Genomic DNA, 144179 nt, shown 5'->3' with positions numbered 1-144179 from the left:
GGGCACGCGTCAACTCACGCCGTCTGGCGTTAAGTCTGGAACACGATTCGTAATGAATGTGATAAAGAAAAGAACGTAGCTACTAGAACACTTAACTTTTATATTGTCCTTTGGTATACAGCATTCTGGATGATACAAGTGAGACTCTATCTCGAGGTACATGCAACGGTGCAAATGGTTAATGGCGCCTTGCTAGGTCGTAGCCATTAACTTAGCTGAAGGCTATTCTAACTGTCTCTCGGCAAATGAGAGAAAGGCTTCGTCAGTGTAGTCGCTAGCAATGTCGTCCGTACAACTGGGGCGAGTGCTAGTACGTCTCTCGAGACCTGCCGTGTGGTGGCGCTCGGTCTACGATCACACAGTGGCGACACGCGGGTCCGACATGTACTAATGGACCGCGGCCGATTTAAGCTACCACCTAGCAAGTGTGGTGTCTGGCGGCGACACCACACTACACACATCAAAAACAGTTTTCTATCACCTCGGTTCCGAGATTTCCAGAACCTCTACATAAAATTGGAACAGAGATCAACAATAACATCATTTCCGCCTTTTTTATTTCTCATGAAAAATACACATTGCATATTGTTCCAGCATACACAGAGACCTTTAGAGGTGGTGGTCCGGATTGCTATACACACCGGTACCTCTAATACCCAGTAGCACGTCCTCTTGCATTGATGCATGCCTGTATTCATCGTGGCATACTATCCACACGTTCATCAAGGCACTGGTGGTTCAGATTGTCCCACTCCCCAACTGAGATCCCTCAGAGTAGTAGGTGGGCTACGTCGTCCATAAACAGCTCTTTTCAATGCATCCCAGGCATGTTCGATAGGTTTCCTGTCTGGAGAACATGCCGGCCACTCCAGTCGAGCGATGTCATTAACTAGAAGGAAGTCATTCACAAGATGTGCACGATGGAGGCTCGAGTTGTCGTCCATTAAGACGAATGCCTCGCTAATATTCTGCCGATATGGTTGCACTATCGATCGGAGGATGGCATTCACATATCGTACAGTCGTTACGGCGCCTTCCATGACCACCATCGGCGTACATCGGTTCCACGTAATGCCACCCCAAAACTTCATTGAACCTCCACCTTGCTGCACTTACTGGACAGTGTATCTAAGGCGTTCAGCCCGACCGGGTTGCCCCCAAACATGTCTCCGACGATTGTCTGGTTGAAGGTATATGTGACACTCACTGATGAAGAGAACGTGATATCAATCCTGAGCGGTCCATTCGGCATGTTGTTGGGCCCATCTGTACGGTGCCGCATGGTGTCGTGGTTGCAAAGATGGACCTCGCCATGGACATTAGGAGTGTAGTTGCACATCATGCAGCCTACTGCGCAGAGTTTGAGTAGTAACAAGACATCCTGTGGCTGCCCGAAAAGAATGATTCAAAATGATGGCGTTCCTGTCAGGGTTCCTCCGAGCCATAATCCGTTGGTAGCTGTCATCCACATGCCTGAGCGAGGCATGTCATCGACAGTTCCTGTCTGTCTGTATCTCCTCCATGTCCGAACAACATCGCTTTGGTTCACTCCGAAAGGCCTAGACGCTTTCCTTTTTGAGACCCCTTCCTGGTCCAAAGTAACAAGAAAATGGTTCAAATAGCTCTGAGCACAATGGGACTTAACTTCTAAGGTCATCAGTCCCCTAGAACTAAGAACGACTTAAACCTAACTAAACTTAGGAGATCACACACATCCATGGCCGAGGCAGGATTCGAACCTGCTACCGTAGCGGTCTCGCGATTGCAGACTGTAGAGCCTAGAACCTCTCGGCCACCTTGGCCGGCCCAAAGTAACAATGCGGACGCGATAGAACCGTGGTGTTGACCGTCTAGGCATGGTTGATCTACAGACAAAACGAGTCGTGTACCTCCTTCCTAGTGTAATCACTGTATCTAATCGGCTGTCGGAGCCTCTCCGTCTAATAGGCGCCGCTCATTCATGGTTGTTTACATCTTTGGTCGGGTTTTGTGACATCTCTGAACAGTCAAAGGGACTGTGCCTGTGATACAATATCCACAGTCAAAGTCTATCTTCAGGGGTTCTGTGAACCTGTGTGATGCAAAACTTTAATTTTTTTTAGTACGGGTTGGGCAAATAAAAGTGTCCCGGATGAGTGGATACGATTGGAAATGGATTAGTGGCATCAATATCGGAGGAGGGGAAGATCAACAGTTACTTCCAACAGGTTGGAGCATTTGCCCATACAGTTGGCCGAAACAGCTCTTCTTAAGTCATATTACAAACGTAAAGATAACATGTAACACTACGTTTGCTGTATGGATCCTGCACTACTGCACTGTGTTTTGCTGTTGACTTTCTTGCACAACAGTGCTGGTAAAAGTGAAGTAATTATTTTAATTAATTTTGTTTTATTAAAAAGTAATTATTGAAAGTAAGTATTAAAAAGTAATTTATTTAAAAGTAATTACTTTAATTAATTTTGTATCCGGTGTGATGCCTTCTACTGAAATTATGAACAAGTCATACCGAATGTGGTTTTGTGTAATGTAAAGGAATGTAAAAGGAATGTCTTGTACTATTATACCGTTATTACACTTGACGTTCTTGCAGATCAGTGCTGATCACGCTTTTATTATTTATGTTTACATTTTTGTTTTACACGTCATCAGATGTGCTGCCCTCTAACAATAGGAGCTTACGTAATAGCTCTGTTACCGGTGCTTTGACACACTAGTCAGCTACTGGTTGGGTCTTACAACACGTTTTGCTCGACATTCGTGCCGTCATTATTCATTATCCTTCAAAGTTGCGCATAATTAATTTCATTTGAGATTTATATAACCTCATTTATTTGGTACAACTGTATTGTATGATATCATCATTTTCTCTTCTCTTTATTATTTGGTACCAGGTCATCTCATGAAGGGCTATGCCCGAAACGCGTTGTGAGCACAATGAAGGATTCTATACCATCTAGGTCTGTGTTACTTATGTGACATACCAGCATTTTTTAAATTCACTTTGATAGCTATTATTATTATGGTGGCACACCTCCACAGGTCGGATTTAAAATTTGATTTAGGGAAATTACGGGAGAGACAAACGAAACTGGCCAGACGAGATCTGAAACCACGTCCTCCTAAATACCAGTGCAGTTTCTCTCAACTTCGTCACCTTGTTACGTGCGACTGATAGAGAATCGATGCATTTATGCACTCCGGGAAATGACCATAGCAAAAAGTGAGCTCACTTCGTGGATTACCGATAATGGTTCTGCCCACGGGCTGTTCGTGAATAGAAGAGGAAGGGGGGGGGAGGGGGGGGAGCTGGTGGGTATCGAACGGTGTAAGTGATTGTGGTACCCGATCTTTAAGTTGGATTGATTGTGAAGTATAGATCTAGAGGTAGGAGAATAAGCTATAAGCTAGGAGCAGAGCAGTGGAACCGACCACGTTAGATTCCAGTTCACTGTACGCACAGTGACGCCTTACAACAATCAGTGCTCCTAAGGAGGGTCAAATTGTAACTGTCAGTTTCGGTGCTATTTTTGTCAGTTTCGGTATTATTTTTTGTCGATATCGGTGTTGTATTTTTGTCGTCATTCTGCAAGTATATTCTTCATTTTTATCTTATGCAATTGTTCTTTCATGTTGGGTTGAAAATGTGAATAGTACTATCAGTTACACTGTATTTATTGTCACACATGATATTTAAATCCATTATTTAAAAAAGAAATATTGACATTAAATTTATTGAATCTATATAATTAAAGACAAAATAAACTGCAGTCAAACACTGTGCGAAGTCTTTTAAACGAATCTACTACCGTAGCCATTAAATTGTTGTCCTGGGAAATAATAGCTTTCACATTTCTGCTTGCATGGTAAGAAAATGTGCAGCTCAGTTGATGCACTACATTAGATGCTTGTGCAAAACCAAGCATTGTTGGTGTAACCTGTTGTAGAAAATTGAAGGGAAATGTGTTGTCGTCGAACAGAACTGTTCCCGCAAAGGAGGGTACGGGATGGAGATAATTTTCGTATGTTGTCTCATCAGCATTACCAAATTTTTACACTGAAAATAAACGGGCGTCTTAGGGGTTGAGATCAACCGTGATAAAAAAATCAGGATTAAATTTCAACATTACATAACCAACAGCTACCAATACTAGTTTACCTCTTCTCTCAGATTTACAGCACTTGCCAGGAGAAGGGGAAAAATTTTACAATGCATAAAGCCTGACGATTTCGCGTTTACATCATTGACGTAACAACGACAGACTTAGCGTGATATTTCGTGTCCCTTCCTGTAAACCAGACTGTCGATGGATCGCTTCGCGAAGAACATAGATGACTCACCAAAATGAACTGCGGGCAGTGTGGATAGAGAGAATCCGAAACGCTAAGCATCAAATATGGGGGTGCAGTGGGATGCATAAAAACCTTTCTCTACTGAGTGGTAATGAGGCCTGTTCAGATTTTCATATATTTTAAATGACTGCTACTGAGGAGAGGTCAACTCTCATGCGCACTTGATAGTCTTTCAGAGCAGGTGGAAGACCAGGTACAGTATGCGTGGTGTGTTGCAGACATTTTATGCTTTAACCGAAGAGATATTCCGCGTATCCCGGCGTCGCGGCTGGGCAACGTGATGTGATGGCAGCTCTGTTTAATTACAGAGACCGCACGGGCTGGTTCAGACAGCAGGCCGCTCTCCACGCGTGGAGCGCTTTGCGACGGCTCCGCGTCGCGACGGGTAACAACAACTTGATCAGGCCGCTGTCAGATTTGGGGGCTACAGCTCTGTATTCACAGGCAGAGCCGATGTCGACGTTCTGATGAAACCCGTCAGCATTACGCAGCTGGCTGCGTCCTCTGGTGCAGCTAAAAGGTCGCGTTCTGGTGACATACTGAACTCGTCGCTTTGCTGACATATTGCGCACTAATACCGTGTGGCTACAACGGGCTGTGATATAGGTTATAGGTCATGTTCATTCAGAACTGAATTCTGTTTAGGAAACCATGTCCAGTATGTAACGTTGTAACCTCCCCCTCACTTATCGACCTTAATGACAGTGAAAAAATTAAACCGCGTGTACCTCATGGAAATTTGGGAAAAGCAATCGTCACCGAAGTTAATCTGTCGGTAAACAGGGAGGAAAAGGTTACATCTCTATGAAAGGAAAAATGCAAATGAAACGTGGAAATTAATTTTGAAAAGGGGTAAAGTTAATAAAGAAAGTAAATGTGCGGCCGTTACGTTAACAATTAACTAGCGGTAATTAGGTATTTGAGATTTGGGGGAAATTACGGTCGCCAGTCCTAAGGACAATTACTATAGTAACTGAAAAAGAAAGGTTATTACACATATAATTAGCACTAGAAGCGTGGCAACTGAAGGTTGACACGTGTAGGGTGAAAAACTGAAATGTTGTCAGAAGTAATAAATTTCGCTACACTCTGACTTAATTTAGCAAAAGAATTAATAAAACCGGAAAATCGAAACTTAATTTAGTGACTGAAGTTAATAGTGAGATTTCTTTCTGAAGCACATCGAAATTCAGTAAAATACGGTTAGTCTTGGACTACCTCAACAATCATTTCAAAAGCTACTTGAATCTACGCAATTTAGAAATAAGAGATTTAACTTTGAACTTGAATTAAATGATTCTGAACAATTAACAATAGAAAAATTTAGTACGTACCAAGCTGAGCTGCAGTCACAGGTAAGCTAAAATACGGTAACAAAACTCGCACTCTTAATTTGTGCTTGTGTAATCTAAATATTGTAGCCAGCTCTGAATACCTTAACTGAACTTTGAAATTAAAGCAGTGAAATCGAATGATGCTGGCGTTTGAATTTCAACGACACTCGGGTTCATTCCGGAAAAGGAAGGGACCCTGCTTGGTAATGCAATTGGGACAATGAGCAACAAAGGTCCATGCTACGTTGCTGTAATTTTGTGATTTGAACAGTTTGAAAAGCTGAGGTCTGCCATACAGTTCTAAAACTTTACGTGCTTCCAGTCTTCCTTGTTGGTTGATTGAAGGTTTGAAGCCGTCGATCGAGGAGGTGGCGACAGTCACTCATTGTCGGCCGTCGCTGTTGCAGAAGCTGGATGTTGGCGCGCCTTCTTCTCGACACGGTCACCAGGCGAAACGGGCTCTTGATGTGCGCCAGCTAATGCTTCCCGTCCGCGACACGGTGTCAGAAACTATCATAGCAAGTCGAGCGCAATTACATGCTGCCAAACCCCGAAAGCGCGCAACTCGCGGGAGCGTCACACAACACACCTGCTCCACTGCACCACCCCAGCCAGACTCTCTCTGCTCAGCCCGCGCTCCACGCGGCAGAGTTAACACTCCCAAAGATCCTAAACACTTTGGTTCTCCACACGACCTATCGATGTATTCGCTCGATAGCATAGTTTTCCCTAGGCAAGACCCAGCGTAAAATTACAAATAATATTTACAATACAATCAATTATACATCGACATAAATGCATATATATATATATATATATATATATATATATATATATATATATATATATATATATACAAATAGTAAAACAATTACAATATATTATAAAGACACAGAAATGTCATATCTTGAGGTAACAAACAAGGAAAAAAATTACAGTACAATAGATGGAAATAGGAGGACATGCATTTCCGGCGTTACAACGTTACCTTCAACAATTTTGGTACATTAATATATAAACTTGTATTGCATTATGGTAAAGCAACAGTGGTAGCGAAAACTCGTTACACCGAGAAGAACTGATAGAAGCACTAAGCAATTTTCACGGAAGCATATCGGCGAGAAGCTGATATGATTAGACGAGAAGCGAGTTTCTGCTTAATGCTGAAGCTAATTTCTATCCAGACTTACTTCAAAATTAAGTGTATCGGATCGGGATTCTAAGAAAGAAACTGATTTTCGTGGATAATCGTTTTAACATCTGAGAATACTCCAAGCAAAAGAAAGCGACTCATCCCGAAGGAATTATGCGGATGGACGGAAATCAATAGTTGTGATGTACATGTACAGCCAAATAAACGATTACAATTTCAAAAAATTGGATCATTTATCAAAGAGAAAGAGCTTCACAACTTGAGAAAGTCAATAACGCGTTGGTCTGTCTCTGGCCCTTATGCAAGCAGTTATTCGTCTTTGCACTGATTGAAAGAATTATTGGACGTCCTGAGGCATATCGTGGCAAATTCTGTCCAACTGTCACGTTAGATCGTCAAAACACCAGGCTGGTCGTTGGGCCCTGCCCGTAATGCTCCACACGTTCTTAATTAGGGAGACATCCGGTGAACTTGCTGGCCAAAATATGGTTTGTCAAAAACGAAGATAAGCAGCAGAAACTCTCGCCGTGTGTAGGTCGGCATTATCTTACTACAATATAATCAAGATGGCTTGCCACTAGGGGTAACTAAACGGGGCGTAGAATATCGTCGACGTATCGCTGTGCTACAATTTACCGCGGATGACAACGGAAGAAGACCCGCTAAGAGTAAACTGGTGTCCCACCGCTGGTTGGGTGGTCTCCAGAAAGGTCTTCGCTGGTAATTGGGACTCATTTAAAAGTGGGACTCATTACTGAAGACAATTCTATTGTAGTCAGTGAGATTCCAAGCGGAAGGCGTTTCTGGAGACGGCCCGGACTGCGATGGCAGCGGTGAATCAGCGCCCCAGTAGGACAGAATTTTGCACGATATCCCTCAGAAGGACGTCTGACAAATCTATCAGCCGATGCCAAACAGAATTAATGCTTTCATAAGGGCCAGAGGTGGACAAACGCATTACTGACTTGCTCACATTGTGAAGCTCTTTCTCCTGAATCCAATTTTTCTGAAATTGTAATCATTTGCTTGTATGTAATACATATACATCACATCTAATTTCCATCCCACTCGGATATTTCCTAGGTGGAGGGTAGCTTTTTGTCTTTAGAGTATATGATGAGTGTAAGTGTGATTTTGTGCTGTCGGCGAATAACAGCACTCATTTATCCACCTCAGACAGCAGAAAACTACACAGACAACAAATGGGCCACCATGCAGTATGTGTGAAACGTCCCCTATTTAAAAATTTTTATACGACTGTGCTTAAACTTACATACAATATTTTTAGCGCAACGCAATCTGACTTTCAGAAATCCCTACAAAAGAATGGCCCTGACTAACATTAACCTATGCGTTTCACAAATCGCTTACCTCACAAAAATCTTGGTTACTCGAACTACTGCAATACAGCAAGCGCCACTACTGCCAGCTAAATAATAGATTCAAACTACGGAAGGCACTAACTACTGATAGGCATAGTTAGCAAAATGAAAGATTTTGATAGAGAACAACCAATGTATTTACCTCAATAGTCATAATATATATAGCAGTTCATGACAAATTTCAAAACTCCGTCATCTCTCTCCCCACATCCACCACTGCTGGCGGCTCACCTCCAACTGCGCAATGCTACGCGCTGTTCACAGCCAGCTGCCTAACACTACAATGGCGAATATTACAACAATGCAAAGCAGCCACAGACTGCACACAGCACAGCCAGTGATTTTCATACAGAGGTGGTATTACCAATAAAAAAACCTAAACAGCCTACTTACATAGCCCCCATGCTCCCCACAAAAAATTTTACAAATTGTTTTGGGCAGTGGCCAATAATGATTTGATAAAATTTTCCATAATTACAATAACAAAGAAATCAAATGCACACACTTATTGATACAATGTTGGTCAAATCTCAAATTTTCTCACAGTCCATAAAGACAGTCCTGATCGTTCATCACGGTAAAATAGTAGTGTTTTTCTCAAAGTCTGAGCAGTAGAAGAAAATGCACACGAAAGTAGTGGATTTCCATGCAGTCTTGAAGAAGTAGTGTTGTCCTTCCAACGAAAAGACAGTGCTGACTCTTGACATGCAGACAGGTAATGGGCCACAACAGAGCAAACCCACAACAGAGTCATTCGAAGTGTTGAAGACTATTGGTAGGTAGGTCATCACAGAGCAGACCCAGTATAGTCCTGGTGTAGAGATTACGGTATTGGTGGGCCACCAGAGGTGCAGACCCACTGTAGTCCTGGTGTAGAAATAATGGTATTTGTGGGCCATCAAAGATGCAGACTCTCTGTAGTCCTTGTAGAAATAATGGTATTGGTGGGTCATCAAAGATGCAGACCCACTGTAGTCCTTGTAGAGATAAAGGTATTGGTGGGTCATCAAAGATGCAGACCCACTGTAGTCCTTGTAGAGATGGCCAGCAGCCATCTGTTGCGATCTGTTGCGACTGTGCAGGTGCACAATCACCATCGAAGAGTCTTGCGGATAATATAGCAAGTCCATAACCGCCACTTGTGCACTCACAAAGTTTTTGGAATTGTCTTTAGAACCAGCAATGCTGTTATCCAGTCCCTTGCTGAATTATTAACACACGTGCAAACACTAACAGTCCCTACTTGTCACATATTGCCCATATACTATGACCAACAGAAATGTGTGCAGTGAAATGGAACTTACAAGTTACTTAATTTGATGAATTGGTGTCAAGTACAATTTTATAACATAAGAACACAATAACAAAGGTACAAAATATATCATTAAAAACATAACAATACAGATAACATTTGTAGTACAGGCTTCACAAAAGAATAGAAATAGACATGCATATCAGTGTTACAAGAATTATGACATAAGTACATACATAAAGATCAGAAAATCAACTTCACATATGAGCATTAAAACAAAACAGAATAAATAATGTCTAAGCATCTTTACAAGATAAATAACATAGTATTTGAAAAATTCTACAACATAAATCTTATTAGCTAAACACTTAAAGACAGGAAAAAGACAAATACACAATGGTACATACACACATAGCAAAATAATACAAAAGGAAAGGACAGGGTTTGTTTTACTGCAGTATTTTGCAAACAAAACTTTCTTTGGTTCTTGGAGATCTCCCTTGGTTCATCATTATTCCCAAAAAGTCCTATCTATACCTCCTTCCTGTATTCTATTCATATTTCTTTCAAAATAATTATTTCTGATTGTACAATACTCATTTTGGGCCAAATCTTTTTTCATATAACTTCGCAATGCATTCTTTACCTATTCTCCATAGTCAGTTTCTTATATAGTCTACCCCTCTTAAGCTAACTTAAATCTACTGAGCTCAGATGCTAAACTAAGGGACGAGGCAATGCAGCAGCACAAAAAAGTTAACACAAACATCAATGACAAAAAATTTAAGTAGGCAAAGCAATTGCAATATTACGACTAATATAAGGCACTGTGCAGCAAACAAGAAAAATAAATCAGTAGTAAAACTAGCTTAACAGAGTAATACAAAGTGAAATTTAGTAGCACTATGCATGGCAAACAGCAGCAGCAAATAAAAGAAAAATATATCTAAACATGACATAGCTCAAGCAGAAAAAATAGTACACTAAAGATAACAATGTAGATAAGGGAAATGTATAATCACATCTTAATGTCTAAGTAATTAAAGTGGTGCACCACAACTATTTCTACAAAAGAAATTACCAAGTACTTGAAAAGAAAATTATGAATGCAGTTCCCATGAAGGTAAATGTCTTTTTGTGCTCCCTCATTTTTTTTTGAAAAAAATTATTATTTACTCCATCTGTAGACAGAAAATATTTATATTAGTACATCTACAAAATTTTATGTTAACCAATGCTGCAGTGCAGCTAGAAACTAGATATTAAACAAAATGAGTAAATAAATACATAAAGCAAGCCATATGGCATTTCTCTCAACAAGCAAGACAATAGCCGTGAAATGTTTCTCATTGTTTCATTAGGCATTTTAGCAAATATCATAAATTAAGAGCTCCACAGTGTAATCATATGTTTTCAAGTTCGAGCGTGTCGTATTTGCGATGCTTTCTACAAAGGAATGTCAATAGCGAGGATAATGGCCTCTTTTTTTAGACCTAATGGCTTTCTTTTGTCAGACGTCTACCTCTCAGCTGGGCGCCCAAAACGCATTATGCCAAGGTTACTTACCTTTCTTGCTGAAATATTTACGACGGCAGTTTCCGCCACAGTGACAGTCTCATATAAAAATATTTCACAGGTCAAGAATTTGCGTTACAAATCTGTAGAAACAAAATGCTATTGATATAACAGTGTCCAAAAAATTTTCGTCTGCATTGTAATACATTCACGCATATACACACACATTTCATAACTCTTAAAGTACGTTTCTTGGTTTCCAACATCCTTTTCATAAATCAGAGTCCTTAACCACTACTCATTATTCCTTACCTTATTACACATATACATATTCGTCGACACTTCTTCAATATTTTATCATAATAAATATGTAGCATAATCAAATTCCTCATTTAGCATCAGCTTATTGATCATAAACATACCTCAACAGCATAATACACATCGTCATCGTAATAATATCATAACACCTCAGTCAAATCTCAAAAACGTTGTAGCTTTCTGCAGTAGTTTCAAAACCTAAAAATAATTCTCTGCTCATTTCAATAGTGTCGTCTACATCAAACGTACTTTAAAAATCATGATCTCATACCAAATACAACATTCAAAGCTCTCATAGTATCACAATGGTTCCGAAAAGAATATGAACTGTTCACAAAGTACAGTAAAATATAATTTCGTAAGTGTGAAGTAATCCAACTCTGTAATTGCGTAAACATCTTTCACTGACGTAGTAAAATAAATGTTTATCTCTCAGTTAAATGATCAGATAGCTGTGTATAATTTGTGTGTTAGAGGAATATGGTACCAATGTGTAAAGTTGTATAAGCAAATACCATATTAGCTAGGGCTCCTTGTGCTTGCCAAACACATGGTACACAAAGTAGGCGTGTACCTCCCTGAGGATTAATGTAATTATACCCTCAGGTGTTACAGATTACAGCAATGGAATGAAATATATCACGGAAAACCCTTGTATCATTGTACTTCAAATATCTTAAAAAATGCATGTTTTAAGTGCGAAATTAATCACTCAAATACGTGTCCTGTAGCGCTAAATGTGCGTCTTGCTGTAAGATAATCTCTGTGGGATTGTCGTAGTTATCGTCCTCTGAAAGCTAAGTTCTGCAGAAGCCAATGTACTTACCTCATGATAAACAAAAGTGAAATGCTTTGCGTATAGATATCTTAGTTATTACGCTTATTGCCGTGATGAAGAAAGTACTGTGCTGTAACGTATTGTTGTGCTACGGAAAAGGCTGTCTCATTGTAGCTATACCACAAAAGTTACTACTAAAACATGTTTTACTTTCCAGAATAATTCAGAAAAACTGTGCAGATATAAAACAGAAACACCGCAAAAGCAACATTGTAAATTGTCACTCATTAGTAGCGTCGTGATAAAATCGTGTAGCTGTCACATAAACTAACCACTGTGTCATCTGGTATCTCACAGAAAGTACTTTAAATCCAGAATGTATTTTCAAGTAAACCAAAATGTTGCATAAAAATCTCATTAGCAGTACTGGTAAATGTTCTAAGTATGTGAGCCTTATAGTCGTTACGTAATCGTGCAACTAAGAAGCAAGAATGTACACACACAATAACACTGTGTCGTCTGCTCACAATAACAATGCATTCGTAATTTCTGTTTAAATAAGTTCTCTTGGTTCTTGACTGGATATTTAACTTCAAACATTGTTGCAGATTCTTAAGTCTGACAAAGCATACTAGAAATGTGAAGTGAAAAGTTTTATGGCAAAGACAAAGTTAAAAAGCAGATTATCTCTCAATAAGCGGTTTTACATGTGAAATGTGGTGCAATCTTTTACTCTTCATAGTACTCAGAGTTTCAACTTGAGCGCAATTATCATGCGGTATACGTCGGTAAAGAATACTGGAATTTTTCTCAAGGTTAGCGTCTGTGTTATTTTTCTCTGAGCCAGCCGGCGCATGCGGCTGCCTGCGATGCGAGTCATTGTCTGTCCCTTTGTTGGCGCCCGCCGTTATTGCGATTAGGAGACCGAACTTCTACAAATTCGCCTTGCCGAGAGGGCCCAGCTCTGTTAGAATCCCGCCAGTTCTGATGAAAGTCACGTCTGTCGTTATGATTATATCGTCTGTCGTCATGTCGGTAGTTCCTGTAGTTTCTTTCTTGTCGGTCATGTGGTGGAGAATTTCTCCCTGAATCGTAACTGCGCGCTGGACCATTGCATCTAAAGTTATTCTGTCTCCCTTGATAATAATTATTTTGGTTCCCATATTGTCTGTTTCTATGGTAATCACTGTCATATTCATTACTACGGAAATGCGATCTTTCTCTGTAACTACTATTGTGCCAACGGTTGGCGTATGGGTGGTGTCTGTTTTGGTCACGATTTACGTTGTAAGAATAGCCTTGTCGTGTCCAGTTATTATTTCTTTCATCACGGAATTGCGACGGATGTGACCTGTAATTGTTGTGTTCCTGTTTTCGCGTTCCGCGATTGTCAGTGTCAATTTCTAATTCTTGTAAAAGTCCCTGAAAAGCTTCAATGTCGTCTTTGCAACGTCCTGCTAAAATAATATTTCTTAAATGTTCAGGCAATTTCATTAAGCAAATGCGGATGAGTTCTGAAGGGCTGTATGGGTTTGACAGGTACTGATTCTTGTGCAACATGTCTTCAAAATATTTCACAAGACGGGAAAATTCAGATTGTTCGAAATGTTTCATCATTATGATGCCATGTTTTACTCGGTCTTGTGTGGCTTGAGACCAATATGCTGAGAGGAAGGCATGGTAAAATTCTCCTTCACTGTGGCAATCGTGAATGACCGATCGCATTCTTACAGCTGGTTCATTCTCTAAGTAGCCACACATAAATTCTAATCTGTATTCTAACGACCAGTTGGGAGGAAAACAATGAGAGAATTGATGGAGCCACGCTTGTGGATGAATGTCGTTGGCAGAATTCTTAAATGTTTTGAATTTACGTGTAGTAATGAACAGCTTATAGTCAAAGTCATCATGTCGGCGAGTCGCATATCGGTCATTGTTGATCGCATTCTTACAGCTGGTTCATTCTCTAAGTAGCCACACATAAATTCTAATCTGTGTTCTAACGACCAGTTGGGAGGAAAACAATGAGAGAATTGATGGAGCCACGCTTGTGGATGAATGTTGTTGCCAGAATTCTTAATTGTTTAGAATTTACGTGTAGTAATGAACAGCTTATAGTCAAAGTCATCATGTCGGCGAGTCGCATGTCGGTCATTGTTACGTCGTTTCGGCGGTTCCATTTCAAAATTCGGTGCACCTTGGCAATTTCTTTCATAATTTCCGAAATGCGCTGTGTTAATATTTTGTGGCTGTTCCGTATTTCTATGTCCCTCTTCCTGTATTGGGGCGCGAGTGTTCTCCGAAATACATAATTCTTGTATTACCTGTGTCAGCTGATCTTGTACTTCCCGGATTTCTCTTTGGTGTTGCGTATTAATTAGATTCTGATTTTGTTTGAATTTCCTAATTTGTTCATACTCTTCTGTGTCAGTGAAGGCTACAGGTCTTGTGTCATTCAGATCATCGTCTACCTTTGTAGATAAGTTAGTGACCTGATCCGGAAGTTCAACTACTTTCTCTGATAATGTACTAATTTCCTCCATGTGTCTTTCTACTGTGTCCTATAAGTTTTCCTGAGTTTTTGCAAGTTGCGTAACCGAATCGGTAGATGCAACTGAGTCAATTTTAGCTTGCAAGGTCTCATGATTTTCATGAACAATAATTTGCAGTTCTTTTATGGCTGCTTCGTGATTCTGTAATGCATTTTCATGCCGCGAAAAAATAGGTAGAAAATGCTCACAAATTTGTGTTTTTACGTCATTACAGACTTTTTGACATTTCGATTCGATTTTATGTAACTCAGTAGTCAAATCTTCACGTGTTTGTTCAAGCGTGGTGTGAAGATTTTGTTCCATTGCGTCTAATTTTTTAAGATTTTGTTCCACTATGTCTAACTTTTTAAGATTTTGTTCCACTGTGTCTAACTTTTGAAGCTTATGCTGTGTTTGTCTCTGATTCTGTTCCATCGTGTCTAACTTTTGAAGATTTTGTTCCATTGTGTCTAACTTTTGCTGTGTTTGTCTCTGATTTTGTTCCATTGTGTCTAACTTTTGAAGATTTTGTTCCATTCTGTCTAATTTTTGTAGCCTTTGTCCCATTTGTTGCATTAACTGTAATAACAATGCACTTGTGTCTGAAACATGTTCCTCAGTGCTTTTCGGCAGTGAAGTTGCACCGGCAACATTCACATTTTGACAAGCAGAAAATGTTTCTTGACTCATTTGAGAAAACGGTGAGAACCCAAAACCTGAGTCTACAGTATTTGCAATATTGTGTTCTGTCATTCCCGATTCCTGAGGCGAGCTGTTGCCGACCGATCGATCGATAATGCTTCCCTGTTCACTACCTGTTTCACTGTCTACACCATTATTTGACGCCCGCTCCATTTCCCTATGCACAGTTACCAAATTACTACTTTGAATGTCTGTTAATTCATTACACAGCGGTGCTGGTAAGCTACACTCGTCGTCACTATTATTTCTCAGTTTACTTTGGAGCCTAGTATTACGTTTTTCACACGCCATAATTGTCACAATATTTCACACGATAACACAGAAAAACACAATTTGAAGAGCAAAATAAAATAACATAGCAATGGAAGTAATGTCTACTTAATTGCAAGCGCAGCTGCGAAATACTTGGTGCAAATCTACATGCATGCCACAACTGTTTTACTGTACAACAATGAAAAACTACAAGTACAAAGGAAATTCTCTCTATGATTACGCGCTAGCAATAAACAATAGCTACACTAATTACACAAACTACAAGAAAAAAATCTGAAGATTCCAGTGAGGTATCCTCGGCTAAGGATCGACATATGAAACGTCCCCTATTTAAAAATTTTTATACGACTGTGCTTAAATTTACATACAATATTTTTAGCGCAACGCAATCTGACTTTCAGAAATCCCTACAAAAGAATGGCCCTGACTAACATTAACCTATGCGTTTCACAAATCGCTTACCTCACAAAAATCTTGGTTACTCGAACTACTGCAATACAGCAAGCGCCACTACTGCCAGCTAAATAAAAGATTCAAACTACGGAAGGCACTAACTACTGATAGGCATAGTTAGCAAAATGAAAGCTTTTGATAGAGAACAACCAATGTATTTACCTCAATAGTCATAATATATACAGCAGTTCATGACAAATTTCAAAACTCCGCCATCTCTCTCCCCACATCCACCACTGCTGGCGGCTCACCTCCAACTGCGCAACGCTACGCGCTGTTCACAGCCAGCTGCCTAACACTACAATGGCGAATATTACAACAATGCAAAGCAGCCACAGACTGCACACAGCACAGCCAGTGATTTTCATACAGAGGTGGCGTTACCAATAAAAAAACCTAAACAGCCTACTAACATGTGGTTCGGAATTCACAAGATCTTGCAAGGAAACTACGAGTAAAATCCAGCAAATAAACTCCATTTTTTTACACAAGGAGTGCTGTTACCCGCCTTCTGTTAACAGTAAAGATACGTCTCCACCTTTAAAACAGAGTCGAATTTACAAAATTTCCTACCATCCGTGTGGCAAATTATGGTGTGGGAAATTATGTGTGGGTCAATCACGTAGTGCTATAACTACTTGGCTGACTGGACATGAAAGGAGCTGGAAACCAGTACATAAAGATTCCACCTTAACTGAACGTGCTCAGAATGAATTTCATTCATATGACGTGAAATGTGATGTTCTCCTTAAATGAACTAAAGGTCAAAACTAATAGTACTTGAAATTCTGTCCCTTAATAAAGACGAATCAAAGAATCTTGACCTGGTCCTTAATGACCCAGCCGTTACTTACCCTTACTAAACTAGCTGCAAGCAGGTACTACTTCTCTCACCATTAGATAATAACTTTGTTATAAATGTTCCATACAGTCATAGTAGCCTTTGCCATTACTCACTTGTACAACATTTTTGGTTTGTACATTCATATTGTTTTAATATTTTAAGATACCATAATATAAGATTTATTCGTTCAGAGTCTCTTTAGATATTACATCACGCTCGTGTTTTGTATCGATATAGTCATAAGTCACATATCTTTGTACAACAATCTTTGTACAGCTATAAATATTCACTGAAGTTGTTTGGACTACGTGTTTAGTATTAAGTTATCTGACGATGACGTAAGAGGCTGAGAGCTGGTTCATAACGAACTATTAAATAAATTACTGTGGAACATTAATACTGTGTATTCAAGTTATTAATATTGACCTTTTATTTTGAGGAGGGTAAAAGTCCGTTCTTTTAAAACAACGAGAGGAGATATAAAAGACATTTACACTAAATTAATCACAAACTGCGAGATATTTATTCAGAGAGCTGTCTCGCTAAAGGGTCACACAAGATTATATTCACAGCTGTTCGTTGCGCCTGGCTTATAGGTAATGCATGACTCGTTGCTGTGTTGTTGGCAGCATAAATGGTAGTGTCGAGCGTGAACCACCGGCGGTGTCCACTGTCTGAATGAAGGGTCTAGCGTGAGCAACGGGTGGTACACTCCGTCATAAAGTTGTCAAAAAAGCGCTAAGCAACAGCAGCAACACCTTCAATTGAAAATAAGCAATTATTCTTCCGTTCGTCTTGTGATACTCACTAAATCATATCAAATAATCGTTATGTATAACTTCAGCGCATTGTTTGTTATAAACTCCTGGAAATGGAAAAAAGAACACATTGACACCGGTGTGTCAGACCCACCATACTTGCTCCGGACACTGCGAGAGGGCTGTACAAGCAATGATCACACGCACGGCACAGCGGACACACCAGGAACCGCGGTGTTGGCCGTCGAATGGCGCTAGCTGCGCAGCATTTGTGCACCGCCGCCGTCAGTGTCAGCCAGTTTGACGTGGCATACGGAGCTCCATCGCAGTCTTTAACACTGGTAGCATGCCGCGACAGCGTGGACGTGAACCGTATGTGCAGTTGACGGACTTTGAGCGAGGGCGTATAGTGGGCATGCGGGAGGCCGGGTGGACGTACCGCCGAATTGCTCAACACGTGGGGCGTGAGGTCTCCACAGTACATCGATGTTGTCGCCAGTGGTCGGCGGAAGGTGCACGTGCCCGTCGACCTGGGACCGGACCGCAGCGACGCACGGATGCACGCCAAGACCGTAGGATCCTACGCAGTGCCGTAGGGGACCGCACCGCCACTTCCCAGCAAATTAGGGACACTGTTGCTCCTGGGGTATCGGCGAGGACCATTCGCAACCGTCTCCATGAAGCTGGGCTACGGTCCCGCACACCGTTAGGCCGTCTTCCGCTCACGCCCCAACATCGTGCAGCCCAACTCCAGTGGTGTCGCGACAGGCGTGAATGGAGGGACGAATGCAGACGTGTCGTCTTCAGCGATGAGAGTCGCTTCTGCCTTGGTGCCAATGATGGTCGTATGCGTGTTTGGCGCCGTGCAGGTGAGCGCCACAATCAGGACTGCATACGACCGAGGCACACAGGGCCAACACCCGGCATCATGGTGTGGGGAGCGATCTCCTACACTGGCCGTACACCACTGGTGATCGTCGAGGGGACACTGAATAGTGCACGGCACATCCAAACCGTCATCGAACCCATCGTTCTACCATTCCTGGACCGGCAAGGGAACTTGCTGTTCCAACAGGACAATGCACGTCCGCATGTATCCCGTGCCACCCAACGTGCTCTAGAAGGTGTAAGTCAACTACCCTGGCCAGCAAGATCTCCGGATCTGTCACCCATTGAGCATGTTTGGGACTAGACGAAGCGTCGTCTCACGCGGTCTGCACGTCCAGCACGAACGCTGGTCCAACTGAGGCGCCAGGTGGAAATGGCATGGCAAGCCGTTCCACAGGACTACATCCAGCATCTCTACGATCGTCTCCATGGGAGAATAGCAGCCTGCATTGCTGCGAAAGGTGGATATACACTGTACTAGTGCCGACATTGTGCATTCTCTGTTGCCTGTGTCTATGTGCCTGTGGTTCTGTCAGTGTGATCATGTGATGTATCTGACCCCAGGAATGTGTCAATAAAGTTTCCCCTTCCTGGGACAATGAATTCACGGTGTTCTTATTTCAATTTCCAGGAGTGTAATTTTCTATACACTGGACCAAGCATATTTAGTTCTTTTGGGCATGAATTTGTCAGTCGTCACCAGCCAGAATTCAGGAGTTGCCCTCACAGATTTTGTTCTGCTTTAACGAATTTCAGAGACTCTAACCTGCATACCTTGCCGGACTACGGAACATTTCCGTCACCTTAACTACTTATTTCAACAGGAAAAATAGTATCTTGTGTAAGCTGGAGTAGCCATGGGAGGCTACAAGCAAGTGCATCGTTGGCAGACATACTGACTTGCGCCACCACGAACAATAAACTTGCTTCCGTAGTCCTGGCCGCTAACACACGCCTCTGAGGCGGCGCTCGACTCGGAAGTGATCAGGTTCGAATCCTGGTCGTGGATGAAACTTTCACTGCCAGTATTTGGCAGTCAAGGGAGGGGAGGCCGTGTCGTAACGTACCTGGTCACCAGTCTTTGCTACAGGTCCCGGATTAAATTCCAAACCGCTCTGCGGTGTCTCATTAACTGAGGACATGTGATGCTGTTGGTGGTGATCCTTCCATTGGTTGTTAACCCCTGCGAGTCCCATGGTGCTAATGACGAGGAATAGCACCTAGTTTCTTCCTCCCCCCTCTCGCATCATCATCATATGTCACAAACATTACGCTCCACAGTGCGGGCACCCATCATATCTACACCCTACAAGAACACATACAACACAACTCTCACACATCTGCAGTGGAAGGGGCCAATGTACACGGAGGAAAAACACCGTTTCCAACAGGCGACTGAAACCAATCCGTGTAATATCCCAGCCAACAGTGTCATGCGATATTAAAATTTTACGTCAATTTATTTATTTATTTATTTATTTTTTGCGTCATTAGTCTTCTGACTGGTTTGCTGCCGCCCGCCACGAATTCCTCTCCTGTGCCAACCTCATTATCTCAGAGTAGCACTTACAACCTACGTCCTCAATTATTTGCTGGATGTATTCCAGTCTCTGTGTTCCTCTACAGGTTTTGCCCTCTACAGCTCCCTCTAGTGCCATGGAAGTCATTCCCTCATGTCTTAACAGATGTCATACCATCCTGTCTCTTCTCCTTATCAGCGTTTTCCACATATTCCTTTCCTCTCCGATTCTACACACAACCTCCTCATTCCTTATCTTATCAGTTCACCTGATTTTCAACATTCGTCTGTAACACCATGTCTCAAGTGCCTCCATTCTCATCTGTTCCGGTTTTCCCACAGTCTATGTTTCACTACCATGAACAATAAGAAAAACAATGAGTCTCTATTAAATGAGAGTCTGCCGGTAAACACTCGCAGCGCCAAAAAGTAATTAGCGTAGAATAATGAAATTTATATACGCACGATAAAAGCCATTACAAACGTGAAATGCTGGTACGGTAGCAAGCGGTACAACCACCAGAATGTTGAATGCGGACAAGCAAACAAGTACGCTTTGTGTCGTACAGGACAGCATGTCAGATTGTGGAATCGAGTTCCATGCATGTTCCAGTTTGGTCGGTCAATATAGGGACGCTTAAATTTGTTTGTGAATGACGCTGAAGTCGTCGTCCAATGACGTCCCTTATACGCTCGGTTGGAGACAGGTCTGGTTAGTGAGCAGACCACGGCAACGTATCAACACATCGTAGAGCTTGTTGGGCTACAAAGCGGTATGTGGGCGAGCGTCATCCTCTTGGAAAACGCCCCTGGAATGATGTTCATGAGTGGCAGCACAACAGGTCGAGTCACCAGATAGCCGTACAATTTTGGCCAGGGTGCATGGAATAACCACGAGGGTGCTCCTGCTAGCGTAGAAAACTGTAGCCCAGACTGTAACTCTAGGTGTATGGCCAGTGTGTCTAGCATGCAGACAGGTTGTTAGCAGGCCCTCGACTGGCCTCCTTTTAACCAACACAAGGACGTCACTGGCAATGAACCAGAACCAGCTTTCATCATAAAACACAAAAGACCTTCACACTGCATTCAAGTGAGCTCTCGCTTTACACCAGTGAAGTCGCCAATGGCGGTCGTTTTGGCCCAGGAGAATGCAGTCTACCTGGCATCTGGCTCAATCTGACCTTGAAGTTCCCGACTTTTAACAAAAAAATGGTTCAAATGGCTCTGAGCACTATGGGACTCAACTGCTGAGGTCATTAGTCCCCTAGAACTTAGAACTAGTTAAACCTAACTAACCTAAGGACATCACAAACATCCATGCCCGAGGCAGGATTCGAACCTGCGACCGTAGCGGTCATGCGGTTCCGGACTGCAGCGCCTTTAACCGCACGGCCACTTCGGCCGGCCGACTTTTAACAGTTCATTATGTCAACGTGGTTCCATCTGCTGCTCGTATTACTGCTGCAGGTGCCGTAAGATACGCCTGAACCATACGCTGAAGACTATGGTGTTTCCTCTTGGCAGTACCACATAGCTTTCCAAGAGCCCAGTATTCTTGCGACCGTACATTCACGGAACCACCACTGCCAACAATCATGTAAGTAGCTACATTCCTGGCAACACTCTCTGCTTTATCACAGAAGGAAAATGAAGCCTCTTGTAGCACTATCACATGACCTCGTTCATGTATGTTGATAATGGCGTCTTTGTCGCCTTAACGGCATTCCTGACTAACACCAAGGCGCCACGTCCATTCTCAAGGGTAACTAACGCCGACGACCGTTACAGCGCTTATTTAATTCAAACCTGATTTGGGTCCTCGTAGTGGCGCTACTAGAACCATTCCGATGTGACTCACATGAAATGTTAATAGACATCATTTTTCAGATGTAGAAATATGCCTACCAACTTTTGTTTATGTGACGTAACTCCTTTTTTCGTAATGCGACATTTTTTCTGTTATTGTATACACATTAGTGTGCAAAAATTAAGACCGAAAGTATCACGTGTCCCAGCCAGGTAACATAATACAATGAATCTTGGAGCCTATCTAGAAAGAATAACAACCGTGAAAGATATAGACAATGAGATGGAGAGAAGTAACACTTTTATTCAAAGACAGAAATTACACCAAAGTTAGAGCGACACATGATGGTCCGCTGGATAAAGTGTCAAGACACGACTCTTAATGCTGTGCAACGTGCTTACATGCTGGCTACGAGGTTGTTAAGGCGTTCTTATCGTCTGATGTTTCGATACTCCAATAGTGCGGTTGACAACTGCTGGTGCATGAAGACGTGCTGAAATACGTCTGCTCAGCGCATAGCAGACTTGCCCGATGAGATGGATATTGGCCAAATATCCTCTCGTTCCAAGAGATCCTCCACCTGTGCGGCTCATTGCTGTCACGCACTGTCATATTTGTCATCTATAAAAATGATGTCAAAGCCAAGCACACCCGAGAAAAGACCGACAGTGGGATGGAGTACATTGTCGCAGTAGAACGCGCCGTTGAGTGTACCTTGTTCGAACATTTGGATCTCAGTATGCCCATGCAACGTTGTGGCTGCCCAAATAATAACACTTTAACCAGCAAACGATCATGTTAGACAAGCTCCATCGGTGCGTTACGTGTTCCCACATCTCGGCATATAAAGATGAGTCCCATTATGGCGAAGAAGATTGTTTCGGTGATCCAGGTGTTATTGTGTGCGGAGGGGATAATCAACACCAAATTTTTGAACACGGTATAGTCACCGGTCTGTGATATTGTGACACTGTGCTCGTTCTCCATGTGCGTCTTTTCAGGAGTGCCTTCGACTTTGACGTAATTTTTGTCGATGATAGTGAGAAACCGCATCGAATAACGCAGGTGAGAGAGCTGCTCGAACAAGAGGATGTTCGGCGAAGGGACCAGCCTGCCGGTTCCTCCGATTTAAATCCCATTTAGCTCGTGTTTGACGCGTTGTGGAGACGTATTTCAGCACGTCCACGGGCACCAAGGCTCATCCAGTACTTGCCAAACGCGCTGGTGTAGGAAACAGACCACACTACAACAGGAACTCCTTACCAGCTCGTAATTAGCATGGGAGGACATTGCAGAGGATACATTGCCGTCCTTGGTGATGACACATCCTGTTAAGAACCACGTCCCGACCTTAGTATTGTGAAGGGGACCATCATGAATCACGGTGACTTCTGTGTAAATATTGTCGTTCAAAAATGTGTTATTTCTCTTCGTCTCATTCCGTATTTCTTTCAGTTACCTTATAACACTGACACAGCATATACGTAGCTTATACTATGAAGTACCAAGTTTGGTTTAGTACATACGATGTCCCAACAGAGCAATTAGTCCTGTCACGGAAAAGCCACGTATAACACTCCTGTCTGCTGTTATTACTGCACCATAACCTCAATGCTAGAAAGAGGTTGTGACATAACACTATCTTGTTAAAGCAACTATGGTACAAAGCAGCAGAGCAGTGTTACCCTCTGGGAGGAATTTTGTTAAGTTGACCGTGTTGTACCTAACGGAAGTGGCTTATCGGAAATGAAAGTCAGAATTACGTAAATATTTGAACAGTACCAAACAAAATTTTGCCTATCTGCACTGTTCGACGGATAAAGAAAACGGCCGCCAGCCCAACTAGGCAAGAGAATGCTTAACATTCTCATTTAAGAAAGTAGGTATAAGTAGCTATAACGGACAAACACAACCTAGACTTGGCTACACGCGAGTGCAATGAACTCTGACACACATATGTTTTAAGATTGAAGCTAACATTTGGAGCAGCACAAAAACTATTTGCGAAATTATAACACGTACAGAAAAACACTATCACTTTCAGGGCTTACACAAACTGAGTGGTCTTTATACTGTTAATATGCACACAAGAGAGACAAACACTTAGTAATCATGAGCATATAATTTCCTACTATGCAGTTTTCTACTTTTACTACCGTGAGACAAAAAATTAACATTAATGTAAGGTACTGACCCACTTTCTGAGATTAACAACAGGCAGTAATGTGATCATTTACTAAGCAAAACTCTATAAGCCTTGGTTTTGAGAGATTTTAATTTGAAGTCGGCAACAACACATTAATAAGCAGTATTACTAGGAAAATTATTTCAGCAAGCATCATTAACTTTAACTCACTCTCTTGCCACATTAACTTTAACTTTACTCTGTCCAATAGGCATTAATTAGCAAACTGAGTTTTAACGTACTTTCAGTAAGGACACTCGGTAATCACTTTAGTTCAAACGGAGAGGACCCTGAGAGGTGTTATGATGAGGAGAAAAGTCAAGGTAGGTACATAAATTCAGATATAAATTACCTTATATTTCAGCACAATAACACATCCATTAAGCTGATCCTTCACTGTACATCATTATAGTATTACGTTACAGTGATTGCGCAATGTGGTGGCAACTGCATGTTGGTAGGTGGAATAGCAGGCAGGATTGCTGGACTCTGTCATTTCTTGGTGGCGATGATAGATACAAATTCCAGAATAGCCCAGCTATTTATCCATCCATCCGAGGCATTGGAAAATAACAGAAAAGCCTCTCTCGAAACCAGCACCATGCAACTTTTACACGGCAGTGCACGGACTCGTAGCTCATCTCTGACTGCTGGCTCGTCCCCGACTGACTATCAGTTCCACCTTTTCCACCTAGGCCAACCACAATTTGCGCGCGCTACACAGTTCCGTTCCCGAGGGGAACCACTACACCTTTTACATACAGAATAACTAAGAGCCCTAAGTGAAGGTCAGCAGTTTACATAACAGCAAACAAACACATTAAATAAAACAGAACATTTTCACATATTGACACTTCTACAAAAAATTATTCACACAGAATTACAATTAGATACAGTAAGTTTTGTTCCCTCCAAATGGGACAAAGTATTTACAGTACAGATACACTACTTTGCATTGAAACAAACTACGACATCAAAGTTTTAACAAAGAAAAGAGTATACAATTTTGTGTTATCTATTCAATCAAAAACATTTACAGGTTCCTAACGATGTAATATTAAATAAAAAAAAACATAATAGATAAGTAGAGCATTAGAGCTATGGTGTTACACATGCCCCATGTTTCGTTGAAGTCAGGGATACTTCAAGGAAACATCCATAACACCTAAGTGGTGTTGGCTGCAAACAAAAAAAATTTCATCCAACTTCAGTTGGGAGAGAAAAAAAAAACACACATTACAAATATACAGTATATACACTAAGAAATGCATACATTTCTTCCAAAAACATCCTCAAAATAATACATTTACAGAAATTTTCATATTCACACTAGTTTAAGGAAACTAATTTTCATCATCACACAAAATATCTTTAAGCATGTTCATTTCATACACACACAGTTCAAATAACTGACAAGACAGTACACAAAACAAGCTTCATATTAGTAGAATAGGTATGTCCTTCAAACAAAATTTAATAATAATAAACACATAAACAACAGCACAGAACATTTTAACTCAACAAAGCAGAAATTTGTCTTTCAATATTTTTAAAGGAATGTAAATATCCAGACACACAAGCATGTTAATGATCATAGTACTTTTCACAGGGTTCAGTAGTTAATGTAATGTTCAAAATTTCAGTTCGCATCCACATATGTACTAATATTTACACAAAACAGCTATGAGAAATTTTTCCAACTGATTCCTTAAACACAAAAGTAACTTTTCAAGTTTTTTTCAAAACAATTAACTTTAAAGCTGCTCTTCATTAATAGCATTCCAAAATGTTTGTTGCACATAAAGACATTAACCTATTCAGAACCTATCTTTAATCATCACTGCTGTATTTTTAAAACAATGCAGTCCAAAACAAAACATCTACATTCATTTGAATAAGAATGCATATATATTTTATAATAACTTTTTCACTGACTTCAATAAGAATAGTCAGTTCATAACACACTGATCAAAAAAAAAAAAACCTAACTTACTTCACTGCTAGCCTCAGTGCTAGCAGTCCATGTTACACATTCTGCCCATTATTGTTTTGGCAGTCTTTTATAAACATTTAGGCACAAAAACACAATTTAGATTAAAACCACTAAAGAAAACACATTTTTAAATTGACACACTGCCCCATCCTCTGGGTTTGGCAGTTCATGACCACTTATCAGCTCCTTGCCCCACAATGGCAAGTCTTTTGGCTACTGCTCAACACAGCATATTTGGTAGCCCTCAACTTCAGGACTACAGCATTTTTATTGTTTTGCCTTGTTTTGCTGCCCAACAACATATTTTTGAGCAGTTTATTGTCATCATCTCCAAGTTTTCCATCATTACGTCACATCTTTGGTAACATTTGCATTAATGGTACAAAATATAAAACCAGCAACTTTGAAACAGTAATTAGACACTGGCAACAAAACCATTTCTTTTCAAATGACAACATCAGGAAACATATACATTAATCAAGAAAATTTTAAATGACATTTTTGGAATAATGACAATGTTCAGGGGTTATTTGAGAGTCCCAGATTTGTAGTTTTTCTCCCCATTTTCTTACTCAGTAATATTTCTTTTAAAGTCAGTATCAAGTTTAATTACACATTTAGGTCAGCAGATATGTGACGCTCAGAACAATAATTTTACATCCTACTGTAAGTGATTTCAGTCTACTCTTTGTGGCACTGGACACATATATCTCATATCTACTTTACACATATTAATCAGGTTTCTCTCCTCAGTTTTGACACACAAAGTTTTTCAACATCATATTTATCCCTATTTTCAAAAACATTTACATTTAGTCATAATACATTATTCATGTACCCAGTTTTCAGTATTCTTACCTTTTCTCATCTATACTTCTCTTTCCAATTACTTTTCCATTACATTTTCCCTTTACAGTATCCACAATACTTACATTCATATTGGTCATTTTCTAGTGTACCCAATTTAATTATTCATTTACTTGTCCACAAACAATACACAGTATTCTACATTATTTCCACACTATTCAGTCTATTCTGATAGAGAAGAAGGAAAGACGATATTAAAAGTTCTGAATGATGAAGAGGAAGGTTGGCAGCACGAAAAGAAACAGAAGTAGTGCTGGCAACGACTCGGGTCCCTGGTGCTCGTCAGGCACCTGACAATGCAAAGAGTGCATGTCCCCTGAGGGTTCTATATTTCATTCATTATTGGTTTCTGTGGACATACAACTTCAGGTCAACTATATTTCTAACTCCTAAAGGTTTCCTTGACCTAGGGTACACAAGAAAATAAGCATTGGCATGTGGAGTTCCTTGCACTTCAAAAGGCCCATTGTAAATGTATTTGAATTTAGAAATTTCATTATTAATTTCACTAGATTTTTCTTGGGTTTTCACTAAAACATAATCTCCAAGCTTAAATTTAGTTGTTTTGAGGTTATTATCATGCCTTTTAGATCTAGCGGCCGCTTTCTCTATCATTCTTTTCATAACTAACTCTTTTTTCTCATGCAGGTTAATTCCTACAATAGGCGGGAATTGCAAGATCTCTTCAATAATACTTTTACTTTTACGGTCCAACAGAATTTCTTCAGGGGTAAAACCGGTGGTTTCATGGTATAAGGTGTTCATGGTCTTTTCAAAGTCATTTACAAATCTGGCCCAAGCCTTATGGTTATGGTGACAGTAAGTTCTACCTAACCTTCCTAATTCACGCATATACCTTTCGACAGGGTTACTAGCCGGGTGGTAAGCTGAAATATATTTAGCTTGAACACCATGTTGCTTCATGCCTTCCTTCCAGATTTTTGAGATAAACTGTGGTCCATTATCAGACAAAACTGCTTTAGGTTTACCAATGATGTTAAAATACTCTGTCATCTTGCTAAAGACTGCTTTAGCAGTGGCTTTCCTGATTGGATATAATTTAATAAATTTAGAGAACACTTCCAACACTACAACAATGTAAGACCAATTACCTGAGGTTTTAGGTAAAGGACCATACAAATCCACTGACAGTTTGTATTCTGCATGAAACCTTGATTTACTCTATTTACTTTTGCCCTCTGAAATACATCACAAGATCTTATTCTCTCAGTAATTTTCTTAGTAGTACCTACATTAATCGCAACCACATCAGTTAACTTTTCAATACACTTCTTGGGACCACAGTGCCCTAAGGCAAGATGAAAATAATCAATCACTTCAGTCTCAAATTGTCTAGGCCAACACACCTTCCATTCCTCAGTGCTGGTATTCTTTCTCCTGTACAAAACTCCATTAAATATCTTGTAAAATCTACTGAGTTGTGGGAAATTAGGGTTACTAAAATTAACTTCCACTGACTTCCAAATTTCATCTTCATTCTGGCGGAACCTCGTACTTTTACAAATTTGCTCAATTCTTTCCCTACCTGGAACCTCCTTAATATATCTTATATGAAATTTGCCATCTTCATTACATTCCCTTGGTAAGTTGTTCATACCCTCAGGCAAACGTGATAAAGCATCAGCTACATAATTGTCACTACCTTTAATGTATAATATCTCATAATCAAACTGTTGTAGGTACAGGGCCCATTGACTCAACCTGCCGGTAAACAGTCGACAGTTTTTTAAAAAGGTTAATGCCTTGTGGTCTGTATGAATTATAGTTTTATGTCCCCATAAATAATTCCTAAATTTCTTTAATCCCCAAATGATTGCTAAAGCCTCCTTCTCTGAAATAGTATAGTTTTTCTCATATTTAGTTAAAGTCCTACTAGCAAAAGCAATAGTATTATGTTCTGTTTCCCCAGATTCTGTGTTTTCCTGAAATATTTCAACACCAATACCATAAGCACTACTGTCTGTAATCATGTAGAATGGCTCACTTAAAACTGGGTGATGTAAAATGTTTTCCCTTACTAACTCAGTTTTCAAATTTTCAAAATCTTTCTGACATTCAGATGTCCAAAGATATACACTATTTTTCTTCAACAAGCTATTCAAATGTGGGCTGTTAAAAGCTTGCCCCTTCACAAATTTGCGGTAAAACCCACACAGACCTAAAAACGCTTTCAACTGTTTCCTGTTCTTTGGAGGAGGGCACTTTTCAATAGCATTAAGCTTTTCTGGGTCCTTGACAATCCCAGATGTGGTTATTATGTGTCCTAGAAACTTAATTTCTTGTCTCACAAATTCACACTTTTTTAATTTTGAAGTCATGCCCCCTGCTTGAAGAGCAATAAGGGTTTTGTTTAACAGGTCACAATGCTCCTCCCAGTTATCAGTAGCAATCAACAGGTCATCTACATATACAGTCAATTTGGCACAAAGTTATTTTCCTAATGAAAACAGAAACAGAAGTATTTAAACCAAATGGTACAACTTTGTATTGGTAACATTTTCCTGCAAACAAAAAAGCTGTATATTTCCCAGAATCTTTGTGTAATGGGATCTGCCAATATCCAGCAGTGAGGTCTAAACTGGTTAGATATTTTACATTATGGAACTTTTGTAATAAATCATCTAAATTTTCAGGCCTGTCTACTTCTCTCCTGACAATTTTATTTAATGTCCGTGCATCAATGACTACTCTTACACCTCCATCCTTTTTATTGACTATAATAAGTGGACTATTGTATTCACTATTGCTTCTTTCTATTACCCCCCATTCCAACATTTTATCGATCTCAGCTTGTACTGCTTCTTTCTTAGCTATAGGTATTGGATATGGTCTGACAAAGAATGGTTCATGCTCCAGGATATCCATACGGTATTCAAAGTTATTTACGACACCTGGTTTATCAGAGAACACTTTCTTATTATTATTCAAGATATTAAATAAATCATCTTTCTGTTCACATGATATTTCTTGGATAACATCGACAATTTCCCTAAAACTGTCAGTTTTTTGGTCATCCTACAATAAACTTCTCACATGGTGTATTTCATATAGTTGGGATAAACCATCATTTTCAGATTCTATTTTTAACAAAATGGGTTCTACATTCACAGCTTGGACCTGGTTGTCACCTTCAAATTTAATTTCTATTGTTTCTGTTTCCCTATTAATCTTAACAGTTCCACTACCACAATCTAAAATTACTTTTTCCTTGTCTAGCCAATCAATACCTAGAATCATTTCAGCACTTAGTTCAGGGACCACTAAAAAATCATGTTCAAATTTTTGGCTTCCTATTTCAAAGTCCATCAATACTTGTTTTTGAATGGGCTTGCGGGACCTACCAGTAGCTCCTATAATTTGTACTCCACTAACAGACATTATTACTAACCCTGGTTTACATGAAATATGATCAAAGAATGATTCTGATATGGCACTGATTTGGGATCCTGTGTCTAAAAGTACTTGCAGTTCAGTGTTACAAACATTTACAGGTATTATAGTTTGTTTAACAATTCTCTGTTCCTTTTCCTCCTGTTCTTCCCATAACAAATCCTGCTCAACCATAATGTCTTTCCAGGAAATATTACCTACTGATTTCAGTTGTATATCAGGTGGCTTTTTGGGTTTGTGGACCTCTACATCTTTACAGATCTTTAACAGTTCACATTCTGCTATATTTATCTCTGGACATTCTTTAGGTTTCTGTAAATCTATTTCTGTCATTACAATAAGTAAAGCCTGCCCTAATATAGTGTCATCCGGCGGCTCTTTCGATTTTGTTTCAGTTACACATTCCGGATTCTGTTTCGAAAAGATGTCATTAATTTTTTCGTAACCTCTTTCAGTAAAAGTATATTCACTTTCGTTTACACCTGAGAATTCATCTTCACTCGAGTTATCACTACTCCCTTCCTCACCATCAGATTCAGTTAAGTATGAGACTTTTGAACAATAGGCAAAGTTAGTATATTCATTCTTATCTGTATTCATATACCCTTCATCACCTAAACTATCACTAGGTTCTATTTCGTTATCAGATTCGAGCAGTAAGGCAACTTTTAAATTGTGAGGCAGATTATCACTAGATGTTTCAGCCACATCGTTTTTCGACTCATTTTCTACATAATGCACATCGTTTGGCCAGTCAGGCACTTCTGTTATATCACTTTGGACGATTTCAGCCTTAACTTCATATTTAGTATAATCGTCATATATTTCGATAACCTTCATTTCATTTTCTTCCTTACTATCAGTTTCAGGCAATCGTGCGAAATTTCTACCACACCCTTCTATATCAGAATCACTAAATACCTTTCCATCAACAATAATTTCATCTGCACTGCTTATAATGTCATGATTACTAACGTCCTCCTCTACATCATTTTTACCTATTATTAATTGTGCACACGTCTTTTGGGTGGCATATTCTACCTCCCTTTTTATTCATCATAACTTCCCCCACATCTACGTCCTTTACCTCATACACATCATTAACAGTGCCAATATTTCCCTTTTCACTCGACTTTTTTGTCTCCCTTTCATTCTTTAATAAAGTCTTTTCACACGAATCCGATACTGAGTTATCTTTATCATATGACATATTAACTTTATTTTCATTTCTACATTCATCTACTACTGAAACCGGCCATCGGAAGTGTCCGATCCCGCCTCTTCTGTCTCTCTGTACGGCAGCCATCTTGTTCTGACGTCTGCCATTTGTGCGTGCTGCCAAGTGCAATGTACGCTGCTCCGGCAACCGCTGGTCCGAGCACGAACGGTCACGTGACTTCGCACTGGGAACGCCACTATGTATCACTCCGCACCCGTCTGCTATATGCGCGCCCTTAACCTTCCTGCCCCGTAGTTTACATCTTTCCTTCTCGAATCTAATATTTGACGTATTTTCTTTGGGCCCAAAACCAGTTTCCGCGTGAATCCGGCCCGTAACACACGTGGTTTTCAGTTTTCCCTTTCGTCGCTAGTTTGGAAATTCCGCGCCATGTATCCTCTGCCGCGCGTCGTATAATTTCCTCTATCTCTCACGCGACCTCTTTGAATCGTGTTTACACGACATCTATCATTTTCCTGTCGTTCAGCTTGGTCATTACTTTATCGCGAATAGTTGTTGTTATTATGGTGACGAGATTCGCGATTTCTTCGCCAGTGATCTTCATCCTCGACCCTTTCCAAGAATGCAGAAAAACTACTGTGGGTACTCCCAACATACCGTTTAGAATCCTCAGGCAGTTTCTGCCAAAGAACCCAAACGATCTCGGCTTCAGTCCTTCTTCTGTGTAAATATTGTCGTTCAAAAATGTGTTATTTCTCTTCGTCTCATTCCGTATTTCTTTCAGTTACCTTATAACACTGACGCAGCATATACGTAGCTTATACTATGAAGTACCAAGTTTGGTTTAGTACATACGATGTCCCAACAGAACAATTAGTCCTGTCACGGAAAAGCCACGTATAACACTCCTGTCTGCTGTTATTACTGCACCATAACCTCAATGCTAGAAAGAGGTTGTGACATAACACTATCTTGTTAAAGCAACTATGGTACAAAGCAGCAGAGCAGTGTTACCCTCTGGGAGGAATTTTGTTAAGTTGACCGTGTTGTACCTAACGGAAGTGGCTTATCGGAAATGAAAGTCAGAATTACGTAAATATTTGAACAGTACCAAACAAAATTTTGCCTATCTGCACTGTTCAACGGATAAAGAAAACGGCCGCCAGCCTAACTAGGCAAGAGAATGATTAACATTCTCATTTAAGAAAGTAGGTATAAGTAACTATAACGGACAAACACAACCTAGACTTGGCTACACGCGAGTGCAATGAACTCTGACACACATATGTTTTAAGATTGAAGCTAACAATTGGAGCAGCACAAAAACTATTTGCGAAATTATAACACGTACAGAAAAACACTATCACTTTCAGGGCTTACACAAACTGAGTGGTCTTTATACTGTTAATATGCACACAAGAGAGGCAAACACTTAGTAATCATGAGCATATAATTTCCTACTATGCAGTTTTCTACTTTTACTACCGTGAGACAAAAAATTAACATTAATGTAAGGTACTGACCCACTTTCTGAGATTAACAACAGGCGGTAATGTGATCATTTACTAAGCAAAACTCTATAAGCCTTGGTTTTGAGAGATTTTAATTTGAAGTCGGCAACAACACATTAATAAGCAGTATTACTAGGAAAATTATTTCAGCAAGCATCATTAACTTTAACTCACTCTCTTGCCACATTAACTTTAACTTTACTCTGTCCAATAGGCATTAATTAGCAAACTGAGTTTTAACGTACTTTCAGTAAGGACACTCGGTAATCACTTTAGTTCAAACGGAGAGGACCCTGAGAGGTGTTATGATGAGGAGAAAAGTCAAGGTAGGTACATAAATTCAGATATAAATTACCTTATATTTCAGCACAATAACACATCCATTAAGCTGATCCTTCACTGTACATCATTATAGTATTACGTTACAGTGATTGCGCAATGTGGTGGCAACTGCATGTTGGTAGGTGGAATAGCAGGCAGGATTGCTGGACTCTGTCATTTCTTGGTGGCGATGATAGATACAAATTCCAGAATAGCCCAGCTATTTATCCATCCATCCGAGGCATTGGAAAATAACAGAAAAGCCTCTCTCGAAACCAGCACTATGCAACTTTTACACGGCAGTGCACGGACTCGTAGCTCATCTCTGACTGCTGGCTCGTCCCCGACTGACTATCAGTTCCACCTTTTCCACCTAGGCCAACCACAATTTGCGCGCGCTACACAGTTCCGTTCCCGAGGGGAACCACTACACCTTTTACATACAGAATAACTAAGAGCCCTAAGTGAAGGTCAGCAGTTTACATAACAGCAAACAAACACATTAAATAAAACAGAACATTTTCACATATTGACACTTCTACAAAAAATTATTCACACAGAATTACAATTAGATACAGTAATTTTGTTCCCTCCAAATGGGACAAAGTATTTACAGTACAGATACACTACTTTGCATTGAAACAAACTACGACATCAAAGTTTTAACAAAGAAAAGAGTATACAATTTTGTGTTATCTATTCAATCAAAAACATTTACAGGTTCCTAACGATGTAATATTGAATGAAAAAAAAAACAAAATAGATTAGTAGAGCATTAGAGCTATGGTGTTACAACCTTCTGTCCTACAGTATGGCAGTTCTTTGTCGTGCATACTGTCCACGTTTCAAGGAACTATATCACTTGAAAGTGACACGTCATGTGAAAATTAGTTTCGTTCTTATGTTTTGGATACCAGTGTACAGTAATATTAAAGTAGGCTGAAAAGTGAGGTGATTAGTTTAACTTTAAATCACTAACGAACTACTCGATTATTAACATAAGACATGATGGAAATTAACATAAATAACGTTAGCAAACGACGGTACGAAATGCAAACGAGAAAGATTTTGAAAGAAAGCTCACTTCCACTCACAGATACTCAATACAGTATGTGACATCCCTATACGAATTAATACACCAAACTCTTAACCGCTATGACTGTGAATATTCTGGGAACGGACCAGAACACAGCAGAATATTTTACCCCAGACTTTATCCCTATTAGCACAGTCTTCTATTACCAACAAACAACATTTATTTCAAGAGACGGCTCTGGATAAACAGAAAACCTGGCCGGCTACATTTTAACATGCAGCGTGAGCACAAAGGCTGGTATTAAACTTTATGACACGACGGTGGAATAAATTTCAGTTGCAATGTTGGTGCATACTTCATGTAATTAGCTCAGAAATAATTAAGAGCTGTACTAAAAGGAAGTTATGAGGGATGGTAACAAAATACGAGGCGCCGGATTTTGGACACTCGTATTTTGGAATTAGCAGATCCTGACTCTCACGCACATTCAGTGTTAAAATAACTCTTCTCGTCTCATTGGTAGCAAGCTCCAGTAGGATCTGCATTTCAAACACCCAACTGAAAAGTAAAGAGGGCTAACTGGGAAGCAAACTAGATGATAGTACTACGGACAGAATTTGTTAATGCCTGCCTAGAATGGGATTCTACCGTTGATCACTATTACGTCACATTGACAAGTAGCATTTAAAGTAACGCGATATTGCCTTATGCTAATGTTAACCAGGTCAGTTAATACCGTGCTGATGAAGGGGCATCTCACTTCATACAGGTTAATGTTTAGACAAGTGTCAGGTTCACATAAATGCTGATGGTCCTAATGCCATAAGTAAAGAAACATTTTTCTTCCCATGGGAAACACTAGACTTTAATACCATGTAATTCGATTTTAGATCAGTGTTTATATGCTGGATGTAGAAATAGTGTTGTCAAGTGTGATTTACAGGAAAGGCTGACATTAATCCATGACTCTCAAAGTCAGTGGAAGTAATGCAGGTGATACTTCGGTTAAGGGCTTCCTTACGACAGAGGAGTGCGTTATTGCGGAATCGTAATTACCCACCTCAAAGGTATAGGTACAGATTGAGACAGGAAAATGTGAAACAGGGAATGGTAACATTATTTTAGAGGTAAGATACGACCTTGCACACAAATATAATTTTCAGTACTTGTGTGGCAATGGCATAACAACTGACGATGTTCACCGAGGTTCAGAATACCGTCACGACTGTACCAAGAAACGTCTGCACCGCATCTCTCTTGACATCACTCCAGTTATATGCAGTTGACGAATAATAGGAACCATTAATCTGTGATATTCGAGAAATGTTCTTTTGCGAGGTCTGCCAAAGGTGAGCTGCACCCTGGCATTTCTAAACAAAATATTCCACAAGCCACCGTACAGTGCACGGTGGAGGGTAAATCGTACTATTGTTAGTTGTTCCGTGACCTGCTACAATCGAAAATGGGGCAAGGGCAAAACGGTTATCTGTTTGTCCCTGTACGAGCCCCAATTTCCCTCACTTTGTCCTCACCTGAGAGCAATGTGGGAGGTATTAAAATGATTCTGCAGTTTGTCGCTAAGACTAGTTCTGTAAACGTCCACAATAGCGTTTCACAGTAAGATTGTATTCCGAACTTCAAAGATTCTCGTCTCAACTCATGTAGCATTTCAGTTACTCTCCTGTACTGGTGGAAATAATGCGACCTGCTCGTGAGCTCAAATACTCTAGCAGTATTCAAGAATGGGTCACACAAGGCTTTTATACTCCACCTCCTTTATAGTTCAGCTACACTTACCTAAAACCGCCACATTAAACCACAGACGACGATTCTCTTTCTCTACTGCTCACCTGCTGTTTAGTTTCATGTGGTTTCGTAACATCACATACAGTGTCCGACCCCGGTAGCTGAGTGGCCAGCGCGACAGAATGTTACTCCTAAGGGCCCAGGTTCGATTCCCGGCTGGGTCGGAGATTTTCTCCGCTCAGGGACTGGGTGTTGGGTTGTCCGAACCATCGACGAGCAAGTCAAATCGAAAGACTTGCACCCGGCGAACGGTCTACCCGACGGGAGGCCCTAGTCACACGACATTTACATTTTTATCACATCCAGCATTTACATGACTCACTCAAGCAGCATAATACTAATAATATATAAGAACATTAGAGTTTAGTTTCTCCTTCCATCGAAATTGAGTTACAACTGTGTTGGCCACACAAACTGCAGTCGGTTTTTGGCCTCACCAGTCAGCCTCCTCCTGCGTCTTCGGTCCATGTATTCGTCTTCAGACAGCCCCAGCGTACTCATATCCTTTCTGACCTGATCAATCCATCGGAGTCGTGGTCTTCCCCGTGGTCTATTCCTGATTTCCATCGTCTGGGAATATGGCAACGACCAAGGGAGAGGTCCTATTCTTCCAAAGTTTCGGAGAGGCACAGTGGCTTCATGACGTGGGGAGCCATTGGGTTTGACTTCAGATCACGGCTGGCAGTATTGACTGACACTATGACGGAATAACGGCACGTCACTGACATTTTACCTTTTTAGGCGTGAACCTCTCTTGCGACAATATAGTGAAGACAGGTCAATGCTAGTCCACACATGGCATGGTTCTGCGCCATGATGAGGAATTCCCGTCACCCGAAGGACCCCAAATCCGTCCTCAGCAGAACACTTGTGGGACCAGCTCGGACGTCATCTCCGTTCCAGCGGCAGTCTAGGATATCACGGACCAGTTACAACAGTTTCGGCTTGTCCGTACTTGTTGAGCAGGAGCAGTGCACCACAGCCGATAGGAATATTACAATTATTAATACTACCGTCAGCTGTAATTTCATTATCAATTTACTGGCAACCGGTATCGACGATATGCTTCGTCGTCATCAGGCCCTTTAAGTCTGATTGCGGCCTCGCCGTGTGTGGTTGCTTCCTGCAACAGCTAATGCGGATATCAGCTATTTTCACGTGGGTCTTACTGACTGGTGTCTATCGGGAAAATTCAGTCACTATATATTTAGAGGGCCTGATGATGACGAATTGTGTAGTCGAAATCAGTTGCCAAAAAATTGATGATGAAATTACAGCTTACAGCAGTGTTAAAAATTGTAATAATTACAACAGTAAAATTGGTTACATTTCACACTAGGCACCTGCTAGAGCAAAAGGTAATGAATTTCTTGAAATAAGAGAGTCTCAGCTGGAAAATCTTTTTTATTTACACGAAATGACGCATTCCGCCCTTTTGGGTTTCGTCCACTTGGCGCAAAAATTAAGTGGAGAACTACTTAATTTTTACGCCAATCTGACGACGCCCCAAAAGGGCGAAATGCGTCATTTCCTGTTAATAAATTGGATTTTCAAACCGAGACTGTCTTATTTCAATAAAAAATTTCTACAACAGTTGTCGGCCAGCTTGCCTCCTGTAGGGGTACAATAGTTTCCCAACCGAATTAATGCCTGGCTCCAGGACATCAGTGCTGCATCTTCGTATCGATAAGTGAGCTCACACTGCCAACTTCTTTGTAAATTTTACTAGACTCTTTAATCAGTATAATATCATATACCCTCATTCGTAACAGTGCCCAAAATTATCAGACAGAATTCATGAAACTCATGCTTTGATAGGATAGAAACTTTCTGTGCATCATCAGTCTTTAGGTTAGCTTCAACCTGTTCATGTTTTCCTTTCTCGAGCTACTCTCTTAATATTTACTCGTCTTCTACATCCGTCATCCTACATCAACTGGTTTTCCAAATTCAATCTACTCCTACTACACAGAGTAATTATAAAGACTAAACTATATCATGGAACACAGGAGCCGAATAAAGTATCTCTGTCATAAAATTTAGTTACTCGGAGAATCACTCTATATCAGCGATATTAATTTCAATTATTATTATTCTGAGGCTGATCTCCCTATGCCTGGTGACTGCCATTATTTCTTGCGCTGTGTAATGTGCAGTTAATTATTAGATCAAATAGATTTTTTATTGGAATCGCCAATACCAGAAAACGAAAAGAAACAATATGCGAATCTGCAGGCTCCAAGGCACTCTACCATGAGCCACTAACTTAAAGCATACCACACACGTGTAGACGTCACCGCCAAATGTAGATGTTGGCGTGCGGTGGAGGAATGTTGGACATGGGTGGAAACTATCAGGGTGCGCCGTATTAAAACTCGGCCATGATCTTCAAGTGTTTTATTATTCCCAGCTGCAGTACCACATTCCTCACTGACTGCATCACAGGGTCCCACATTGCCAAGGACGCCACTTTACTATGTGCAAAACAGCTTGTTTGGAAGGGCTACCTCAGCGACCCATGCAACGTACTGTGGCGGCCCAGCTGTATACAGCCGCGGAGTGTTCGCGACGTCAGGATGCACCAGCAGCCAACTCAGTGGCTTTAACCGTTGTTGCCTCAGCGCCGCTCGCCAGGAGCCGCAGGGTGGACCGCTATGTGCTCATTCGCTGTCGTGGTTATGATAGCGAGTGACAACAAGCGCCTGTGATCCGACAGCTAAATCTGTGGCCCTCGCCTCGGGATGCCTCCAGCCTGTGTTGGGAGCTAACAAGACTGCCCACGCTAGTGACCCGTCGAGTGGCCCGTCACTGGCTGGCTACAGAACCCACGTTGGCCTCAGAGGGTCGAACCAGCGACCCGCTGTGGACAGGAATGCTGGCGCCCCATCTGCAGCTGCGTGTAGCCGGTGTTGTGACACTTACCGCCAACCAGGAGAGCTGCCACACTTGAGTGCCCCTCGTTAGAAAACCGGCACCTATTTATACGCAGCTGTGCGACTCTGTTTTGCTAACGCGCCGCTCCGAGTCACGTACTCATAACACCTAGATTGGGCCAGTGGGACCCTTCTGCCTGTAACTTGCTCCATGCAAACTGCTGTGTTTACTCTTTTTAGCGGCTCTACGGCCCCGTGGCCTCCATTATACTTCACAACCGCTGGTAAGCGTAACACTGTCAACAGGCCCATGCCTGGCTGTAACTTGTGCGCTCAGAAATATTGCACCGAATCTAAATTCTTCCTATATTAAACGGTGGTGGCGCTACACAATAAATCTCATACAACTCAAACTGGATTGCTTTCATGTTAAATATCTGAATAAAAATTGTGATTACGAATGTTGGGTTCATCACAGTTATTTTATTACACTAATTTTCAGTGTAAATAAGCAAGCAGCACATCATTATTAACTGTGCAACCACAACAAATACATTTAGACAAAATGGCGACACATGCCTTTAATTAAGAACATGTCTGTCCCTAATGAAAGACAAAACCGTAGTAATGATTTAATATCTTCTTTTGTAAGAAACTGCGAAATAGATTAAGTGTAGCAGCGATAACAACGCGCTCTAACTGCAATCATACACAAAACAGCATCTCTGATTTTCAGGAGAAATAGTTCTTTTGAGACATTACAAGCCCATGAAGCAATTTAAAAAACTGTTATAGGTAAGTGGTTAATCATAAGCTGATGAATGGTACGCTAAGTTAAAGACAAAATCTCGTTTTTTTTTTTCTTTAAACGTCAAGGCAGCACAATACTTTGGCAAACCACCGACAGGAGTGCCACCGCCCTCAGCCCTCACCTGCTGAAAATACTGGCGAACCGGGCAGTCGAAGCAGTTTGTGTGCTAGAAATTGTCTGTCGTCAAACGGCAGCGAGAGTGCAAAGAGGTCACCGTGGCAAGCTTTACAAGGTAAAATCAGCTTACGACATCGTGAAGCCGTACGAGAAATTCACAAAAGGCCGAAGGTTAACGTCCTGTCGAGAGAGTAATCATTACAGACAGACCACAAGCTCGGATTACGAAAGGACAGGGAAAGAATTCGTCCATGCCCTTTTCAGAGGAACCACCCCGCAGTTTGTGTGAGGTGATTTAGGGGAATCACGAAAAACATAAATCTGGATGGCCGGACGGCGATGTGAACCGTCGTCCTGCCGAATGCGGGTCCAGAGTGATAACCGCTGCGCCACATCGCTCTTTGAAAACTTCGAGGAGGACGGTTGTTAGAGCGATGCAAAAAGTTCGGGCTGACCGGACGACCCAAAACAGGGAGTGGACCATGTGGAGTACATGATGCTGCGAAGTCCCACAAAGTCTGCCTACCGATCTAGTGCGTTCGCAAGCGATAAAAAGTGAAGCCACACAAATTGCAGCTTCTGCAATCCATAAACAATGGCGACAAATTGCACCGCCTGCAGTTCTACATTGAGATGCTGAAACATTTTGAAAATGAGGAGCTAACCAGCAAATTGATGTTCAGTGATGAAGTAGCAAATGATACAACGTGTGAAAGACCAACTCTCAAAGTTTATATACAATGTTTATAAGAATTATTTGCGCTCAACCTCCGCCACTCCGGGCACAAATGATACAGCCTGTAAAAGACAAAGTTTCAACGTTTATTTCCAATGTTTATAAAATTCTTTGCGCCCAACCTTCGCCGCTCCGAACGCAGATAGTAATTAGATCAATTCTACCCATACCCGACCGTTATACCAAGAGTAACGGTAAGAACAACAGCTGACATGCAGTGGTCACGTTCAGTGGTACACAGGTAACATAAATGCTACACTTCACGTCACTTCACAAGAAAAATATCGCAATGTGTCAAAGTCAGGTGACCACACGGACCACTCTAGTGACGATATCTCATTCACGCTACCTTGTACACAATTGTAGAAATTGGGAGGGCCCCTTGTAGAAAATAAAATCCCTCCATGAGATCGAAGAATTCTTTCAAGTCTTCCACTACGGTCTTCTTTTCAGTACTTACGTTCAACAAGTTGCTATTCTCCGTTCTATTACTCCTCATCACTTTCGTCTTCGCTTTGTTAATCCTGCAGCTAATCTGTGCTAAATATGCTGTGGATCCCTACATCCAGCTCAAAAGATACGTCGTCAGTGAACCCCATCTTTGCAGTACGTTAAGCTTCCACTTTTATTCCTCTTCCGAAATTTCTTTTCACTTCCTTTATAGTTTCTTCGACGTAGAGATATCAGATACGTCAATGTTAAGTACACAATACCGTCTGCATTGCGAGTAGCCGACGTTTGACTAAATTGTAGACCACCTGAAAAATGCCTCCCACTGAAGCGTTGAGGCTTTTCGTAGTGATTTCCGAGATTTCCCTAGCGCCCTGGATGTAGGAGAGTCTTCTGGTGGCGCATCCTGTGCAAGTAGCAATTCCTCCATTCACACAACTTACGGGAGTAAACAACTGCATGTATTCTATCTGCTCTTGAGTACCTGTGTAGCGCGGTGTTTCCGCCGTTGCAGGCGCGAGGATGTTCATACTAGTTTCTTTTCGGCGCCATAACAAATGCCTCTCCGTGACTTTCAGTGCCTTCCTCGTTCTTTGATGTACCGCTGAGTTCCACATTGCACACAAGTCACACCTAGCTTTATGTTTCTGTTTCCATTTTTCGTTTCTCTTTAAATTAATAAGGAAACGTCATAGACATCTAAAGTGTTCCACACTACCATTTACCGACGATTTCGCTTCGGCATTACGTATTATACGGAAATTAATTCAAGTTAAGCATCGATCTCAACACCTACGTCTAACTAATTTATATTTTGTGGCAGAGGGTCGACCGTAAGCTTTCTAGTTGCCAGATACAGCGTTTTCTTCATGTTTGCTTTTACGAGCGTCGGGCAGCGTCTGTGAAGTACCGTGACCGTACCCTGCCTTTGTATTTTGTTAGGACTAATGAATCCAAGCTACAATATTAACACTTTGAACAACTTATTAAACTATAATGCACTCTTTGACTAATTTCGACCGCGTATTTGCCTAAGCGAATTTTTATTCGGCTGTTGAACTTCTTCTAAAGAGTTTAGTGGACAAACTACTGTGTCCTTCTATTTGGCAACAATGAATTCGCCTCACTTCACTGCTTACCCTATCGTTCTGCTACTTTATGTTTTCCTCTGAATATTAACTGCATTCAATACCGAACGGGGGTGGTGACTAAACCCACCTTGAGAAATTTCTCCTGAAACTGAGTTCTGTTATTTGCTACGTACCGTAGCTACGTTCTGAAGGAACGAAATTTGAAAGTAAAGTCTGTTAATTCAATTTTGAACAGTTATTTTAGCTGAGCTTTAATAAAGTGAAAACTTTCCTTTTAGAACCAGAAAGAAATGGACCAGATATTCATAGACGTCCTTTCGTTACTTTAGTTCAGTAAACTGACTATAACACTGCGATTACTGTTACTGCTGTTACACAAACAACTAATAACTTTTAATGTAGTATTTAAGAAAAGACGCACAAGCTTTCGATATAAATGTCACTAAATTGACGAAAAGTGAAAACTTTCCTTTTAGAACCACATTATATATTGAATTATGTCTGCTTCTCCTTCTAAAAGAATAAAAAATAAGCAGCGTGTCACTTTCCCTTTTATGATGGATGCAGTTCAGGATATAGTGCCAGAAACCATTCCACAAATTCATCACGTCTCTGGTTCAAATTATATGTCAATGGTGTAACAGCTGCCCTTACTGCGCCTGCTTCAAGCAAAGTGGTGCAGTCGCTGCAACACGGTAGTTTAGTCTGCAAAGTCTTGCATCTATGACTGATAATTATCTGAGATGACTTCTTAATTCGAATGTATTCTCCTAATAATTTGTGCCTATATTAGCACGAATAGTAATGTTTTACGCAGCACACCAAAACACGATCTCTCACTTCCATTGTTGACTGGCTACTCCCCATTGCTTAATCTGTGTCTGTGGTAAGCTGCACAGCACATGTGACATACATTTTACTGTGTGTCACATTCGCTATGCAGCTAAGACACCTGTTTGAAAATTTCATCACGTAGATTCTAATTAATAGTATAGTGGCGATTATGATTCTCATTTAGACCATGCAATAAAGTTATGAATGGAAAATTACAATTGCACACCAAATTGTTAATCCTGGTCCAAATTTTGTGGTAACAAAGTTTAATACTCCGATGCACTCCATAATAAGTGATTCAGTGTGACTTGATATAATGATTTTTTTGAATTTATATGCCTCCAGACAAAATTATATTTTATTATAATTTTTGTGTGATATCATTGTATTTTTATGTATGTACTATATAAAACAATTACATTCTTTTACATATGAGCAATAAAAATAGAGGGTGTTGGCTATCTAGTGTGACGAAACCGACGTTAGCTGTATCGATCTGTAAACAGCGACCTCACTTGGACTAATGCTTGTACATCCCTGAGTTAGACTGCAGTGTGTGTCGTTATAACTGCGTTGGAGTTACGTGACTACTTATAACGGTAATTGAGGAACTGTAATTGTGTACAACTACGAAAGGACGTTTGATCAATGTGCTGTTTCTGTGTCCGTTCCTAGAGTTATTTGTATTACAGTACTGATGATAGCTACTTTATCTGTTGATATCAAGATCTGGTTCAAATTGCTCTGAGCACTATGGGACTTAACATCTGAGGTCGTCAGTCCCCTAGAACTTAGAACTACTCAAACCTAAGTAACCTAAGGACATCACACACATCCAAGCCCGAGGCAGGATTCGAACCTGCGACCGTAGCGGTCGCACGATCCCAGACTGAAGCGCCTAGAACCGCTCGGTCACACCGGCCGGCTGATCCAGATGTGCACTGCAATAAGAAAGACACGTGGGATTCCTACCGATACTGACCTTCTTTCTCTCTCATCCACAAAAGTAGTTCATATGTGACTTGTAGGAGTTGTCTGCGGTCCATTTTGAAAATTACAATCCACAGTGTATTTAATTACTATAGAGTACAATCAATGTGCATTTAACCGATATTGTAAAATGGATGTTATTGTGTACTTGGGCAGTAAGACCATTGTAACTACTTCAGTAATTATTCCTATATTTCTATGGATTGCTGTCTGTTGACAACCTGGTACATGTTCCACACATCCAAAAATTAATCACAAACAAATCAGTGTAAAAAGTTATGTAACTGGTAGGAGATGTTTGAGACTGATTTTACTCTTTTTAATGATGATACAAAATGTCTGATTACAAAACACTGCAATAAGTGTGCTCTGCCGACGCACATGCATATGGATTGATACCCTAGGGTATCAGTGACATTCGTTCATTGTTGACTGTAGAAAACTCCTGTAATAATGCATCGAGAGCTCAATTCATTTTCTTACATATCCTGAAACGTATCTCATAAGTAAATCAGTGTAAAAAATCGGTGACTTGGGACAGTAATTTTTGACTAATCTCACATATTCTTAATTACAGTACGCAATTATGACTCTTTTTAGTAAATGCAAACTTCTTCACTGAACTAATTCAGTTGCATCACTGACAAATCTGAGAGAAGATTTTTTTTTTCACCCACCTACTTTTCACATCAGTACCATTTTGCATTTGAAATACTCTTTCAGAAGCTTCTTCCTTTGTTTGGGTTTAATGTTTCCAACAAAATATATCATTTGTATTAACTGAAAATTTCGCATTAAAGGTTATCGAAATACGTTGTCACATTCAGCGCATGAAGACGATTAAATATGCTGTGTTGGAGTTGCTGCCATGTTTTGATCTCTTACCACACGTAAGTCACACCTTGTCATCGGGATTTCAGTTGCATAGTAAGAGAGAAATGATTTTCGTGTCTAAGGAAATGCACATGCGATGTTTTCCTGGATAACTCTCGGTCGCTGCCTTCGTTATAGTAATGGATCGCGCCGACGCCGAGTTGACAGCGGAAGAATCGTGGTGGAAATATCGGGATTGCGCTTTCCTCTTTTCTATCAGCAGTAGCAGCTACCGGCTCTGCTGTAAGAGGAATCATAAGTAAGAACAAGGGACACTCACAGATATTAGAAGTAATTTTCTCAGTTGTCATTTTCCACCCACGCCTGTGCAAACAGGTCACAGGGAATGTGGCAAGATACTTTACTAACAGTTCCTTATCCTGTTTCTACGAGGTACCACACAAAACGTCTCGAAACACATCATTAAATACGATCACATCGGACCGGTACACATTTTCACTCGCCACGCTGATTCCGCAAAAACTCCCAATGCAGCTGACATCGATAGTTCCTTTCACTTCTTACCCCCCACCCCCCCCTCCCCCCACCTTCAATATATATATATGAAATCTTCGGCACATTAACTTCATTTTTTACTTGGGAAAGAAAAATAAATCGCACTGAGCCAAGACAAAATACGGTGGATGAGTGAGGAGCGCCATGTTGTTTTTTGCCGAAAACTGCTGCACGACGAAAGATGTATGTGGCCTCGCATTTTAGTGGTGAAAGAAACAATCAGTACTGCGCCACTTCTCTTGATTTTTTTCCTCACATCCTCCATTAGCGGCCTTAGGACATCACGATAGAATTCTTCATTAAACGTCTGACCGCGAGGTAGGTCTCTTTGTGGGTAATACCATTAGTATAGAAAAAAACAGATCGGTAAGGATTTAATGTTGCTCTCAAACTGACGAGCTTTCTTTGGCCCAGGTGAAGATGGGGTCTCCCACTGGAATGATTTCTCTTTGGTTTCAGGCTCATACCCATAAATCCAGCTTTCATCACTTGTAACGACTTCAGAAAGAAAATCAGAATCAGTTCGAGGCAGTTCTTTCAGTGCCCTTCAAACATTCGTATGATGCTCTTTCCGGTCATCATCAGCAGTCGTGGAACGAACTTCGCAGCAGTGCTTCTCATATTGAATTTTTCTGACGGAATCCGTTGACATGTGTCATATGATAATCCCACGATGTGACTGATGTCGGGGATAGTCTGCCGACGATCCTTGACTGCCGCATTCCGAACAGCACTGAAATGTTTTGGTGTAATGCGGCTAGAGGGTCTTCCCCAACGTACGTCATCATCACAAACAGATGTCAGGTCATTTTCAAAACGTTTAAACCAGTCATACGCCCGTGTCTGGACCAAAGCGTAATTACCAATGCTTGCACTAACGTATTGTGCGTTTCTGCGACTGTTTTACCAAGTTCAAAACAGAACCTGAGACAGTAATGTTGTTCTCTCAGGTCGGTCACAGCAAAATCGCAAACACAAGCGAACATCACATTGAAAACCGGCCGCCCGCAATCAAGACGTCCACTTAGATGGAAACCGCTAGACATACTGATGCATGAAATACATATTACGCTGCGCCTAGCAGCGTTTGATTGCACTCCCGTTTGTAAGGGCTTATCATACAATTTTCGGGAACTTTTGATATTTCATATGTGAGAACGATGCATTAACAAGTCTTCGTGTCCCATACTTATATACAGATGAAATTCGTTTCCCTGCGCTACACATTGCCCCCAAGTTTGTACACCTGTATTTCTCGAGACATACATTTTCGTGCAACTTTTTGCCCAGAATTCATTTCACATCTTCAAGCAGTATAAGCTTTAATTGGGGCAGAAAATCGACTTTCCCTGTCAAAGGGATGATCCCAGAAATTTCTTCAAACGATTTAAGGTTGTCACGAAAAACCAAAATTCCCGTGGCCTGACGGAAATTTCAACCGATATACTCTCGAACACAAGAGTGTTACCACTGTGCCAACTCAGTCGCTGCATCACTAACGTCACTTTGTCACGGGCTCTTTTCTAAGTTCAAAGTACAACGTAGTTTCGGATTGGATATGATATCACTAAAGTACTGGATGGGTGTTACAATTTCACAGAAAATTACTGTGAGCAAGTTTTTCTCTTCCATTTATGACGCTGTAATAGATCTGGTAGCCCCATTGTGTGTACACACTGACAGATAGATATTTTGGATAGGTTGAAGGTACTGCGTATATCTAGAACCACCTTCATCAATCGACCCACTCTGAGGTGAGGAGAGGACTTTCTGCCCCATAAAAATCCATCCCACCCTTTGTGTACCTTTCACAAGTAGTACCTGGGATGGATGGACGTCAGTAAGCAGCCATAGGCATTCTAATTTCTAGGATTTCCCAATCTGGTAGTACTGCAATGTGCAAGTTTAACGCTATTCAGAGGGCAGTAGTACTGAAAATGTCGATCTCTAGCAAAGCAGAGTGCGTAAGTGAAATGTGGCAATACGGACAAGAAAAGACTAGAAGTTCTTGAATTGTGGTTCTATCAAAGCATCTCAGAAATTAAGTGGACAGGTTCCAAGAAAGACGTTAAAAATTGAAGAAGGTGGTCCATGAAAGCCCATAAGCAATAGCAGATCCAGATTAGAGGAACATTTACTACAGAATTCAGGAATGTTCAGTTCTGTAATGGAAGGTGTAGTAGAAGGAAGAAATAGAGTTCGATAAAGAGATTACAGAGTGATGGGGAATGTAGTATTTATTTAAAGAAGAAAAAGTCTGCACAACACAGAATATGACGGAGGACAGCATCAAACTAAAGGAACACTGAAGAAGTCAAAGTGTCGGAAGACACCATACGTTAGACGACTGTTCTTGAAATATGCATTCTCGGAATTTTAATATTATTTCATGGGAGTTTTAACTATGCTGGCCAGATTAAGGCTTCAATCTCTCTTTATATCGGACTCTTGACCTCCTCTCTCGTCGACAAGCATACATCCGCATTCTGTATTCTCTACTTTCCCGTTCACGGACGTTCTACGACATCAATGTCAGGTGATGTTCAGAGAACGAAGTTCCTGTAAGTGGATATCTAGAGCGAGGCATCGTATAAAACTTCCTGTAATATACACTCTTTCACAGATCTTAGGAATATTTCATTTCAGACCCTTGAATTACATATCTGTGTCATTTGGTAAGGCTTCAGAGCTCATTCCAATAAAGAATCACATGAACTGCCATAGTTTTACAAAAATTAGCTTATAGTTTATTTCATTACCTTCCACATACTGGAAAATTATAAATGATATTTTGATCTTCTAGTTAACTTATTCAATTTTCAAGATATTTAAATATTTTTACACGTTCTGTTATCTTGTCATAAATGATTTTTTTTTTGTGTGTGTTATGTGTTCGACCTTCTAAATACCCTTAGTTGAGATTTCCAAATTTTATTCTTGGCACTATATTGCAGGTCGCGGTCAGTGGTTTGCAGATTCTTTTCATAAGTGCTCATCAGCGTATAAACGTATGGCTTTTGTTATTGTATGATATTTTATTTGCCCACCTATAAAATGCCAACTCATTCTATGATGAATGATGCCAAAGAATCAGTGGAACCAGAATTTTGCATATTACCTTCCCTGAGAGTAAATTATTTTCCTTAGACTTAGTATGTTTTTGTTGCAAACTTCAGTCCAAACACGGCTTTGTCGGAATTGTTCACGCTAGTATATCGTATGAAAGCCTCTCCCTCTGGCTCTCTCCCTAATTTGTTACAAGTCACGTTGCCCTCCAAGCTGATAATTCCTGGCTGCCTTGGGATATGTCTTTCCAGCCGATCACTTCTTTCATCAAGTCGACACATCAAATTCTTTCCTCCTCAGTTCGATTCAGTACCTGCTCATTAGTCATGAGATCTAGTCTGTTAATTATGTTTTCTTCTGTAGAACCATGTTTCAAAAGCTATTGTCTTCTCGTCTGAATCTGTTATTATCGCCCTACACGTATAAGTCTACAGACAAATACCTTCAAAAAGGTCTTCCTAACACTTAGATTCCCACTCCACGTTAACTAATTTCTGTTCTTCCGAAACAATTATTGTGAAATAGTGTCTACTTTTGGCCATTGTCACTTATTTTGCTCCCCAAGAAAGAAAATTCGTCTTAGAGTGTTTCATTTTCTAGTCTAATTACCTCAGCGTTACCTGTCTTTGTTTTGTTATACTCCCTTACCTCTGTTTTACTTTGGTAGATATGAGACTGACAATCTCGTTTCAACACACAATTAATTCCGGTCAAATGATCTTGTAAGTGCTTGCACGTCTCCGAGAGAATCAGAAGGTCATCAGAAAACCTAAAAGTTTATATCACTTCTCCGTGACCACCGATACTACTATAAATATCTTCTTGGTGTCCTTCGTAGCTTGATCAATATACAGTCTAACATTGTGGATAGACTATAACCTCTCTCCCTTCTCAAATGGTACTTCCCTTACATATCCTTCTGCTCTTATAACTGCAGTCTACTTTCGGTCAAAGTTATGAATAACCTTCCACCACCTGTACTGTACCCGGATAACTTAAGAATTTCAAAGAGGAGGATTAATAAGTAATGCTTTCATTCTGATTTCTAATACAGAGTTTAAAATTGGCACCAAATCTTGAAAGCAATGGAGAGCACGCCAACTGTCAGTTAACAAAGACGCATTGTGTGCGGATGCAGCCTTCAGCACCCGTCCTTTGTTTCATCAGCGGACGCAATATCCGGCTGCTTTGCTTGGGTAATCAAAGGCTCTCCACTGGCCCTCTTTCTCAGAAGCGGCGCCGCTAATATAGCTGGAGTGAGGATGAGGAACAAAGCTAGCTGTTCATCACAGCCTGGGTGGTCAAACTTCCGCTGCCGGCCTAGGCACCACCTCATTACAAGCCTTCCTTTCCGCTCACTTGTGTGGTATCTTTGATCAGGAATGTTTTAATTTTTCTGCTTTGGTTTAATTAACTTCTGCCGGTATGATTTACTTGCACATGATTTCACTTACCTCGAGATAAATCCCAAAATCCAAGTTGGCCATTTGACTCCATGAAGCACAGTATTCTCCTAGATAAATAGAGGGTTTGTAGAATTGATGCCATAACCATGCAATGGATAATGTCACATCTAACCAAAAGAATGCAGACTATTGTACTTAATAACGTAGTCATTGTAAGAAAAGGAGATTCTTCTGACTGAAGAGATATCATTACAGTTTTCACAAGGCTGTATCTTAGGTCGGCTTTTGTTTATCACATAGTAAACGATCTTCCGTCATATACAGAATAAGCAGAATCAATTCCTTTTGCCGAGGGCACTAGTGCTGCAATCAACCCAAAGACAGATATGACCACAGAAAAACTGGTAAAAAATCTTGTCAAAAGTGTCATTGGCAGTTTTTTGCGAAAGTCTCACTCTCAATTCCAAAAAGACACATCATATTGAGTTCCGCATATCTAGAGGTACTACACCAATGACAAGTCTAAGACATGGAAGGGAAGTAATAACAAAGGAGTAAAAATCAAAATTTTGAGGTGTCCATTTTGACAAGTCCTAAAGCAACCTAGGTCAGCCACACTTTCACTTCGAATCCTTGCAACCCTTGGACAGAAAGTAAACTGAACTATTTTATGTATTTTGATTCAATCATGTTGTATGGAATAATGTTGTGGGATGACTCATTTTAAGAAATAAATTCTCGAGTATCCAAAAATGTGCTGTAATAATAATATGTGGTGCTCACACACGACCATCTTGCAGACAGCTATTTAAAGAGTTAGTTGTTTTGACAAGTGCCTCACAGGATATATTCCCATATGAAGTTCTTTGTAAATTATCCTCTGCAGTTCAGAAGGAACAACTATGTACATAAGTGCAACACCAGAATAAAAATGAGATTCGCCACTATACATTAAGGTTGTCGTTGCATACGAAAATGGGTGTACTATGCTGCAATTAAGATAAATGATCACTTGCTCAGTGATATTAATAGACTGACAGATAATAAAGTTAAATTTGTAAACAAACTGAAGAAAGTTTCTGCTTGACAACTCCTATTCTGTAGAAGAATTCCATTTTTGCAATAGGTAGAAGGTGGTGTGAAGGAATTAGTAACTTACATCTGTATTAAAAGAAATCCATCTTTTAAATAGTCAGAGTTTAGCCATATTTACAAGTGAACAAAATGACTCGTTCCACATCATTTCGATTTGCCATACATCCATGGAACATACTAATGTTTTATGCTTCTCCCTGTATTTTTAATTGTTACTGGTGGTACGACTAAAACGATATGAAATTCACACTGTAAGCTAATCAGATGACTCTAACAAAAATTTATGTTTACTGCACCAGTCTCAGTCGCTGATTGGACAGGAACCTGATCCAGAAAGCATGTTCCGATGACAAAAAGCCAACGCTCCTATTTAGTTAAAACAGTGATATTCGTTACACTATTTGTCTGAAGATATAATGAATGGTACAGTTGGTTCAGTCTGCCAGTAAAGGGTCTGTGAGAGATAATTATTCGTCTGTTCTTGTAGCCGGAAGTAATAGAGTGCCACCATATTTGCATATAGTTTTACTATGCAGTCAGTGTTGGATGTTTTTGGCAGACGCATACCAAGGAAGGACATAGGAGAATTCGTGACAGATATCGAATGAAAGTAGTTATTCAGATGAATTGATCAAAATTATGCTCCACATCGTATTAAGTTGATATCGGAGCCGGTACATGTTAAATTAAAAAAAGGGAAGGCGAAAAGTCGTTATTGTAGTGTCGAACCATTACAAAAGTTTTTAGTTTTGTTTATTCGATTATTGGAAGGGTGTGGGACAAAACCTGTAACAGGTAAGCTGATTTCTCGCTGAGGAAAAGCTGGCATAGCAAAAGAAATGTTACGTTGCGGTTTAGCACGGCAACAATCTGAAAGAATGGTCACACCCATATCGGTACATTCAGAGCTAAACGTGGAGGACGGTGTCTAATTATGTACACGGATTTCCATTGCTAGTGTTTCGTTTTCGTTCTTTCTAGTGTTGTATAAAGCTGTAATATTTCACTATTGTAACTGTCATGAATTCTAAGGCTACCGGATACATTTTGATAAGATTGTATGTATATGTTGGAGAACGATATTAACGATTAGTTCAGATGTTACCTAGAGATGTCTCTGTGATACGCGCTTCCAACTCTAGGTAACATCTGAACTAATCGTTAATATCGTTCTCCAACATATACATACAATCTGATCAAAATGTATCCGGTTACCTATAAGTGGACATAAATATGGGGCAGATTGCCTCAAATCCTAGCGTGGTTCATCATTCGTTTCCATTCATCGCTTTTTACACCACGTCAAGTGTCGATTAGTGTTGACTACGGAAATGTGTGGCTAGTGACGACTTGCTCGAGCATTGTGCCTCACTCTGTCTAACTCCTTACGTATAGTGCTTGGTGGACTGGTGGTAGCACTCTGGAAGGCTCGAGTTACATGCGGTTTTTTTACAATCACTCTACAGACTGTGCACCAGTACATGAGACCTGCCTGGTTTTGGTTTAGCTGCTGTTGCTCCCTTGTGTTTCCACTCTACAACCACATCAATCACCAATATCTGACTTGGACAGCTCTAGAGGGATTGCTGTGTTCTAGATGGATTTGCTTCTCAACTGAATTCCAGTGATTAGTCCACTTCCTAAGTCACTGAGCGCTCCAGACCGACCCAGTCTGCCGCTCCTGGTTCTCTACTGACAACACAATAGTCTCTGCCTTTTTTCATTCTGACGAGTCCGTCTCTCGAGACTCGTGGTGGTGCAATTCCACACTACGTAGCCGTGTCCTGAAACATTTGATCTGATCGTTCACATCCACTCGATGCCGTACTGTGAATATTTGAGAGGCTATTTTCTTTATTACAGAGTATGATAGGCTTTCTTTCAGTCAGGTTCATCGATGGAGTGTTATTTTGTGTGAACGGTTCCTATAAGGACACAACACCGGAGTCTCAACCACAAACATGGGTTCTGTTCCTAAAAACTGCTTCTTGGCGTCCTCAGCAGGTTCTCTTCGAGTGTTTGCCAGCCAAGGATTTTCAACGTTGCTGCTACGCACTCTCACCAGTCAGACAAGCCTGTGACTGTAGTCCTCCCCCAGTGCCCTATTCTTCATATACTATCAGTGTCCTGTGTTCGTTCGAAACGTTATTCAACTAAGTGTTGTGCTAGACTAACCAGTTACGTATTTACAAAGAAAACCAAAGGCTGGTTATAATTAAAGTGACAAGTTCTGAATGCTTTAGTACGGGCGGTATACATCGCAGGGTGCTGACACATCGTGTGTTATGTTTACTGATCAGCGCAGTCATGGAGTGTGCTGAAAAATAATAGTTCCACTTTCTATAACCAGGAGTAGAACTAACCAAAAACTAACAAAAACACGTTCACACACAAACAACGGCTCTCTAAGCAGTCAGAATGTGGTGTAGGTGCAACAAAAAGGGGTCAACGATTATGCACTTGATAACGATAGTTCTGGCGCGTTTATTAGGATGTGATTACAAGTTACGACAAGTGATCAGTATAGTTTCAGAAAAATATTTCATCCATAACATCATATGGTCGACAGTTGTCCGTAGCATATCCGGTGTGATTAGAGTCATATGTCATCATGTGCTATCTCTCAGATCAGGAAGAGTCCGGATACATCCCTGATGGACACGATCTTTCAGATGTCCCCACTACCAAAAGCCGCAAGGCACACACAAGCAAAGACACCTCACACCACATAATTTACGTCCATACAACTTTAACAGGGCCCTGCAGTCACTAACTTCATTTTTGGATCTGCATCCTTAGTAATATTACAAAAAAGAGAAAAACATATATTAAAATTTTTTTTCACTCTTCAATATTCTTTCCTGTAAATTGATATCAATGTAATGACATTTGCGAGAGAATATGGCACTTGAAAACACTTGATGATTGTGCAGACACCAGAATCAACACAGATGACTGGACGGAACAGCCTACACCAGCCAGCGAAAGGCGACTGGAGCGGACAGCCTTAATGACTCAGCTGTAGCGGCCCAGGTGTGAGGGAAGCCCCCACACCCCCCGCTGCTGCGACAGCCGACCACTGCCAGCTGGCACGCCTACATCCCAGACATATACCAGTGGAGGCGACATGTCACAAGCCAGTGCAGAAGACAGTGGGACGCCACCTCGCGCCCGGTGCAGTCAGCAAACCACTAGCAGCCAACGACTCGCCAGGCTGCAAATTGAGGGACAAGTGAGTCGCACGACATCACAGTCGATGCGCATGCTGAGCCTAACCAACTCAATGGGGTGCTGACAGTGATGTGCCCCGATGACAACAGGCGAGCTAATCTGATGTCCTGCACCGGCACGTGCGTTCTGATTCAGAGATGAACAGGAACAGCAAGGCTGTCCCATGTCCTGCTAACACTGATTTTATTTCTATGCCAGGGGTCGGGTTGCACATCAAATGCAACGTTGTCACGCCAGTCGCTGACAGCTATCTGCTGCCCGACCAGGATGATGCAAAGGGTCCAGCTGTGGTCCAGAAGCTGCCAAAGATGCCGGTTGCTGCCCAGTCTCCAGATGCTGCCTTGAGATGAGAGGGAACACTAGAGACGTCTGCTGCCACTTCTGCCACATCATGTGCTGAGCGAGAGGCCATTCCAATATGGCTCAAATTGCTGTTCTTCAATCCTTCCAGTCACAGTGTGTGCGAGTGTATAAATGCCATGTCTTAATTTGTGTGACATTTTCAATTGTAAAGTTTGTGTCCCCAGGGAGCCTCGTAGAGGGAGCGATAGGATACTTTTCTGTAATATCATTATGTAATATCTTTTTGTGTTTTTGAATGTATCGATTGATTGTTAGGGCTATGTTTGTTCTGCACTTTTATTAATGCTCTCGACCCTGATTATGAGTCTGTATTTGTTTTCATGTTGTAGAAAATAATACACAAATTATCACAACTTAGGTAATAAGACAAACAGATTACACATGTGATTTCCTTGTTCATCGAGAATTTGACAATGTATGTGTGTGATGATTGAGACCAAATGAGGGATCTAGCGGGGGTAAATCAATGAGTAGAGAACAGTTCATACTCCAGGACATTGTAAATTATTAGTGACAGTAGATATCTCTGACCTAAGGATATTGTGTGAATCGGTGTATTTCGTTGCTGCAAGGCCTTTTAACGACCTATCAGATGTATAATGGAAGTCTGTCATGTAGCAATGACCCCTGGGACTGCACAGAATTAGCCGAGCGGTCTCAGGTACTGCAGTCATGGACTGTGCGGCTGGTCCTGGCGGAGGTTCGAGTCCTCCCTCGGGCATGGGTGTGTGTGTTTGTCCTTAGGATAATTTAGGTTAAGTTGTGTGTAAACTTAGGGACTCATGACCTTAGCGGCTAAGTGTCATTAGATTTCACATACATTTGAACATTTTTGAACCCCTGGGTCTAATGTAAATCATACTACTCACAGCAAAGTTTTCAAGTACTCTTGCTGGCTTGCAGCTTCATGTGAATGAATGACCCCTGAAATGAATGAGGTCAAGCTGCGATGTGTTTTAGCCATAGGCAAACCTGATTGGCTAAGTTACCTTTTTCGCATTATATCGGTTATAAGGATGAGATTCTCCCACTATTTTCAATGATTTCCTGTGTTTCGTGCCACACTAAACGATACTGAAGTCAGACACTACCCAATGCAGAAATCAATGACAGGTAGAAGGCAGTGAGAGTGGACAGTTCATTGTTTCACCGGTTTTCTGATATGGACAATTATTAAGGATTTTATTGCAACCTGATGCATCTTGTACGTGACTCTAGAAAATTGATGGCCTGAGCAGACGTTGATGGAGCCTGGTAGGGCGCTAAAAGCATGAGGTATTTTTATGGTTCTTAGCTTGTAGAAACGGCATGTTCAGAGTTGAAAGCAATTGGTGGTGAGTCCATACCTCACTAAATCTTGCCAAACAGGCCCACAACCATACAGTGCAGACGGAGCAGCCCCTTGTTGAGACAGGTCTCCAGCAGAACAATGCCAAGCTACCTGCTGTAGCATCAGGAATCGTCGATACTGCAAATAGGCCAGGGAATCACTTCCATCGTCCACCTCGGACGTATAAGAAACTCCAGCATCTGAGACACATTTAGAGATAGAATCTTTATTACAACTCATAGCTAGAACTAACAAGCTCCAAGGCAAAGGCAATTAAGGTAAAGATCTTTGTATGTGTTTGCTTGTTGTAGTGGGAAGCGACATTACTTCGGCGAAAATCATCTTCCCCCTCCGCAAAAACTTAAAAATATCCCGTAATTGGCGTTTTCTTTTTTCCCAGAGATGCAGGTTTCTTAACTCTTGCCCTGGTTCGACATGAGTTTGTGCTGTCGTGTTGGAGGTGTGGCGTCTGCGTCTCCTTTGAGTTGACACGGCTCAGCGGTGATGGTTGTATCAGTCGGTATGACGTGGAACGGCGTCCTTCGCTCACGACAAGGCCACCCTGTAATTAGTAGAAAAACACAAACTCCTCGTGTGGTTTGGTCATTTTTCAGATACCGTCTTTCGTGATTCACGTCAATATTTCGATAGAGCAGCGCGTCAGAATGTGTAAGCCGCTCTTGCTTCTTCACTGATAAACACGGCGATTGCACCACTCGATGAGGCGATGGCTCCCTTGACCTGAACTGATGACCAAGAATTTTCTTTTGTTGTGAGTCCTCGACAGACTTGCACGAACTGGCTAACTGTAGTTCTTCTTTTTGATATGCCCAGTTAGGTAATGGATGTTGAATATTAATAATATGAAGTCTTGAATCTTCAATCCATCACCCAAGCCGTGGCCACCTGATGGAATTGCGAGGATGTTAAGTTGATAAATTGTTACTCCGTCGTCAAGACGTCGCTACGACGCGTGTTCAATAACTGCACGACGTAATTCCAGGGATAACGTATTCTTAAGCAATGTTCAGAATGCGTCGTAATCATGGGACAAATAGATGACTGTTCACTGTTAAATAACCATGAAATCACTTTTCACTTCATAATATTCTAATAGTCAATTAATTGTCACTAATACACATGATAATGTCTATTCAATTGTGTAGGCGACACGAAGAATTAAAGTTTGAATCCAATTTTATTCTTCCTTGTAATTAATTGTCCCCTTACGCTGAGCACGCACACCGATTTCTCACTCAGGGAATTGCTTCCGTTTGCATCAGTAATCCGGTCGTGGACGACAACTTCTGACGACTCGGCGCAATTGTACATTCTTCGTGTTTGCGTTTGTCTGTTATCTACTCGAGACTAATAATTGTTTTTCTGTCGGCGATCTTTCTTTTTCAATGTCCATGAATGTTTGTACTTATTCAGTATCACGAAGGCTAAGCCCCATCACAAATCTCACACGATTTAATTTCACCGCGAATCTGCGTATCCCGTTATCTTGTTAACGGTGAAGATGACTTTGCTTTAGTATGGCTTCTGACTAACATTTTGCAAAACTTTCAAACTTCCGATTAGCTTAAAACAATCTGGTAGCGCTCACATGCATGCTACTTTCGCAATAGTACTAGAGAGGGACTAGATAGCAACTGAAACCAACATTTCCATTTCCGAGTTACATTCTAGTCACATTGAACTTCCTTTTCGAGGCGGCTACGACTCTCTTTTATGATAAATGTTATCTTTGGCCAATTTTTTTTCCCTCGAGAGTAGCGAAGTACTTGGGTGCTGGACTTTGGTCTGGTAAGTGTGTTTGGTGCTTGGGCCCTGTCCTGAGACTGACTTCAGTTGCGAGTAGTTTAGAGTGGCGAGCCGGTGGTGAAGTTCTTTCTGCACTGACAGTGTGACTTCAAACGTCTCGGACTACTTGTTTGCCGAGGGCACACTTATTCGTTTTTGGTTTACCAGTCATGACGTATGGTATCCTTGTGTGCTCTGTCGTAAAAGTGAGCCAAATTGGTCCTTGGTAAGACCAGCGAACGGGTGTGTCACACACTGAAATCTAGTGTAATTTCAGGGCTCTGGTAGAGAGTAAATTCGATCCGTCTGCATGATCGCTAGACCGTGAGATTTCTGCATTGCTTTTGTGGTTGCGATCGATTCACAGGTGCTGCCTCATGTCTCACCTCCAGCGCACACATTTCGCCAGCTGCAAGTTACATCGCTGCACGAAGCAACAGGGTAACGTAATGCCACTCCTGCATTGTCGGGGTGTACGGATCTCAATCGCCACTTGATTTTCAGCTGCGTCTATGTAGTGAAGCAGCAGTAGATTTGATCAATGTCTGCTCAGCGTCAGACCAATTCAGACTGCGTTATCCATATTTTTACGGTCAGAGTACTTGACTCACTTCTACCACCCAGGATCCTTGTCCAGTGCAGCCTTAAACCAATTGTTAGTTGTGTATGGTATTCAACCAGTAACTTGTGTAGCATAATTTACGTCTGGTTTAGTAAAATAAATGTTGTTAGTAAATTTTGCTTCATTCTCAATCAATTATGTAGTTCCCACAGGTTCACCTTTCAATATGATGATGAACGCCAGCAGCTGCGAGAAGGTAATATCAGTACATGGTGTTCTATGTTTTCCAACAGCGAAGTAGACTTTTAGCATCATAATTTTACTCAGGGTCACTATAATCAACGGAATATTGGTTTAAATATTTTTTACTACATCATGTAGTTTGGCCGTTCCGTAATTTGAATGCCTACAGTTGGTACATATACCAATTAATGTTGAAAGGTAGATTACAACGATTGCAGCTCATTCTAGTAAATGAACTACTGTCTTCATGTTTTGCTAATAATTTACTTTGCTGAAGTGACAAAGGGTATGAAGCATTTATGTTTAACTAAAAACATCAACACATTGCACAACGCTAATATTTTAGGAGAAACACCTAACAGCTTGCAGTTTGCTTGTGCTAGTTCTCAAATTCATATTCTGGAGAATGTGGGAGACAGTGTTTGACGGCCAGTTAGATCTGGAATCTGCAGCCACGAGCTCAGGGGTTGCGACAAACGTCACACCCCGGCAGGAAATAAATACCTGGCCTTGCGAGTTAGCGAGTTAATCTAACAGTTCGTGTTTCATTACTGAAGCCTTCGTTGCGCCAGTTCTCGACTACATCGACTACAGCTGTTACCTCACATTGTTGGACATGTACTTTGGTTTGATTCTGTGTTCTGTATGAAGAATCTGGGTTTCTTAATCCATACTGACTAATGTTCACTTTAATATTATTGAAGGAAAACGATTTTCTACCAGCCACACGTTTTCACCATGACTAGTTTCGGGAGAGGATTTCATGTACAAATTTCACATTACTTTTGTCCTATAACGTAACAAAATACTAATGATTTTCTGGTTTACTGAAGTTATTACATTACATACAAGATGTTTACATTTTACTTACTTGAGGAAAGATATTTATGAACTAGCAATACAGACCGGCTTCGCACGGGTACCATTAAGTATGTTCAGACAGACGCGTTGTGTAGCGTAGCGTATTTTGTTCGCGGGCCACTGCGTAGAGTTATGAATAAATTTCAAAATTTCAGAGAGCAACTTTCGCATAACCCACGAGAAGGAAGTAGCACACAGTACGAAAGTTGTCTGAAGGAGTAAATGTATGTGTTCCGTATTGAATTGGTGTTTGGAGTGGCATCTCAAGGTAACGATGGGAGCACTTTCTTTGATTGTTTTGTTTTTTCTTAGTGCTCTAAAACAAGAAAGCTCATGACAACCATGTGAGAACCGTAGAACACGACGACGAAAAAGGATTTAAAAGAAACTACACCTTAAGCCCAATCGACGGAAGAAAAGACAGCTAAAAACAGGGACTTCTTCTTGGAGAAAGATCCATAAAATACGCCACAGAGACAACGGAGGTCCTGAACAAAAGATTAAGTGTCCTTCGCCATATTCCTACCACCGGTAAATTGTAAATACTGTATACGAATCATTGGTGGATCTGCCTGTGAGTGATTCAATATGTATCGCAGGCTGGCTGAGATGGCACAAATATAAAAAAAAGAAGAATAAATAAGCATGATGTTCATGTTTAGCTTGTGTTGCAGCGCTACTCTTTTTGCATTGTAGCTGATTGTTTAGACTCTTAGCCGAAAATTTTTGTCGAGGACTCCTTACGGTTGACTACTTCGTGGTGCCACGCGAAGAATCGTGTCCACGTCTAGGTTTTATTGAAGGAAGACAGAAAACTGAAAGTTGAGTCAACTGCTGCGCTACTGAAAGAACGTATTTTATGTAAAAGAAACAAAGTTGTTGAGGTTCTTGATGGGAAAGCGTTTTACTTGTAACATAAAAGGAAAAAGCACTATTCAATATGGATACTCATGTTTTTTCGCTGTGGAGTTGTTCTCAAACGTTTGGAAGGAAGCTGTTGTAAGGATAAAGCACTCACTATTCATTATGGATACCAACGGTTTTTCGCTATGGAGTTGTTATCAAACGACTGGAAGGAAACTATTAGTTAAAAAATGCTTCTAATGGTCCACAATGTTCCAGAACATTCCACAACATTCGAGATTTTTATGGAATGTTCCACAGTGTTCTAGGATGCTCCGCGATATTTCCGAACATGCTGGAATCTTTCCGAATGTTCCTGATTATTCCCGAACATTCCGTAACATCCCGGATCATTGTGCAACGTTCCCGAGCATTCTGGAATATTGTGGAATGCTCTAGAATATTCTCGAACGTTCTGGAATGTTCTCGAATGCTCTGGAATGTTCTAGAAATTTCTGGAGAGCGAAACTACCCACTTCTTCAGATAAAAACGGGAACCTTCTTCATGGATGGGGGATAGAGAGCTACCACACCACATAACTCCCTTCGTCGCTCGGAACTGGTTTCTGATTTTTAGCGGCACGCATTTTGTACACTCATTTTTGTAATAACTTATATATTCATTACCGCACAGGGGTCTGCATCACTTATGTGGAGCATGCTGAACATGACCTTGACTAAGGACAAGATGACGGACACATGTGTTTACACCTGTCGTAAAGATATGGTGTATTAACAGTGTACTTCTACAGCTATGATGTATATTATTGCAAAGATTAATTTTTTTAGCCCTACCTTGTTGAGGACACCATAAATTTAACCTTTAGGAAACAGTGACAGCCGAAACAGTAAAGGGATCGAGAACGAAATAAACGTTTAAAATGACGTTATATTTAACATAATAGATATGAGAAACGTCAGTTGTCATTACTACAGGGCATGGCAAAAGGATTCATGTGATTTCGCAGACCGTAGCTTTTGTATGAATGAAATTGGGAGCTTAGAATTAATTTTAAATTAAGTTTCGAAATTAAAAGTTTACCTTGGCGCCAGTTGTAAACTGCCGATTCGTGTGCTTGCCTGAGTGGTTTCCGTAGCGCTGTTAGCTCGCCTGCTCGTGCTTCTAGCTTTTCCGCAATTGGGAGAACATGCCGGAAATTTCGTGACTCAACGGGACGGAGCACCATCCCTCTTGTTGCTGCATGTAAGGGCTTTTCCTAGCCATGAGCTGCCTGAACGATGGATCGGTAGCGCACCATTCACCTCCAAGATCGCTTTATTTCTCGGTCCTTGTTTTAGGAGTATCTAAAGATCCCATGTGTCCCTCCCCCCCCCCCCCCCCCCCGCCTAAAATTTTTGGTGATCTGCAACGCCGCATAGCAACATCTGCGAATGGTGTGCCTCCAGACACACTCGCAAAAATATTCGACTTTCGGCTGGCGACCACGTTGAATATTTCTGAAAGACAAATGAAAATTTTGATCTTGACTGTCATTTTATAAAGTACCCCATGGTTGTATGTGGTTGAATGGTAACAGTACAGCAGTTATTTCTCAGGAATACGGGAATGCTTTATCGTACTCATGTCGGTTTTCCGTTTGATACTCTGCAGCTTGGACAGATTGCAAATATCTCGCTGTAACAATTATACGCTTGACATAATCAGATTTTTGTTAGTAGTTCATTTTACCGGATTATTGTTTGGGCGTCCATCCATCATCGGCGTAATCTGTATTACATATGACAAATATTTCTTATAGTATTTACGTAAAGTATATGGTGTTTTGCCGAGAATTGTCGTAATGTGACTTGTGTTATACGTACTGCTTCTTAGCGTATGCCAAAAGCATTGTTCCGTAATAATCATATAATAAAAGACTGTATGATTAATATAAGGATACATAAGTAATCAGCATAAGAAAGGCTTATAGGATGTGCAGTTGCCAGTGTAATTCCTCTACGTGAAAAGGTCTTCCTTATTACATAGCGTGAACTGTACAGAGCGTTAGGGGTACAGGTACAGATATTACGACCATTGGTACCTTAACATTACCTGCTTCCGTATGCTGGTTGTTTCTTACTTGCGTCTACCAGTCTTGCCGCAAAAACATCACAAAACTCTTTATCTGATGTTCTATGCACGGTCGGAACGCCAGCAGGTTCTCCAGACAGGAACCCCTTTCCAACATGACTGGGATAGATTGAAAAGGGCTGTTTGTGGACGACGTGACCCACCAACCACTCTGAGGGATCTACGCCGAGTCGCCATTGAGAAGTGGGACAATCTGGACCAACAGTGCCTTGATGAACTTGGGGATAGTATACGACGACGAGCACATGCATGCATCAATGCAAAAGGAAGTGTTACTGGGTATTAGAGGTACCGCTGTGTACAGCAGTCTGGAAGGTCTCACCTCTGAAGATCTCGCTGTATGGTGGTACAACATGCAATGTGTGGTTTTCATGAGCAATAACAAGGGCGGAAATAATGTTTATATTTATCTCTATTCCAATTTTCTGTACAGGTTCCGGAACTCTCGAAACTGAGGTGATGCAAAACTTTTCTTGATGCATGTGTATCTTTTCTTACCGGTATGAAGTGAGCGTTAAAATACAAATGTGTCGATAGGGAACATTTGTTGTGAACGAGTCTTAATTTTTTTTTGTTTGGTTGGTATGACATCTGTCAAACATATTTAGTATACATCAAGTCATGGAACAAACAACATCATATGTTTTCATCGTGTTAACAATGTCGAATTTTGTACCAGAAAGTGATGATTTTCGGAAAGCATTATTTTTTTGTTTTCATTTGAAAAAAATTGCTGCAGACTCGCATCGAATGCTTGTCGAGGCATATGGTGATCATGCTCTATCAGAAGCAACATGCAAAAGATGGTTTCAAAGGTTCAGAAATGATTTTGATGTAAGAAATGAAGACAGTGGAAGACCACCAAAAAAGTTCAAAGACGCCGAATTGCAAGCAATATTGGATGAAGATGATGCTTTGAGTCAGAAGTAAATGGCAGCAATGCTAAATGTTGCACAACAAACAATTTCTGACCGTTTGAAAACTACGGGAAAGATCCAGAAGTGTGGAAAATGGGTGCCACATAAATTGAATGAAAGACAGATGGAAAACCGAAAAACCATTTGTCAAATTTTGCTTCAAAGACATGAAAGAAAATAAATTTTGCATCGAATTGTTACTGGCGATGAAAAATGGATTTTTTTAAGAATCCTAAACGGGAAAAATCGTGGGTTAATCCAGGACAACCATCAACATCGACTGCAAAACCAGATCGATTCGGCAAGAAGACAATGATCTGTGTTTGCTGGGATCAGAAAGGTGTGGTGTATCATGAGCTTCTAGAACCCGGTGAAACTGTGAATACTAATCGCTACAGACAACAAATGATCAATTTGAAATATGCTTTGATCGAAAAAAGACCAGAATGGGACAGAAGACGTGGCAAAGTAATTTTTTTACACGACAATGCACCTGCGCACGAAGCAAAACTGGTTCAGGATACAGTCAAAACACTTGGCTGGGAGGTGCTCCCCCCCCCCCCCTTCCTCAATATTCACCAGACGTGGCCCCTTCCGATTATCATTTTTTTTCATCAATGGGACACGCATTGGCTGAGGAACACTTCGATGCCTACGAAGAAGTCGAAAATTGGGTGTCTGATTGGTTTGCTTCAAAAGACGAACATTTCTATTGGTGTGGTGTCAACAAGTTGCCAGAAAGGTGGTCAAAATGTATAGAAAGCAATGGTCAGTACTTTGAATTAAATGTTTTTACTTTTCAATTCAAAATTAGTGCTTCATTTTTACAAACAACGCTCATTTCATACCGGTACACCTGGTAAAACGAAGCGCAAAGTACTCTGGCTATATATTCTTTCAGCGTATATCTGACTGGTAGCGAGAAGGAGGGCGGGGAATGGACACTAGAAAAATTATTGCGGGATAATGAATTCGTGGCATGATGTCTTTGATATTCAGTTAGGAGCTTTGATAAATAAGCCCTTCGGAAGCATTCAGTTCTCGTGTGTAATACTTCTTAAGGGGACAAGGAAGATATCTTTCCAATTCAAAACTGTCTCCCGCTAGTAACCCAGGAAGCTTTAAGAGGCGAACAGGCTAAAGAGAATGTACAGGCAGCGGCAGTGGCGTCTCTATAATTTCCCAAGGGAGCTCGCTCTGTCCCTTTCATGAACAACCTCTCCTCAGCTTCTCCCCCTGTCCAGAAGTCCGATTAGTACCAGGGGACTTCAACGTTTAACGTCCACCCCTACAATTGATATACAGTAGTAAACAGCATCACTCTAAGTGAGTGGTTGCCAACGTGGGAATTATTACCCCATGACGGGTAAAAACTAAACGATTCGATTTTGTTACAGTCACTAAACTAAATTACTTTCAAAAGATCATTTCTACTATCACAATTTCGTGAGACTTATACTGATTACATAAGTTATCAATAATTAGTTTTTCTCAATTAGTAGCTTTAATCGTGCAGAAGTTACATGTTCCTCATACAGTCCAACCATTACATACGTATGTTGTGCTTTGTCTCCGTACATTGCTGATGATGAAAGTGAGACAGATACGTAACAAATGCTAAATGTCTGAAGAAAATGAGTTCTCCAACTTTTAGATAGTACCTGCAGTCGTCCAGAAATTGCTTCATTACTCGATTCAAAACAGATAAATGAATTATCAGCACGACACACCAGTAACGCGGTATTATTATTACTATTATTATCATTGTTATTATAGTGGTTAGACACAAAGCATTAACAGCCTGAAGTCGTTCAGTCTGTGGTAGTTCAGAAGCAAGGAGCACACACACACACACACACACGCACACACACGCACACATAGACACAGACACAGACACACACACACACACACACACAAGTGCGCGTGGAGTATAATCGATTTTTCACATCTTTCATCATTTTAAAATTAAAGGTACTCCAATAAAACTTTTCCATTATACAGTTTAGTAAGATGATAAAGTGGGTGATAATATGGGAGAGGGTGGAATGGGAGCCAACAGACGGCAGGGGGAGGCGGGGTACTAGCTAATGTCTGATTGCACTCAGGGCTAATGGTCTAAGAAAGGTTGGGAACCACTCCTCTAATTCAACCGATACGCATTTACTTCTTTGTGTAGTTATGGCGGGTTTTATTATCATGCTTCCCTTTAAGCAGAGACGTCATCTTTAATTTATACAGACTATTTCCTTGAAATATGTCCCATATGTGACAGACAATCCTTACAGCCTTACACCAAGATTAGTGGATTCGTGAAGCTAAACAACGTATACAGACATTGTATTCCTATATAGCTTTTACAACGGCTTTAATCTACAGGAACGTGTCGCATACACTAAACGCGATCCACAACACACCATGTCATCTGAAAAGAATGTTAAGCACCTCATCCCTGCTAACTGCAGACGCAGTACCAATAGCAACAATGCCAAGGGCTTCGTCGTGGATCTCATTTCTCTGCCACAAAATACGTAAAATCTAAACCATTATAACTACACGTTATACAAATAAAACAAAAGAAAGAGAAAAATGACACGAAAATGCACGTTTCAACGCCCTCTCGATAGACCAAACAGAACTTGAGTTGAAACTTCCTGGCCTTAAGGCAAAGGTCCTGAGTTCGAGTCTCGGTCAGGAACACAATTTTAATCTGTCAGGAAGTTTGGCTCTCTGGCTCTGAGCACTATGGGACTTAACATCTATGGTCATCAGTCCCCTAGAACTTAGAACTACTTAAACCTAATTAACCTAAGGACAGCACACAACACCCAGTCATCACGAGGCAGAGAAAATCCCTGACCCCGCCGCGAATCGAACCCGGGAACCCGGGCGCGGGAAGCGAGAACGCTACCGCACGACCACGAGCTGCGGACAGGAAGTTTCATATCAGAGCACACTCCACTGCATAGGGAAATTGTCGTTCTGGAAACGTCCCCCAGACTGTGGAAAAGCCGTGTCTCCGCAGTATGCCTTCTTCCAGAGTGCTAGTTCTGCAACTTTGGCAGGACAGATTCTGTGAAGCTTGGAAGGTGGGAGACGAGGTACTGGCGGAAGTAAAGCTGTGAGGAGGGGTCCTCAGTCGTGCGTGAGTAGTTCAGTTGGCAGAGCACTTGCCCGCGAAAAGTAATGGTCTCGAGTTTGAATCTAGGTCCAATAGACGGTTTTAATATGCCCTGAAGTCTCGTGTCAGCGCACACTCTGCTGCAAAGTGAAAATTTCATCTTGAGAACTTGAGTTATTAAAGATCTAAGTTTTGCAATTAAAAAAGTAATAACTCCAAAACACCTTAAACAGTTTTAAAGAACCAAGTGTTAGCACATAGAGCTTGAACAGCTTTTGGGAATCCAATTCATATCAATTTAATATATTTTTAATTAAAAGCAAAATATTCATTCTAAGAGTGACGCTCGTAATTTAATGTAAAATAAATTACAAATCAGTGTAATTAAAGGAATTGTAAGTTGGTAATCTACAGAGCTATGTATCATAACGCAAATACCATTACGTTTGGTGGTAATTAATAACAAATTGTTACGTATTAATTATCTCACTGATAAAAATGTTAATAGCTCTAAAATCAGTAAATCAGTCTAAAATCCTAGGACATCTCTGGAAAGCTGGTGAAATTTTGGACCATACTCATAAGTAATATGTATGGTAGCTGTAAGGCAAATTTATATTTGAGAATTTCCTTGACGACAGGTCACGGATGTTTAAATCTAGCTACCATGTTGACTCGATTAATCTGCCTTGAGAAGTGGAAGAGAAGGAACTTTGTTCTTACCAACGGCATTTCGGAAGCAAGTTTCCTGTGACTGAAATTTTCCAGAGGACAGTATCGTGGTCTGTGGAAATTCCACACAGTAGTGCTGAAAGAATTTTTTTCGGGAAACAGTTCTATGAAATTTTGAAATGTCGTGCAGTTGTTCTGAAAATTTAGGAATGTTCTTGTAGTTACTCGATGACTGTGAAGCGCTCGACTTGTAATGTTGTACACCACATAATTACAGAAGACTTCACACATCAAGAAGAATGTAGTAATTCCAGTTCCAAAGAAAGCAGTTACTGACAGGTGTGAAAATTACTGAACTATCACATTAATAAACCATGGTTGCAATGGTTGCAAAATACTAACACGAACTCTTTACAGAAGAATGGAGAAACTGGTAGCAGCCGACCTCGGGGAAGATTCCAGAGAATTGTAGGAACACTCGAGGCAATACTGACGCTATGACATATCTTAGAAGACAGGTTAAGGACAGGAAAACCTACGTTTATAGCATTTGTAGACTCAGAGAAAGCTTTTGAAGATGTTGACTGGAATACTCTCTTTCAGATTCTATAGGTGGTAGGGGTAAAATACAGGGACCGAAAGCCTATTTCCAATTTATACAGAAACCAGATGTCTGCTATAAGAGTCGAGGGGCATGAAAGGGAAGCAGTGGGTGAGAAGGGAGTGAGACAGGGTTGTAGCCTCTCCCCGATGTTATTCAATCTGTATATTGAGCAAGCAGTAAAGGAAACAAAAGAAAAATTCGGAGTAGGTATTAAAAGCCATGGAGAAAAAATAAAAACTTTAAGGGTCGCCGATGACATTGTAATTCTGTCAGAGACAGCAAAGGACTTGGAAGAGCAGTTGAACGGAATGGACAGTGTCTTGAAAGGAGGATATAAGATGAAGATCAACAAATGCAAAACGAGGATAATGGAATGTATCCTCGATGTTATTCAATCTGTACGCTGGACAGCCAGTAAAGGAAACCAAAGAAATATCAGGAGTGAAAATTAAAGTTCGGTAAGAAGAAATAAAAACTATGAGGTTTGCTGATGACATTGTAAGTCTGTCACAGAGAGCAAAAGACATGTAACAGCAGTTGATCCGAATGGACAGTGTCTTGTAAGGAGGATATAAGATGAACATCCACAAAAATGAAACAATGATACGAAACGTAGTCAATTTAAATCAGGTGATGCTAAGGGAATAAGACTAGAAAACGAGACGCTTAAAGTAGCAGATGAGTTGTGTTATTTGGGCAGAAATGTAAGTGATTATGGCCGAAGCAGAGAGGACATAAAATGGGGGCTGGTAATGGCAAAAAAAGCATTTCTGAAGAAGATAAATTTGGTGACACCAAATTTAGCTTTAAGTCTTAGGAAGTCTTTTCTAAAGGTATCTGTCTGGGTATAGCCATGTATGGAGGTGAAACTTGGAAGCTAAACAGCTTAGTCAAGAAGAGAATAGAAGCTTTCGAAATCTGGTACTACAGAAGAATGCCGAAAATTAGATCGTTGATCACGTAACTAACGAGCAAGTACTGAATGCAGTTGGAGAGACGAGAAATTTATGGCAAAACTTGACTAAAAGGAGGGATCGGCTGATAAGACACATACTGAGACATCACGGGCCACCAATTTAGTATTGCAGGGATGTTTGGGGGGCGCTATTCGGAGATGAAGAGACTCCCTCAGGATGGAGTTGCATGAAGTGCTGCATCAAATCAGTCTGAGGACTGAAGACCGCAGCAATAACACTTGCAAAACTCGTAAATTTTTTCGACGATCATCCACAAAACTTTGGTATTATACGGTAACGAGCACACTGACTTGGTATTTTCGTAATTACAATGGACACTGTCGGTTTTGTGTTGGCAGAAGAGCCAACCCCGTGTTACGAGTGGAGGCCGAAATGCACGCGTTTTAGCTCACGCAGGCTGGCGTGAGGAGGGAAGAACTATACTGACGTGAGGTCTGGAGCATGACAAGGAATGAGAATTCAGAAAGCGGACGTAATTAGTTTGATACTTAACTTCAATCCATTGATGATAAACGTCGCTCTTGACGGTACATGATTCTCAATATTATCTGTTCAGAATACATTCTTGAAGATAGTAATTATAGTAACTGAATATGGCGCCTTGATAGGTCGTAGCAAATGACGTAGCTGAAGGCTATGTTGAACTCTCGTCTCTGGAAATGAGAGCGTATGTAGACAGTGAACAAGACAGTGAACCATCGCTATCAAAGTCGGCTGTACAACTGGGGCGAGTGCTAGGGAGTCTCTCACGACTAGACGTGCCGGGTGGCGGCGCTCGGTCTGCAATCACTGATAGTGGCGACACGCGGGTCCGACGTATACTAACGGACCGCGGCCGGTTTAAATGCTACCACCTAGCTGTCTGGTGGTGACACCACAGTCGGTCGTCATGTTACTTCATAATCTTGAAGAGACAATAAAAGTTTATCGATTCTAAGCTATCTGGTTTTTGGGACATTCTTAATTTTAACCATCTACCACAATCCTGCCTGAATGGTAATGAAATTGGTAGAGATATTCAGTGGCTGACGCGACACGTGTGTGACTGTCCCCCCAGACGTCAACGCAGCCAAGTAACATTAAAATATGATTCTTGAGTTTCTCCCGGCGCATTTGATAATCAAAATATCCCCGGGTGTGCTGCCGGTCTATAGTGTCCAACGGGCACAATATTTCGGCGATCATACATGTCGCCATCATCAGGTGAACTGACGGACTGAGCTCCTGTGAACGTGCCGGCACGGAGATCCGTACGCTATGGCTGCTCAGAGGGAACTGCGTTCGGTCGCGGCGACGGGCGATTTAAATACCCTCCGCCCGCAGCGCGCTCCCTCCGCCACGGTCGCGCGGTGGAACAGGTTGCGACGGCGTCTGAGATGACGTCGGTGTGATGGCTCTGTCCGCCGTGGTCGTCACAACTATACTTTTGCTCGATTTACTCTTGATTAACCCAATCGCTGGTTCCCAAGCCTTGCTAAGATTATAGCCACAGTCACGGTTTATGAGGTCGTCATGGGTGCGATTTTCAATGGCCTCTCTAACAACGCTGTCCCAGTATCTCGACATCTGTACCAGAATCCTCGTGCGGTCATACTCCATGGCGTGATTTTCCGACAAACAATGTTCAGCGACCGCCGACTTGCTCGGATACATCAGTCGAGTGTGTCTCTGGTGTTCACGGCATCAATCCTCGACGGTACGCATCGTCTGACCAATATACGACTTGCCACATTGACACGGAATCTGGTACACACTGGCCTTCCTCAAACCGAGGTCACGTTTGACGCTTCCCACTAGTGCACGAGTTTTATTCGGAGGACAAAACACAGTTCCGACCCGGTGTTTCTTCAGAATGCGGGCGATTTTTCCCAAGAGTGCGCCTGTGTATGGAATAAATGCAGTGCCTACCTCCTCCCTCGTCACTTCATCCATCTCAACAGGTTGTGCTGCAGTGGTTGGGCGGAGAGCACGTTGAATCTGCCACTGTGAGTACCCATTTTTTCGAAATACAGTTCTCAGATGTTCCAATTCCCGGGGTAGACTCTCTGCGTCGGAGATAGTGCGCGCCCTATGTACTAGAGTTTTACGTACCCCATTCCTCTGTGAAGGGTGGTGGCAGCTGTCTGCGTGCAAATAAAGATCAGTCTGCGTTGTCCTCCGATACACCCCATGACCTAGGGTGCCGTCAGCCCTTCTCTTGACCAAGACGTCAAGGAAAGGTAATTTACCCTCCGTTTCCGTCTCCATAGTGAATTTGATGTTGGGGTGTATGGAGTTTAGATATGTAAGGAAGTCAAGGAGTTAATCCATACCATGTGGCCAGATGACGAACGTGTCGTCCACGTAACGGAAAAAGCAAGTAGGTTTCCATACGGATGACGACAGGGCTTCCTCCTCGAAGTTCTCCATGTACAAATTCGCTACCACCGGTGAGAGTGGGCTACCCATAGCGACTCTCTCCGTTTGTTCGTAGTATTCTCCATTAAAAAGAAAATACGTGGAAGTCAAGACATGCCTAAAAAGTTCAGTGGTCTTCTCGTCAAATTTCTGACTAATCAATTCTAGTGACTCTCGCAGGGGTACCCTCATAAACAAGGAAACGACGTCAAAACTTACCATGATATCTGACGCATCCAACCTGAAGCTATCAAGGCGTTTAACAAAATCCACGGAATTACGGATGTTATGAGGGCATTTACCCACATAAGGACTTAATATTCCCGTCGGGTATTTGGCCAACAAATATGTAGGTGCCCTGATGTTGCTGACAATGGGGCGTAATAATACCCCCTCTTTGTGAACCTTCGGGAGTCCATATAGTCTAGGCGGTACCGGACCTTGGGGTAACAATTACTTAGCGTCACCCTCCGGTAAATCTGCGTCCTTGAGAAGCCCCCTCGTCTTGTTCTCCACCTTCTTTGTAGGGTCAACGCTGATCTTCGGTGGTAATCGTCATTTAGCAGGCTTTGCATCTTATCAGTGTAGTCCTTATGGGAGACAACAACTGTAGCATTGCCTTTGTCAGCCGGTAAGGCTACAATTTCAGAGCGCTCCCTCAGATCAAGAATGGCCGCCCTCTCTTTACTGCTGATATTTGACTTCATCGGCTTGGATTTCGTCAACGCACGACAAGTTTCACGACGTATTTCCTCGGCTTACTCTGGTGGAAGTCGAGCTGCAACCTGTTCAACAGCACTAACAATTTCTGTGACCGGAGTGAACTTGGGGGTGGGAGCGAAGCTGAGACCTTTCTGCAAAACCGAGACCGCATCATCACTCAACACCATGCCACTCAAATTGATGACAGTCTTGCACGGAACCTGCAGGGATGGTTTGTCAAGGAGACGTGAGAACTTAGCTGTTTGACGTCCCGTAGCCTTCTTATGGGCGGAATCAGCTGACACCCAGGTGACACCATCAATCCAATCCCAGGAAAAAGAAGTGAACTTACTAGCCAGTTGCAAATGTAGTTTGAGTAATTCCTGCGAGATAAACTCAAGGCTCCGACGGGTGAATTGCACTCTCTCACGTACCAATGCGAGGCTGGCTCGTTTCTTGATTCTCTTAGACTGAAACGGAGGGTAAATTACCTTTGCCTGACGTCTTGGTCAAGAGAAGGTCTGACGGCACCCTAGGCGTGGGGTGTATCGGAAGACAACGCACACTGATCTGTATTTGCACGCAGACAGCTGCCACCACCCTTCACAGAGGAATGGGGTACTTAAAACTCTAGTACATAGGGCGCGCACTATCTCCGACGCAGAGAGTCTACCCCTGGAATTGGAACATCTGAGAACTGTATTTCGAAAAAATGGGTACTCACAGTGGCAGATTCAACGTGCTCTCCGCCCAACCACTGCAGCACAACCTGTTGAGATGGATGAAGTGACGAGGGAGGAGGTAGGCACTGCGTTTATTCCATACACCGGCGCACTCTCGGGAAAAATCGCCCGCATTCTGAAGAAACACCGGGTCGGAACTGTGTTTTGTCCTCCGAATAAAACTCGTGCACTGGTGGGGAGCGCCAAAGATGACCTCGGTTTGAGGAAGGCCAGTGTGTACCAGATGCCGTGTCAATGTGGCAAGTCGTGTACTGGTCAGACGATTCGTACCGTCGAGGATCGATGCCGTGAACACCAGAGGCACACTCGACTGTTGTTTCCGAGCAAGTCGGCGGTCGCTGAACATTGTTTGTCGGAAAATCACGCCATGGAGTATAACCGCACGAGGATTCTGGTACAGACGTCGAGATACTGGGACAGCGTTGTTAGAGAGGCCATTGAAAATCGCACCCATGACGACCTCATAAACCGTGACTGTGGCTATAATCTTAGCAAGGCTTGGGAACCAGCGATTGGGTTAATCAAGAGTAAATCGAGCAAAAGTATTGTTGTGACGACCACGGCGGACAGAGCCATCACACCGACGTCATCCAGCTCCTGATTATCATTAAACTTCTCAGTCCTTTCATGTATTTCACAAACTTTCAGACGGAATTTTTCTGTCTACTACAACGGACGTTAACCTGATTTATTTGTATTCCAGCATTTAGAGACAGTTGTGATTCACAAACTATTCCATTTCATTGACTTTTTGTGTTACACTTATTGCTTACTTCCTATCTGATCCAGACTGCACATCAATCTGGCCTCAAATTTCTAGTGGGGTATTTCATTTCAGCTTTGCTTTGCTCACACCAAATGTCGAAGTCAACAGATCTGTTTTGATACTTCCTATAACGGACTGCTTTATGGAGAGCTAGAGTGCGTGGAGAAGTGTGTGAAAGTGGGAATAAGCACTGTTGCTGTTACAGAAAACAAAAAAAAAATGTACACTTTTTAATTGACGCAAGCTTGACGTATGCACATAAGAATTAATGACGTGCTCGACCAGCATTAAAAGAATTTATGAAAACGTGGATTAATGGACTCAATGCACAATAAGAGATCGCCGTCTGTCATCGAGTCTTGATATGCAGACCACCTAGTGAGATGACGTATGTCTGCCATTTTCCGTAGACCTGAAACTGGCCGACCTTGGCGACTAAGACACATAAAATGTGGAAATGGATAAACGTACATAATAATAAAAATATGGAAACTGACAACTCCAGGTTACAAACACAGCATGCAAATAATAAAAAAATTGCATAGTGTATGACAATCTGATAACATGAAGTAGAAAATCTACTAACAAATGCCCGCATCTCGTGGTCGTGCGGAAGCGTTCTCGCTTCCCACGCCCGGGTTCGATTCCCGGCGGGGTCAGGGATTTTCTCTGCCTCGTGATGGCTGGGTGTTGTGTGATGTCCTTAGGTTAGTTAGGTTTAAGTAGTTCTAAGTTCTAGGGGACTGATGACCATAGATGTTAAGTCCCATAGTGCTCAGAGCCATTTGAACGATTTGAATCTACTAACAAATAAGCACCACAAAAAAGAGAGTTATTAGTGGCATATGAGAAAAACATATAACTCTGTGTGCATGCAAATACAGAACGGTCAGAAACAGTCTGGGAAGCTTGTAAGGGTGTTGCAGGGTAGGTGGTGCCAAGAAATATTTGTTAAGAAGAAAGTTCGATGCGTTGCGCCGTTCACAAGTAAATTAGGTTTAAAGCTCACAAATCACTCCTGCTGTGTACAAGACCATTGGTAATACTGATATCACTACTTGTGCGAGGTGCCGGGGTGGAGAAGAGTTTGTACCTCTTTAATTCAGACGAATTTTGCACTCGCCCCCCTCCTTATCTAGCAGCTAATTAATTATGCGCACAACGATAGCGGAAGTAAATGATGGTGGACCCTGCTAGTTGGTAAAATAAGGAGTGCACACTCACAATAATCTAATAAAAATCGTAATCTCCCCCAAAAAAGAGAACATCATCTTAATAAACAACAGGAAATGGGATTCTGCATATATCTACGAAATGATATGTGGATTAAATATTACAATGAGATTTGTTATTTTCAGAAAATAAATGTACATGATTGTCGACACAAACACTAGGTTAAAGGATAGGCTATACTAAAGTATTATGAGAACAAGAGTTGGCTCTAGAACTAGGGGCTCCTACTCTATGTGATGCAATAGATTGACTATAATGACTGGAGGTCCTAATGAATCAGATATTAATCTCCCGACTATATAACAGTATCGCAATTAGTAGTGAGAGCTCAAATCGGATCACATAGAGAAACAAGCAAGGTGGACTTGTAGCAAAGCGAACGCGCGTGCTGCTGAGGGATTCAGTACAAAATTCATAAGGCCCTACAATACCGGAGCCGCAAAATACTGTACCAGTACTGAAATCTGCAGCACGTCGTCTGTAGGCAGCGTCCTGATGATGTAGGCGTCGACTTCTGCTGTGCAGCAACTCTGTGTCAACGTCTGGCATCAAAGGCTGTCCGAGAATTCTAAGTTCTTTCGAGAAAGAGCGACTAAGTCGCAAGACCGTCCAACTCCGACGAAGATCAGATCCCAAATCCCCTCTGTGCCTACCCAACGCAAGAGTGAAGCCAACATTGCTCAGCTCCCTACTATCCTCGAAAACCGTGAATCGGCATTCAGTACTGATTCCAAAATTCCCCTACACTGTCGCAGAACATCATTCGCGCTAATAGCGACCGTTCCCTCCAATTCAAGCCGGGCTTTATGACGTCAACTAGCCTCAGTTTAAGTTGACCAATCATTTCTCTGCTATTCAGCTGAAAGCATTGAACTTGCCATTTGACCGGCTACAAAAACAACCTGCCTGGACCAACGGCAACCTGGCGCCAGATGGTCACACCCAACAGGGCACAGTCCACAAGTATTCTCAGAATCAGGAGGACAATGCAGTCAGTTGGTGCCAGGAGTTTTTGTTCCATACGCACCGAAGCAGTAAACACATAAATTGCGGCGACACCTAGACGTCTCGCAGGTCATTTCACCGTGCACACAACAGGCAAACTCGACCGACGTCAGTCGTTCCGCCAGGCGCTTAAGCCTGTTGTACGAACCCCTCAGAATTGAGGGAGGAGCAGCCCCCACCGGAAACGCAGAGTGCCGCGTCCTCCGATGCTTGCCTCGCACAGGCCACCCAGGGAATTAACCCAACATGTTTAGGAATCAAGTGAAAAGTATTTGTTTGAGCTCGCAGTACAAATACTCTCATTAAAATAACCTTATTCGGTCTATTACTACCGTGAAATGACATAGAACATTAATAAAATTGATGAAAATGAGAAAATGAGAGGAGACATGCAAAAGAGGGCATGGAACCTCTCACTGGTGCGAAGGAGAAAAATAAAGCGAAGGTAAAAGGCACTGTTAGCCATGCTGACATTGATGGCCCTTGTGTTTCTACAGGTATTATTCTGAATTTTCCTCTTGTAAGCGATGATAGATTTAGTCATTGTACTGGATGGCTTAACGTGTCTACTATTCGCAGTGGAGGTATGGAGTGTTGGTGGCCTTTAATAACCGAATTTGAGCAGTCTAGTGCATTTTCATCTACACCGTGAGAACGGCCAGCTCCAGTATTGTTTTATCTGGCGGGACCCATGAGTTTGCGCGCACGCCGTCCTGATTGACTAATTTCGATGCTAATTAACTGGGAAACGATGCAACGCATTTAATTTCTTTTTTTTTCGTAACGGAAATTTCACATCACAACCCACCCTGCAACATCCTTACAAGCTTTTCAGACTGCTCCTGAACACCCTGTGTAGCAGTATAAGCGCAGATATTTCTGTTGGTGACTTAACACGACACGCTGACCAACATTACATCAGTATGTACGTCATCTGCAGATGAGCAGTTATAGATATTAGCAGTAAAATAATTCTACGTTGGTTATTATCTCCAAGTAAATGTAGGCATTAATGCTTATTTTCTCCTGGGTAGCAAGTCAGGTTTTGAAGCGTGGACACATGGACACAAAACGGTTAGTCTGTATGGACAGGCATAGTCCACTTAGCGGTGCAGTTACGACCGTGCAGGAAAGATCAGGTAGTAAATTATGTGAGATGTTTGCGGGAAGACTGTTAGACGCAGAGAAAAAAACAGCCAACACATTGGCGGGTATACATTTTATTAACATACCGGGTATAAAACTATCTGCACTTGTACCTATTACGCCCCATATGTATAAAACACTTCTTGAACCTAATGGAAAACACAACCAAAGCAAGAAAGGGCTGCCACGACACTGAAGGAGCAAATCGGCAGCGTAAATAAATGTTAGCTAAGGGCCATCCTGCAACGATCATGCCTCGAAAAAGTGACTCCACTGTGGCAGAGAGGAAGTCAGATATCGTTTGTTTTAAAATGCTTCTCGCGGCATTAATTTTCTTCGGTGTTACGCTGCCGATGCAGTGAACGAAGCCAACAGCTGCTTGCATTTGCCGCACAATCGCCGTCGGACTGTCGCTAGCCCGGCTCTTCAGACTATAGCACCTTCAGGTGGTCTCCTCACATGCAGATACCAAGCGCGTCACCTCCAACGGACCGGGAAGGGAAAGCATCGAATCCGTGTGCGATTGCTAAGAGTTTTTGGCCAGGTAGACTTGAAGAGACCTTTGGAGAAAAGAGAACCACCTGTATGAATATCAAGAGCTCCGATGGGAAACCAGTCCTAAGCAAACATGTGCTTTTTGCTACGTTGTACATCAGAGAGACAACAGAGGGAAAACCTGCAGCAGTAGTAATTTCCCTAGACGACACATGGCTCACTTCATTTCCTGACTGTACTCGTATATTTTGTGTCCTCTAACTCGCCACTCGTTTGTTTCTAATCTCGCTGTCTATATGCTCCAGTACTCTGATATATATGCCGGTAATTCAGTTATGGCTTCCAATTTTGTAGTGTGAGCGTCTGTCATTTCATCTGTTTTATTCCGAACAGACCATTTTTCTTTTTCTATTTTTGAATTGAAGCTATTATCAATCCTAGTTTGATACACATTTTTTGTGTTCTTTCTGTGTTCATTTAAAATCCTTCCCACTGAATCCGCCGAACACAAGGATGTTTCAAATGAGGAAACCTCTACTTATGTGACATTATTATGAGCTGCGTCTCATCAAGACCTGTACTAGTTTTCAAGCTCTTTGGTTTCATTCGACTACTTCGCTTGCCTACGTTGCTTAAGCAGTCTCATACACTTCATCTGCCTGTTCTTTTATCACAAAAATAATAGTGAGTAGGTAAATCCGTGGGTCACATCCGTCATCACTAAAGGTGAAGAATATCTTCTGAGTTCTTAGGCGCGTAACTTTCCTTCCCAGTTATCTCTAAAGCTATCCTTATCGGCCTTTCTGTTGGAATTTTGTTCAACAGCCCTCTAGTACCAACAGGTGGCTGTGGACTATTGAAAATCGGTTTCGCGTCCTGTTACTGACGGCTCTTTTCCCTGGATTTTTCTAGCGAGTGGTGGTTATTGGTAATAAACGTCGGGGAAATATTGTAGCGCCGTTGAAACTAGGAACGTACTGATAACAGAAACTGAAAGAGAGAGGGTAATTTGAACAAATTATCCGAATACCTGAATTATTCTTTGATAGCGCATCCACTTCTGTTGCATAGCCTGCTCATAAATGATAACATCCAGATACAGTTGTGCTAAATTTTAATTTGCCAAACAAGGAGAGCAAAGCATGGTTTCAGAACAACATTCCCAGCTTCAAGTGCATCTGAGAAATTACTACTAAATATGAATGTATGTGTTATCAATCTCTGAGAACCGCGACAGAACTAGCAGTAACATTCTAAAAAGGGTACCTCAAAACACACAAAATATCTATACAAATCATGGATAGTACAGTGATTCTCTGGTACACGACGTATAAACAGAAAATTCGTCCAATATATTCCACAGCTTGTGGAAATTCATTTGCTAAACTGCGCCTACACAAAACACAGTGTATCCCCATATATAAAGGAGCGTAACCACTCTGAATAAAATCAAAGCATAAAGTAATAAGGACTGAACAACCCACGCGATAAATACAAACTTACCAAGGTCGAGGCTTGAGCTTTGACTAATATGTGCCCGCATAAGGAGAGGTAACCAAACGATGGCACACTTAAAACAGAAAAAGAGACTGTACAAAGTCTCTCCACCTAATTGCTCAGTGCATACATAGTTTCCTTTCTGGAAAGATTATGACTTGTTAGTATCGCATTCCTGCCCATCGACTACCATATTAAGATATGATCTGTAGAATTCAACTACAAGTTCTGTTGTTCTTCTTATAGTTTGATAATGCGTATAGTCGTCATATTTAGTAGCAATTTTTCAAGCGCACCTGAAGATGTGAGTCTCATCCTGAAACTTGACTGTGCTCTCGTTGTAGTGGAAAATAAAGTTTAATAAAAATGTATGTGGATGTTATCAATTTTGACGAAGCTGTACTACTGTTGGGCGAGGCGCCAAAGTGTGTTCCTGATAGTTTTTATACTCCTCGCACTGAGTAGTTGGGTAGCCACTGCCTTGGCGTCAGTAAGCAATGAAGCCGAAATCTTAGGCCGCCATCTCAGAGATTCAAAAGCGACCCGGACATACATTCTGAGCCTAAACATTATGTTTTGTCCAACTGCCTAACACCATTTTTGCAACGAAATACACCAGGCATTCCTCATGGAATGGATTCAACAAGTCCTTGGTGGGTCTACAGAGGTACGTGGCACCTGATGTCAGCTATTATGTCATACTCATCCCGTAAATTACGAGCCGGAGGTTTCTGGGCTCAGAGCTGGCGACCAATAACGACGCATTTTTGGTCCATCGGGTTTAGATAAAGGACAGTTCCAACTTGAGACATCGGCATCGTCAACGCTCCTCAAACAACTGTCCCAAAGGGGGAGACATTGTAACATAACGAGTTATCACAAATTACATCCAAGAAGAGACAAACGATTTTACGCTCACCTCCCTCGCGTCGGAATACTCGCCACAAGCACGTACAGCTAATTGGTTAACACTGTGTGACGGCTGAAAAGTTTCAGGAGGATGGGAGTACAGACGACCCATTTTATAGACAGTAGCTCGCTACTGTGGACTATCATAAGTAAACTTAGACTACTGTAGACTATCACATGTAAGCGTAGACTTATTTTTCCTAGCAGCTTTGGTCATTTAAGGTCGTGTTGCATACCTTACGGGCGTTACCTCGTAACGATAAATTTCTTTATGGCTGTGATCAGTGTCTTACTAGATACCCATAAAAACCGGAAATGCAGATTTGTAAAGGACTGGGTAGCCTATGAAACATTTTTGTTCCACATAGTTATCCTCGTGTCTTTTACTTATAAAATAAGCAGTATTTAGAGCAAAACTGAATTTCCCAATGTTTAATTCACGTTGTATTTGAAAGTTGTTGATTTGTAACGTGAAACAGTGGGACGTTGTGGTAGAAATAAACAAAACCGTATAGATTTGTTACTTAGAACTAGAATATGTAATTTCCTCAACAAAATGGTACAATAAAAATGCGCAAAACAAAAATATATCAAATATCGTTTGAATACTTTGTGGATCTTACATCAAACATGTTTCTGTTATTCATAGACAACTTTCGTATTTATCAATAATAACAGGAAGTTCTTGTCTTTGATCTTGATGAAGAACTTTCTATTGAGTAAAAAATAACAGTAATTATATATTTTTTATGTCTGTGCATGTAAATTGGACTTGCATCAAAAGTAATTGCTTTAGTTACATGAAAGTGCAGAAGTTATGTAACTTTTACTACTTATAAACTTACTAAACTTACCGTTAAGATGTGAAATACACAGTGGACTAACACTGAATGACGTGCGGTACTAATTATGTGCAAAACAAGCAATCAAACAAACAGAAAAGAAAGAGAACTCGTCGGCTCCCAGTTCCTCTCTCGCACATTCATTTATTTTTCATTCCGGCACTAATGTTACCGGTATTCCTACAATTTACTTCGTCGTTTATCTACTGTACCAAAGCTACCAAACTGTAGTTTTGTTAGAGCGCAACTCTAGTCGTAGGGTCGCGTCTGGCACCTTCTTAATGCCCTGAGCTCCAGCAAGCCAGGCTAACAGGAATTCATGGAAGGGTTAGGCCACAGGCTGTAACATCATTCGTTATTTTCTAAGTGATTCACATTTATTATTATTTTTTTTAAAAGGCAGCAACAGTGAAGCACAAATAATCTTTTAGAAATTAGCAGTCCTTAGAACAGTGAGTGGAATACTTTAAATTCAAAGAAGCACAATGGCTTAACCAGTTTGACAACGATAGCAAAATATTTAAACAAATATGATATCTTAAGTTTCCCAGGCTAACACAGTGGTTTTGAATTACAGACCCAAGATTTAACACGGTCCTTTAAGATACGAGAAAAATTTTAAGTAAAATTTTTCAGAGTTACATCTGATAACGAATAGCACAAACTTAGTAAAAATGTTCAAACAAATTTAAACGTCGTCAGCTAACAGAATGGTTTCAAATTATGAACCAAAATTCAGCCCAGTCCTTTGAAAGAGATGACAAATTTAAGCAAATACATGGGTCAGCAAATGGTCGGTTGACTAGAGAAAACTTGATGCAGAAACGGCATGACACCAATAGGGATCTAAACCAGAAGGCAAAAACTCTGTAACTCTGAAAAGAATTAGACCCACAGGAACCAGTGAGGAAAAGACTTAACTTAAGCAGTAGACACCGTGCTGCAGGGCAGCTTCACACCAGGTACAGGCAGCGGCCAGTCGCAAATGCTGTCCACTATTATCGTGCCGCCGGTACTCTCACCCTTGTCACGCCGGACCACCTGCACACATAGACTGCAGAAACGGTAGCTGACCCATCAGGCATCGGCAGGGCGCTCGTAAAATAAGCGTCATGCGACAAGAAGATGTCTAGAAACACCAACAGGTTAACTAGTACGATAACATACTTTCTGCAAATAGCGGCCTGAACACGCAATCCAGACTAAGGGACAACAGTAGCTAGCAAACGGCTATTTGCGGATTAAATTGAGAATATCGAGAATAGTACAATTTAAACACAGGCGAGAACCAAGAATAGGTGTAGTAACATAACCAAGCTACAAACATAGCTGATTTTCAAGTTTCCTTCCTCGTTGAAATTCTGTAATGTCACACTGAGATACCAGTACGAGACGGCCCGCAGACCCAGTCAGCTTCAAGAACCAGGTAAGGGATCACGCCTTACAACACCAAAGGGTGCCAACACATAAAATTTCACAGCTCTCCGGTAGCACAATCGGTATGCTAAAACATTTGGCCAAATCACAATCTAAAACATAAGTAAAACAGCACATTAATAGTAAATGTTCATGACAGCACCAGTTGCACCTGCGATTGCCGTCACATTCCCACCACCTGCATAGATTGTGACAATACTAATGTTGGGCATCAGTTATCCTGGAGAAACACTATTAAGGAACATGTTTCACCAAGGAGAAAATAACTCCACCACTGGAGGTACCTAAAAACCAAACAGTAAAAATACTGTCACCACAATCGTCACACCTGAGGATCACAACTGAGTTACTTTTCAGGAAAGCAACACAGGGCGCTCAGCGAACACCGAGGTGGGCACGCGCAAAGAGTTTCTGTTACAAACCACACTAATGGCGGATCCAAGCTTCCCGGAAAGCCCAAGTTCGCAGTTCAGGGAAGAATCATATAGGGCAGGGCAGTTACAAATGTTTCAAATGGCTCTGAGCACTATGAGACTTAACTTCTGAGGTCATCAGTCGCCTGCTACTTTGAACTAATAAAACCTAACTAACCTAAGGACATCACGCACATCCATGCCCGAGGCAGGATTCGCACCTGCGACCGTAGCGGTCGCTCGGTTCCATACTGTAGCGCCTAGAACCGCATTGCCACTCCGGCCGGCCAGGGCAGTTATAACAGAGTCCGCTAACGCCGCCAAACTAGATCACATAACACGGCTCGGCAACAGGGAAGAGGTGGCCTTTCATCACAGCTTCGGTCAGCTAATAATAATCAAAGTCGTTCAGTTGCAACGATTCTCTCAAAGCGAATCGATTTTTCTCCAACCGATTTCCTACCTCCTCGTCCTACGGTATCTGTGCGTTTCACAGGCGCACGCCTCGCAAACATTTCAAGCCGAAAGACGTGGTGCAAGAGCACCGCAGGGCGTCCAGATGTAAAACAAACCAGAGATTCCATCTACAGCCCGCAATTGATATGAACCGACATAGTTCAAGCCCAGCAGCTAAACTCGATGGTAAAAGTCCGCTTTGAGTGATCCTGCAGTCGAAAATTTTCTAATATCGACAAAAAGGTAAAACAAAATTTGCGTAATAACATTAATAAATCACTTAGCATAAATATTTGTAGACTACTGCAAAAGTTTGGATTTTAACGAAGTGAGGATTTATTGCCATTAAAACCAAGCAGGAAATTCAAACGGTAGCCCTACGGGCTGCATGCAAACACTGCGTAAATTAACTAACTGTAACAGAGTAAATGCAGTCATGTTTGCGTAAATACAATACAAAGTCGAACTAATTCTCAGAATTCCGCTTATCATTTCAGAAGCGCATATTCTAAACTACACTACTGGCCATTAAAATTGCTACACCAAGAAGAAATACAGATGATAAACGGGTATTCATTGGACAAATATATTATACTGGAACTGACACGTGATTACATTTTCACGCAATTTGGGTACATAGATCCTGAGAAATCAGTACCCAGAACAACCTCCTCTGGCCGTAATAACGGTTACAGACGTGCTGTCTGTAGCACGTCAAACACAACTTGGATGGCGTGTACAGGTACAGCTGCCCATGCAGCTTCAACACGATACCACAGTTCATCAAGAGTAGTGGCTGGCGTATTGTGACGAGCCAGTTGCTCGGCCACCACTGACCAGACGTTTTCAATTGGTAGAGATCTGGAGAATGTGCTGGCCAGGGCAGCAGTCGAACATGTTCTGTATCCAGAAAGGCCCGTACAGGACCTGCAACATGCGGTCGTGCATTATCCTGCTGAAATGTAGGGTTTTGCAGGGATCGAATGAAGGGTAGGGCCAGGGGTCGTAACACATCTGAAATGTAACGTCCACTGTTCAAAGTGCCGTCAATGCGAACAAGAGGTGACCGAGACGTGTAACCAATGGCACCCCGTACCATCACGCCAAGTGATACACCAGTATGGCGATGACGAATACACACTTCCAATGTGCGTTCACCGCGATGTCGCCAAACACGGATGCGACCATCGTGATGCTGTGAACAAAACCTGGATACATCCGAAACAATGACGTTTTGCCATTCGTGCACCTAGGTTCGTCTTTGAATACACCATCGCAGGCGCTCCTGTCTGTGATACAGCGTCAAGGGTAACAGCAGCCATGGTCTCCGAACTGCTGCAAACGTCGTCGAACTGTTCGTGCAGATGGTTGTTGTCTTGCAAACGTCCCCATCTGTTGACTCAGGGATCGAGACGTGGCTGCACGATCCGTTACAGCTACGCGGATAAGATGCCTGTCATCTCGACTGCTAGTGATACGAGGCCGTTGGGATCCAGTACGGCGTTCCGTATTACCCTCCTGGACCCACCGATTCCATATTCTGCCCACAGTCATTGGATCTCGACCAACGCGAGAAGCTATGTCGCGATACGATAAACCGCAATCGCGATAGGCTTCAATCCGAGCTTCATCAAAGTAGGAAACGTGATGGTACGCATTTCTCAACCTTACACGGGGGATCACAACAACGTTTCACCAGGCAACGCCGGTCAACTGCTGTTTGTGTATGAGAAATCGGACGGAAACGTTCCTCATGTCAGCACGTTGTAGGTGTGCCACAGGCGCCAACCTTGCGTGAATGCTCTGAAGAGCTAATCATTTGCAAATCACAGCATCTTCTTCGTGTCGGTTAAATTTCGCGTCTGTAGCACGTCATCTTCGTGATGTAGCAATTTTAATGGCCAGTAGTGTATTATACCACTCAAAATGTTCAAAAATCTGTTTCTGGCTCAGACGTATTTAAAGTTCAGTGATATCATAAAACAACTCTAAATGCCCACAAGCAATCGTATCGTCTATCAGTGTAACCCACAGGGTATCTCAAAAGCGACTCTAGCAATTCGAAGTCCCATGCAGCTTATTGTCAAACAATCGCTAGAGTTCTGGCCACTCCATCATGCTCGTTATCCCGCAGTTGGTCTCTAACGAGTCGCTATAAGAGACATAATTCAACTCAGTAGCGTCCACGTAAACGTTAAAGCATTCCGCAGTCTGTTCGTGTCCAAATTCAACCACTTTACTGCCTCAAAGCAACCCAAACAGGCACCAACACACAAATTGGTCTCTTTGTGTCTCGAAAATGCATGAAAACGGCCTGCTGTTCGCATACCCTTATACCTGTGCGTCTTTTTTAAAAATGCAAGAAATTATCTAACAATTGACTTTTTTTTCAGTACTCAGTCTTCTAACTGGTTTGGTGCAGGTCGCCACGAATTCATCTCCTGTGCCAACTTCTTCATCTGAGAGTAGCACTTGCAACCTACGTCCTCAATTATCTGCTGGATGTATTCTTATGTCTGTCTTCCTCTACAGTTTTTTCCCTCTATGGCTCCTTCTGTTACCATGGAAGTCATCCCTTAATGTCTTAACAGATGTCCCTTCTACTTATCAGTATTTTCCACATATTCCTTTCCTCTCCGATTCTGTGCAAAACCTCCTCATTGCTTACCTTATCAGTCCACGTAATTTTCAACATTCGGCTGTAGCACCGCATCTCAAATGCTTCGATTCCCTATTGTTCCGGCTTTCCCCCAGTCCATGTTTCATTACCATACACAAGACGTACTTTCTTAGAAATTTCTTCCTCAATTTAAGGTCTATGTTTGATACTAGTAGACTTCTCTTGGCCAGGGATGCCCTTTTCGCCAGTGCTAGTCTGCTTTTGATATCCTCCTTGCTCCGTCCGTCATTGGTTATTTTACTGCCTAGGCAGCAGAATTCCTTAACTTCATCTACTTCAGTCTTGATGTTACGTTTCTTGCTGTTCTCATTCCTGCTATTTCTCATTACTTTAGTGTTTCTTCGATTTACTCTTTCAGATCACGTACCTCTTCTTCACTTTTCCTCACAATAGCAATGTCATCAGCGACTCGTATCATTGATAACTTTCACCTTGAATTTTATTCCAATCCTGAACCTTGCTTTTATTTGCATCATTGCTTCTTCCATGTACAGACTGAACAGTAGGGGCGAAAGGCTACATCCCTGTATTACACCCTTTTTAATCCGAGCTCTTCTTTCTTGGCCGTCTACTCTTATTATTCCCTCTTGGCTCTTGTACATATTGTATAGTACCCGTTTCTCCCTATAGCTTACCCTTTCTCAGAATATCAGAACTCTTGCACCATTTTACATTGTTGAATGCTTTTTGCATGTCGACAAATCCTATGAAAAGTCTAGATTTTTCTTTAGTCTTGCTTCCACTATAAATCGCAACGTCAGAATTGCCTCTCCAGTGCCTTTACCTTTCCTAAGCCCTAACTGATCGTCGTCTAACACCTCCTCAATTTTCTTCTCCATTCTTGTGTATATTATTCTCGTCAGCAACTTGAAAGCATGAGCTGTTAAGCTGACTGTGCGATAATTCTAGCACTTTTCAGCTATTACGGTATTCGGATTTGTCTTGATGATATTTTTCCGAAGGTAAGATCGTATGTCGGCAGACTCATACATTCTACGCACCAACTTGAATAGCCGTTTTGTTGCTTTTTCCCCGAATGATTTTAGATATTCTGATGGAATGTTGTCTCAGACTATTGCCTTATTTTATCTTATGTCCTGGAAAGCACTCTAAAATTCTCATTCTAATACTGGATCCCCTGTCTCTTCTAAATCGACTCCTGTTTCTTCTTCTAACACATGAGACAAATTTTCTCTCTGACAGAGGCCTTCAATGTACCCTTTCCACTTATCGACTCCCTCCTCTGCATTTAACAGTGGACTTCCTGTTACGTTCGTAATATTACCACCCCTGTTTTCAACTTCACCGAAGGTTCTTTTGACTTTCCTATATGCTGAGTCTGTCCTTCCGACAATCATTTCTTTTTCGATTTCTTCGAATTTTTCATGCAGCCATTTTGTCTTAGCTTCCCTCCACTTCATATTCATTTCGTTCCTCAGCGACTTGTATTTCTGTATTCCTAAATTTCTCTGAATATTTTCGCACATTCTTCTTTCATCGATCAGGTGAAGTATTTCTTCTGATAATCCACGATTTCATCCCAGTTACCTTCCTTGTTTATCTTTCCAACTTCTGTCACTGCCCTTGTTAGAGATATCCATTTCATTTCAACTGCTCCACCTACTGAGCTACCCCTTATTGCTGTACTTATAGCCTTAGAGAACTTCAAGCGTTATCTTCCGTGGATTCTTCCTAATTAATCTTTTAAACTTCGACGTACTCTTCATCAATACTATTATTGTGATCCGAGCCTATATCTGCTCCTGGGTACACCTTATAATCGCCCGCATCTCGTGGTCGTGTGGTAGCGTTCTCGCTTCCCACGCCCGGGTTCCCGGGTTCGATTCCCGGCGGGGTCAGGGATTTTATCTGCCTCGTGATGGCTGGGTGTTGTGTGCTGTCCTTAGGTTAGTTAGGTTTAAGTAGTTCTAAGTTCTAGGGGCTTATGACCACAGCAGTTGAGTCCCATAGTGCTCAGAGCCATTTGAACCACACCTTATAATCAAGTATCTGATTTTGGAATTTCTGTCTGACCATGATGTTATCTAACTGAAATCCTCCCGTGTCTCGCGGTGTTTTCCAAGTATACCGCCTCCTCTTGTGATTCTTGAACAGAGTATTCGCTATTAATAGCTGAAATTTTTTACGGAACTCAAGTAGTCTTTCTCCTCTCTCATTTCTTGTCTCAAGCCCATATTCTCGTGTAACGTCTTCTTCTACTCCTTCCCCAACAACTGCATTCCAGTCTCCCATGACTGCTAGATTTTCATCTCGCTTTACGTATATTACCCCTTCAATATCCTCATATACTTTCTCTGTCTCTTCATCTTCAGCTTGCGACGTTGGCATGTTGTCTTGACGTACCGTTATCTGTGTTGGTTTGCTGTCTATTCTGGTAAGAACAACCCTATCACTGAACTGTTTACAGTAACACAGTTCTGCCCTACCTTCCTATTCATTACTAATCCTGCTCCCTATATCCCATTTTGTGCTGCTGTTGATATTACCCTATACTCATCTGACCAGAAATCCTTGTGTTCTTTCCATTACACTACACTGATCCCTACTATATCTAGATCAAGCCTCTGCATTTCCCTTTTCAGATTTTCTAGTTTCCTTACCACGGTCAAACTTCTGAAATTCCACGCCCCGATTCGTAGAACCTTAATCTTTCGTTGGTTATTCAATCTTTTTCTCATGGGCACCTCCCCCTTGGTAACCCCTCCCGGAAATCCGAATGGGGAATTATACCGGAATCTTTTGAATGGAGAGATCATTATGACACTTTTTCAATTACAGGCCACATGTACTGTGGATACATGTTATGTGTCTTGCCACTGAATTGAAGACAGATTGCTTCTATCCGCTGACATGCGGTCTGTAACTGAAAAAGTGTCGTGATGGTCTCTCCATTGGCAAAAGATTCCGGAATAGTTCCCCATTTGGATCTCCGGCAAGGGACTGCCAAGGGGGAGGTGACGGCTGCTTCTTCTTAGAGCACGCACTGTAGGTCTGGGTTGATGTAATCTAGCCAGGGACAGGTCTCCTTGCTGCTCCTTGGCAGGTCATGCCCCGGGATGCAGGGGCACAACAAAGGGCCTTAGACGGCTGAAGACGAGATCTTATCCCGACAAATGCGGTCGTGTCAGCAGGAAAGCCGATGTTGTTTGCCCCTGCACAGGTCTACTGTTTTGTCGGTGCACAAGTCCAGCTTAACGCTGGCACCGCTCAAACGCTGATGGAGTCAACTGAGAAGCAGAGTCTGAGACTCGTCTTTTACCGAGACGATCAGTCCTATAACGGACTCTACGTTTTCCAGCCAAGTCAACACCGAACGCACCGACAACTGTGTGTTGTACTAAACGTCACGCTGGAGCACGCATGAAGTTTATTTCACTTGTGAGTCTTTCACTCTGTTTTCTAACTAACACGCTCACCATTTCCATATCTCCGCGGATCAACGCTATTCAAGAGCAGTAGAGCGCCGGCACCAGCAAACTTGCTTCGCTCCAACTGTGACACCAACGTGCACACGTGAATATGTCGGTGACTTCAAGCTCTCCACCACCTTTGTTTTATATGGCGCGAAAACATAATATTTAACCGAATTATAAATAGGCACGGACGAATGAAATGAGCAGTGATGGCATTTCCTTTAAGAACTGATTAACACTGTTACACCGAATATCATTCACGTTAGAACTACATAAATCTCTCTTCTTGTTCCCCGCCTACTTCCTGAAACTTTTCTGCTGATGCACTACAATCCCCTTCGGTTCACATCATTCTTCGTCTGGTCTCTCCATCTGGTTCGCTATCTTTCAGTTGGTCTCCTACCAGTTTCTCTCGCAGTGAGAATTTGGCTTTCATACAATTTAGTGCTGCTGTTTCACGATTAGCGTGTTGTGTGTGACATAAGATCTTTTTCAATTCTGAGAGGTGCCTCTCCGTTTTCAAGCGTTTTAACGTCAATGGTTGTGGTGAAGGTTATTTGACATACAAAATTTTGATTCCTGGTAGAATTTACAATCCAAATGCCGTCAGTATTTACCGTCAATCCTCAACCACTTGAGAGACGTATTCAGTTTGTTGATGGTGGTAAAATTAAAAGTTTGCTGGCTGTCCATGATTGTTGCTTCATTATGAGTGATTGCTATATCGTCCAACACAACCTAATCTTTCTCTTTCCACTAGTCCCCATTACAGTCGTAATTGGAGTCCCATCAGTACACATTTCCTCAACCGAGTTATTAGCCACTTTCTTCTAACAACTGCGTCTTGGGGTCCAATGGGTTCGAGAGTGGTTTATGTTACTGCCTCGTAAGGTCGCTATCGCATCTGTAGGGATTTCTGCCTGCGATTTGAGTTTTCTTCTTGTTGAGCGAGAACGATTTCTCACGGTTATCTTCTTCAAGAGATTTCCTTTGTTTGGTGGCCTCGCAAGACCTGCAAAATCGAACTGTTTCCTTTGCAGTATGTTTTGAAGATCTGTCTACTATGCTACCTCGATCACCAAGGGCTCATTAGTGTCCCTCTTGCTGGTTATCCGACTCGCGAGTCAGTGACCGACCTGTGTCGCAAACCGTTGAAACAGACGCACCATTGCTGCTAGCGCTACTGGGGGCTTCAACAGTCTCGTCTACTCCACCTACACTCAGATTATCGCCTCCAAAACCAGTTACTTGACCAGTCTGATCTTGAGGCGAAATTTCAACACGAGCCAGTGAGGGAGCACCACTTCATCATACGATTTCAGATTGGTTGCGGGGGCAGCGCTGTCTGCAAGCTCCAAGTTGTCCGTCATGGGCTGTAGATGCCGGGCGTCCCTTAGCATACAAAAATGACGGAGTATGTTTGCGAAAATCAATGCTCACATTTCGAACATCGTTATCTACTTTGTAGTGTATACCACCGCCCAACTTACCATTTATAATACCGTAGATGCTTTAGGAGCAGAAGGCCTGACGCAAATAACTGCGATCAAGTTCGAAAGGCAAATTATACATCTTAACAGTTCTCGGGCTAAAAGCAGAATAGCTTAGCTACAGGGTACTCACGTCGTTGTTAATGTGCACGAAGGTAGAAGTTTAACGCGTTGAGTCCATGAAGAATGGGATACAACCGGTCGGCTTGGACCAATGATATCATAGTTTACTAAAAGATATTAATGTCTTTCTTTTCGAGTCATAGATACTAAATCGGTTATCTTCTGTGGCGAGGCGTAAACTAAAATAAATTTGTTCTTAAAAGATAGGGCTAAATATTGGTGCCATTTTTGTCGCTTCCATTATTTTAGAAAATTTGTTCGTTGGGTACTTATTTTCATTCTTAGTGAGTGAGATTTTTGGAAGAGTTGGTTCTCATCCTGGATAATTTGATTTTCGTTTGTAGGTATGGATTTATCTATCTTAACTGCAGTATGGGATTCTAATTTTACAATTGCTGCTTTTTTTCGCCTTCGCTAGCACTGGTATTACCACGATATTTTTCAGGCTATACTAGCACTATCAAATACGAAAAGACCGACATACGGGAAACATACAGCTGACGTACATAGGTCAACTGAAGTACGGAATACAAATGTTATGTATATAGCTATTTTTCGACTTCGCTAGCATTAGTATCCCGTTCTTCAGTTGAGCTATATAGCTCAACTGGGGAACAGGATAACACGTTCGTAGTTCAACTGAGGTACAGGTTGCCATTGCTACGTATTTTGGTATTTTAGTCTTCGCTAGCAGTAGTATCCTATTCTTCAGTTGACCTGTATATGTCAACTGAAGTACGGGATACAAATCTTACTCTTGTCGGTTTTTCCCCCCTACTAGCGATATTATGGTACTTTCCAGTCGATACTATCACTACCGAAGGAGAAAAGAAAAAGTTGTATCCCATTTTTCAGTTGACATGTATAGGGCAACTGACGTATGGGATACAAATTTTATGTATGTCTCTATCTTTTCGGCTTTGCGTATTTCAACTGAGATACAGGATGCCAATGTTACGTACGTAGATCTTTTTGTCTTCGCTAGCATTAGTATCCTATTCTTGAGTTGAATACGAATCCAACGTATTTCAATTACGTATTTCGGTCTTTCCGCCTTCGCTAGTACTAGCGTCAGCTGCAGAATAGCATGTTAGTATAAGTTAACTGAAAAATAGGATACTAGTGCTAACGAAGCCGAAAACGTCGACATACGTTAAATTTGTATCCCGTACTGTAGTTACCCTACACAGATCAACTAAAGTTCGTTTTTTCCCCATTACTAGCGCTACTATGATACTTCCCTGTCGATACTGTCACTATCGGAGGAGAAAAGAAAAAGTTGTATCCCATTCCTAACATTCCTAACTCATGTCTGACAACTGAGGTAGTCCATGCTAACGTTAGTTGTGTCCCTTTTCTTTTCCTTTTTTGCCCTAGTATCGCATTCTTCAGTAGAGCTATGTCGGTCAATTGAACAATAGGATACTATGACTCTAAGAAGCGATATACCTAAAATTATGTTCTAAATGTGGAAATTTGTTATACAGGGTGGTCCATTGATAGTGACCGGGCCAAATATCTCACGAAATAAGGATCAAACGAAAAAACTACAAAGAACGAAACTCGTCTAGCTTGAAGGGGGAAACCAGATGGCGCTATGATTGCCCCGCTAGATGGCGTGTCATAGGTCAAACGAATATCGACTGCGTTTTTTTAAAATAGGAACACCCATTTTTTATTACATATTCGTGTAGTACTTAAAGAAATATGAATGTTTTAGTTGGACCATTTTTTTCGCTTTGTGACAGATGGCGCTGTAATAGTCACAAACGTATAAGTACGTGGTATCCACCTAACATTCCGTCAGTGCGGACGGTATTTGCTTCGTGATACATTACCCGTGTTAAAATGGACCGTTTACCAATTGCGGAAGAGGTCGATATCGTGTTGATGCATGACTATTGTGATCAAAATGCCCAACGGACGAGTGCTATGTATGCTGCTCGGTATCCTGTACGACATCATCCAAGTGTCTGGACCGTTACGTTATTTAAGGAAACAAGAAGTGTTCAGCCACATGTGAAACGTCAACCACGACCTGCAACAAATGATGATGCCCAAGTAGGTGTTTTAGCTGCTGTCGCGGCTAATCCGCACATCAGTAGCAGATAAATTGCGCGAGAATCTCAAAAACGTCGGTGTTGAGAATGCTATATCAACATCGATTGCAACCGTACCATATTTCTGTGCACCAGGAACTGCATGGCGACGACTTTGAACGTCGTGTACAGTTCTGCCACTGGGCACAAGAGAAATTACGGGACGATGACAGATTTTTTGCACGCGTTCTATTTAGCGACGAAGCGTCATTCACCAACAGCGGTAACGTAAACCGGCATAATTTGCACTATTGGGCAACGGAAAATCCACGATGGCTGCGGCAAGTGGAACATTAGCGACCTTGGCCGGTTAATGCATAGTGCGGCATTAAGGGAGGAAGGATAATTGGCCCCCATTTTATCGATGACAATCTGAGAGGTGCAATGTATGCTGATTTCCTATGTAATGTTCTACCGATGTTACTACAAGATGTTCCAGTGCATGACAGAATGGCGATGTACTTCCAACATGATGGATGTCCTGCACATAGCTGGCGTATGGTTGAAGCGGTATTAAATAGCATATTTCATGACAGGTGGATTCGTCGTCGAAGCACGATAACATGGCCCGCACGTTCACCGGATCTGACCTCCCCGGATTTCTTCCTGTGGGTAAAGTTGAAGGATATTTGCTATCGTGATCCACCGACAGCGCCTGACAACATGTGTCAGCGCATTGTCAATGCATGTGCGAACATTACGAAAGGCGAACTACTTGCTGTTGAGAGGAATGTCGTTACACATATTGCCAAATGCATTGAGGTTGACTGACATGATTTTGAGCATTTATTGCATTAATGTGGTATTTACAGGTAATCACGCTGTAACAGCATGCGTTCTCAGAAATGATAAGTTCACAAAGGTACATGTATCACATTGGAACAAGCGAATTGAAATGTTCAAACGTCTCTACGTTCTGTATTTTAATTAAAAAAAACCTGCCTGTTACCAACTGTTCCTCTAAAATTGTGAGCCATATGTTTGTGACTATTATAGCGCCATCTATCACAAGGCGAAAAAAGTGGTCCAACTAAAACATTCATATTTCTTTACGTACTACACGAATATGAAATAAAAAATTGGGGTTCCTATTTAAAAAAAACGCAGTTGATATCCGTTTGACGTATGGCAGCGCCATCTAGTGGGCCGACCATAGCGCCATCTGTTTTCCCCCTTCAAGCTAGACAAGTTTCGTTCTTTGCAGTTTTTTCGTTTGACGCTTATTTCGTAAGATATTTGGCCCGGTCACGATCAATGGACCACCCTGTATATGCCTATCATCTGTTTCCTCTGTCCAGCATTCCTTTGTTTCTCAGTACTCGTCTTTGCTGTTAAATCTGTGCAATACATCGTCTCTGGTAACTTCGGACGTTACTGGTCAAAGTCGACGGGTTGTGTCCCATTCTTCAGTAATCCCCATGATTCTTACAGACATCCTTGCTAGTAACGTTGACGTCAAAGGTGTAAGTAACTAAGTCATGCTGAAGTCGACAGATATCATCTTCTTTAAGACCGATTTTACCGAAAGGCCATTTGTCAACATCAGGAATTACAGGGCAAGGTTGGTTCATCCAGAGTAACTGGTCGAAATTCTGTCCCGCGCATGTGTTACCGATTTCGAGTTCACAAAGGCGCTCAGCTAGTAGCAGCGGGTGTGAGGCATACACGACTCTTCCATAAATGCAGCCACCGGGGATCTACCAGCTGCTGAGGCAATCGAGATCGATCACTTCTGAATACTGTTGACTCTACAGCCGGAACAAAAACAGCCGAATTAATTTCTCAAAATAATGTAAATTCTGTAGAGCGGATTTTGAGTGCGACCTCTGTGGCACAGTCGTTGCTAGGCAACACGAAGTTCTACTCTACTCCGGATGTCCATTGTTGGCGAATTTGGCGGCGACCTCGAGCGAGGTGCCCGCCCACCTTCCAATGATTTGGAGAGGCATAGCGGTCTCACGTCTGGCGTATTGGTGTGACGAGCCATCGAGTATTACCTCAGGTCATCACGGCTACAGGTAACTCTGAGGGCACAAAGGTACGTCTGGGATACCCTGTGTCCTCAAGTATTACCTCTCATGCGACTGTGTCGTGATGGTATTTTTCAGCAGGACAATATCCCCCTATCTGTCCTTAATAGAAGTTGTTTTGGGTGCAGCTCGGATGTCTGCCGTATTGTCGGTATCAAGAATATGAATGACCTGTTGAAACAGCGGTGGGCAAACTTGTCTTAGGAGAGGATACAATAGCTTTGTGACACCCTTCGCAACCAAACCTGTACATGCATCTAGGGCAGAGTGTGCAACATCATACTGAAAAGTTGGCTCGTATTCCCGAGTTCTTGGGAAACTTGCCTCCGTTTTGTAACCGTTGAAGTAACGTCAGATACTCTCTCAACACGTGGTTTTTACATTTAGTTTCCTCCTCCGCTTCTCTTTACCTCAGTTATTTATCAGGCCATGCATCTTCAGTCCTTCAGTCTAAAATTTTTAATTATTTCACACACCTAACTTGTGACACTCTTTACAACGCCTAATAATTGTCAGAAACACTGCCCTGCAAAATTTATAGTCTAGCTAGATGAAGTAAAACAACATACTATTAGGTGGAAGGGAGTAAATGTGCGGCAGAATGTTGCACGATATCTCCCAGTCGTTGAACAGGAAGTTGGACGTCACATGGTCTGAGGACAACATGATGAGATCTGCGTGACTATGAGAGCCACTGGGGCAACACGCGACACTTGAAGGAACGGGAAAGACGGTGTGTGTCAATCAGCAAGCTGTTACGGTGTGCTGTGGTAGTGTTCCTCATTACAACATGAACCGGAGACAACATCTGTATCGCTTTCTACGGCGAAGACTCATCGGGAAACCGAAAAAGGACAAAGTGTGACGAGTGTAACTTTAGAGTTTGGTATTCCTCACAGCATCGTTTGATATGCGCTGGGAGCTTTCTCAACCACAGGCACTGCTTGTCAAAGAAGTGTAGGCGGTCGACCACGCTCAACATCAAAAGCAAATGACTGCTGCTTCATGCAACAGGCAACAGGCAAGAACGGACCCGTTACGCCGCACGAACATACACTCGTCGCTACAACGGTGGGTTCTTTACTTTATCAGGGAGCAGATCGAATGGATAGTATTAACACATAAACTATTAGTTTACTTTATTATACACTGAAGCGCCAAAGAAACTGGTGTAGGCATGCGTATTCAAATACAGAGGTATGTAAACAGGCAGAAGACGGCGCTGCGGTAGGCAACGCCTATATAAGGCAACAAGCGTCTTGCGCAGCTGTTAGATCGGTTACTGCTTCTACAATGGCAGGTTATCAAGATTCAAGTGACTTTGAACGCTTAGTCGGCGCACGAGCGAAGGGACACAGCATCTGCGAGGTAGCGATGAAGTCAGGATTGTCCCGTACGACTGCTTCACGAGTGTACCGTGAGTATCAGGAATCCGTTATAACATCAAATCTCCTGCATCTCAGTGGCCGGAAAAAGATCTTGCAAGATTAAGTTCCTTTCAGATTACGTTGATACAATAGCTCCCTACTTAGCAATCATATACAACCGCTCGCTCACCGATAGATCTGTACCTACAGATTGGAAAATTGCGCAGGTCGCACCAGTGTTTAAGAAGGGTAGTAGGAGTAACCCATCGAACTACAGACCTATATCATTGACGTCGGTTTGCAGTAGGGTTTTGGAGCATATACTGTATTCAAACATTATGAATCACCTCGAAGGGAACGATCGATTGATACGTAATCAGCATGGTTTCAGAAAACATCGTTCTTGTGCAACGCAGCTAGCTCTTTATTCGCACGAAGTAATGGCCGCTATCGACAGGGGATCTCAAGTTGATTCCGTATTTCTAGATTTCTGGAAAGCTTTTGACACCGTTCCTTACAAGCGACTTCTAATCAAGCAGCGGGCCTATGGGGTATCGTCTCAGTTGTGCGACTGCATTCGTGATTTCCTGTCAGGAAGGTCGCAGTTCGTAGTAATAGACGGCAAATCATCGAGTAAAACTGAAGTGGTATCAGGTGTTCCCCAGGGAAGTGTCTTGGGACCTCTGCTGTTCCTGATCTATATAAATGACCTGGGTGACAATGCGGCTGGTCGATGCGGCTTGCAGCGACTACCTTCTCTTATGGTTGCGTTGCCAGAGACCAGCCATGCTTCGGCACCTCGCTCTTCAGACGATACCATAAAACCCATGTAAAACAGCTGGGGCAATTGCAGCCATGCCTAACAGGACTGCAGCTCACGCACTCTCAAAGCACACAGTGGTACGTCGATTGCAGGTGAGCGATCTCTTTATCGGCAACCTGTGCATTGCGTTCCGTTAACAGTCTGGGAGCTCGCCAAGAGCATAGGGAATGGAACATCGAGGAGTGGGATAGAGTGAGCTTTTCCGAAGAGAGCACATTCCGTCTGAGTAGTGATTCTGGACGCATCCTCATGTTGCGAGAGTTGGCAATACTTAACGCACCCAGTAACATTGTCGAACATGAGAGTTCTGGTGGTCCAGGCGTTACAGTGCGGGGAAGCGTAATGTTACTTTGTTGTACTGAGCTTCCGATCTTTGAACACGGTACACCCACCGGTCATTGTTGTTTTGACACTTAACTCCTTACCCATGTCCGTCTTTTCATGGGTGCACTCGGCCGAACAGCGAGGTGGAGGAGCTCTAGGAACGAGAGGATATTCGACGAATGATCAGGATTTCCCATTCTACCTACTTAAATACCATCGAGGAATGAGGATGCATTGGGGAGATGTATGGTACCAACAACATATGCTCCAACGACAACCTAGCGGCTGTCAAGTGCTCTGGTGTTGGCATGGAACTTGTGTAATTTCTAGATAGAATACAAGACAAAAGACTGATAGGAAAGTAAGAAGGAGTTAATGATGAACTTATCCTAACGTTAGAAAGAAGATTAGAGGAAAACCTGAAATTGTTAGGCAAAGATTTGAATACGTAACTGTTAACGGATGACTCATAAAGTTCTATTGACGTGTCACACTCCTCTCAGATATATAGAAGATATCATCTAAAATTATCACCAGCCCTATACCAAACACACTGGATTTTAATGAAGCAAAGAAACGAGTTGGAGGTAGAACAGTGTGCTGCGCAATAAATGATGGTTCAAATGGCACTGAGCACTATGGGACTTAACATCTTAGGTCATCAGTCCCCTAGAACTTAGAACTACTTAAACCTAACTAACCTAAGGACATCACACACATCCATGCCCGAGGCAGGCTTCGAACCTGCGACCGTAGCAGTCACGTGGTTCCGGACTAAAGGGCTTAGAACCGCACGGCCACCGCGGCCGGCTGCGCAATAAATAAGTCTGCTTGAACGACACTATATAACATTCTACATATGACCATACTGTCAGCTATTTATAAATTTGGAGGAAACGTAAGATCAAGTTTCAAAAAAAAGTGTGTACCTAGAAGACCTGAGATAGGAAACAGTGTTTCTGCCTACGTTTGTGCACGGAACAAACGATGCCTCAGTGGTACACCGATGATGAGACAGTTGTCAAGTAAACAGATTCCAAATCCAGAATGAGATTTTCACTCTGCAGCGGGGTGTGCGCTGATATGAAACTTCCTGGCGTGAGTCGTGCTTGGGTAGCTCAGTTGGTAGAGCACTTGCCCACGAACGGCGGGGGTCCCGAGTTGGAGTCTCGGTCCGGCACACAGTTTTGGTCTGCCAGGAAGTTTCAGATTCCAAATCATAAGATAGTCCACAGCTGTCCTGGTGTAAGATTTCAGAAAATTATGCTTGAAACATAAAGAAAGCGTACTTTTTAATGGAAAATACAGTAAACGCCTTCGTTTTGATGAAATTTTACGGTCCGCCTGTGGTAGAGTCAAGGTTCATCAAACAAGGGAGGAACGTAACGGAGTGACTTTGGAAGAAGGTCTGAAAATCTTACAACAGTGTAAAGTGGCCATGACATTTTGATTTTTGTAAGTTATCGATGTGCACGTCAGAGAGAAAGAGAGAGAGAGAGAGAGAGAGAAAGAGCAAGTTATATTACTATTAAACAATCTTTGTTCTTGTTGTGGCACAGTCTTTGACTCCGCGCAGTTTGGTACCTTCTTAGTTCAAGTGTGGTAGGTGACGGACGTATTCAGTAGTGCTGTGTTGACTAGTATCTGTTATATGAAGAAAGATTTATTGTAAATGACAGTAATAATAAATATGATGTACATACTGGAAGGCGAAAAGAATATCAATTTTGAATAATGTTATTTTTTGAAGAGAAGAAGTTTGAGGTAAGATTGCAGCACAGTGCAACTGGTTTGTTGGAATAATTATTGTCAACTTCTTAACTTGCCGCTGGGAACTGAGAGAAATACCACCCCACTTCCTTGAGTCACGCATTAAGATATCTACTGAGTAAGTTGTTTGGTTTTAATAGAAATCCTCTGTTAACGTTGTACACTTTTCAAATCATTGTTCACTTTGTTACGCATAGTATTGTCCAGACCAATGTTATGTGTGAAGATCACGCGAAGTTTTGCTCTGTCTTCTTGAATACATACTTCATTCTGAAAACGTTGTCTTGGAATATCGTTTCATAGGAAAAATTACTCTCCCCACCCCTCTGTTGACAAGTCTATCATTACACATTATCGCATTGCACGATATGGTATGCAACAGTTTGAATATTGTTTGGATATTTTATTTAAAAATAGAAACCTAGCTTAATCATCCTTCCTTGCTGTTTGCTGTTGTGCTTTCCAGAAATCTGCAACAATTTCGTCAACACATTAATTTTAGGGTCAGATAAATTTTTTTCAGTTGTGCGTTTAATATAAAGACAAGCTGTACTCGCACCAGTTACAGTTCAATGCAAAATAGGTTCTATTTAATCAAATTAGGTTCCGTTTAGTTAGCATACGAGTTTAAGTTGGATAACAGTTTGTGGTTACATAGTTTTAGTAATACGTAGATTTTTTTATAGAGTGGGGGGTGATTTTGGGCTGAGTTTTATACAGAAATACATAGTGGGGAGCTTACAATAATACCAAGTAAGCAACACGCGGAGAAGTGTTTTAGGTAGCTGCTACGAATTTACAAAATCAATTTTTGATTTATTAAATTTACCTTAGTTGAACATCATTGGATCGATAGATAAAGAAATGACTTATGGAGCTAAACTAGACTGAATTAATTTTCGTAGTTTAAATAGGATTTTGGAAATTATCATTCTACTGTAAACGAAACATGAACTTTATAGTGATGCCAAATTATCACCTCTGGCTAATGGCGGTAAGTCATTTCGTTTAATACAACGGTTGGATAAAGGACAATGGATCGTGACTAGAGCTGCTCAGGTAGACAAGAAAATATCTGAATTTACTAAGAATGGAAAACATTACTACCTGTCGAATGAAAATGAAATCTTTGTGAGCGGCTAATAGTTGGTGTATGGACTACGGAAGCTTTTTTTCTGGATTTCAAGATAAGAATGGTTAGGTTGACGACCTAACGGAAAGTGGATTACTAAACGCACAGGAAAGGCATGAATGCACGTTGTAGAACATTGCAATCCTCGGAAATGTCTTCAGGAGACTTTTATTTAGCAGCTGAAATATCTGTTGAAAATATATTCAGTACATCGTATCATCACAGCCATACATTAATTTCGTGCAACAATTTGTGTACTTGTAATTCAGTCTACTAACAAGCCTTTATTATGCAATTTTGGAGTCCTCATGACGTCATAAAAGTAGAGAAATGGAAAAATTTTAAATAGCTGCTGCTATTATTTGTGACGATGTGACAATAAAGTGGGAATGACGATGATACGAGGACAACAGTAACATGACGACAACAATGATACGATGGCGACAATGATGTGACGACGACTATGATATGACAATGTAATTGTAATGACAATGATATTGTAATGATGATTACACGATGAAGACGATGACGAGAAGGATAGCGTTATGACAGTGATTGTGTAATGAATGTGATGATGATGATTATTTGGTGATAATGATGTGATGATGAAGATATATTGCTATCAATCGTATTATAATGACGGTATTTGGTGCAGTAGGTAAGAGGATCGGAAATAACTAGCCTCAGGTACAGCTATGTCAACATTTCTGGATTGCATCACAGAGGGTACATGAGTAGCACTTCTTCCTCTCATTAAAAGTTTGTGGTTATCGCTGTTATGACGGATAGATACATGAGTATAAAAGGAGAAGCCGTCATGTGGATACTGATATTCATCTGCTTTCCGTATATATTTGCATCAGTTGGAGCATTATGGAATTAGACAAAAGGTGTTCACCAATGGTATGTAACAAATAGGAAGTAGTAGATTGTTCACCATTGTCGTCAAAGAGGAAAGAGATTTGGGTCTGAAGTGGGTGTTCTTAAACATATTGGGAAGGGGGATTGGTGGGGAGTGCCATAGGTTTCAGTTCTAGGCGTAATGTTTTTGCATACAGACATCTACAGTTAGCTTCTAAGCTCGAATTTTTTTCAAAACCTTATTCCAAGTTAAAAGTACCGTGTCAGGGACATGTAAGGTAAAGTGAACGATTTATCCTGTAGGTTACTGGTCAATAATAGCTTGTCACTTACGAACAGCTGATAGTCACGTAATTGCGGTACAGTTTTTGACATGTAGCTTCATTATCATGCACGCTATAGTATCACGCAAAGTTCAAACAATCAGTGAAAATTCTTAAGACGGAAGCTAAAGTAAAAGGTTTTTGGAAGTACGACATTCAAAGATTCACGCAGAAATGGAACGCTGCAATGTTTACACAAGAATTAACTCGACTGTCATTGACATCCAGTTATAGGGTAGAGTAACATTTTGGACGCACTCCGTGTGTTTCATCAAATGAACTTCCCGGTAGGGAGAATACGAACCGAATATGACATGGTCCGTAACGGCGGGAACCACTCACGCAATATCACGGAAAGCTTTTCGCCAAGCGTAACACAAATATCGGTATCTACCCGCAAGTGTATTTAGCGGATTAGAGGAAAAAGTTATGGGAGGAATGAACATTGTTAACAATGCTCGAAAAGAGAGGAAGGAAACGGTATGGAGGTACGAATGACCAGGATCGATGAGTATGAATAAGAGAAAGTATGAAGGCGGCAACAGTGAGGTATGTGGGTCCTATGACGGACGATGCGTCATCGCCGTGCAGACGGTGTGCTGTGGCAAAGAACAGAACCACCATCAATCACTGGCTGGTGCTCACTATTCAGCGACACTCTTCTGTTTTCACACATCACACAGTGTGAGCAACGACGCTTACCAAATGCTACGAGAGTGGAATGTCTATCAACAAGGACAGTACTCGTTAGAGTAACTACTGGTAGTAATTAACTTTTTTCGTTCGTGAAAATGGGGCAGGGAGGTAAACACCATATGATGGTCGAAGTATTGTAGGCTAGCAAATCGGTAGAATGGAACGAAAGAGGAACGGAGAAGACACTATGTTAAAGCAACAAGTATGAAATCTGCTTTAAGGTTACGTGATGGCGAGGAGATAAGGAAAGATTAGTGATAGGAGATGATCAGCTTAGAAATTTCCTGATTTTAAAGGGATAAAAGTACAGGAAGGAGGGGCAATAGCCTCAATTGAAAGCTAAAACTGTATAGGCTGAAGCGAATGAAACAGCTCACACCCAAGACTACAAAAATACACTGTTCAATCACTTTAACGTGAGCACCCGTCAGAAGCTTGAATGTGGTTCCCAAAGATAGAGGCACAGTTTTGTTGATCCATTGTGCCTTACAGAACGACGAGATCACCCAGGGACGGCCAAGAAAACATTTCCCAGCCATGTCGCTCCCTCCTTCGTCCTGGACCGTTCCGACGATTGTAGCAGGGTGTCGGCTATCTGTCCGTGGAACATAAAACACGATTCATCTCAAAAGGCGACCTGTCGCCACTCAGTGGACTTTCAGTTGAGGTATTGGCGTGCAAATTCCAGCCTTCGTCGTCTATGAATGGCTGTCGGCTGCGGAGCTCGCTGAACGGTCGTAAAAGAGACACCGTTGGTGGTCACTTGGTTTATCTGGGCGGTAGGCTGCTCAGCTGTTGCACGTCTATTCGCCCGTACACAACTCTACAGCCGTGCTTCACCCCTGTCATCTATGGCCTGGTGTGGACCAAATTGTATCGTCGTCGGCTTTTGACAGCGCCATTTTGTCATGTACCGTAAACTTCAACCACGTCAGTAGGCGAACAGTTTATAAACTTAGCCGTTTCGGAAATGCATCCACACTTGGCTCTAAAGCCAACGCTCGTGCCTTCTAGGACATCACATAGATGGCACAGTTCCGCATTACGGCAACAACTGCACTTTTGTCCCCATCCCCCTTCTCACACGCTTTTTATACCCTCCCTGCAAGTGCTGCCACTTACAGTCCGCGAGTTGGTATTGCACGTACAAGTCACGTTAATGTGACTGGACTGTGTAGAAAGGGCACATGAATTACAGGCAAAAACTTTAGAACCAGAAGGAAATAATTAGCAGACTGGAGTGCACAGAAAAATGGAGTTGGGAAAAATGAAGCGTACGTAACACGTACCAAATGAAAACTGATCTCGAGGAAAAGACGGCTTGCTTGAGCGTTTGGTGCGAGAAAAATAGTTGACCGATATCTAGATGTGAGTTGTCTATTCTGTCGGGATTTCTGCGTCTGTCACTGAGGACCGCTCTTGGTACTTTCAATGTGGATGTACCATAATTGCAAAACGCTGCGGGGATTCGCGAATACTGCGAACAGTAAGTCTAATCGACAGGGACATTACATGCGCGTGGCAGGTTGGGAATTTGGGTCTGTGGCGAAGCGTGGCCAGATGGTCGAAGCGATTAAGCATCCGGCTTCTAATCCCAGTGTGGCAGATATTCAGACTTCACCGTTGATTAACTTCAGTGCCTGTAGACTGCCGAATGTTCTGATTTCTCTTAACCATGTAAGAGATTTCTATAATTTGGGTTCATGGCCAGGCTATCAATGAAAGAAAAATACTCAGTAAAATGTAAAATTCCCCTAACAACAATAATCTCCAGAAAATAAAATATTTTGTTTCGGATTTCACTGTGCTGTTCTGACAAACAAACAGTATTAAGCAACTGTATGAGATTTATAAAAGAAGGGAGCAGTATAAAACTTCAATAGAACGGAAAACTAGACGCAAGATGGAAGAAAAACACATATGACACGATGCCGCTCTGTCAACGGCGTTGCCAAAGTGGGCCGAGATTCAGGGCACTCTGTTGCACTTGTGGTGGCAAACTGCGCCAAAGAGGCGGAAGAATCAGCAATGACAAACAGCATGAGGATGCAGAAGGCAAATAATGTGTATCCACAAGGGGTGTGGCCTATAGTTGAAAAAGTGTCATGATGATCTCTCCATTGGCAAAAGATTCCCGACTAGTCATCCACTCGGATCTCAGGGAAGGGACTGCCAAGGGGGAGGTTACGATGAGAAAAAGGATGAATAACCAACGAAAGGATAACGTTCTGCGAGTCGGAGTACAATGTAAAGCAGACGAGGATTTCTGGTCATTCGAATGTAGGGTAAAATCAACAGCAGCAAAAATGCTATAATTGGAGTTGGATTCGTTACAAGAAAGCAGAGCAGAGAGTGAATTACTGTGAACGGTTAATTGACAGGGCTGTTCTCATCAGATTTGACAACAAACGAAATACGATATAATAGTTCACGTATACGTGCCTACGTCGCAAGCAGAAGATGAGACAGAGAAAATATATGAGTATATCGATCGGCTAATTCAGTATGTGAAAGGAAATGATGATACAATAATCACGGGGTGTTGGAACGCCGTTCTACGCTTCCCTCCAGTACTAACTCGGTGATCCCTCAATGCCCCAGAACGTGTCCTACTAATCAGTCCCTTCTTCTAGCCAAGTTGTGCCACAAATTCCTCTTCTCCGAAAGTCTACTGACCATCTCCTCAATAGTTACATGATCTACCAATCTAATCTTCAGCATTCTTCTGTAGCACCATATTTCGATGGCTTCTATTCTCGTCTTGTCTAAACTATTTATCGTCCTTGTTTCACTTCCATATATGGCTACACTCAATACAAATGCTTTCAGAAAAAACTTCCCGACACTAAAATGTATACTAGATGTTAACAAATTTCTCTTATTCAGAAACGCTTTCCATGCCATTGTCAGTCTACATTTTATATCCTCTCTGCTTCGACCATCATCAGTTATTTTGCTCCCCAAATAGCAAAACTCAACTGCTACTCTAAGTGTCTCATTTCCTAATTTAATACTCTCAGCATTAGCAATAGGATGGAGGAAACAATTGTCGGTGTTTACAATGCTCACAATACGATCTCTGGTAAACTACTAGCATCAGGTTCCAGCAACAAATACCAATGGCTTCTCATTTACGCTACTTTTAAGATTTTACTGTCAACAAGCACTGCCTCATTTAAAAATTTGTTATTGTTGTAAAAAACTTCACTTTCATCAAAGTTTCAAAATCTGTGTATTAGCTGAAAATAAGCGCCCTTGCCTACAATTAAGTTATCCGAAAACAGCGTATCGATAGTGCCTTCCATGTCTGAAATATTTGTGGTGAAAGTCCTGTCAGCACTTGTTTTCTTTGGAATTGGAATTATTATATTCTTCTTGAAGTCTGAGGGTATTTCGACCGTCTCATCTTGCGCACCAGATGTAAGAGTTTCGTTATGTCTCCTTCTCCCAAGACTATCAGTAGTTCTAACGGCATGTTGTCTACTCCCGGGGTCTTGTTTCTACTTAGGTCTTTAGTGCTGCGTCAAATTCTTCACGCAGTAAAACATTTTACTACGTAAATCCGTCATCCGGCTGCATATCGGAAAGGACATCGGAGAACTGGTGTCGGAGACAAAGATATGCAGAAGTGATGAAAGGATATGAGCGCAGGGGTGGCATTATTGCAATAATTCGATGTTGTAGAAGAGACTGAAGGTGGGAAGGGTCAAATAGGGAGCGAAAGGCTATTTACAATTTGTACAAGAACCAAATGACAGTTATAAGAATTGAGGGGCATGGAAGGGAAGCAGCAGTTTGGAAGGGAGTGAGACAGGGTTGTAGCCTAACCCCGATGTTATTCAATCTGTATATTGAGCAAGCAGTAAAGGAAACAAAAGAAAAATGTGGAGTAGGAATTAAAATACATCGAGAAGAAATAAGAACTTTGAGGTTTGCCGATTACATTATAATTCTGTCAGAGACAGCAAGTTGAACGGAATGGACAGTGTCTTGGAAGGCGGATATAAGATGAACATCAACAAAAGGAAATCGAGGATAACAGAATGTAGTCTAATTAAGTCAGGTGATGCTAAGGATATTAGATTCGGAAATGAGACACTTAAAGTAGTAGATGAGTTCTGCTATTTGGGGAGCAAAATAACTATTGATTGTCAAAGTTGAGAGGATATATAAAATGTAGACCAGCAATGGCAAGAAAAGCGTTTCTGAAGAAGAGAAATTTGTTAACATCGAGTGTAGATTTAAGTGTCAGGAAGTCCTTTCTAAAGTATTTGTATGGAGTGTAGCCATGTATGGATGTGAAACATGGACGATAAATAGTTTGGACAAGAAGAGAACAGAAGCCTTCGAAACGTGGTGCTACAGAAGAATGCTGAAGTTTAGATGGGTAGATCACGTAACTAATGAGGACCTACTGAATAGAATCGGGGAGAAGAAGAATTTGTGGAACAACTTGACTAAAAGAAGGGATCGGTCAGTAGGTACGTTCAGCGGCATCAAGGGATCACCAATTTAGTGATGGAGGGAAGCGTGGAGGGTAAAAATTGTAAGGGGGAGACCAAGAGATGAATACAGTAAGCAGATTCAGAAGGATGTAGGTTGCAGTAGGTACTGGGAGATGAAGAAACTTGCACAGGATAGAGCAGCATGGAGAGCAGCATCAAAACTGTCTCTGTACTGAAGACCACAACAACAACAGAAGAGGCTGGATCGAATATCCACTTTTTCCTGAAGGAAGATGTAGATTACTGCGAGAAAATGAGAGAGAAATTGTAAATATATATCAGGCCCATGATGGACATACATCAACAAAAGTGTACCACAAACCGATTCAGGTATTGTGTCGCCTCCTGGCAAGACATTCACAAAGTCGTTGTAATATATGTGAAAAATGAAACATTTATCTGTATTATTATTATTATTATTATTTCATTTCTGTATGAACGGTTGTCATTATGTAGACTCTGTAAAAAAAGAAATAGTCTTTTTCTCATTTTCATGTTTGTGCAGTAATTGTGTATCTATACTTTTCAAATAACGTCTGTGGTCGGCGAGTGTAGAAATCAAAGCAGACAATGATAATTAAAAAAGATAACAGAGATGCATATTAAATTACCTATAAATACTGGAGGTTAAAACATTACTGTCTCTGTATTCTTGTAGCCGTCAAAGTTTAAGGGCCTGTAACGCTATATTGAGTGCTTGGTTAGCTTTCGTTTGTTCCTTGTTCGAGAAAGACACCATTGGATGCTGATGAATGTAAAAGGTATGTACTTCAAATGTATGTTGATTTTTGAATATAGAGATTGTTAAAAATACTTGTAATAATTTATTGCTAGCTTCCCCAGTATTTCATTCAACATTATTTAGCTGTTTTCAGCATACTTAGAATTTTTCATCTGCCGCGGCAAATTCAAATTAAATTGAATGAAAGCAGTTTTCTTGCAATTAAGCGGGCAGGTAAAGGTACATTAAAATTGTTTCTTTCAGCTTCCCGGAGACCTCAGAGGTGAATGGTGTATTTTATTATGTCATTTTCAGGTGGAAATGGGCAGTTGCTATTACAATATCAGTGACGTAACTAATTTAAGTAAATCAGTGAAATAAATTTTACTTGTCTGATTTCAAAGACTGCTATGATGAAACCTATTCTGAATAATAATACAAAAACCAAATTTCATTTCTAGTCTCACGCTCTCGTGTTAGTCGTGGCAATCAACAGTATTCATATATTAAAGAATCCATAGCAGCTTTTACGTTTAGTGAACATAGCATACTGTAACTTCTGTACGTATAATTAGAGTAATTTTCAGTGCGTTTCAGAGATGAAAGTAGTGAAGGACGTGTTTAATTTCATAATAAGTTACAGTAATGATACCGTTTTCCATTTATAACAAGCCAGATCAGGGTTACATAAAAGTAGTTTGCAAATTATAGATCATGGGTGCACTGCAGGAAATCTTTTAGTGTTGTGCGAATCCCCACGCAATAGATGAAGGTGCACAAAGGTAAAATATTTTCAACTGCAGAAACTAATAGTGAGATCGCATTTTATCTGTTGAGCTCGCAACAGTAATCAATATTCAATTAATAAAAATATCATGCCATATAAACTGCGTATAAAGTCAAAAGCGCGGTGGGGATTACGTGACAGTATGTGCCATGTCTTAAGAATTATACGAAATGAGTGGAACTACAAGCCGCCTTTGTTGTGTACGCAAAAAACGAAAATATTAGTAGTAGTAGCCATAGTGGTAGTGAAAAGGCAAATTTTATTAGAAGTGTATGTACAAGAAACGTACGTTGACTTATGTTCAGTAACTAAGTCAGAATTTGGCCGGCCGGTGTGGCCGTGCGGTTCTAGACGCTACAGTCTGGAACCGCAGCGACCGCTACGGACGCAGGTTCGAATCCTGCCTCGGGGATGGATGTGTGTGATGTCCTTAGGTTACTTAGGTTTAAGTAGTTCTAAGTTCTAGGGGACTGATGACCATAGATGTTAAGTCCCATAGTGCTCAGAGCCATTTGAAGTTTTAAGTCAGAATTGTGTGTTAATACGTACCTCCTTAGTGAGTGATTAAGGCCTGTCATATTTGCAGGGCCACCAGTGTGTTTCATGTACTGTGCGCAGCGTCTGTACACCATTTTGAGACTCCCTCCGTTTTACCCCCCCCCCTCGAACACCATCTTAAAGCCCCCCCCCCCCCCCCCCCGCCCCCCCAGTCCGACTCGGACCGTATATGGACACGTACAGTAACCATTTGAGGTCTGTAAGCATATAAATAAATGCTCTGTTTTAGTCTTCCCCTACCTTGCTTTCTCAAGATGTGGACAAGTGAGTCTTCAAGTAAAATTGTGGCACTGTAATTTTTGACAATGTGGCACTCTCGCTAGCTTCAGGCGAACAAAAGCGCCTCTCATAAAAATCCATCGGTTCTGTCTGCAGTCTTTGTTGGCACAAGAGAATTCCAATAAGCCACGCCGCTGAAAAATTTAATACAAGTTTCTGCTTTATCAATAAAAAGTGCAGATTTTCTTTTCGATAACGGAAATGGAAACGGGAGCTGTATGCGCTGTTGGCTTCACCTCAATTCATTCAGAGGAGCTAGGCTACTAGAGGGAGCTCTGTAACTTTGCCCTTTAATGCAGCGTTTCTGGCGTGCTTGACGAGCAACAAATACCTAGGGGGACTGAGGTTGTATGATAGGTGGCAGGAATTACTTTCTGATTCCTGATACTGTATCGTCACGGTCGGCCTCTGCGGCTGAGTCGCTACCGCGGCTGACTGCTGTGCGGAGGATATGGGTTCGATTCCTGATGCTACCCGTGGCTTTTTGTTTTCGGGAGGATTGGAACGGGGTGCACTCACTCTAGTGATGCCAGCTGAGGAGCTGCTTGACATAGTAGCAGCGGCTCCAGGTCACAAAGACTGACCACGGCCGGAAGGAGGCTTCTTTGGTAGTGCAAAGTATCAGCATGTCTTCCCCCATTGTGCTAAACATCCTCTTGAGTTATCTGGAGGAATGAATATAGAGTGTTTCCATGATGACGTTACAAACTTTCAGGGATTACGGAGAAGGGTAAATGGATCAGAAATGGTTCAAATGGCTCTGAGCACTATGGGACTTAACATCTGAGGTCATCAGTCCCCTAGAACTTAGAACCACTTAAACCTAACTAACCTAAGGACATCACACACATCCATGCCCGAGGCAGGATTCGAACCTGCGACCGTAGTGGTCGCGCGGTTCCAGACTGAAGCGCCTAGAACCGCTCATCAACCGCGGCCGGCTGGTAATGCATCATTTCAGGTCGAAGACCCTGGTGCGGAAACCCTGAATCTCTGAAAATGGAACATGTATACAGGAACGGCGGTACTGTTATTGCTAAGAGTGTAGGGTAGCCAACGTTCAGAGGTAGTAGTATGGGACCAAATCAAGGAAAAAGTGCCAAGTAAACATAGGCTCTAAAATGCGTACCGTAATACTCTGAGCATTTGTTCATTTGCGCTACTGTCAACACATCTCTTATAGTGCGAGATCTTTAAAAATGTTCTAATGTGTGTGAAATCTAATGGGACTTAACTGCTAAGGTCATCAGTCCCTGAGCTGACACACTACTTAACGTAAATTATCCTAAGGACAAACACACACACCCATGCCCGAGGGAGGACTCGAACCTCGGGCGGTACCAGCCGCGCGAGATCTTTAGTTTCCATATTTTTGAAGGAGTTAATGTGGACCAAAACAAGAAAGTGTAACTAATAAATACTGGCTATAAAATGCATTTCTTCAGAACTGTGAGCACAGGTTCGGTAGAAAAGCGTCTCGTAGTAGCAAAGATGAACAAGTGCTCATGGGCCATAAGGTTTGCACTTTACAGGCCATGTTTAGTTGACTTTTTCCTACTTAATTTTGTCCACAGTACTATCTCTGAAATTGTGGAACGTAAGGAGTCTTTACTAGGTGAGATGGACCTCACATAGCGAAGGTGAATAAATGCTTTAGCTCTTAAGATATGCATTTTGCAGTCCATGATTACTAGACATTTATTCTTGTTTTGGTCAATGCTGCCATCTCTGAAAATCGTCAGTGGTGTTCTGGTTCGGCCTGTATTGAGACAGAAAGGGCGCTAATGTTTATACTAAATTGAAGCGCCGAAGAAACTAGTATAGGCATGCGTATTCAAATACAGAGGTATGTAAAGAGACAGAATATCGCTCTGCGGTGGGCAATTCCTATATGAGACAAGTGTCTGGGGCAGTTGTTAGACCGGTGACTGCTGCTACAATGGCAGATTATCAAGATTTAAGTGAGTATGAACGTGGTGTTTTAGTGGGCATCTCCGAGGTAGCGATCAAGTGTGGAATGTCCCGTACGACCATTTCATGAGTGTGTCCTGAATATCAGGAATTCAGCAAAACATCAACTCTCCGACATTACTGCAGCCGGAACAAATACAGGCCGAACCAGAACACCACTGACGATTTTCAGAGATGGCAGCATTGACCAAAACAAGAATAAATGTCTAGTAATCATGGACTGCAACAAAGACTGAACACAATGGTTCAACGTGACAGAAGTGCAACCCTTCCACAAACTGCAGGAGATTTCAATGCTGGGCCGTCAACAAGTGTCAGCGTGCGAACCATTCAACGATACATCATCGATATGGGCTTTCGGTGCTGAAGTCCCACTCGTATCCCATTGATGACTGCACGACGCTAAGCTTTACGCTTCGCCTGGGCCCGTCAACACCGAAATTGAACTGTTGATGACTGGAAACATGTTGAGTGAACGGACGTGTCTCGCTTCAAATTATATCGAGAGGATGGACGAGTACGGGTGTGAAGACAACCTCGTGGATCCAAGGACGCTGCATGTCAGCAGGGGACTGTTCAAACTGATGGAGGCTCTGTAATGTTGTGGGGCTTGTGCATCTGGGCTGATACGAAACTCCTGATACTTCTAGATACGACTGTAAAAAGTGACACATACCTAAACATCCTGCCTGACCACCTGTATCCGTTCATGTCCAATGTGCATTCAGACGGACTTGTGTAAATCCAGTGGGCGAATGTGTCACCCCACAGTTCCAGAATTGCTACAGAGTGGCTCCAGGAGCACTGTAAGAGGTCCATGATTAAGGAATTTGTTGCTAGCGAACTCGAGCAGATATAATTTCGATGGATTGCTCACGCGCTGCCTGCGATATGTAAGCTATAAGAGAATCTGAGACCAAAGAGCAGACTGCAGTAGGGACTGTGTAGCAGTAGGAGTAAGTTGCTAGTGAGCAGTCGTGTGTATCGAGTTGGCTGGGCCGGTCATGGGGGAGCGATGGCGGAGCCTGAGCGATATAATATAAGGTAAAAGCAGCCTCGCGCATATGTAGTATTGTTATATAAAGCCCCATGTAAATGTTTTAAAAAATCTTTTAGTAATAATCTTTCTCATAAAAAGTAGCTTTTGACAATCATTCATTTCAATTTAAAGAATTTACTAATTTCTCCAATCCTTGGTCATCCCGATTAACGAAACGAAAAATCTGTTGTTTCCTTTTATAAATAACAAATCAATCGCCAGCACTGCACAGGGCTGTGCCAGAAAAATTTCTTATAGGAGCAGATATATATGCGTTATCCGGCGACCTTATTGAGGTAAGAATTTTCAATTTATTCAGAATGATCTTTCAGGGCCATGACGCAGCGCTGCTGACGTCCAAAATTCACCAGTTTAAATTGACATTCATTGTTGAAAGGTTATAAGTGAGCGACAATTTTATTTAGAAGTTAGTCACATTGTATTATTGGGAGGTTACGAAATTTTACTGTTGGGAGGTTTTGGAGTGTATCTGTTGGAAGGTTACGCTGAATGTGAATTATATACTAATATTTTTTACAGTTGGGAGAATACTATTCATATTTTTTTTGTGGGGAGGTTACACTTGCGACAACCGGCCAGGATCGTATTTTCTTTGTGAATTTCTGAGAAGTAGTCAGTTATATATCTGATCTTATTTACACTATTGTTAAAGGTAGTTTGCATCTGGCGCAACGCATTTACTAACTTGTCAGTCTTTGTTTCACAGATCATTGGCAATTTATTGCTCTTTGTTGTAATTGTATTTGATCCATTTTTGCTCTGTCTTTGATTTTGTGCTTAACTTTGATTTGTTCAAATGCCTCGAAAAACTGCTAACAGTACACCGCAATGTGTAATGAGTGAAAACGCCGACTCGAATAATTTGACCGACAATACTAGCGACACTCAGTGTAATAGTGATAATCCTCTAATTACAGATAATCAGTGCGTGTCGATCACCAGTAATGATTTTATTCCAAATGATGAACTAACAAATTCAGTTATGTACACATTTAATTTAACGACAATTGATGACGCGGCACTTTCCGTTACAATGAACGCTGCCCTGTTTAACACACCTGACTTGCAAACTCTACACAGTGAACAGATAAATGATTCTAACGAAGGTGAACAATATACACAAAACACGTCAAGTTTATTTGATTCCGATGTAGCGACCAACAGTGCACATCCGATTGGCTAACCTTTTTGTGAATGAGACAATGACCAAATGGTTACCGGTACAAAAAACGTGACTCATGGAGATACACCATCACACAGCACAGAGAATACGGCAGCTCATTTGGGCATGGCGTTATTGCTACAACTTAATGAAAATCTCAAACAACAAATTAATGAAAATCTCAAACAACAACTCAGTGAATCGAACAAACAACTTAATCTCAAACAGTCGAATGAAAAACAAGACAACAATTACAAACAACTTAATGAAAATCTCAAACAGATTAATGAAAAACTTGTCACCTCTACTGAACACGTTACTGAACAGATTACAGCCGTTGCCGAGCAATTTAACGAAACTAAAAAACAGTCACGTGAGGAAATTAAGGCTAGTGCTAGGAATAGTAGTGAAGAAATTATATCCTTTGCACAAGAAATATGTAATACACATGCAGCCACAACAAAATTACTTAGAGATGAAATTAGTGCAGTTGCTAAACTATGTTCAGAAAACGCAACACAGTTACGCGACGAGTTTAAATTAATGTCAGCAGAATTTTCACGCACACTGGATGCGAAAGTAGACAAGAAATTCGAACAAATGGTTCAAATGGCTCTGAGCACTATGGGACTCAACTGCTGAGGTCATTAGTCCCCTAGAACTTAGAACTAGTTAAACCTAACTAACCTAAGGACATCACAAACATCCATGCCCGAGGCAGGATTCGAACCTGCGACCGGAGCGGTCTTGCGGTTCCAGACTGCAGCGCCTTTAACCGCACGGCCACTTCGGCCGGCGAAATTCGAACAACTAAACAGCCAAATTGACTAACGTTTTAATCACCACCTAAAAAACAGTGAATCGCGTTACCGTAAATTTATACAGGAACAGAATAAAGTAAAGAAACAAGTCATGGAAACAATTACTGTACAGAGACAGGAAGATAATCGTAAGTTATTTACGAAAGCAAAAACATACGTAGACAACAACATTGCCACAGTATCAGACGAAATCAATGCTATCAAACAGTTGAACACTGAAATGCATGGTGAAATATCCGATCTAAAAACAAAAACAGACACACACACAGTAGACTTTCAGACAGTGACCAGCAGACTTGAACAATTGGAATTAATACAGGATCCCGATGCCATTAAAGCAGACGTTAAGAAACTGAACAAAACCACCCGTAAAATCCAAAAACAAATTAATGTTTGTGACACTAAAAATGACGATCAGGTAAAAGAGCTCACTGAGAAATTTGATGAATTGACCAGTCGTATTGACGTTATCGAAAATAACAATGATACCAAATCAGACGATACGTTACCAGTTTTGTTTAATCACCTGAATTCCAAAACATACAGCAAACAATCAGTGGGATAGGTTCGTCCAATAATATATTATGTAGAAAATTGTCATCTTTACAGCAAGAAGTGACAGAGATGAAAAATGTCTCAGCCTCTAACACGATACAGCATACGCCACTTTCCGAACAATTCTCAAACTCACACAGCCAGTATAATTTAGGTAATTTACAGAGAGTACGTGACTTAGAATCTGAACAGACACAGACAAATAGATTCTCATACTATCCTGAACCTGTTCAGACATTAAGAGACGATAATTTTGATTACAAGCACTTTCTATCCATGAGAAAATTTAAGGTATTTAAGAATGACAGAACACAGATTCACCCCTGGGATTGGATACAACAATTTAGCTTTGCTTTTCCACCAACTTGGCCCGTAACACACAAACTTGAATTTATTTGTAGTTTTTTGGAAGGCGAACCAACAACTCTTATGAGACCGATCGCGAGACAATGCTACTCGGTAGAAGAATTTCAGAATGCTTTTCTGTCAGCGTATTGGTCGAAGACGACACAGCGCGGAATCAAGGATCAATTAATTAGTTTACCGAATTATGAGAACTCAAATTTTCGCACTGTCACGCAATTTTTTGAACACATGGTCCAACAAAACCAGTACTTAAGTGAGCCATACAGTGAATCTGCTCTTATCCAATTGTGTATTTCTAAATTACCACGATCGTTAAGAGTATCACTTTTAACAGGACAGCAGAAAGAAAATATTTCGGCATTTAGAGATCTGTCACAGCTTTTGGAAGTTCAGCAATAAGACTATTCTTTCATAAACAAAAGTTTTTCACATCATAACCAAGGCCAACAAATATATTCTCATTACGATCAACCACGCCATTTCAATAGCAAAGGTGATAGACGCTCCAGGAATGACAACCACCAGAATTTTAATAACAGACAAAATTTTAATTTTCACTACCGTCAAAATTGTCAGCAACAGCAAACGCATTTTGGTAACAATAGAGGCTTCTCCCACAACAGCAACAAAACCAGCCGGTTAGCGTTCCTAAGGCCGGTATTACACTATCAAATTTCTTTGTCCAATATCTTTGTCAAAGATATTTGATAGTGTAATAGGGACTTTTTCAAATGTCGTCCAATATTTGATCAAGTCTAGGGCCTCGCTGTATATTTGATCAAAGAAACCGCTTGTCTTCTGTTCACTGCAATGTGACATGTTACCACTTGGAGCGCTAGAATCCTGCAGCGTTCTGTCGTCTGTAGTGTTTTTATAACCATTGCCGGTAAATAAAATTGGTGTGTGCCGACAACTACAAAATTAATAGAGATGTCTGAAGCTGATGAGGCGCTTTACAACGTGAGGCACCCTGAATACAAAAATAGATTAAGAAGATTGGAGACCTGACCTGACCTGACCTAACCTAACCTAACCTAACATAACATAACCCTCTCCTGTAGCAAGGAATCGGAGTGTTACAGTGAGCCTGTCTTCTGAAGATGTAGCAGTTCTTAAGTGAATATTGTGCTTTGTGATATGAGGATACACTTCATTGAGCACATATAGAAATGTATGCTCATCCATTCTTAAGTAATTGATGTACGACTTGACGTCTTCCACTGTAAGCTCACGTAACAAGTTTTGTTGAATGCTTTTATCGTGTCGTTGTAAAACCCACGGCTTCACCCAGATTAGATTAGTTTTTCGTTCTATAGATCCGTGCTGAGGAGTTCCTCGTGGATGTGGAACATGTCGATTTTTTTTAAGCTGAAATAACAATACTAATAGTATGAATAAATACAATACACCATTTGTTTCTATTAAAAATTTCGCCAATGGAGCAGAAGGAGTTGGCCAGTAGTAAGTTTTTCAGGCTCCTTTTGAACTGATCTTTATTTCTAACTAAATTTTTTATGTTTCCTGGCAAATTATTGAAGATGAGTGTTCCTGAGCAGTGGACCCCTTTTTGAACTATAGTAAGTGCTTTTAAGTCCTTGTGCAGATCATTTTTGTTCCTGGTATTGTATGTATGAACTCAGTTGTTTGTTGGAAAAAGAGATATATTATTTACGACAAATTTCATTAAAAAGTAAATATACTGAGAGGCAGCAGTTAGTATATCCAGTTCTTTGAAGAGGTTTCTGTAGGACGTCCGTGAATTTACTCCATAAATAATACGTATTACACGCTTTTGGACTCTGAAAACTTTTGTTTGACTTCAAGATTTACCCCAAAATATTATCCCATATGACATTATGGAATGAAAGTAGGCAAAGTATGCAAGCTTTTTCATTTTTATGTTGCCTATGTCTGCTAACACTCGAATTGCAAATACAGATTTGTTAAGGCCTTTCTGCAGTTCTGTGGTGTGCTCCTCCCAACTGAATTTATTATCAAGTTGTAATCCCAGGACTTTTAAGACTGTCAACCTCGTATGTATGGTTCCATTTTTCCCCCACTTCTTTTCCGCATGTGCACACAATGCAATTGCGGTACGTACAACTGCTGGGATTATAACAAGTTGCTGTCAGCCATCTTGAACTTTGACGAAAAATTTGATGACAGTGTAATACCCCTTCTAGCGCTACGTGAAAGATCTTTGTCAAATATATTGGACGGAATATTGGATCACATCTTTGATCAAGTCTTTGACAAAGAAATTTGATAGTGTAATACCGGCCTCACCAACAATGTGGTTTGCAAGGTCAACCAAGCTTTAATGTTTCGCCGCCTACACGTATAGCGTCGGCCACACCAAATAGTAACGCACAGCAACAAGGAAATCACTACGTACAGAAGACACATCATTTCAACTCGTATCACAACGTGCCGTATAGCAATGACTATCACGACAGACGTAAAAGTAATGAGCACAATTTTCAGCGTAACAGTCGGTCTTACCAGCAGCAGAATCAACCACAACAACAGATTATCATGAATGAACCAGACAGTAGGTATCATCCGGAACCTAATACGTCAGGACGAAGTAACAGGACAGTACAAATAGTTGAAATGCCACAGCATCTTCCTGCAAATAACAGCACGTCAGATAGAATTTGACTAGGTACAGTACAGGTTGCAACCTCCAGCAACGTAAGCAATACTTCAGATAGACAGAATATTGTTCACGAAAATGTTATTACATTTGATGACATCCGAGACACACTTTTGCATGAAAAACCAGTTATTCAAAAAGCCATTTCCCACCCTATAATTGAAGTAAAGATTGGAGCATCCACATTTTCAGCAGTAATCGATTCTGGATCACCTACGTCAGTTACAAATGAAGAAACCTTCAACGAATGTAACAAAGAGAATATTTATCCTACGTTGCCATTAGGCAAAACTAAAGTAAGAGGAGCAGTATCTGGTAAAGGAGTAGATGTAAAATTACAGACACACTTATCGTTTTGTATTGTAGGTCATACGTTCCACTCAAATTTTTGGATTGTTCCCTTATTGACAACAGACTTTATTCTAGGTACGAACTGTTTGGTACAACACGACGCAATTATTGACTTTCAAAATTCCTATTTAATGTTAAAGGATGAAAATGTACAACTGGCATTAGAATTTCAGCACTCTTTATCTGCAGAAGAACAAACAATTAATCGGACAGAGGTCATTTCTACATCGCGTAACATAGACTGTCATTCGACATTGTTCACTGATACGTACGTACACAATTATAATACACCAGACGAAGCTGACTATGACGTTATGCAGATGATTTGTGATAAAGTAAAACAAAGCAGTGCAAATACAGACGTCGAACGTACTCAACTACGCAATATTCTTTTACAGCAAGCTGCAGTTTTTGACAACATCCCTGGCACTATGTCCGGTTTCATGTATGAATTTCAAGTTAAACAGCAAGACACATTTAAAGCCAAACATTACCCTATTCCTTATAGTCACAGAGAACAAGTTAATAAAGAATTATAAGCTATGCTAGATCAAGGAATTATTGAACCGGCAGTTAGTCCGTACATAAACCCGCTCCATATTGTCAAGAAAAAGGATGGCTCACTTCGCCTCGTACTTGATTCGCGTCATGTGAACGACATTATTATTAGTGAAACAGATCGCCCACAGACACTAGAAGAACTTCTACAGAAATTTCATGGTACTGTTGTTTATTCCACATTAGATTTGAAATCGGGATTTTGGCAAATTCAGCTCCATCCGAACTGCAGAAAGTACACAGCTTTGTTTTGGTGATTGTTATCAATTTTGCAAATTAGCGTTCGGATTAACAATTTCTTCAGAAGCATTTATTCGCGGTTTAAATACTATACTCCCGACAGAACTAAAAGACAAAATCACAACGTATGTAGAAGACATTCTTAATGCAGAAGCTAACTGGTCTGAACACAATCTGATTCTTGAATAACTGTTGGAAACTTTTCGTGCACAAGGACTCACAGTTAATCTCAGTAAATCGCACTTTGGCAAAACTTCGATAAAATTTCTTGCACATATAATTTCAGCAGAAGGCATTGCGCCTGATCCGGAAAAACTTCAGGCTTTACGTGACATTACTGTTCCTTCAACGAAGAAACAACTACGCAGCTGTTTGGGTTTAAATAACTTTTCCCGTAAATTTATTCACTACTCTGCTTTAGACACCACTAGATTATGCCAGTTGACGGGTAAAAACTCTTATTTGGTCCTGGGATAGCCAAGCACAGTCTGAATTTGCCAATCTGAAAGAAGCTTTGTTGAACGCACCACTTTTATCACACCCAGATCATACCAGAAATTTTTCCATTGCCACCGACAGTTCTAACACCGCTTTAGGCGTACACATTTTTCAGGAAATTGAAGAAGACGTCACTACAGTAATTAAAAACATCGCTTTTGCAAGTCGCATTCTGTCACCAGCTGAACGCAATTATTCTGTTACAGAGCTTGAAACATTACATGTTGTATGAGCATTTACCAGATTTAGGCATTTTCTTTATGGAAGACATACTACCGTTTACACAGATCATAGAGCTATACAGTTTTTACTCTGCGCTAAATTTACACATGACAGATTAAGCAGGTGGAAACTTTATTTACAGGAATTTAATTTTACAATTGTTCACATTCCCGGTACACAAAATATTGTAGTAGACGCACTACCCCGCTCTCTCAGCAACAATCAGCAAGACATCGCAACCAACTTCTGCCAAGCAAATCCTAGCGTCATGTATATTCAACAAGTCGCATTTGAAAATTTCATTTTATCGTCATTACGAGACATAGCACAAGAGCAGAGCAAAGACAACGTGTGGAAAGAAATTAAACGCCTTTCGCAAGATAAGAATAATGTTACCATTAGAAACCATTATACTGTACGCAATAATATTCTGTTTCGCCGCTCTCACCCTGACAGGAACAACTGGTTAATATGTATTCCTGACGCACTTGTTAACAAATTAATTTGGTATACTCATTTAAGTTACGCACATTATGGAGCCAGAAAATGTCTTCTTATACTGAGACAGAACTGTTATTTTGCCAACATCGAAAAACGTATTCGACGAGTTTTAACGTCATGTAAAATCTGCCAGAAAGCTAAATCAAACACGACTTCACATATTCCTCCGTTACATCCCATTGTACCCGTTAAATTGAGACACATGGCCGCTGTAGAAATTTTTGGTCCGATTCCTAGATCTAATAGAGGTTTTTGTTGCATCTTTGTCGCTGTTGAACTCACTTCGAAATTTGTTACCTTCACTCCGTTACGCAAAGCCACTGCGAAATCTGTTTCGAATGCATTTGTAAAACATTTTCTATTTCATGTAGGGCATGTATTGAAAGTAATTTCCGACAGTGGACCACAATTTCGATCTGCGATATGGACCCGTATGTTACGAGCTAGAAACATTACTCCGATCTATATATCCAAGTTTGGGGAGAAGAGAAATTTGTGGCACAACTTGACTAGAAGAAGGGATCGGTTGGTAGGACATGTTTTGAGGCATCAATGGATTACAAATTTAGCATTGGAGGGCAGCGTGAAGGGTAAAAATCTTAGAGGGAGACCAAGAGATGAATACACTAAGCAGATTCAGAAGGATGTAGGTTGCAGTAGGTACTGGGAGATGAAGGAACTTGCACAGGATAGAGTAGCATCAAACCAGTCCCAGGACTGAAGACCACAACAACAACAACAACAACATATATCCAAGTATCACGCTTCTTCGAACCCTTGTGAACGACTGATGAAAGAAATTGGTGAACTATGTAGAATATACTGCCATAAAAAACATTGATTGGGACGCACACATACTCTCATTCCAGGATGTAATTAACTCCATACCAAATGAATTTACTATGCTATCTCCGACTGTTATATGGAAAAATGTTGAACCACCTAACAAAATTAAAGAATTAGTATCTTTTCCTACATCTCGTCGACTACGTCACCATGAAATAATTGACATTGCGCTCAACAACACCAAACGTGCCGCAGAGCGCCGGAGACGACAGCAGAAACAGGTTTGTACACGCCGTGACTTTCACATTGGACAGAAGATATTAGTACGCACGCATTATTTATCCAACAGAGGAAAGAGTAGATGCAGTAAATTTGAGCTTCTATACGCAGGTCCATATAGAATACGAAACATTCCTGACCCCAATGTAGTTCATGTCGAAACTTTGAGAACCAGGAAAAGCAAGGGCAATCGCCATGTCTCCAATATTAAACCCTTTATTGAATGAACATACTTTATGATTTATCGCACTGAAATGCCATTTCCAGATATTTATATGACCACTTACTGATGATGATTATATGATGATTTTTCTTGGCAAGTGCCCGGCAAGGTGAGGTTAGCAGGTCGCTTTTCTTGTCGTTAGACATCAGACCGTGCACATTTTCCATTTCTTGTTTATGTATGATTGTCTTCCTATCGAAAGTAGCATTTTTGCCCATATGCACTATGTAATCTTTAAGATATAACAAACACCAGTTGACTTTGACTTTTCGCCATATGACATCTCAATATCTTGACTATTCTACATTTTTTTGCTACTACATTATGATACTGTGTGTACATTTTTGCACTTGAAAATTGCTAATGTTTTTGACATAATACGTTTTCTGTCATGCTATGCTGTATGCCTAGGTATATCACTATAAACAAGTTCTTATTTAATGAGTATATGATTTAAATGTAAGATATTAATCCTTATTCATCATTTTCAGAAAGCAATACCGTGTAAAAGAAATAAATTATACAACCACAATGGTTTACTATGAAATGGAAATTTTGCCATCAGAATGAAGGAAAGAAAATGCAATATCTTGTCATGAAGAGTAAATGGACCAGAATTAACAAGCATTAACCAGAATATACTATACACATCGTATGATAGCAGTCTTGACTAATTAATTATTTTTCTTTCAGAATACGAGGCGATTGATGCAGGCTGTCGGACAGAACTACAGATGTTAATTTTAGTGATGATATATGTTAGAAGTGAAACTCTATACTATATGAAGTAATGAATGATAATGAATAGTTGTATGAAGTAAATGGTAATATTAATATAAATAATGAAGTGTCTATTTTTTTTTGCAGGTGATAATAAATGATGATGGTAATATGAATAATGAAGTTTTTCTTTGCCGATGAGAATAATGATGAAGTTTATATATTTACTATTAGTTAAGAGATGCTATGTAGTTATTTAGGTATTTGTTGCAGTTCCTTTTGACAGTATGTCTTATGTCACATAGTATAATGATTGAATGTTTTGGGAAAGGCAGCTAGAGTACATACATATTAAGTACACTTTTCATTACCTGTTAATTCGAAGTTTACTACTTTTCAGCATAATATACATTTTTTCTTTCAGGTCAATAATCCATTTTGTATTTTTTTCCAGGAGAAGCTTTTCATGATATTAATATGCTATAACCACTTAGTTATTTAACCTGTTGTAGTACTTGCATTTTTCTTTACCCAGTTGTGTATCATTCATGAATGTGATCACATATACTCTACTTGTTTGATAACCTTGGTACAGCTGACTCATGATGAATGACGTTATTAATCCTTATTTCCAGCAATAAGTCAAAAGCAAATATTTTCATGCCCCAGCAATTAATTATCGATCCCAACGCAATACATTGCTAGCAAAAAAAAAAATTTATTACCAGTCCCAGCTATTACCAGTATATAACTAAATAATGCTACCAGTTTAAAATATATTTCTAGTCATAAATATAATGCAAATTTTTCTGATGTATTGATCCCTTATGTCTATGTATTATTGGACTACAGACCTTGAGTAATAGTTACAATGTGCTACATTTTAAATATGTCTTATGTCACTTGGATGATATCAAATATAAACACTACAATTTGATGCTACATGCAATAACTCCTGTTTTGAATTATGAATTCTGAATAATGCATAATAAATGCCATGTCACTGGCCAATGAATGCCAATAATTACTGTAATGAGATGTTTTATAATGCCAATGATTACTGTAAACTGACGCCAATAATTACTGTAATGAGATGAGTCATGAATATGCTATGCCATTAATTACTGTAATTAGATGACTTAATGAATAACGTTCTGTAATAATTACTGTAATGAGATGTCTTATGGCGCCAATAATTACTGTAATGAGATGTCTTATAATGTCAATGATTACTGTAAACTGTAATGAGATGACATGATGCCAATAATTACTGTAATGAGATGAGTCATGAATATGCTATGCCATTAATTACTGTAATTAGATGACTTAATGAATAATGTTCTGTAATAATTACTGTAATGAGATGTCTTATGATGCCAATGATTACTGTAGCGAGATGACTTATGCATAAATGCAATGCCAATGATTACTGTAAAATTTAATAAGATGACTTATGATGCCAATGATTACTACAATTAGATGACTTATGCATAAATGCTATGCCAATAATTAACTCATTTTGAATGATGACTTCTGAATAATGGATAAAAAAAAACTTTGTAACTGGCCAATGAGTGCCAATAATTACTGTATTGAGATGACTTATGAATAATGTTCTGTAATACTCCATACATACTACTGAAATGCTGTGTAAATAGCCAATGAATGCCAGTAATTGTTCAGATCAGTCGATACACTAGAGTAATTCTATGATGACTAGCATAAGACTTATTGTCCTTCACCTTCTGACCTAATTACCAGCAATTACTGCAATATCCGTTTGTCCTGTCCATCCTCATGATCATGGAGCACTATATTTGGTTTTTTCACTAATTCTACGTTGCTGTAAGAGTATGGATTCTACAAGAATGAGGTGTTGACATATCAAGCTGTCCACCACCTTGAACGATGGAGGTGTTATTATGGTCCTACTGTTTGGTGTACCTAATGTACTACCAAAATGATAACATACAATATTGATACAACATTTCAGTGTCTTGGCTACACTGATAAATACTTCAGAGTGTTTCACTTGGTGTTGAGCTTCTGTAGAAAGATATGGACTTTAGTGCAGCTACGTGCAATACGTGCAACCTACTGTGCCACAACCATGATGCAATCCTTCCCATTCCTTTCCTAGTTCTTGTAAAATGGTAAAGACTTATACAGTGCATTTAAATTCTTGTAAAAAGGTAAAGACATATACAGTGCGTGTGCACTTCATTTCATTCGTTAACAAGATCAGTCGTCCTAAATATGGTAAAGACTTCTACAGTGCGTGTGCACTTTATTTCACTCCTTGATATGTTTATTTGTTGTAAAAATGCTAAAGACTTTTACAGTGTGTGTGCACTTTATTTCTTTTCTCAATATGTTTAAATTCTTGTAAAAAATTGCTAAACACTTATACAGTGCGTGTTGCATGTAAATGTTTTAAAAAATCTTTTAATAATAATCTTTTTCATAAAAAGTAACTTTTGACAATCATTCATTTCAATTTAAAGAATTTACTAATTTCTCCAATCCTTGGTCATCCTGATTAGTGAAAAGAAAAATCAGTTGTTTCCTTTTATAAATGACAAATCTATCGGCCAGCATTGCACAGGGCTGTGTCAGATAAATTTCTTATAGGAGCAGATATATATGCGTTATCCGGCGACCTTATTGAGGTAAGAATTTTCAATTTATTCAGAATGATCTTTCAGGGCCATGACGCAGCGCTGCTGACGTCCAAAATTCACCACTTTAAATTGACATTCATTGTTGAAAGGTTATAAGTGAGCGACAATTTTATTGAGAAGTTAGTCACATTGTATTATTGGGAGGTTACGAAATGTTATTGTTGGGAGGTTTTGGAGTGTATCTGTTGGAAGGTTACGCTGAATGTGAATTATATACTTACATTTTTTACTGTTGGGAGAATACTATTCATATTATTTTTTTGTAGGGAGGTTACAACACTCTTCTGAATTTAAACATTTCCGCTGTTCACCATACTCCCCAGACATGAACGTTATTGAGCATATCTACGATGCCTTGCAACGTGCTGTTCAGAAGAGATCTCCAACCCGTCGTACTCTTAAGGATTCATGGACAGCTCTGCAGAATTCATGGCGTCAGTTTCCTCCAGCACTACTTCAGACATTAGTCGAGTCAATACCACGTCGTGTTGCGGCACTTCTGCGTGCTCGCAGGGGTGCTACACGATATTAGGCAGGTGTACCATTTTCTTTGGCTCATTACGCTGGAAATACGCACGAGAACCTAATGCTTTCTGCAATGCATTTGTTTATCTGTAGGATGCCTCTTCAACGATAGAAATCTAACGATATAAATCAGTTATCAAATAAACATCCGTTTCTTACTCTGCTAAAATCACTTATCCCTTCTTAGGGTAACAGTATAATTTGATGTTACCCCACAGAATCGATTAGCAGTTGCCGTGTTTTCACGTTATGTATAAGTTAAGCTCCACAGTATTAGGAATATTTACTTTGTATCGACGTAATCATTGTTGTCACCCTCCAGAATTTGTAGATTTGCCAGGATTTTAAATGTTGCTATTGGTATTAAAACTAGCTGACAAACCTGGAATTTCACTGGTGTTTGTTTTTGGCAGTTTTCTATTAGAAACGAAAACAAACTGTATTTGCAGTGAAGTATCTAAAAAATTTCGTGTCCATGTATTCGTGAAGACACCTTTGAAACTATGAAACAATCGTAAATAGAAATATGCACAATGTACAAATTTACAGTATCCAAATTAATAAACGTTATCCCGTAAGGATTACGTAAGCTAGATGCAGCTGATTCGCGTGTGTACGTAGCACGTCATTTTGTAAACGTCGCTATGGCAACGCCTCTTCGTAGCTCTATAGACAGCTATCGGTTTCGACTAAAGCTGTTTGGGCTTCGAAGTTCAAAGCCGTTGAAAGCTCTACCGCGTGTCAGGGATTTCGCTGAAGTTCACTCTTCTGCAGGAGTGTCCTAATAGCTTCTTTTTTGACGTCGCGTCTCCTGTCTTGCGTGTCACACAATGTTACAATTTTGTAAGTAGATTCCGTGGCATATATGGATACTGTCTGCGAATTTTTTTATGAATAGGTCCAGTAGGAAGAAAGTAATAAGTTCACATGCTGCCGTTTTCCAAGCATTCCAGTGGTTATAGCGTCATATGTCCTGAACTACGTGTGGTACCATGCCATACTTTTGTAGGACATTTAGCGGCATATGTGGATACTGACTGTGAAATTTATTACGAATACAGTTACTAGTAAAGAAATAATACATTTAAACGTGATGCATCATGCGGCAGTTTTCACGCATCTCATTGCCTGTGAGCCTTATCATTTGAACTACTGTAGTTAGGTGATTCTTATGATACAGTGTTTATTACCTGACGGTAAGGAATATGGACGACAAATTTGGTTGAAATCTGTCCATTGGTGTAGGAGGAGATGTGGTACATAAATACACACATATTTACATACATACACACATTGTCATGTGTATGAATTAGGTATGTAGAATGTCATTTGACGTGAGCGTGGTGAGGAGTCAGAGTGGAAAGGTTTATTGAAGGTTTTAATGGAATTTAAAATTTTTATTTTATTTCTTTCTTTGTGTTTCTGGCATAGCGAACACATTTTACAGTCGAGCTACTTCTGCACCTGGCCCGTTGCAGTAGTGTATGTCTCTAGACACGGCACATCTCCAGGTTCCGTCCACATGAGTAGTGCTCCCACACCGGGTACTGCTGACAAGGACACTATTGCAAAGCGTTGCTGACGGACGCATTCGAAGTGCCCTGTGCCAGTCAGTCAGAGGGCTCAACGGTCCCCTGGGGGACGCGGAGTGGGCTAGCCACAGTGCACCGAAATCACGGGGTCACTCTCTTTCCGCCAGCTCTCGCTCCGAACGGACGTGCTCTCCTGTTCCTATTTCTGGGAAATTTGCTCATCAGCCTGGCCACGGCACAGTTTGTATCTTAGTGTATCCCTCAGGGGAAGGAGACGGGGAAATAAACGTCAGTCAGTGTGAGAAATTTACTGAAATTCCCGGACGCGCACATCCCGCGTAAATTCTAATCTCGGACTACATTATTGGCAACCAGATAGTGATTAGCAAAATGTGAAGCCTGTAATTAGAATTCCTAGTGCCCACTTCATCTGAGAAATACATTTATAGCTACAGCTTATAGCTCTGAGGAATTAGGAGATTGTCTGGGATTCATAATCAAAAACCATTCTCTCTAAAATGTCCACTATATTCTGAAAGTCACAGACCAAAAAGAATCCACACAATCCAACTACAAGCACAGTTCAGAGTCTAATGCGCTGATGCCACTATAACTGTTCAAATTACATGTTTAAGTGAATGCTCGCCATAATTTGATGATAATGTTCATCAAACGCCACGCTAATAATGGTAGAATGTGGTCCTGCGGCGGCACGTGAAAATACGACATACGCAAACTGAAGATAGATCATTAATGTCATCCCAAAATTAACACTTCACTCGAAAACGATTTCATGGTTACGCGTATCCCGAGTAACTTATTACTGCATCCGAGGCTGTTTATATCAACGATACCGACGCGACGCGACTCCCGGCGCAGATGGTGCGCTAATCAGTGTCTGGAGAAAACTGGCGCCTTCTTTTCTCGTGCAGCGTTCTTACATATAAAGCCGCGGTGCGGACGGCTAATCAAACTTAATACGGCATCCGAGGCTGTTTGTAGCAATGATACCGACGCGACGCGACTCCCGACACAGATGGCGTGCTGTTCAGCGTCTGGAGAGAACTGGGGCCTTTTCCTCGCGCAGCGTTCTTATATATAAAGCCGCGGTGCGGACGGCTAAGGGAACGCCTGATCAAATCGGCTCTCCCGACTAGCCGCTGGGCTAGTAATGCACCAGTTTAAGTTATCGAATAAATCATTGCTCCCTTTGCTAATGGCCGATGAAGCTCTCAATTTAATTGTGCAATCAGCACACAAGTAAGTAATCATAATAAAAGTCTGACGTGGCTAAGTCAAATATTTTGGGCGAGATAATTAATTTAGTTTCACTACACGCAGTAGACGAGCTCTGAACTTGCCCTTTGGAGATACGCTATCGCCACAGTTTTATAGTTATTCAGTTGAAACTTCTCACATCTTTATGATTATAGCGGATCTCCCTTCTACTTAAATTTAAACATCCTAGATTTATTTATTCGCCTACTTAATCTATCTTGCTTCCTTAATTTCTAAGACAAAACCCAGAAAATCATGAGTTTCAACTGAAATTTTAATTTGTGAGATCCAGAATACTGTTTCTACTAAATTATTATGCAAAAGGAATGTAAATATAAATTTTTAAGTTTCTAGCTCTCTTCTGCTGCGCCAATGATTTTTACAGAAAAACATCCAAATTTCGAAAATGGTTAAAGTTATTGAACTGATATCCAACACATAATGATTTAGTATTACTCCTGACATGTTAGAAACGTTTCAGGTTATTTACTTGATTTTTAAAGTATTGCACAAGATTTATGACGTCAGAGCTACATAGTTACAGCGGACTGGCTGGTACACAATGGAGAGACTGATGTGAATTTTATAAGGCGTGAGTAGGCTGCTTCCCTACACGGTCCATGCATGCACGACTGATTTTAGCCGCCGAATTATAACTCACCGCTCGACCCGAGTAATTGGCACACCCCCTTGCGCATAGTTGCCGCATATTAATTCCGGGGGAGAGAGATGGCTGCACACTGTTAGCCTGTAGCTTGCCCCCATTAGGCTGGGCTGTTTAACAGTCTCAGTTCCTTTGGTGTCAGTTGTGCCTAGAATGCCACACGACGCCGGCCAAGTGGCCGAGCGGTTCTAGGCGCTTCAGTCTGGAACCGCGCGACTGCTACTGTCGGAGGTTCGAATCCTCGGGCATGGATGTGTGTGATGTCCTTAGGTTAGTTAGGTTCAAGTAGTTCTAAGTTCTAGGCGACTGATGACCTCAGATGTTAAGTCCCACAGTGCTTAGAGCCATTTTAACCATTTTGCCACACGGCGTGCGAGAAAGCGTCCGGAACGCACTATCACTGTTTTCGGCGATGAGTGTCTCTGTGTGGTATGCGGGTGCGCTGGAAGGACGCAGGTGATTCCACAGCGCCTCTATGCTTAGTCTTGCGTGGTCCGCCTGTTACGCCGCGGCACGTGTGTCCGAGCGTTGCTGCCAAACTGCCGTGGAACCATGCAGACGCCGATGTCGCCATGCTAAGGATGATGGTTATCCTTGAAGTGAAAAGTTATCGGTTACACCGGTCTTTTTCATCCGCCGTTTAACTTGGCTGCTAAAACCTCTCAAAACATTCGGTTTCTCAAATAAGGGATTTTCCGTTTTTTGTGCTATTATTTTCAACAACAAACGTAGACAACGGACAAAGACTGAAGAATTCTAAGATCTCTCCGACTTTTGCATTGTACTTTTTCGAGATACATGTAATCAAAATATCGAATAAAATAGGTAAATAAGAGGAAACATAGCCTGTTCGCCGTTTGCTTCTCTTCTTGAAATGTAATGAGGTGTTGGATAGTAAAAACGTTCACCATTATCTTCTACTGATTCAAATATTTTAAAAATCTCTGCTCAAAAATCACGCTGAAATAGAGCATCGTACTACTATTTGGCAATTAAGAATAGTAAGTGTTAAAGGGTGAAAAGTGAGAGACTGTTTTCGTGTTAAGTTATCCACTTAGAAAGGCTACAAGCAGATAAAGAAAAATTATGTTTTTTAATTATTTCGAACAAAAGCCCATTTCTTACTCTATTTTTACTTTCCACTGGGAATTCGATTACAACTGATTAGTATTCACAAAACCAAAACTGATTTTTCAAAGCATTCAGATAGAACTACTTAAACCTAATTAACCTAAGGATATCACACACATCCATGCCCGAGGCAGGTTTCGAACCAGCGACCGTAGTGGTCTCCCGGTTCCAGACTGAAGCGTCTAGAATAGCTCGGACACACCGGCCTTCAATAAATACATGACAGTAGTAGTAGAAGTAATAGTAGTAGTAATTGTTGTTGTTGTTCTTGTTGTAGTTGTCGTCTTCAGTCCAGAGATTGGTTTGATGCAGCTACTCTATCCTGTGCAAGCTTCTTCATCTCCGGGTAACTACTGTAACCTACATCCTTCTGAATTTGTTTACTGTATTCGCGCCTTGGTCTCCCTCTACGATTTTTACCCTGCAATACTAAACTGGAGATCCCTTGACGCCTCAGAACATGTCCTACAAATCGATCCCTTCGTCTAGCCAACTGGTGCCACAAATTCATCTTCTCCCCAGTTCTATTCAGTACCTCCACATTAGTTACGTGTTCTACCCTCCTAATCTTCAGCTCTCTTCTCTAGCACTATATTTCGAAAACTTCTATTCTCTTCGCGTCTAAACTATTTATCGTCCATGTTTCACTTCCAGTGTTACAGTAGTTACATTTTGAGTAATGGATTAATCTGCTGGCCAATATTTGTTGTTCACTCTGTTAATAAAAAATTGTTCTATATGTTCATCTGTAAGTTTACTCCTTTCGTCAGTATGATGCAGAGAAGATATGGATCTTGCACAAGCCATAGAACTTCGTACCAAACTGTAATGTCTTGGTGTTTTAAAGGAAACTTTATTTAAAATTCAAAAATCTTAGCTGAATTACTGTAGGACATTGATACCCGATTATGAGAAAAGGAATAAAGACTACCTTTTACAGCCGAGACCAAGAAAATAACGAAAAATACGGGTATTCTGAAGTAAAATACCGATACCGCTTATAACCGGTCGGTTTTTTCCATCCTTATCCCGCGCCGGGCCACCTACCTCGCCGACTGTGTCGACACCGCTGTCTTGGCGACGCTTCGTCCGTCACGGGAGAAGTCTCGTTCCGACGGGTGCGTGCTCTCTGCTGCCATCTTCCTACAAGCTGCCGCCGTCGTAATTCGTAGTGATTAGGTTTTAATGTTCATTTATATGTTGACGTTGTTAATTATTAATTTATATGTTGACGTTGTTAATGTCTTCCGGCCTCTAGAACTTGTGGCCTTAACATTTGAATACATGCCTGATACACTCCTCGTGAGTCACCCGAGAGTGGCAGGAAGTAGCTGCTATTGGAAAGTCTAAACTATACAATGCCGCTCTACTTGAAGGCCAGGATAATGCATCACCGCTGCAAAACATTGGGATTACAGGAACCAGTTGCTGATGTACTGAAGCAACATCAACGCGAAACTTGGGTCTCTGCAGTGGAAACAATAACTTACATGTGCCAAATGTTGCTAGCACACTTCCTGCAATCGATTTCGTTCTCTCCTTTTGCGGTAAACCTGGGGACAACGTACCACCTTCTTGCGAGATGCCCGAGACGTAGGATGCATTCGTTCCTGGCCAGACGGCTTTGCTTATTAGATGTCGTGCTAGAAGAGCAAGTCGTAAAGAAAAGTATCTAGCCAAACGACGACCTAGTGGATACTTCCTGACCCAGCAGTGAAGAAAATACCGGTAGCAGCGATCGCTTGAATGTATTGTTGGAAAAATTAGGATTCCTTGACCTAGAAAAACCATCCAACAAAGAACAATGGTACCAGGGTGTTCGAAATAAAATAGGGGTAAGCCATAGCGAAAGAAAGGAAATATACAATATTTACAAGAACGGAGAGGGGACAATAGGACTGGAAAACGAAGAACGAATTGCTTGCATTATACACTACTGGTAATTAAAATTGCTACACCACGAAGATGACGTGCTACAGACGCGAAATTTAACCGACAGGAAGAAGATGCTGTGATATGCAAATGAGTAGCTTTTCAGAGCATTCACACAAGGTTGGTGCCACTGACGACACCTACAACGTGCTGACACGAGGAAAGTTTCCAACCGATTTCTCATACACCGGCGTTGCCTGGTGAAATGTTGTTGTGATGGCACGTGTAAGGAGGAGAAATGCGTACCACCACGTTTCCGACTTTGATAAAGGTCGGATTGTAGCCTATCGCAATTGCGGTTTATCGTATCGCGATATTGCTGCTCGCGTTGGTCGAGATTCAATGACTGTTAGCAGAATATGGAATCGGCTGGTTCAGGAGGGTAATACGAACGCCGTGCTGGATCCCAACGGCCTCGTATCACTAGCAGTCGAGATGACAGGCATCCTATCCGCATGGCTGTAACGGATCGTGCAGCCACGTCTCGATCCTTGAGTCAACAGATGGGGGCGTTTGCAAGACAACAACCATCTGCACGAACAATTCGACGATGTTTGCAGCAGCACGAACTATCATCTCGGAGACCATGGCTGCGGTTACCCTTGACGCTGCATCATAGACAGGCGCGCCTGCGATGGTGTACTCAAAGACGAACCTGGGTGCACGAGTGGCAAAACGTCATTTTTTCAGATGAATCCAGGTTCTGTTTACAGCATCATGGTGGTCGCATCCGTGTTTGGCGATATCGCGGTGAACGCACATTGGATGCGTGTATTCGTTATCGCCATATTGGCGTATCACCCGGCGTGATGGTTTGGGATGCATTTGGTTACACGTCTCGGTCACCTCTTGTTCTCACTGACGGCACTTTGAACAGTATACGTTACATTTCAGATGTGTTACGACCCGTGGCTCTATCCTTCATTCGATCCCTGAGAAACCCTACATTTCAGCAGGATAATGCACGATCTCATGTTGCAGGTCCTGTACGGGCCTTTCTGGATACAGAAAATGTTCGACTGCTGCCCTGGCCAGATCTCTCCAGATCTCTCACAAATTGAAAACGTCTGTTCAATGGTGACCGAGCAACTGGCTCGTCACAATGCGCCAGTCCCTACTCCTGATGAACTGTGGTATCGTGTTGAACCTGCAGGGGCAGCTGTACATGTACACGCAATCCAAGCTCTGTTTGACTCAATGCCCAAGCGTATCAAGGCCGTTATTACGGCCAGAGGTGGTTGTTCTGGGTACTGATTTCTCAGGATCTATGCACCCAAACTGCGTGAAAATGTAATCACATGTCAGTTCTAGTATAATATATTTGGCCAATGAATACCCGTTTATCATTTACATTTCTTCTTGGTGTAACAATTTTAATGGCCAGTAGTGTAAATGGTGTAAGGCTGGGTTGCAGTCTTTTGACCTTACTATTCAATCTACACATCGAAGAAGCAGCAACGGAAATAAGAGAGAGGTTCAAGAGTGGCATTGAACTTCAGGATAAGATTCGCTGACGACATTGCTACGATCAGTGAATGTGAAGAAGAATTAGAGGATCTGTTGACTGAATTGAATAGTCTAATGACTACTGTATATGGACTTCGAGTAAACCGGATAAAGATGAAGGTAAGACGATGTAGCAGAAATTAGAATACCGAGGAACCTAACATAAAAATTAGTGATCATGTCGTAGACGAAGTTAAGGAATTCAGCGATTTTGGAAGCAAAATTATCTATGACAGACGAAGCAAGGAGGATATACAAAGCAGACAGACATAGGCAAAGAGGGGATTCCTGGCGATGAGAAATATACTGGGATCAATCATGGGCGTTAATTTGAGTAAGAAGTTTCTGAGAATGTACACTGGGATCACAAAGTTTTATGGCAGTCAAACACCGACAATGGAAAACCCAGATCAGAAGCATTTCAGATGTGCTGTTACAGAAGAATTTTGATAACTAGTTGAATTAATATGGTAAGGAATAAGGTGGTTCTTCGCAGAATCGACGAGGAAAGGAACATATGCAGAACACTGACGACAAGACGCTCTAGGATGATGGGAAACGTATTGAATGATCACGGAACAACCTCTGTGATACTAGGCAGAGCATTAGAGAGTAAAAACTGTAAAGGAAGATAAAAATTCGAATACATCCAACAAGCAGTTGAGGACATAGTGTGCAAGTGTGCTCTGAGATTTCCCATTGTCGGTGTTTCACTACAGTAAAATGTTGTGCTCCCAATGTATATTCTCAGAAACGTCTTACTCAAATTAACGTCCATGTTTGATCCCAGAGAAGAATTCATGACAGGCTGCATCAAATCAGCCATAAGACCGAAGGAATAAAATTAAAGACCTAGCATGTAACTCAAAGAAAGGGTACAGGCATTAACAGTTGATAAGGTGATGCGTGCCAAATTTGAATTGTGTGACAGAATAAACTTCCAATTTATTATGAGTACAGTTCGTCGCATACTAAAGTAGAAGAAGGAGAAAACCCATAGAATGTTTAAAAAATTACATCCAATGGGTAGTGATACCAGCTGAAAGTGCTCGGAGGTGGAAAGGATTAAGATGAAGACACATTTAAACGCATATGGTTCTGTCAGTACCCAAAACGTCTGTCAGAATCACCACATCACCGATTCCTGCACTTGCAGGGCTATCGGTTATCAGTTCTTTGGCTGCAGGAGCAGCTTCCTTAGGTCGAAGTCAAATGGTTCAAATGGCTCTGAGGACTATGGGACTTAACATCTATGGTCATCAGTCCCCTACAACTTAGAACTACTTAAACCTAACTAACCTAAGGACATCACACAACACCCAGTCATCACGAGGCAGAGAAAATCCCTGACCCCGCCGGGAATCGAACCCGGGAACCCGGGCGCGATAAGCGAGAACGCTACCGCACGACCACGAGCTGCGGACTGGTCGAAGTCAACAGCGCACAACATGCAAAGGAGCAATTACAGTAGGCTAAAAGACCGAATAGGATGATGGAGTGCGTCATTATCTGTGTAGGGCTATATTAAAACTGCACGAGGTATAGCTTGGGCTGTGCATACAAAGAAGTGGATATCAGTATTTCTGGATAGGCCACAGATCTGCTTAAATCCAAATATTTAGTGGAGTGTTCGTGAGCAATACATTGCCAAAGACGATCTGAAAATCCAAAGAATGTGTGATTGTCAACATTTAGCAGTTGCAGGACTATGTAAGACTCATTGGGTTGCGCATTTTTAAAAAACTGGAATACCATCTGGTATTTTGTCTTGTACAGCAGTTTAAAACCACCAGAAGAATTGCGCCGTTAACGACAAGAGCCAGACCATCTACAATCATCGATGCTATCAAGACTTCGATTGCTGCCTAATGTTCCATCTGACGATTTCATAATGACAACCAGTAGCACATCCACGCATCAGTTGAGATTTAAATGAGATGACGTACATAATAACTTTAAAAGAACATTCTTCAGTATTAAGACTGAACTACCTTCCTCCAGTAGATCGAAGCAAGTGGTAGTGGAGTGTTGCTGAGTCGTCATGCGTGGTTTTTCGATTAAACTTTTGGCGAATAAGAGACATTTGCTCTTGATTGATAGGTCGATATTCGGTGGCTGTCACCAGAGGCAGGTGGAGGATGCGGGATACAGAGGCGCGCACGCGCGTTGAGTGCTTCCAGGTGACAGTACTCTTCTCTTCAAGTAGTAAGAAGCCGAAGTGATGATGCTATAAGCTGGCAAGAAACTTCAACTGTTTCTCCGGGTTTGGCCCAGCCCGGGAGAGGCCCGGCGCAGCGTGGAGCGCAGGCGGTAGCTGGCAGCGAGCAGCGTGACTCGGTCTCCCGTGAGAGGCGTGATTCTTCGAGAGGGTTCGCTGGCTAGGAGCAGAGCAGACGGATTTTGTTCTACAGTGGTGCGCCTTGGAAGGAGCCATTGTGAAAACGGCACTGCAGTTTGGCCGCATATTCAAGTTTGCCCTGTTTCTCGCTGTAGTTCCTGCTACGATATTTGACCAGCTTACTCCAAACGGACTGCAGCGGTGTCGGAATGGTGAGCATCTGCTACACTATGTTCTTTCAACAAGTTATCTGGTTTGTTCTAGGGAAACCAGCAGTTTATATCATTCTGGTTTATTATCTGTTGCATTTTGGTTACTAAGAGCAGGCAGTATAAGTTGTATTTAGAATAAAGTGTGTTATCAAATAACATGTGTCCGTCTGCCTCACACGTAAGAGAAACCTTGTCATGTATCAAAATTTGTTGTGTAGTCCCGACGCGAGTGATGGGCTAAAGCTTTTCGCATTAAGTTATATTAACATTTAATCTGCACTTCTTTGGTTTTGCCTGCAAATTTCCTGAGCCACTGGAAAATTATTTCAAGAAAAATTCTTTAAATTTCGTGGCCCATTTAGTTGGTGCTATTGTGCAATAACTGAAAAGATGGTCATCAAATTTTGAGTACTTGCATGTGTTAGGGTTAGGAACGGTTATTTTATTATACATGTGTGTTAACTGTATTTCATCGTATATGTATTTGGTGAGTTACAGACAGCTTATTTATTAAATTGTAAAAGTCTTGAAACTGTAGGCGGTTATGTGAAGGGCATGATATATACTATAGTATACACAGGTAGTTTGTTCTAACCACATTTCAACTGGGCCTTCACATTATACATAAGAACTTGCGTAGCCGCAGATTCTGGAAATTGTGATTGTAGACTGTATTTGTGTTTTTAAAGAATTTCTGTTAAACGTGGAAGGTTTACTCCTTTAAAGCTCATGAGCTATCTTTTGCTGTATCATTTATTTAGAACAGTTGAAAGTTTTTAATACTGACTTTAATAATTGCTTTTGGGTTTAGTTGCTTTTTAATTAAATTTGTTCTCCTGAAGATTATTTCCTAATGTCCATAGTGGACATGTTTTATTGTAGAGTAAAGGGTAACTCTGCTCCACATTCTTTGTTTTTAAAATATTTTAATTACATTTGTTTAAAGTAATATCATTTTACTTAAAGTACTGCATCTTACCACTGCACCACCTTGCTCCCTACAATTTCAATCGCATTTATTTGTTTGGAAACACAGAACAGCATACCTAATATAATCGAGGCAAACAAGAAACTAAACTTAGATGATATTGACGATTTGAATGCATACATAAAATAATTTGTAAAGTCTTCGAGTTTCGTGCAAACGTTTATACGCTTAAAACAGCGACAAAAACAATGGAAGAGGCAGTATACTGTAACTAAGAAGTTCCACTACGATCACTACTACGTTTCTTGAGGAGAAAGAATTGGAGAATAACAATCAGAAAGATAAAAATGATTAAAAGTATAAATATAGTAAAAAACGACTATAAAATTGAAAACGTTTTATGTAGATTCTCTTTTAGTTTTCGTTTAAAAACGTGTGTAGAGATTATCTTTACAATAGATAAAAATTTCACTGTTACATGTATATAATCTTTTTAAAGTGCAAAATGTGGAAGCCACCATCTGAGTTGCATCCAGTCTTCCGCCTTTGCACGAATAATGCTCTATGCCGCAAGAATGGTGGGGTGTAGCAAGATGACGCAAAATGTGCCTTAAAACATTATTCGTGGGCGCGCATCCATTGTAAAAGGTTATCAACACGTTTCTCTGGTCGATGCTTACAGTAAACACAATTATTAAAGTTTTTCTTACTTGACACGCATTCCACGTCAGTTGAGCACAAAGACCCAGAGACCCTGCATTAAGAAAAAGAATCCTGATGGCACTTGACAGTAAAGCACAGTGATAGAATGAAGCGGCAAATGGATCTTTATAATAAAATTCATGGGTTGGGTGGCTTAATTCCAATTAGCTGAGAATAGAGGTACACGATTGTTAATTTCTTTAGCACTGGCTGCACTGTGACTGGCTCATGCTTGAGAGTACCGTAAAGCTATTAGCTCACCTCCCCTCCCCTCCCCTTCTGAGGTTGGGACACGTGTGAGGAGCGGCAGTTGTGAGGAGTGACATTTGTGAGGAGGCCCTGCCGAACAGGTAGCGGTCGGTCTACAGGGGCACCAAACAGGTAGCGCACCGCAGTTCAGTACTGCTGTTGTAAAGATGGAATTCACCTCGACAACGAAGTGTAAAGGGACTATCCACCAGAAACAACTTAGTTTTACGCAAAGGCAGCCATACATGCATTCCGGACATCGCGGCTAATGAAGTGCGAAAACACGTGGCAAACGCCAAAAGACGTGCAAAAGAAACGGACACTTCAATTTCTTCTGTTTAAGCCGATGACGTAGGGCCTCTGTTAAATCAAGGATACGACATCGTCACATGACTGCCGTCACACAGGAGTGCAAAATGATCGTTGCAACGCATCAGGCAAGAAAGCATTGGACCTACACAAGATCCGAACGATGCTGCAGGAATACTTCTGCAAGATCATCATTTGCTAATGAATGATGGGAGCAAATTTTTACTTGCAGAAGACGACAGAGGACCAAACGATAGGATATTGGTGTTCGCCAGCGAAAGGGGCAAATCCTGTTTAACGAACTGCAATTCGTTCTTTGTCGATGGAATGTCCAAAAGCTCCATCGAGCAGTTTGGACAGTTGTTAATTGTTCATGCCGATATTTCTAGTTCTGAGGAGGAAACAAACACAATTCCACCCGTGTGCGCCTTGCTACCCAAAAAAAGCGAGAAACGTACGATCGCTTTTTCACAGCTGTTAAGAGCAACGTGCCTGGATGAAATCCTATAGCTATCACGATGGATTTTAAAGCTGCAGTCATCCAATCAGTAGCACATTTGTTTCCTGATCCAAAGATTAATGGCCGCAACTACCATTTCAGTCAGTGCTTGTGGAGGCAAGTGCACAATTGCGGCCTTGTTGCTGCCTACAAGGAAAACGAAGACATTCGTTTTCACATAAGATTGTGTTCCGCTTTGGTTCACATTCCCCTGGACATGTTAGATGATGGGTGGCTATGCATTCAGGAGAGCACAGAGGAAAGTCCACTGGACCTGACGGGATACCAATTCGATTCTACGCAGAGTACGCGAAAGAACTTGCCCCCCTTCTAACAGCCGTGTACCGCAAGTCTCTAGAGGAACGGAGGGTTCCAAATGATTGGAAAAGAGCACAGGTAGTCCCAGTCTTCAAGAAGGGTCGTCAAGCAGATGCGCAAAACTATAGACCTATATCTCTGACGTCGATCTGTTGTAGAATTTTAGAACATGTTTTTTGCTCGAGTATCATGTCGTTTTTGGAAACCCAGAATCTACTATGTAGGAATCAACATGGATTCCGGAAACAGCGATCGTGTGAGACCCAACTCGCGTTATTTGTTCATGAGATCCAGAAAATATTAGATAAAGGCTCCCAGGTAGATGCTATTTTTCTTGACTTCCGGAAGGCGTTCGATACAGTTCCGCACTGTCGCCTGATAAAGTAAGAGCCTACGGAATATCAGACCAGCTGTGTGGCTGCATTGAAGAGTTTTTAGCAAACAGAACACAGCATGTTGTTATCAACGGAGAGACGTTTACAGACGTTAAGGTAACCTCTGGCGTGCCACAGGGGAGTGTTATGGGACCATTGCTTTTCACAATATATATAAATGACCTAGTAGATAGTGTCGGAAGTTCCATGCGGCTTTTCGCGGATGATGCTGTAGTATACAGAGAAGTTGCAGCATTAGAAAATTGTAGCGAAATGCAGGAAGATCTGCAGCGGATAGGCACTTGGTGTAGGAAGTGGCAACTGTCCCTTAACATAGACAAATGTAATGTATTGCGAATACATAGAAAGAAGGATCCTTTATTGTATGATTATATGATAGCGGAACAAACACTGGTAGCAGTTACTTCTGTAAAATATCTGGCAGTATGCGTGCGGAACGATTTGAAGTGGAATGATCATATAAAATTAATTGTTGGTAAGGCCGGTACCAAGTTGAGATTCATTGGGAGAGTGCTTAGAAAATGTAGTCCAGCAACAAAGGAGGTGGCTTACAAAACACTCGTTCGACTTATACTTGAGTATTGCTCATCAGTGTGGGATCCGTACCAGATCGGGTTGACGGAGGAGATAGAGAAGATCCAAAGAAGAGCGGCGCGTTTCGTCACAGGGTTATTTGGTAACCGTGATAGCGTTACGGAGATGTTTAATAAACTCAAGTGGCAGACTCTGCAAGAGAGGCGCTCTGCATCATGGTGTAGCTTGCTCGCCAGGTTTCGAGAGGGTGCGTTTCTGGATGAGGTATCGAGTATATTGCTTCCCCCTAATTATACCTCCCGACGAGATCACGAATGTAAAATTAGAGAGATTCGAGCGCGCACGGAGGCTTTCAGACAGTCGTTCTTCCCGCGAACCATACGCGACTGGAACAGGAAAGGGAGGTAATGACAGTGGCACGTAAGGTGCCCTCCGCCACACACCGTTGGGTGGCTTGCGGAGTATGAATGTAGATGTAGATGTAGATGTAGATAATGAAAAACTGCACGATTTTTACGACTATTTTGTTGAACGATGGCTGGATAATGAAGACATGCCAAGGGATATATGGAACTGCGCAGGAAGGCGTCACAGCACCAACAATGTTTCAGAAGGATGGAATAGGAGGATAAATAGATTAATTTCGAAAGTTCATCCAAATTTTTACTCCTTAGTAAAAATTCTCAGAGAGGACGCAGAATATCATGGACACCAATTTGACCGACTAGTTTCAAATCTAGGTGGGAAAAGAAGAAAGAAGTCAGTAATTAAGGCCCTTACAAGACTCCCAGTTGGCGGCAATATAAAATCATTTCTTACTTGCGTGGCCTACGCACAGAAATTACAATGAAAAGGAAAAGGCTGAAGCTACAGCAACATTTGTAAATATTGAAAAGGGGTTCAGTTCACTCCGATCGCCCTATTGTAAAAAATGTAAATAAATAATCGTCCTGTAAATATTGTAAATAAATATAATGGGTGATGGAGACAGACTACCTTCTCGCCGGCCGCGGTGGCCGTGCGGTTCTGGCGCTGCAGTCCGGAACCGCGGGACTGCTACGGTCGCAGGTTCGAATCCTGCCTCGGGCATGGTTGTGTGTGATGTCCTTAGGTTAGTTAGGTTTAAGTAGTTCTAAGTTCTAGGGGACTTATGATCTAATATGTTGAGTCCCATAGTGCTCAGAGCCATTTGAACTACCTTCTCGTGGTGTTCCCTGGAAACGACACAAAGTTGGCTAAATGTCTCTTGCAAATTGTAAAAGATTCACTAATGAAGTCTGAAAAGTCATAGCCGGCCGCGGTGGCCGAGCGGTTCTAGGCGCTTCAGTCCGGAACCGCGCTGCTGCTACGGCCGCAGGTTCGAATCCTGCCTAGGGCATGGATGTGTGTGATGTCGTTAGGCTTAAGTAGTTCTAAGTTTAGGGGACTGATGACCTCAGCGGTTCAGTCCCATAGTGCTTAGAGCCATTTTCCTGAAACGTCATAGCTTTTCTAACAATCACAATCAGCATTTTTGTGTAGAGAATTTTAGAAACAATCTCTGTTTGAGTGGACGATGAATACATCTTGTTTCAATACACAAATAGCATTCCTTAACGCTAATTAAAGAAAAAAGTTTCTACCGAGAACCAAATTCTTTAGTTGGCTCCTCTTAATATATGGTAAAAGGTTGCCACTCCCATCACATCAGATTTTGGGTGAGGTGTTGAAAGATGGAAAACATTTTCGGTTTCTCTAGTTTCTATAAAATACATCGTTAATTATGAGGTTGAGCGAAAATTATGCCCAATGTAAGATTAATCAGAACAAAATTCCAATGTAAAAGGTCTTACGCACAACAGTGCTGCAACTAATGGTTGACATGATATCGTGGGGGCAAAATCAGCTCCGATTTCTAATTTGACTAAGGCCGCTGTTCCTTGCTCAAAAATCCCGTCTCCGGCCATCCTGATTTAGGTTTTCCGTGATTTCCCTAAATCGCTTCAGGCAAATGCCGGGATGGTTCCTTTGAAAGGGCACGGCCGATTTCCTTCCCCATCCTTCCCTCAACCGAGCTTGCGCTCCGTCTCTAATGACCTTGTTGTCGACGGTACGTTAAACACTAATCTCCTCCTCCTTGCTCAAAAAAATTCTGAAATAATGTAACCTGGCTTCACTGGAGGAATGTGAATGTCCCTCGGCAGCTGTCCGGGCCAGCGCAAGCCGAGCGCTCAGTCACACCAAGCGGCAGCAGGTAGTGGCCGAGCATTTGCGACACGCCCTGTGCCGATCCCTCAGCATCCCGGATTTCTTACAAGTGTCGCCACATTACAGTTTCTCACAAGTGTCCCTTCTCACAAGTGACTACAACTCGCCCTTCCTTTCACACCCCATCCCCAGCCCTCCCCTCCTTGTCCCTCAGGGCTGACCTTGAATATGACAAGCACAACTTGGCCAGTTGTGACGTGATACCGGATGCAAAATGTGCTGACACATGCAGAGTTAGTGCTTTTCGCCAGTACCGACCCTGATGTTCATCTCTCTCTAACCCTGACTTTTCTCAGAAATTTCAGCTCTGCTTCTGCTGTACGTGATTTTCACGCATATTTCTCTTTACAGTGGTTGGGACGTGTGTGACGTGGTCGTGTGTTGCAAGCAAATCCCTTTTCGCCCTGTTCTGTCAGCTCCCTGCAGCTCGCTGGGTATGAAGCAACGAACGAGGCTTTAGACATTTACGACTCGCCGCGTGCGGCTAAGACCTCGATTTTCACCGACAGAGCCCATGTTTCCATCATTGCAGGTCTGCTTGGAAAATCTGTTTTCCGGCTGTGGTTCTCTTTGATTATCGCCAGAAAAATGGACATGTCGTATTCAAGGCAAACACCAATGTGAACATTTTATTTGTCTTTCCGTGGCTGTCCCGGTGATAAAGGCGGTTCCAAAAACTGCGACACTGTTAATACATTAATCTGTGATTGTGCAGCACAGTGCCATACCAGTAAATTCCCGATTCCTTATGAAATCAAAGGCGGCTCTGTAAAACCGCATCAAACGTCTGACCATTTTACAGGTGATTGTCAATGTCAATAAATTCACCGACAGCCGTGTACTTTAAGATTTTATTTTTATCTGAAGGCAACCAGTTTCGGTAATTGATTTTGCCATCTTCAGGGCCCATATGCCTCTATCTAAATAAAAGAACTTGTCGTATAGCTCCAGAAATCGCTGGATACCGTGAATTAAATCTTTGTACAATTGCTTCATTCGAGGACGTGGCTGAAACTCACAAGTTCGTTAATTTGGATAGAAGCGTACGGGGCACGGGGCCTGAAGGTGGCACAATGAATTACCGAAACTGGTTGCCTTGAGAATAAAATAAAATAATAGCATATAGTACACGGCTGTCGGTGAATTTATTGACATTGACAATTACTTAAGCAGCAGATGTCCGCTGGCCATGATGGACCAACAGAGATCGGATTTTGCGGGTGAGTTAACGTGTAAAAGATTTGACGTTAAGCACGTAAGTTTATAAAAAGTGTGAAATTATATTTAAAGTTCATTGCGAGTTGCCAAGTGCTCTCTGTATCGAGTACTGGATAGGTATAGTCTCACTAATTCTCACTCTATTTGGAACAAAAGCGACTTTTTCACGCCTTTTAATTTTTATGATATCTTATGTTTTGAACTATGTGTAGTATAGTGATATAATTTTCCAGGTAGCTTCAGTGGTACACAGATTGTACGAAAATGTGGAAACACAGCGACAAATGCATGCTTGAACACAAAATGCAGATGCTAACCAAGACTGTTGGTGGCACTGTTGTTTTTCACCATGAACGTCGCTTGTTCAATGCCCGTAATACATCGCACGTGTCAGTCGTAGTCAGAAGAGTGTTCTGTGTAGTTATGAGCGCATTATGTCAGAGATAAGTGAATTCTAAGGTGGGCGAACTGTTAGTGATCGTGTGGTGGGTACTTCCGTAATAAATGTTGCTGAAGTGTTTGGTGTTTGAAGAGGCACAGTATCGAAGATTTATACCGCATTCAAGGAGAGCGGAGAAACGTTACCCGCTAAATCACAACGCTGACGAAAACATGTGTCGAGTGACCGTGACAGGTGGTCTTAACAGATTGTCTCTGAAAGGATGGTGACGAAAAAATAAGGTGATGGCAGTCGCAAAAGTCGTTGCAGAACCGAATGTCGCACTCCTGAATCCTGTCAACACCAAAACGACACGAATAGGGCCTCAAGAGCAGGAAGTTGCAGGGAGAGCTGGCCAAAACCACTCGTCAGTGGTGCTGATGACCACGACAGGCAAACGTGGTGCCGAAGCCTAAAAACCTGGACTACGGGAACTGGAATACGGCCACTGTTTCCAGCTTCTGGCCGAGTTCATATCCCAAGAGCAAAACATGGCGCAGCCATATCGTGGTATTCCACGGACCCAAAGGTAATTCTGCAAGGTCTCATTACTACCAAGGACCGTATGACCATTTCGGCTGACCAGACAATCTCATGCTCCAATGTTCGTTCCCCAGTGGTAATCCCGTGTTCCAAGACGAGAGCACCACTGTTCACACAGATCGTACGTCTTCCAGAACTGGTTCTGAGAACGTAGATGAACTGTTACATCTCCCCTAGACTTACAGAGAGCAGATCTCAATATCATTATTTTTGGAGAAGGTTGCGCTGTCGCTATCCACCCCCGTCGTCATTAACTGAACTGGCTACTGTATTGCAGGAT

Source organism: Schistocerca nitens, chromosome 2 (genome assembly GCF_023898315.1).
Source record: "Schistocerca nitens isolate TAMUIC-IGC-003100 chromosome 2, iqSchNite1.1, whole genome shotgun sequence".
In the NCBI taxonomy this organism is placed as follows: Eukaryota; Metazoa; Arthropoda; class Insecta; order Orthoptera; family Acrididae; genus Schistocerca; species Schistocerca nitens.
The sequence above is the reverse complement of the archived record's forward strand: the minus strand, read 5'-3'. Positions refer to the sequence as shown.